This window comes from Durio zibethinus, chromosome 1 (assembly GCF_047325235.1).
Source record: "Durio zibethinus cultivar Kanyao isolate XHJ-2024 chromosome 1, ASM4732523v1, whole genome shotgun sequence".
Classification (NCBI taxonomy): Eukaryota; Viridiplantae; Streptophyta; class Magnoliopsida; order Malvales; family Malvaceae; genus Durio; species Durio zibethinus.
In genome coordinates, this window is record NC_143162.1 from 7,048,897 (window position 1) to 7,193,075 (window position 144,179).

General features: G+C 32.0%; 7 protein-coding genes and 3 pseudogenes across 15 annotated transcripts; 2 read left to right on the plus strand and 8 right to left on the minus strand.

Moving 5' to 3' along the window:
- The first annotated feature begins 7,917 nt into the window (after positions 1–7,917).
- On the plus strand, positions 7,918–11,672 carry LOC111311953 (GRAS family transcription factor). The gene is made up of 2 exons (XM_022911824.2): positions 7,918–11,112; positions 11,230–11,672. The coding sequence occupies exon 1, from the start codon at positions 8,799–8,801 to the stop codon at positions 11,049–11,051; it is 2,253 nt and encodes a 750-aa protein (XP_022767559.2). The 5' UTR covers positions 7,918–8,798; the 3' UTR covers positions 11,052–11,112; positions 11,230–11,672.
- A 1,354-nt stretch (positions 11,673–13,026) lies between these two features.
- Positions 13,027–15,075, minus strand: LOC111311080 (membrane protein insertion efficiency factor). 2 transcript variants are annotated; one of them, XM_089761616.1, is made up of 5 exons: positions 14,754–15,075; positions 14,598–14,657; positions 14,338–14,478; positions 14,161–14,243; positions 13,027–13,541 (listed from the first exon to the last, which is right to left on the minus strand). In XM_089761616.1, exons 1-4 carry the CDS (start codon positions 14,944–14,946, stop codon positions 14,185–14,187), a joined length of 453 nt encoding a protein of 150 aa, XP_089617742.1. In that variant the 5' UTR covers positions 14,947–15,075; the 3' UTR covers positions 13,027–13,541; positions 14,161–14,184. The 2 variants fall into 2 exon arrangements, with proteins under 2 accessions (XP_089617742.1, XP_022766192.2); XM_022910457.2 differs by having other exon boundaries at positions 13,027–13,256; positions 14,754–15,074.
- Positions 15,076–15,319: 244 nt separating this feature from the next.
- On the minus strand, positions 15,320–18,087 carry LOC111311956 (NAD(P)-binding Rossmann-fold superfamily protein). Of its 3 annotated transcripts, XM_022911828.2 has the most exons (8): positions 18,041–18,087; positions 17,841–17,932; positions 16,734–17,005; positions 16,597–16,633; positions 16,396–16,493; positions 16,193–16,254; positions 15,878–16,001; positions 15,320–15,778 (listed from the first exon to the last, which is right to left on the minus strand). In XM_022911828.2, exons 2-8 carry the CDS (start codon positions 17,887–17,889, stop codon positions 15,659–15,661), a joined length of 762 nt encoding a protein of 253 aa, XP_022767563.1. In that variant the 5' UTR covers positions 17,890–17,932; positions 18,041–18,087; the 3' UTR covers positions 15,320–15,658. The 3 variants fall into 3 exon arrangements, with proteins under 3 accessions (XP_022767563.1, XP_022767562.1, XP_089617757.1); XM_022911827.2 differs by lacking the exon at positions 18,041–18,087 and having other exon boundaries at positions 17,841–18,025; XM_089761631.1 differs by lacking the exon at positions 18,041–18,087 and having other exon boundaries at positions 15,595–15,778; positions 16,400–16,493; positions 17,841–18,025.
- A 2,461-nt stretch (positions 18,088–20,548) lies between these two features.
- On the minus strand, positions 20,549–23,352 carry LOC111311955 (Haloacid dehalogenase-like hydrolase (HAD) superfamily protein). Its single transcript, XM_022911826.2, has 9 exons — positions 23,216–23,352; positions 22,281–22,388; positions 22,130–22,195; positions 21,937–22,034; positions 21,776–21,813; positions 21,599–21,686; positions 21,180–21,506; positions 21,020–21,085; positions 20,549–20,918 (listed from the first exon to the last, which is right to left on the minus strand). Exons 2-9 carry the CDS (start codon positions 22,339–22,341, stop codon positions 20,766–20,768), a joined length of 897 nt encoding a protein of 298 aa, XP_022767561.1. The 5' UTR covers positions 22,342–22,388; positions 23,216–23,352; the 3' UTR covers positions 20,549–20,765.
- Positions 23,353–40,086: 16,734 nt separating this feature from the next.
- LOC111311954 (ATP-dependent zinc metalloprotease FTSH 8, mitochondrial-like) lies at positions 40,087–46,387 on the minus strand. Its single transcript, XM_022911825.2, has 8 exons — positions 46,144–46,387; positions 45,823–46,051; positions 45,663–45,734; positions 45,231–45,358; positions 44,032–44,517; positions 43,142–43,909; positions 42,534–42,761; positions 40,087–40,737 (listed from the first exon to the last, which is right to left on the minus strand). The coding sequence occupies exons 1-8, from the start codon at positions 46,201–46,203 to the stop codon at positions 40,237–40,239; spliced, it is 2,472 nt and encodes an 823-aa protein (XP_022767560.2). The 5' UTR covers positions 46,204–46,387; the 3' UTR covers positions 40,087–40,236.
- A 34,098-nt stretch (positions 46,388–80,485) lies between these two features.
- On the plus strand, positions 80,486–83,296 carry LOC111311081 (laccase-2-like; annotated as a pseudogene).
- Positions 83,297–84,099: 803 nt separating this feature from the next.
- Positions 84,100–87,917, minus strand: LOC111311959 (protein FAR-RED-ELONGATED HYPOCOTYL 1-LIKE-like; annotated as a pseudogene). Its single transcript, XR_016342048.1, has 3 exons — positions 87,461–87,917; positions 84,659–85,297; positions 84,100–84,403 (listed from the first exon to the last, which is right to left on the minus strand). The product of XR_016342048.1 is annotated as a protein FAR-RED-ELONGATED HYPOCOTYL 1-LIKE-like (transcript).
- A 3,604-nt stretch (positions 87,918–91,521) lies between these two features.
- Positions 91,522–95,171, minus strand: LOC111311958 (putative protein S-acyltransferase 16). 5 transcript variants are annotated; one of them, XM_089761652.1, is made up of 8 exons: positions 94,700–95,171; positions 93,371–93,463; positions 93,236–93,286; positions 92,866–92,943; positions 92,699–92,797; positions 92,517–92,612; positions 92,091–92,142; positions 91,522–91,965 (listed from the first exon to the last, which is right to left on the minus strand). In XM_089761652.1, the coding sequence occupies exons 1-8, from the start codon at positions 94,970–94,972 to the stop codon at positions 91,907–91,909; spliced, it is 801 nt and encodes a 266-aa protein (XP_089617778.1). In that variant the 5' UTR covers positions 94,973–95,171; the 3' UTR covers positions 91,522–91,906. The 5 variants fall into 5 exon arrangements, with proteins under 5 accessions (XP_089617778.1, XP_089617775.1, XP_089617770.1 ...); XM_089761649.1 differs by having other exon boundaries at positions 91,522–91,915; positions 93,185–93,286; XM_089761644.1 differs by having other exon boundaries at positions 91,522–91,920; positions 93,185–93,286.
- A 22,651-nt stretch (positions 95,172–117,822) lies between these two features.
- On the minus strand, positions 117,823–119,939 carry LOC111311082 (laccase-17-like; annotated as a pseudogene).
- A 15,719-nt stretch (positions 119,940–135,658) lies between these two features.
- Positions 135,659–138,431, minus strand: LOC111311960 (laccase-17-like). Its single transcript, XM_022911835.2, has 6 exons — positions 138,211–138,431; positions 137,953–138,104; positions 137,612–137,856; positions 137,396–137,524; positions 136,318–137,283; positions 135,659–136,072 (listed from the first exon to the last, which is right to left on the minus strand). The coding sequence occupies exons 1-6, from the start codon at positions 138,337–138,339 to the stop codon at positions 135,942–135,944; spliced, it is 1,752 nt and encodes a 583-aa protein (XP_022767570.2). The 5' UTR covers positions 138,340–138,431; the 3' UTR covers positions 135,659–135,941.
- Between the last annotated feature and the right edge of the window lie 5,748 nt (positions 138,432–144,179).

Sequence of the window (144,179 nt, forward strand, 5' to 3'; positions counted from 1 at the left end):
AATCTGGCGGACAAAGGCGAACCCGCTCCTCTTGATTAACCCTCATTTCATCTTCAACAGCATTAATGGCTAACTGGGCAAAATCATCTTCCACACTTTTTCTTGCATCTGGGTTCATGAATCCTCCAGGTCTGAAGGTTTTATACAAGTGTGGGATAAACATCAGTCTTGCTGTCTTTCTTGATGGCCTTCTTTTGATTTCCCACTTTGCCATCTCATAGCCTAGGCCTGCCCTGTCGCTATTGTCCACTATTGTTGGAGGTTCTTTAATTCCCTGTAAATTTTTGCCTAGCCCAAGTCCTGGACACCAGCTTTTGTTGATGACTTGGCTCACCACTATCTTTGAAAAAGGCTGACTTTGAGATCCTTTTCCTATAGAATTGACCAACTCAAAAGATCGATAGGAGCATTCCAATGCTTCTTCGACAGCCTCTACATATGGAGTGTTCAATGGTTGGGTCACCAGCATGTCTTCTTTCCCAACTACCACTACTAATTGACCTTCTACATTGAACTTGATCTTCTGGTGCAAAGTAGAGGGCACAGCTCTTGCCATGTGAATCCATGGTCTTTCTAACAGACAACTGTAGGATGGAGAGATATCCATCACTTGAAATTTTATATTAAAGGTGCATGGCCCAATTTGTAAGGGCATCTCAATATCCCCCAGAACTTCTTTTTTGGTTCCATCAAAGGCTCTTACAATCATCTGACTGTCCTTCATATGAGAGTAATCAATGGGTAACCTTGCCAAAGTTGACATAGGCATGACATTGATGGCAGAACCATTATCGATAAAGACTTTGGCTATGATATGACTCTTACACTTGACTGTGATATGCAGAGCCTTGGCATTTCTTTTTCCCTCCAAAAGAATCTCATCATCACTGAATGAAATGTGATTTGGCATAACTAGATTCCCAGCCAAGTGGTTCACATATTCAACAGACACGTTATGTGCCACGTATGCCTGATTCAACATTTTTAGCAAGGCATTTCGATGTGGTTCTGAGTTCAGCAACAGTGATAATAATGAGATTCGAGCTGGCATTTTGTTCAACTGTTCCATAACTGAATACTCACTATGTTTTACCAGCTTCAAGAATTTACAAACCTCTCTTTCTGATACTGGCTTTGGCTGATCTTCTTCAGGCTTTATCTCCGGATTATTTCATCTTTCTCTTTTTTTAGCCTTCTCTCTTTTAGCCTTATCTAGCATTTCTGGGGTGTAACATCTCCCACTTCGAGTAATACCTCCTACACTAGTAATATTAGAAGCATCGACTTTGGAGACCTCTTTTTTCTATCCCTGAACTACAGTGTCACAGCCATATCTCTAGGGTACAGCTTTATCATCTTTATATGGGAAAAGAGTTAGAACTTTAAAAGTTACTGGCCTGGGGAGGAGTTTGTCTATGACTGACTTTGGTTTGTTCCCACACTGAATTGACACTGGTTTAGGAAACAACTTTTCAGGCCTATCAGTCATGCACACCTCAGCATTTTTCAAGCCTTCTTTTTCTTCATAGACTTCCATCTGATATGAATCCAAGAGTTTTTGTACCTCTTGGTGAAATCGCTCACAGGTCTTAATGGAATGGCCCATTGCCCCACTATGATACTTACAACTAGTACCAACTATATATGTTCCATGATAGCTGTGTGGACTTACCAGTTATATCATGTCTGCTTTTCGTAAAATATCGAATAGCTGACTAAGAGGTGTCTTAATATCTGTCACTTTCTTCTTCATATGGCACTCCTGTTCTTCACCTATAGCATTCACATTATGATTCGATAAAGGATTGCCACTAATATTTGGTGCAGCTATCCCTCCAGTATCAAAGAAGATCATCCCATCCTTGATCAACAGTTGCACTTTGTATTTCAGGGTAGTGCAATTTTCGGTAGAGTGACTAGCAATCCCATAATGGTAGTCACAGTGGGCAGTGGGATCATACCACTTGGGGTAAGGTGGCTTGAGGGGTTCCAATTTACTTGGAGCAATCAGGTGATTGTTGTAGAGCTCCTTATATAATTTCATATAAGTCATGAGAATAGGATTAAAAACATGCTTCTCACGAGTGGTTCGTTGCTCCCGCGAGCCACCAGTAGGGTTAGTTGGGCGATTTTGTGATCTTGGGGTAGGTTGAATGTTAGAACTGTACATGGTATTTTGGGGTCTATTAGAGGTTTGATATGTTTGGGGGTATGGTGGTTGTGTAAATGGTTGGTATGGGTGAAAGGAAGTATTATTCACAGCAGGGTGATATGACAGATATTTTGGTGGGGGGTAGGGTGAATAACCTCTAAGTTGCTGTCTATCAAAGCTTACAGCCTGAGCTTCAGTTTCTTTTTTCTTCAAGATTTTTTTGCTAGATGCTTCATTTCCTTCTAGCTTACCATTCTTGATGGCACTCTCAATGATCTCTTTCGAGATTACCATATCAGTAAAATTTTTATTGCATTTCCTATCATCTTTTCATAATAAGGAGGTTTTAAAGTGCTAACAAATAGCACTGTAATTTCTTTCTCGATCAGAGGAGGCTATACCTGAGAAGCAATATCTTTCCGCCTCTGGACATACTCTTTAAAAGACTCATTTGCCTTTTTTTCCAGATTCTGTAAAGACAAACGATCTGGGGCCAAATCGATGATATGTCGATATTAATCGATAAAATCATGTGCCATATCGCTCCAAGAGTGAATGCGAGTCCTGTCTAGCTGAACATACCATCTGGTCGCAGAGCCAGTAAGACTGTCCTGAAAAACATGCATCAAGAGTTTTTCATCATGTGCATGAGCTGCCATCTTCCTGCAATACATGGTGATGTGGGTTTTGGGGCACTTTGTACTGTCATATTTTTTAAATTTTGGTACTTTGAACTTATGGGGGATAACCACATCGAGAACTAGGCAAAGCCCAGCAGCATCAACTGACCCATAAAAGCTAAATCCTTCCACAGCCCTTAGCCTTTGCTCTAGCATGCTAATCTTGGAACTTTCTTCAGCTTCCACTCTCATCTTTTTCTTTTCCTTCTCTTTTAAATTATCTAGATCGAGAATTGGTTCTGCTGCCTTTTCAGTGAAGATAGGATTTATATAGTTGTTATACTGCCTTGGGTTGAAAGTTGATGGCATTCCAGGATATGTTGGATATGCGAAGTGTTGTGGCGGGACCTCTTGGGCAGACTGAGCTTGAGGTGGGCCAAAACTTGGAGGGTACAAAGGGTCAGCCACTTCTTGTTGGCTTGTATTTCCTTCAACTCCTTTTCTTTTATTCATGTTATTAAGAGCCTCCAGAATCTTGCTTAGTTCGCTTTCAATCTTCTCCTGTGCTTTTTCTATCTTTTCAAATCTAAGGGAATTTTCTTGCTCCATTTGCCTTGCTCTGGATCTTGTGTTAAATCGATGGGCAGGGTTTTCACTAGATGGAGCTATCCTGAGACCTTGAGTACCATATTAGAAATGTTATGCTATGCTTCATGTATGATGCTTTGATGCACGAATGAAATGCACATTTTCCTGAATGAAATCTAGTATGAAATGGATGCAAATGATTGTGTTAAAATATGATTATGAAAACAATGCAAATGTATACAATCAAACAAACAACATAATTAGTTCCATGGATGAAATGAAAGTGATGTTAATGCATAATGTTACATATGATAATGAAAATGATACACAAAGTTAAACAGTCAAAATGATTAGATAACCACCATTTTTGTGTCTTAATTTCAGGGTATATCTATCATTGGGTAGAAAGAGCTCTATCCTAGGTTTAGGCACTCTTAAGGTTCACTATATGCGGTTTTAAGGTCAGAGTCTAAAGGTCCTCAAATTGCTCCTTACATCCCTGTCCATCACAGACTAGTAAGGCACCCTAATCCTCACCCATTACAGGCTACAAGCGAAAAAGGTTCAATTTGAGTGGGAGTATTTCGCTAGCCACTGCGGAGGCATTAGACCTCACGAAAGCAATAGGTAATTTACTCCTTTCTAGAGGGACGGAGCTCGGGTGTAGAGCTCATGTTATACACATGCACATGAATGACATAATTAACAAAGTAAATAAAACATGAATGAATAACAACACATATATACAGCAAGGTTTAATTTCATTTGGCTTTTGGATAACACAAATTATTTGCTGGCCTGACTCTCAAGGTCCCCAGTGGAGTCGCCAAGCTGTCATAACGTCTAGATCCGCGGATCTATCGCTAGACATTGACTTTTAGGGAGTCGTCACCAATCTTTTTTTATCTAGGTGCGATTGGTCACCTAAAGAATTTGTCCTTTCAGGGAACACCTAAGTTTAAGGGTCCCTAAAAGAATAGGTTTAGGTCTACTAACCAGAACAGGGTTCGGGAGTTCGATTACGTGTGAGGAAGGTTATAGCACCCTCACAACGCTCATCAAAAGATGGTACCAGTTTAAATTTGTGTTATCCAAAAGCCTTAAAATTTTACCAAGTAATTAATTGTTGAAAATTATTCTCAATTGACTCTAATACTTTTAGCAAAAAATTGAGAAAATTCCCTTACCTCAAGAGTATGCAAGAAAAACTACTGTTTCACTTACAGAGGCTCCGTTATCGGATTAGTTAAAAAAATAGAAAGGAAGGAAAGAATGATTGTTCTTGTGTAGGGAAAATTGATACTTTCAACTTTTCCCCAAAAATATTTTTTGAAAATTTATTTTTAAGGAAAATTGATACTTTCAACTTTTTTTCAAAAACCCTTTTTTTAAAATTTATTTTTTAAGGAAAATTAATACTTTCAACTTTTTCCCAAAAATATTTTTTGAAAATTTATTTTTAAGAAAAATTGATACTTTCAACTTTTCCCTAAAAATATTTTTTGAAAATTTTGATTTTCAAGAAAAATTGATACTTTCAACTTTTCCCTAAAAATATATTTTTTGGAAATTTTGATTTTTATTTAAAGAAAATCGAATAAAAAAAATAAATAAATAAAAAAATAAAGAAAAGTAAAACAAAAATAAAAATAAAATAAAGATAAAAAGAATATTAAATAAACCTAATCTAAAAAATAAAAAAAAACAAATAAACAAATAAATGAAAAAAAAAACCTGGAGCGGCTCGGATCGCGACTCGGCTCGACTCAAGGAAGAGAAACGGCTCAAGGGGGCGGCTTGGGAAGCTCGGCTCGGCTCGGCTTGGCTCGGAGGGGGGAAGGCATGTGCGGGTCAGGAAGCGGGTCGACGCTCGGGTCGGATCTCGATAAAACGCGTGGATCCTCTGGGTTACTTAAGGCCAAAACGACGTCGTTTTGAGAGGGTATAAAAGGCACTTCCTTCTGTTTTTTGACAGAACGCTCCTCTCTTCTCTCTCTCTTCTTTTTTTTTTCCTCTCCCTTCTCTCTAAAAGGCCGAAGAACTCCGATTGAAGATTCACCGGATTTTGGATTTTGTCACCGGAATCTGGGTTTTTTCGTCGGAAGTTCACCGGAAGTTCATCGGAAGATCATCGGTTTCTGGGATTCTTTGTCAGAAACTGGACAGGTCACCGAAAACTTCAAGGTTGGTCGGAATTTATGCCGGAAAATTTAAACTTCGTCGGAAAATTCACCGGAATCTGGAATTTTTCCAGAAATTCCCAGAAAAAAAATCGCCAAAAATTCTCAAAAAATTTCTTCTCACTCCCAAAAAACTCCTAAACCTTTTTTTAGCTCTCTATACGTCCCTATTCTCTCAATCAGTAGCTTTTGCTTACTGTTTTCTGTGTCCTTGCATCTATTCCAAGGGTCCTTTATATAGGGATTGATCATGAGTTTCTGATCAATCCCAATTCTTCTTTGGACGGGAATTCAATTTTTGAATCCAATCTGGACTCTTCTGATTGAATTCCCATTCACAATGGGATTCTTCAACTTTTAATCACAGCCATCAAAAAAGAAAAGAAAAAAAAATAATGATAATAATCAGATAATCGGTAAAAAAATCAGATAAAATTAATAGATAATTTAAAAAAATAATAAAAAATAAAATAAGATAAACCCAAAAATATATTACAAAAAAATAATAATAAATAAATTATAATAAATAATAAATATATAACTATATAAAAATACATATAAATATTAACAGAAAAAAAAAGTAAAAATATACATATAATAATAAATAATAATAAAATACATAAAATACAAAAAAAAATAATACAAAGTAAAAATTGAATTGGGCTTACCCATTTGGGTCAGGCCCAATTGATCTGAGCCTGGACCCAATTGGGTGTCTACACTCACTTTCCATGTGATCTGCAACCAAACTGCCCTTAGTTCGGCTCCTTGTAGATGATTTGTTGGATATACAACATATGCTTAGATGCTTATGATGTAGTTTTAAGTTATTTTCTGACATTGTTTCATCATTTTTGTTTTAACATGAAATACCAACAAGAAATCTTCATGAAAGATTTCATGAAATTTTCTGTTACTTAATGTAGTGGGAATGAGACTAGAGTTTTGATGCCCTGCAGGATAGATGTTACAGGATGATGTGAATAAAGTGCAATTGGGATGAAAGGGGAGTGAATCTATTTCTGGAGGCTGCCCCTACCCAAATGCTTAAACTTTTAAACTGGTGTTTTGTGATAAAGACAAAGTAGAAATAAAAGCTTTTTCTTTCTTAGAACAAAAGAATCTTGAGAAAAGTAGACTAATGACAATAGATTTAGGGTGTGCTTGGTGTATAAGACTATAATAGGATATGATAAAATGATATTATGATTAGTATTAGATTAAATAATGTCATATTATTTGTTATTTGTATACAAAGATTAAGATCGGATAATTTATTTATTAGTTAAAATTTTTTTTTAAATTTATATAATTTAAATTATTAATATAATTTTTAAAGATATAATAGAACATATAAACTTAATCTTATGGATTAAAAATAATTTTTTTTATTTCGAGAGAATTGAATCATCTTACGTTAATGATTAATTTTTCTTATAATTCTATTTATTTCTTTAGATACAAACCATTAGCATCTTAGATTTATAGCTTGGTTGGGGAAGCTCACATTGGCAATGAAGACAACCCATCCTTGTACATAATGTTAGGATCCATGATTTGTGATCTTCTGTCTCTGCATGATGTTTTTTTTAAACAATTTGTTATGGAGATTTGATTGTTTTTTTTACAATGTCTCTTGCAGTTTGGTTTTAAATAAGCAGTGAACATGGTATAAGTTTTTCAGCTGGTTCCTTTACTTTATCAAATATATTTGATTCTCCATTCTAAAGAATTAAAGTATATCCTCCACAGCCAAAAAAGTTTTTAAAAGTTTAAAAGAAACAAAAGAAAGATGGATCTGCAGCCCACTAACAGAAAAGGAAAAGGTTACGGTACCTCTCTGTTTAAAATGCTGATTCCTGTGCTTGATATATACTTGTCATGCAATCGAAGGTTAACCCATTTGTCCCTACATAATTTAGATTATATTTCTTTTTGGGTAATAATATAAAAACCAAAAAACTGTTGCTTGAAAATTCTGAAGCTTGGGTGGAGGTGGAAGCATGTCATAACTTTTTTTTTTTTTTTGTTGATAAGCGATGAATTTTACACATTTTGAAAATGATTATTCTAATTCAAGGGCATTAAGATTTTCTCAGAAGAAGTCCTCTACCCTAATGAAGGAAACAAGGAATTCTTCAAATGATAGTGAAGCAAAATTCACGACTGGTTCGGTAATTCATGAAGACATGTGGGATCCAAGTAAGCAAAGACAGTAAACCTACGAAGCACGCGCACATTCATGTCCTAACTCCAAATGTGCCACACCCAAGTCACCAACCAAGCATGTCCCTCTCTCTCTTTCTTTGTCCGAACTGAAATTTCGCCTCCACTTTAACGTCACTTTCTGCTTTCTGATATGCCACAGTCGGTCCACGTACACAGTTCTGCCTCTGCCTTAAACAAGGTCGTAAGTTCAACCATCCCAGAAAAGCTGAAGCGAGAGCTTTTCGTTCACTGCAGTGAGATTCAGGCTAAAAGCGGTAATCAGCTCAACAACCAATAAGCCAAAACTTAGTTCTCCCCTTGACACGTGGTATTAACCCATTGGTTTAAGAGCAAGACTACATTCTGTCCTAGTTTAATGTTGGGAGACAAGTTTGCCTGTATCAACGGCTGTTGTTGCTTCACTCTCCTAGGAGAAAAATATATTATAACTACCTACGGAAATGAAATGAAATACTCTCAAACACTACCGTGCCTCCAACTTGTCCTTTTTTCTTTGCTCTCTTTGGTTTTGTCTGCTTTGTGTTTCCCTTCTTCTCTCTCTTTCTGAACTGGGTTTTCTCGGAGGTGCGTTTTTTGCTCTTCTTTTTACAGCAAAAGTTGACTAGTTCTTGGGAAGGGCTTTTCATTTCCTTGCTTTTCCTTGTTGACCCTTTAGTATTGGTTAAGTCTTTGTTACCACTTCACCATTCTTTTCTCATTTTCTTGCTCATTGGATTGTCTCCAGGCTGGGTGGTTAGAACTTAGGCTTATAGGTGAATTTGCTGGATGCCTTTGGTTTTTCTTCTGTGATTACATCTGCAAAATGTGGATTTTGTTGGTGGTTCTTTGAAAGTTCTAAGCTTTGATTTTATTTCGGAGTTACTTTGTGTACTTCAATAGCTTTTGGGATGCGAAGAATTTGTTTCATTGAAAATAAGAAGCTTGATTTATAGAAAAGATAAATTCACTGTTTCTGAAAATAACTTAAGTGAAGTTTGCATTTGTGTTTTCAAGTTGGAAATTTTGTTGGGGTTATTTGCTAGAATTTAGATGGACATGGATCCTCGGTTAAGAGGGTTTTCTGATTTCCAACTGAGGAATCAAACCGTGTCTGCCTTTCAAAATCAACCTGTATCAGTTTTTCCGAATCAGAACTTTGTTGCCAGTTCCAGATTTCAGAAAACCTACATAGATCACAAGTTTAGGGAATTTCATTCTGATCCAGCACCAAGTAATAGAGCACCCATTTCAAGTTTGAGCCATGAGGAAGATACGTCCGAAGACTGTGATTTTTCTGATTCAGTTTTGAGATACATAAACCATATTCTCATGGAAGAAGATATGGAGGACAAGTCATGTATGCTTCAAGAGTCTTTGGATCTTCAAGCTGCTGAGAAATCATTTTATGATGTCCTTGGTAAGAAGTACCCTCCTTCCCCTGAACAGAACTCTACTTTTGTTTATAAAAGTGGGGAGAACCCTGATGATAGTTTCATTGGACATTATAATAGTCGTATCAGTAGTAGCGATAATGGTATCAACTACTTCGTTGACAATGGATGGATGCAAAATCTAGGTGATTTTAGTACCACTCAGACACAAAGTTTTAATGTTTCTAGCACATCTCAATCATCATATAGCTCTTCAATCACTAGCATAGATGGGCTGCTGGAGTCTCCAAATAGTACTCTTCTGGTCCCTGATTTGAGTGGTGAGATCCAATCTATTTGGCAATTCAGAAAAGGCGTTGAGGAGGCCAGTAAATTTATTCCAAGAAGCGAGGACCTTTTTGGTAATTTGGAGGTCTATGGGGTGGAATCGCAGGAGTGTAAAGCATGGACTAGTGGTTTGTTGGTGAAGGAAGAGAAAAATGATGAGGAAGAGTTCTCACCTACTGGTTCAAAGGGAAGGAAGATTTCTCACAGAGACAATGTGGAAACTGAAGAAGAGAGGAGCAGCAAGCAGGCTGCAATTTCTTCAGAATCCACTGTGCGATCAGAGATGTTTGATATGGTGTTGCTCTGTACTTCGGGGAAGCCTCCAACTCATTTTACAGCTCTTCGTGAGTCCTTGCGCAATGGAACTGGTAAAAAGGTGCAGCAGAATGGACCGTCAAAAGGACCTAACGGTGGTAAAGGCCGTGGTAAGAGGCAAAATGGGAAAAAGGAGGTGGTGGATTTGAGAACACTCCTGATTAATTGTGCACAAGCTGTTGCAGCTGATGACAGAAGAACTGCAAATGAATTGCTAAAGCAAATCAGACAACATTCATCTCCATTTGGAGACGGGAATCAAAGATTAGCTCATTGCTTTGCAGATGGTCTTGAGGCACGCTTGGCTGGTACAGGTAGCCAAATCTATAAAGGCCTTGTCAGTAAGAGAACTTCTGCTTCTGATATCTTGAAAGCTTACCTTCTGTATGTTGCTGCATGCCCTTTTAGAAAGATTTCTCATTTCATCTCAAACAAGACAATTAATGTTGCATCTAGAAAGTCAATGAAGCTTCATGTCATAGATTTTGGTATTCTTTATGGTTTTCAATGGCCCACCCTTATTGAGCGGCTTTCTTTGAGACCTGAAGGGCCCCCAAAACTTAGGATTACTGGAATAGATTTTCCACAACCTGGTTTCAGGCCAGCTGAGCGAGTTGAGGAAACAGGGAGGCGTTTAGCAGCTTATGCTGAAGAGTTCAAGGTGCCATTTCAGTACAATGCCATAGCAAAGAAATGGGATAACATTCAAGTTGAGGAACTTGGCATTGATGAGGAAGAGTTTGTTGTTGTTAACTGTCTGTATCGTGCTAAGAACTTGCTCGATGAAACCGTGGCAGTAGATAGTCCTAGAAATATTGTTCTCAATCTGATACGGAAGATTAATCCAAATATTTTTATCCATGGAATTATGAATGGGGCGTACAATGCTCCATTCTTTGTTACACGGTTCCGAGAGGCTTTGTTTCATTTCTCTTCAATGTTTGATATGCTTGAAACTATTGTGCCTCGTGAGGATTGGGAGAGGATGCTGATTGAGAAAGAGATTCTTGGCAGGGAGGCCTTGAATGCTATAGCTTGTGAGAGCTGGGAGAGAGTGGAGCGGCCAGAGACATTCAAGCAGTGGCATGCCCGTAATCTGAGGGCCGGCTTTGTGCAACAGCCATTTGAACGCGTGATAGTCAAGGAGGCAACTGATAGAGTGAGGTCATTCTACCACAAGGATTTTGTAATTGATGAAGATAGCCGGTGGCTGTTGCAAGGATGGAAGGGAAGAATAATTTATGCCCTTTCTGCTTGGAAGCCTGCGTAGGGAGCTTGTATTTTGTTTGCTCTCTCTTAGGTCATCTGACAGGAAAAATTAGGGAACTAAGGTAATGCTGTTTCCATATTTTCTTCATTCTTTCTACGCTGTTACTTTATTGCATTACGAGAAGATGTGCAGATAACAGATACATGTGACAACTGATTGCATATTTAAATGACTACAGGTTATACTAAGAGAAGCCGATTATCTGGTTTACCTCTAGAAGACTGAAAGTAAGTAGAACATCAACAACTTGAAGAATTGGAAAGTGTAAAGTCAACTGTTATGTTTTATCTCAGCTGACCTCTCATGGTCCCGTAGGCACCTTGACAAGTCAAAGAATTGTAAAATACATGTTTATCAAGGGAACCAAGTTATAGTGTCAATTCCATTCTCTCTCCAGCCTTGTCAAGAATTCCAAGCAAATTGTATAAAAAAAATTGTTCTAAAATCTGACAATACAAATTGATTGATGCCAGGCCAAAAACCTCACAAAATAATGTGTTAGGATTCAGAAAATAGAATTTATGAGCATCACTTAACGATAGCTTTCAATCAACATCTGCTGCAAATCTATATGCTTGTAATTCTATTGTTTTGTATCACATAATGTTCTTTTTTCTCAAAGTTATTATCTTTCCAATATCAACATTGTGGGGACCTTCCGTTACCTAAAAGGATTGAAGGAGTAAAGTTTCTGGCACTTTGTAACTTAGTTGGAACATTGCTGCTCAAACATAGAAAAATGGTGGGAATATTCTGGCTCTGCCTTCAGGTTTTTGAAAGCCATCCTTGTTATTACCTTATTATTTATACTTTCACTTGTATTGAAAACTGGCAAGCAGCTAATGAGGGATTCTCTTTTGTAGTGAAAGCAATCCATGTTCCAAAACCATTTCAGAAAAAAATACATATTTTTTTGTTGGTCACTCAGTATCAATTATCAATGCCGTTTCCAAGAAAGTGGAATCTGGGTTCTTCCGCAGAGTTCCAGAGCTGATAGTGGTGGTCCAATCTTAAGTGAAGGACATTGTTTGGATTTGATTTGAGGTAGACTTCCAAATTTGATTCGGCCAATGATGGAAACCTATCATATGGAACCATAGTTGAGGAACATATTCTGTGGGGACCCAATTTATCTGTCCAGATCAGTTAGTCTGATATTTTCATGTGTTGTTATTTTAATCTTTGCTAAATTATTGGTTCAAATTGTGATGACTTTATGTTATAATGGAAGATTCAGTGGCGACAAAAACATTGAGTCCAGCACAACATTGGATTTTAATTTGCATAACTAAATACTATAGTCTTCTTTCTGAAAGAACAGATATGGCTGGTGTAATTTTCTTTCAAGTGAGCTAAAGAAATCAAATAAAGAGTACCCATTTGTAAGCTAAACTAACGTGTCATTTTTCTTTTATACTTCCAAGAATATGTTGGGAAAGGAATAAGAAGCAATTCAAATTTTATGCACCATTTTTAATATTGAGGTTTTAAGAATATAGCTTTATGAAGACCTAGCATCGAAGGCACGATGTGATTAAGTTTATCGTATCTTCAATTGAATTCAAACATCAATTCCAGTGAGATCGTGTCAGTATAAATTTTTTATTAAATTTTTTTTTCAATAACAGCTACAATAAATTTTTTTAATTGCAATTACAGTAAATTTTATTATTGTTTTTAATTTCACCGTCCATCCAAATGAAGCCCTAGTCTATCTACCCTCCTTTTTTTTTCATTGGAATCCAAGTAAAGAGGAAAGATCTTGAGTAATAGATTCAGTAGAAGATTAAAACACATAAAGAAATCTTGAGTAAATATATGCTGCTAGGAGTCAAGATGAACAAGAAAAAAGCAGAGGTCACATTGAAGAGTACCCAAAAATGATCTCCAAGAATGGTAGAACAACTTCCAAATAAAAGACTGTGAACCCTTTTTCAGGCCAAACTCTACCAAGATCCACTCCTATGTGCAGCAATTAAGGTTTGCAAATGCCAAAGCAAGAGTAAATTCATACATATAAATAAAGTCAACTGCCTGAATATTGTTTGAAATATTCTACTCAGCAAGAGGAGGTACAATTGATTTCTACTAACAGACTGAAATCAGAAACTAGATCACCTATTCGCAAAGAATTTATGGTCATGGAGCACAGGATACAACTTCATTTGTTCCACCATTCCAATGAAACACCTTCACTGATATTACCTGTCATGAAAATAAGAAGGAAACCAGATAGGCAAATTTATACATTCCAACCGTGATACAAAAAATAGTTGGAGTAATTGACACCTGATAGCCTCCTTTTACCACGATTTTAAAGTGTTTTGGTTGATGCCTTCAAACCATGATAAGTTCTAACATTCTGGCTCAATGTTCACAGAGATTTGAATACAATGGACAGATCTTAATGTCAATTAATATTTCACCAATTCCAATGGCGAATTGAAAAATCTGTGACTGTTAGGATTCACTACCAGATATCATTCCTTCCTACAATAATATGGGTCAAGTTATCATTGAAGGATGAAAACTGATTATTCATGTCAAGTTATTTTGAAAAGATCACTAAACCAGGCAAGCCAATGGTATAGAAATAAGCAGTGAGAATGCAACCGTACACTAATCCCAGTATTTCAAGTCTGCAGAAATACAGTTATACTAAACTTGAATACCACTTTCATACATTCAATTTGCATATGTTCAACCTTTATTTCAAGCATTACAGCTACATAACTTCTTCTGCAAAATTCAATTATCAGGATTTGCTAAACAGTCAACATATTATCTCACACCCTCCTCTTACCATTTCCTTGCAAAAATCCATACAAACTTTTAAAATTTGATGCTGCTTTTGCGTAACATTAAGGATTTGTGTTCTTTTTGAAACATCATTGTTAAGTTGATGGAATTTTTTAGAACAAAATAAGACCAAATAACAGTGAGCGTGGGAAAAGGGTACAATTTATGAAACCATGTTGAAGGAATATGCATAAAAACCTAAAGTCTAAAGTCGTAAGAGATTCACTGTTTACTATCTTATGGCAAAGAGAAGGACAAAAATCAATTCCATTTGACATTTCAGATAATCTGACAACTATTTCATTAATACCTTAACAAACCAAGAGAGAATCTCTCATTCTTCTGTTGGCTTTTCCTCATCAAACCACCTTGGAGGATCAAATCCAGACCCGCCTAAAATACAAGAAATTTCACAATTTTAACCAAGTATTAGTGCAATAAATCTACTTATTAAAAAGAGAGAGAGAGAGAGAGAGAGTTGAAATACCAAGAGGATTGCAACGGCAAAGACGCCAAGCTGTCAAAACTGTGCCCTTTACAACCCCATATTTCTTATAAGCTTCCATTGAGTACTCACTACACGTGGGAACAAAACGGCAACTTTTTGGTAACAGAGGCGAGATTTCCCCTGTTTTAATTCATTACTTCAACTAAAATCAATAACAACAATTCAATTCTTCTTTTTTTTTTTGTATCTATATTATATATGTAATTTTTTTCATTGTTAATAGAAAGAAAAAGACTTACTTTTGTAGAATTTGAGCATGGATAACGCAGCTTTAACTCCTAAATTCTCAACTTCATCACCTGAATCAAACAAATAAAACCCATTATGTTAACTAAAAATTGAAAATTTCAAGTGGTTAATCAACTTGGTTTTGAGATAGAGAACAAAAGGGGGACCTTGGGGAGTGTTTTGGTCAGAGTTTTGGTGCGAGCCATTAACGGGAACGGTACGGCGGGTTGGAAAACGAAATCTGGAAGCTTCATTTGGGATTTTGGGATCAAATTTGAAGGAATTGAAATTAGGGTTTCTGGGTTGAGTTAATAAAGGAAGGAAAGGTTTATGGTAGTTAAAGGAGTTAATAACCGCCATGGCTGTTTCAGTTGCTGCTTTGAGCGAGCTTAGCTGATATTTTTCTTTTTAGTTTTTCTTTTTCCCGTTAGAACGACACTTGTACTTGCAAATTGCGGTAAAGGAGCTGTACATGTTTCCCGTGTTGAATATCCAAGACAATTATTTCATAAATTATAAATATGTTTTTTTTTTTTTTTAATTTTGAAGATTAAACATAACTGGTGACCAAACAATTTTAAAAACACACGAAAATCATAAAAAAAATCCGAAAGCAACTCTATTTAAAACTGATAAAAATCATGTATAAATTTAATAAAAATAAACAATATGTTTTATATTTAATTGTGATATAATAATTTTTATATTTTATGTGTGTTTGACACAAAACATACACACAAAAAAACACAAATTCTGAGGTCTAATAAATTCTAGTACAAGTTTAGCAATTTAACATGAGGGCAAGATACACCATTCAATTCAAATGTTGAGTTCCATGACAATGTGAGACAAACAGAATGATAGGAAAGCTAAATGATGTCCAAACAATAATATCAATGCAACACCATCTTAATCGTTCAGCTTTGGTTTGCAAGGATTCCTGAGTAGACACAGCTGATAGTTGCTTTTTTGTGTCCATGGGATGGCCTTAGAGTTGAAGACAGAAGAAATCAAATTCAAACATCCTTAGGAGAATAATTATAGTCATAGACAAATTCATGGCCCTCGAGAATTAGAAACGAGTAGTGATCTGGGAAAAGAGAGCCTTGAAATCCTTTGTTGGGGTGCCGACTCCCTCAGGTTTCGAGGCTAGATCAAATGCCTTAAATTTGGCCTCCTCGAACTTCAGAGCCTGTTTGAAAAGAAAAACATAAGATCCATTAAAATGGAAATTCAACTTTGAGAAGGAAAATCATGTAAATTGGGAATACAAATATGTTAAAGTCAATACCTGCATGCAGACTTCTGCTACATCAGGCCTGGCAATTGTTCTTGTTTCAGTCTGTCGAAGCTCATCGTCCTTCCCAACAAGTAGTTCTCTAATGCCACCATCTTTATCTTGCAGCCCTCCAGCCCTAAGTTGGCCAGAAAAGGGTCAATGTCAGTAGTAAAGTTATAAAAGAATTCAACAGACAATAATGTTGCCGTGCTCTTGGGGCCAATGGCATCTCCCTAGAAGAATGGGGATGATAAAAATTTAAGTAGTATGTAGAGAGGGGAAATAACAAGGAAAGCAAAAGCTAAAAAACGACCAGTGTTTGTCTACCTGATAATTGTGTGTGGAATACCAGAGTCAGCCAAATACTGCTCAGCCTTTCTCTTCCAGACCTGTGAAAGAAAGAAGAAACCAAATAATTGAATAGTACTGATAAAAAACTCTTCAGGAAACAAAAATGTCTCTCAAACTGGAGAGCAAAAGGCTACCGCCAAAAGATGGAGAAGTTTATTAGTATTGAAAAGGATGCTAACCAACATGTTGCCATTGCCCAAGCTGTTAATGGAATTATTAAGGTTTGTTCCACCCATGGACCCAACCAACACAATTTGCTTCACACCAGCCTCCTTAGCTGCACATTGCAATTTTGATTCAGTATATGGTTTCCTAAAATGAAAACAAGACATTCAGAATTTTGGACTGAACTTTAGGACCAAATAAGATAAAGAACTTACCAACATCTATTTGATTTTTCTGACCAATCCAGTCAACCTAAAAAACAAGATAGAATGATGGATAGCCCTACATCAGTCCAGTGAAGAATGAAGAAAACAATAGTAACAGTCCAGAGTTAGAAGATGCATATAGTTACTTGCTCAGGGTATGCTCCATCATCAAAATAGAACTCAGGCCTTCCCCCTTTGGTTGGATCAAATCCGGGTTTCATTCTTGGAACAGCACTAGTAAGAATTATCAGAGCATCAATTCCTAGCATAGCAGGAACTAGGCTGCCGGCATCCCTTATATCTCCAACAAAAACATCATCTGCTCCACCAATTTTCTCCTTGCTTTCTGGAGTTCTAACCAATCCTCTAGCAACAAACTGGTTTGACCTCTCTTTCAATTTCTTATAAACTATCTGACCTGCGAAAGTCCTCCAAAAAATTGTTGTCAATAGGTGGACATTAACAGCCCATCTTCAATTAAAGGGCGTAGAAAGTATATACAGAAGGCAAATCACCATGGCGACCACAAGATTGTAAGCATTTGAATTTTGTAGGTGGAAGAAAGTGAGCGGAGCAAGTATATGGAACTCATCTAAGCATCGCATTCAGAACATTTTGTTTCCATTTGAAGCCTATGCAGCATTGCAAGGGTCATCTTATGGTTAATTCCATAAAGCATTACAGCCTATCTAAACCACACTAATAACCCTTTTAAATGCAACCTAAATGAAAAATTTTTCCTTTGCAAAAAATTAAAAAACCAATTATCAAGGGCTACATTTTGTGAAATAACCCTCTTCAGGGGAACCTTCACCATTTCCATTTGCCTCCAATTAAGTTCCTGAGAGTAACCATTTTCTTTGTATTTGCAAGAAGCCACAGGATTCCAATATAAATAGTGATGCTCATAACTTCAAAACCACAAAATGTCATACATCCGTGACAAAACTCCTAAGTTATCACACACACCATAAGCAACCAATTGTCTTGGCGTACTAATAAAAGTAAAACTCCTCTAAATCCCAAAACCCCAGGTAGTCAAAAACCCAATTCACCCAGTAACAAACTCCTCTTAAAATCTCATAAAAGTCCTAAAACAGACAGTCATTACATCATTTTATCTCCAACGAAAAGTCATCTTCTTTAGTAAGATAAAACAAAACTCAATGTCAACCAAAAAAAAAAAAAGAAATCTTTTTAACAAATAAAACAACCAGAGAATGAGAAAGACGGAGAAGAAAACAAAAGAAAACCTGTTCTTCCACTGGCTCCAGTGACAAGCACAGTGCTCAAATCTGCCATGGAAGCTAATACCACTGCTGTTCTGCTATAACCCTTGTTGTTTCTTGACAAAGAAAAAAATGAAGATGAAAAGAGCTAAAACCATGAAAAGAGAGAGCAGAACAACCTGGAAGTTTTCTTGTTAAAGGTAATGATGATGCCACGCAATTACATTTATGACAGTGAGTTAGAGACTTTGATGACGGAGCTGGAACCATGCTGCTAGCGAAGACCAAGGGGACACGTGTAAGCGTAGACACGGATCAAGAAGAGCTGGTTTGACTGAGTTTCATCCTACTGCCGGTCAGGCAAGCAAAATCCAACAACCAGGACGGCGAATAAATTTTGCTTTTTTTTTTTTTTTCAGGGTTTTAATTGGGGTTTTGCCGTTGTTGTCTTAGCCGTTAAAGAGGTTGTTGATTGGTAAGAGTTTTTTTTTTTTATATTATTTTGATTTTCTTGTCCTGTTTCTGTTTCCAGGCTAGCCTTATCGCGGATTAAGCTACGTATCTGAAGCCCACGCTCTTTATGCACTCGCAGCTCTACAGTGGACTGGGTGGATTAGGCCATGATGAGAATTTATTGTGTTCGGTGAAGCAGTTGAGGCCCATAATTGAGGTAAGTTGGGCTGAGATCTGACAAAGTCCTGAGATAAAGATTTCTAGTCCGCCTTGGGTCTACTTACTTTCCGTACAATTGATAAAAAGAATCCGAACTCAAAAAACTTGTGGGAAAAGTTGGAATATGAATACGAACTCAAAAGATTTTTAAAAAATTTTTTTAAAAGTGAAATTATCTAAGAATTTTTATTCATAAATTTTTGGATATTTATATATGATAAATTTTATAATTATCGAAAATAAATTTTTAAAAAATTATATAACTTTTTAGAAATAGATTTTCAAAAGAGAGAATGAAATTTTAAGGAAAATTATGAAAAAAAAGAATTTTATTAAAATTTTTTATTAATTAGTGTAATGAAAAAATTATTATTTAAAAATTATAAATTTTAAAATTAATAAAAAGAAGGTTAATTTTACTATTTTGACTTTAGAGAAAAAATAAACTTTTATAAGATCCTAATTAAATTAAGGATAAAATAGTAAATATAATTTTTATTATAAATTTAAAATTCATCATTTCTATTTTAATAAATATTTTTTTTGGTATTAATTATTAAAATTTTATAATAGCTCTGACTAAACTAAATTTTTTGAAATGATTTTCTCTATCTATTTTTCACAATGAGTTTCTCCATTTAGTACATTAGATTTTGACAAAATTATGGAATCTAATAGTTTCTTTATCATCTCTTGTAATATCAAGAGACAAAATGTTAATTAAAGTTTCATAAAATTTTATTATTTCTTTAAAGTCAAAATTGTAAAATCAATTTTTTTATTAATTTTAAAATTTATAATTTTTTAATAATTTTTAATACATTAATTTATAAAAATTTCTAATATAATTTTTTTTGTAAATTTTTTAAAAATTTCATTATCTCTCTCTAAAATGAATTTTCAAAAAGCTCTATTAATAAATAGGATATGAATATTTTAAAATTTGTGAAAAAAGATAATTAAGGAATTTCACTTAAAAAATTTTAATAAAAAAATGAGATATTAAGAGTAAAACTTAAGGTGTACATAGAATTTTTCAAAAATTAAATTTGAGTCCTACCCAAATTTAAAATGACCTAAACTTCAAAAATTCGAACCCAAAATAATGAAAATCCTAACATTACTTTGAATTTGTAAGGTATTGTTGGCAACTGCTTGTTTGCCACCTCTACCGCCAAGGGAACCATGTTTCTGTAATCTATATACCTTTCTTGCATGCTTCTCAATTTGATTGAATAGATGATTCAGAAATTATTTTCTTTAAGTGTTAATGAGGTTTTTGATTTATTGACTTTATGCTGAATTGGGAAAAAAAAAAAAAAAAACTAATGATAGAACTTGTTTAGTCCGAAGCTTTTATTAATTTAGACTTTCTGTTCCAACTGTGATCTTATGGCTTGTCTCATCCATTACCTACTGTTTTGCTAAAAATGGGGTAGCTCTGATTTAAATCTGTCGATGGATCTAACCCAAGTTCAATGCTAACTTTATCCAATCGGATACTGCCGAATAGTCTCCCACTAATCAAATTCCATAGGGCAATCCAACACACGAAAAAGAAAAGGCAATGTGATGTGAAGGCGTTTTTTCCCAGAGTTGGAGAAACTAAAAACTTGGAATTCCAAAGTCTATTATTCATCCCAACCAAATTAAAAAGCGGCTCCATAATTGATGCAAACCTAATTCTTTTTGTTTGCAACTCTTCACGCAATCGATGGACCAGCCTGATATGTATGGTAGGGACTTCCAAGGCTTAAGCCAGCTTCCTCAATCACTCGCTACCGTAAAACTTAACAAATCTTTGTGCTTATCCCTCTTGATAAGCTTAAACTACATTCTGCTACACCTGTTGTCTGAAATAATATACATTAATCATAACAAAGTTCTGTTCCTTGTATTTTTCATGCATCAAATCTGCCCCTCTTGATCTAAAATATATTATATACAATATCTCCACTATATGAGAGAAATGATTTAATTAAATCTAGTGTCATATATTATATGCATACCGCAATTAGTATGGTCATTGGATCGATTAAGGCAACACTAATTAAGCAATCTGAAACTCAAGGATGATTAACATAATTCCATTCTTTTAAACCGAAAAAAAAGTAGAATTTTTGCTTTGTTTTTATAAATTTATATTTTATATAATGAAGATCAGAATAAGACATCTACATCATCAGAACAATAGCGAGGAATGGGGACAATATGATCCCACTAGACATGATGGCTTTTCTTACTACTCATAATAGTAAGAAAGAAATAACTTAGGATCTAAGCTGTCACAGATGTCTCAACCGCAACCTGGCCAGGGTAACGGACTTGAGATTTCATGTCGGTTTCCCACAGCTCTGGTAATGCCTGCTTGATATTGTGAATACTTTCTAATGCATAATCTGCACCTTTTGGTCTCTGGGAAGTGCCAACCTGCATAAAATTTTAATGGCAGAAGGACAACAAATTAGCTATTCATCTTCATTTTAAACAAATATTTATGTTAATTAAGGCACCAGATTTCAAGGACTTACCAGCACAGTGTGCAGACCAACACGTTTTCCAGCCTCGATGTTGCGGACACTATCATCAAAGAACAACTGAAACAGCAAAATTCAATGATGAAAAACATTAGTAGACTGTAACAGCATTAAAGTGTAAAATACATGGCAGATAATTTATGAAGCATCTTACTGTTCTCTGAGGATTGATTTTGGCAATCTTGAGAGCACGCTCTATGGCAGATTCTTGTGGCTTGCAGACAATGGGTGTCTTGGGCAATGTTGCAACTGGATTGGTCTGAGCAAAATGCCCAATTATGTCAAAAATTTTAGGGCTGCTAGGAGCATCAGTTGTAGCAGCAGCTGATCCCAAAAACTCAATGTCATCTTCATCATCAGAAACCGTATTCTTATGGGTAGGATTGAGAGTCTCAAAACAGATAATCCCTTCAAAACAGTCTTCTAATCCAAGTTTACTAAGAGCTTTGGCTGCATGGACTTTGTCTGCATTTGTGAAGATCTAATTCAACAAGAGACATCAAGTTTTGTTAGTTGACAATTCTATAGAAGTATGGTCAATACTTGTCTATGCATTGGGTAGTAACTACTTACAATTTTTCGAAGAGGCAAGGTCTGCAACAGACTCCTCAATTGAGGATCCGGTTTCAAGTTCTCGTAAGGGAGTCTTCCATGGACATAACTATTACATAGGAAAATTAAGTGGTCAATCAAAAAAGGGAGACAGAAAAGGCAAAAAAAAGAAGAAAAAGAAAAGAAGGATTCCCACACCTATGGTATTCATCATAGTCAAAGTCATAACCAACTGCCTGCAAAAAAGAAAGAGAAAAAGAAACCACATTAAATATATATTATTTACCAGCATGATTCTTGTTTTACTTATATCTAATGAAAAGGATGTTGGAAAAAAAAAGAGTAAATGAAAGTAATACCCTAAGGCCAGCCATTGTTGTCCCATAATTCCTATACAACAGGTTGGACAATTCAACAATTTTGTCCTTTGCTATTCCCAGCTTTTCAACCATGTACTCTGAAAAGAAAAATGGCATTCATTTAAAAATTAGATCACCCGGAATCTTGACAGCAAAAATCGGAGCATCCGAGTATCACAATACTAATCCTCACCCTTAATATTCTTTCCACATTCTCCGGCGAGACCAGAACTAAGGGGATAAAGGGTATCATCAAGATCTGCAAATTCAAGCAAACGGTTGTTAGATCCTTCTCAGCCATTAGTTCGTATATTAACCTTTTATTTTCAAGTAAATTAGCTCACCAAACAGAAGGCAATCATATTTAGGCCTCTGAGCTAGTCTATATAGGTCCTCGTATTCCATTTCTCTCTTGATGGTAAGATAACCAGCAAGGAACTTGAGCAGAGGTCCTAAAACAACCAATGAAAATAAGTTAACATCAAAGTCCAAGATGGCTTAAAGCCACCCAAACTAACATTAATATAGATTTTTAAATCTCCAACTACAAATTTCCATTGCTTGTATCAAACTAATGACACACAATTGACTCAGATTACCAACATCAAATAAGAAGAAATCCCGATAAGTAGACAACATTAAGCCAATCCCAAGTAATTGCATAAGCTTTAGTTAATGAGTTCATGAGTGGATAAACCACAACCACAACTACAAATTGAAATCAAGTGTCCGCAAGTATTCTTTTAGACTTTATATTAAATTTCATGAAGCTTGAAAGTTCCTTGTAATGATAAGAAAGGGCATAAAATTATGATTAAAGACTAAAAGTGATTAAACCAAAGCTAATGTGATTTATTAACAACACTTTCAAGTATTAAAAACAACTCAATGATACACTTTAAAGCGTTGGAATTGAAAAGTGATGATAATTTAATAAAAAAAAAAGACACTATTTTGATGTATGGCACTAAAAGGTGGTGATAACTACAAATTTTCTGATGGCAACCAAAAAACCTAACTTCCCATCAAAGAAAATTAGCTTTTTTTAGGTTAAACAAACATGCATTATATCATGGTGCCCTTTTCATTTCCTCATGGTAGGAAAGCATCAAAGCAATGACAGAAAAAAGTGACATTTTTACATGTTTCTTTAGAGAACCCCAAAAAGAAAAGCCTTTCATGAACAAAACCCAGAAAGCAGAAAGCTTTGCAAAAGCACGACAAAGATTTGAAAATGAGAGACAATTTAAGTATGGCTGCAATGAAAAAAATACCATACCGGCTTCAAAAACTAGGTAAGCAGTAAGCTAATAAAAGGAAGAGCCTTTAAAGAACAAGAAACAGAGGGTAAGAGATTGTAATAATGTTTTCTAATCTATAACAGAGAGCGAAGGGGCAACATGAAGAGAGGCAGAGTTGGGTTTTTATAGGCAAAAATGGTTGGCCCCTTTTTCATTTTAAAAACCATTTTTTTCCTTTTTTTTTTTTTTTTATTCAAAAGTGTGGGAGAAAGTAGGGGTGTAAATGATACATTAGTACTCGCAAGCTACTCGGGTTCGATTCGAAAAAAACTCGAATTCGGTTCGATTATTGTCGAGTCGAGCTCGAGCTCGAGTAGCTCGATTTATCGATCGAGCCGAATTCGAGTATTATTATATCTGACTCGAGTAGCTCGCGAGCCTAATCGAGCTTTTATATTTAAATATATTTTTATTATTTTAATTAATAAAATATTTCGAGTCCGAGTTCGAGTTCGAATTCGAGCATGAATAATCGAATTTTTGTCGAGTATACGAATCGAGCTTATTTTTACATATTAATCGAGCTTAATCGAGCGAGCTCGAGTAGCTCGAATTCGATCACGAATCGAGCTCGAGCTTGAAAAATAAAACTCGATCGAGCTCGAGCCGAGTATCGAGCCCCGAGTTGTGAGTCGAGCTCGAACTCGAGCCTCTCACTACTCGGCTCGGCTCGGCTCGTTTACAGCCCTAGGAGAAAGTAACAAGAAGTAACCCAGAGCAAAAAAGCAATATTTTTAAGAAAACAAGAAGTAAAAACCGAGTTAGCTGTCCGAATAGGAGTTTCCTTAATCTTTTAAATTTCTTGTTTTGTCGCTGTTTTCCGCGGTCCAAATTCATCCATTCGTTTATTATTACAACAAAATCCAGAATTGCACAGAATTTTCAGCAAAAATTTTACGTAATGGGGTAACTTTTTTCAGTCCTAAAAAAATAATAAAATTTGTTACTATTACAATGTTTTACTTTCTTTGCTGAGTTGTGAACTGTTCTTTGGATTTTTATAATCAGTTTGGCACAAATGATTGGATATGAACAAATGCTTTGCCTAAAAAACAGGTGAATTTTCTCAATTTTTTTTATATAGTCTATGAAGATGCCAGTTTTTGGTTCCACCCGGATTCAATCCAGAGAGTTCTGATCCGAGCATTTCATCAATTATAAGAGATTCCATCATTCATTCATATACTGAAAACTTTGATTCAATGATACCCAAATCTTATAAAAATTTTTTTCTTGCAAGTGGTTTATTATTTTTATTAGGGTTGAAAGCCTCCATAGCCAAAAATATCTGTCCTTTCTTGCATAATCATAAGACGTACATGGTGTACTATCTTTTTTGTTTTTATCTTTATCTTTATTGAACAAGTAGTGCATGCTTTTGATAAATCATGACAAAGAAAATTAAATCATGCGTTACTTTTGGGTATAAAAACTTATACTTGGTGTGAACCAGGTTGGGATTTTTATGTCAGTTGGTTTAATGTACTCTTTTTTTTACTCTTTTAGAATTTTATTAATTATTTTTTAAATTTAAAATTTCACCAAATCTATTATATTATTGAGAAAAAGATCTTCATGTTATTTTTATTACGTAGGAGTTAGATAGGAACATCCAGACATGTGATGCAGGTGAATTTTACCTTACTCCACCATGCATCAATCATTGGAGATTGGTGTGTTTGCATCTGTAATTATAATTGTCGGATCATTTTCTATGGTGCCAAGAGGACCTCTATAATTGAAGAGAAAGACAGCAAATCCATGTCTGCTAGCCTTCTAATTATTACAAAAAAAAAAAAAAAAACAATAAACCGCGATTGATATCATACTTATTGAGATCAATATCTGATAAAATTCTTAAATAATACGTAATAGCCATTACTGTTGAAAAGGTGATGAGCAGATTTTGATGGCTTGATCAGGCTATGCCTGGAGTCCGCTACCAAAGGCTAAAGAATTGTTATAATTTTGGTTTTTGGAAAAGCTTCCATCAGCCGGAATATAAATGATGCATGACAACACTAAAAATGTTTCCTAGTTGGGTTTATTGCAAAAACCATAAAAAAATTAGAAAAAATTAAAATAAAAAATTTTCACGAAGATGTTTTTGGAGGTAATACCGCCAGTGATATAAGTGAAAAGGACTAACCCTAAAGTCGGCAAGACAGAAACGTTAGCCATATTTAATTAATATATAGAGAATTGGAGAGGAGAATAATTGGAGGTCTAAGACTTTTTTTTTTAAAAGTTTAGGTGAGAAATGATTATTAATTTTAAAATTAAGTGTTCAAAGAATACTATAGATTTCAATACAGATTGTTTTTATTAAAATAATTGTTGACAGCAAAGTTAAATATCTAAAATTTTTAAAAGGGATCAAGATATATCCTAAATTTTAGCGACGATTTATCTATTAAAAGACCTGTTGACAACGAAAATCGAAAGCTTAAAATTCAAAGAATAGGAAAAGTACACGCTCAAAAGGGGAAATGGGAGACTATAGTTTAGTCCTTCTTTCTCGTTAATAGATCCATAAATTGTAAGGAAAATGGTTACGTATTTGAAAAAAACACTGCTCCTGTGTCGGAGGACTGGGTCTTTTGCCAGGACCATTTCTAACTCTTTCCTCCTCAATTATTTCAACTAAACTTAAGGGGTGGCCATGACTATGACTTGATGAAAGTTTTAGAATTAGTATTAAATAGATGATCGATGATGGGCATTATTGAGGTTTCTTAGCTTCCAGTAGATGAGGTTTGGTTGACTGAGAAAGGTACAGCAAAGGAGAGATGATCATATAAAATCTGATTTAATCATTAATCAACCAAACCACAAGAACCTGAGATGATGCCATTTTGCACAATATTTTACTTTCACCTATGCTTAAATTAGTCAAGAAGTTTATAAATTTTATTTTTATTTATTTATTTTTATATTTGAGGTAACAAAATTCGAATCTAATTATTAGATTGAAAGATTTAAATTTTTTTAGCGACATAATAAAAAGAATTTTTATCATATTATTTTAAAACTGAATCCTAAATGACAAGACAAAAATGAAAATCTTTCACAATTCACTGTCAAAACGCCCTTTAGATCTTCAGGCCACCATGCCTTTTGTTATCATTCAAAAAGTTTGAAAAGATTTTGTTGATTGATTGATTTGCTATATCACATATATATTTATATATATGGTCGTAATAAAATAGAAAGCATTTTATTTTAAATATTTTTATTATAATACTATAACGATTCAATTGTAATAATAAATTATGTAAAAATTATTACTTACAAATGGGAATTTATTATACCAAGTTGTTTTGGAAAAGTAAAATCCTAAAAATATAAGAGTGAGATAGTGAGCAATTAACAACAAAGGCTTAAAGTAATCCCGGTATTTATGTTTTGATGTTCAAATTAAAAATCGACTTTAAAAGAAAAAAAAAAAGAGACAGTATGAAAGTGTATGAAAATAAGATCAATAAAAGGTACTTGAATTGCGCTATTTATACTTGTGAAATGAAAAATCTTGCGTTGCCTAACATTAGCCTTAAGAGACTAGAGTTGACCTAGTAGGTCTGAGCTGAGTTAGCTTTTGATTGTTCACTCAAGGCGTGATAAGTCAACATTTTAGGGGTCTAGTGTAAAAATTGCTAGAGGTGATTAAGCTTACATAGACCCACGGATTCATATCGATTTGATACGTCAGCTCGGTTAAAATGATCAAAGTATCTCTGATTGTCGCTAACTTATAATAAGAAGGGAAAAGTCTATTTTACCTTTTGGACTTAAAAATACCTATAATATTCTGTTCCCCTATTGAGCAGTTTGAGGTGTCAGACTGATGACCATGAGATAGGTCAATATGTCTTTAGAAGGATTGAGCTTTTAATTGAGCATGGGTTTTGAAAATTTTATTCGATAATTGTCTTGACCTCGTTTTGTCGAGTTAATGAGTGATGAGTACTGATGTACACAAGGTAGTAGTACTATTAAGGTCTGCAGTGATATTGTTGACATGCGTTGATATGATTGACATCACGCTTGTAATATTTGCAATTGTTCATTATCTCATGACCTTAAAGGTTGACATGACATTCGCAAATTATTCTTTATGGTAGGTTAGAGAGGTTCGATGTGTTATAAGTGTACGGCTAATGTAGTATAGTAGATTTTGCATAGTGAGTTTTGCAGTGAAATGACTAATATGCCTCTTGTGCAAATTCATCTTAATTTATATTTATTAAAGAAAGAAATTTTTGCAATTAAATAAATTAAGGCAAAAAATGCAAAAGGTCATTATCAGTAACCGTTATGGTGACATGGTTCAATCTAGGATGTTTCTCTGATTTAGGACTTTGGCCATATAAAAGGCCTTCTAAGGGCCCAGATCTTTACTACCTAGTTTTTCAACTCTCAAGTTTACCGGATTTAACTGACCTCTAAAACTTATAACCTTATTTCATTTGACCTTTTCTTTTCAAACTCTTTGGTATATATTTTTTTTCATTATGTTTTCTGATTCTAGCATGTCTGATAACTTTAGGGTAGAAGTAATAGGAGGTCAACTCAGCCACAAGGCTTTCTGTTAAGATAATCAGGTCCCCTCTATCATTGTAGGAAGGGACTACCATTGAGCTACCTACTGGTTAAATCTAATGTTTGTTGAAGGCCAAAAATAGATAAAGGACAATGCTTGAGTAAAAGAGAAAATATTTGTCATGGGATGGACGAGTTTTAGGCTATAATTGATTTGGACCTTCATAGCCTTCTAGTATCATTAACCATGGTTAGTTTTGCTTTTTTATTTGACCTTTCTTCCTTTTCTTTTGTTCCCCTCCTATACTATCCTTACCTTTATTATCTTTCTCACTTTTCTTTTTTTTCCTAACAATTCGAGCTTAAAGTCTAGCTCTAACTCATCTTTAGAGTTTGATGAGTCTTTTGGCTCTTATTCATTATCCTTTTCTTTTAATGTTGTGGAAGTCCCAACTCAAGGGCTTGTTCCCTCCTTATAAGCCAAGCAATTAGGTAATGAAGCTTTTAATGCCAAGCAGGTTTAGAGTTTTGAATACGTAAAGGGGTTCGACTAGGCAGAAGAAGAGAAAAAAGGTGAAAAGGAGGCAGAGGTCACTAACAATGATCGTGATGAAAATCTCACCCATTTTTACACCCCTTGCTCCTTAGGCGTAACCCCAAAAGAAGTGATGAGGAGCTTAAAAAGCAAAGCCAATCTTGAAGACTATCTTAATTTATACTTGGTCCATCACGTTTTTGCTATGAAAGTCAAATTCAACTTTCTCTTTAAATAGTACAGTATAATAATATCGACCTTCAATGACTAGATTGCCACGCCTTTAGACTTTGACAAAATTTGGGTGTATTGGGAGTCCATAATGGCCGGTCTTAGGTTTTCTTTACATTTTGTTTATAATAGAACATTTTTTGTCTTATAATTTAACTATCACTTAGTTTACTCCAAATTTTTTTGGTACATAATAGGATTTATTATTCATTGTAGAAAGTTAGGTTTAATTTCTTCTATCCCTTTATTTAGGGAACTTTTTATGATGAATAAGCACTCTCATGATAAAAGCAAGTTCTATGTGATTATTTGTCTCTCCAAAAAAATTTTTGTCAACTACTTAAGCTCAATAAAAACTTGAAAGGTTTTTTTTTTTTTTTGTATAGAAAAAGGTGAAGGGGCTTTGGAAAATAAATAATAAAAATGGCAATTTAAAACACAAAAAAGTGACATGACAAGAATACAATATGAAAATAAGACGAACACGAAAGTGAAATGGCTCAAAATTTTAGTAATAAATATATATGGGCTTAACAAAACCAAAAAAATATATTTCATGTTTTTGTATTAACACAAATTGTGACAAGTACTTTTCATATGAAATATGGTATGAATACATGAATTTTAATATTTTACATGATACAAATATACGAATCACCAAGTCTAATAAATGGGCTTGACATTTTTTAATAAACCAAGGTCAACCCTTTAACCAAGGATAAGTTAGGTGTTCCAGATACAATAATTGCTTCCTTAAAAATGGAAAGTTAATAATCGATGCCTATAAGCTAACCCCCCTAGTGTCATTAGGGAGATTAAGTACTGGCGTACATGTTAGTTTATTTTTCATACTAGGCTTATCTTTGTCAATTTTGTTCTAACTTTTAGTTTGATTTTATTTTACAGATATGGCAGGCCGAGGTGAGGCTTTTACCATGTCTTGTTTTGTTCAGCCTTTCAAAAGAAAAGTGAAAGGCAAGGTCCTTCCTCAGCTTAGTGCCCCATTTTAGAGGATAAAAATAATTGATCCACCACATTTTTAGGGTCAGGTTAGTGTTACAGGCCTCGTTGAGTTCTAGACGTTTAAGCAAAAAAGTATGGCTTAGAGGCCTTAGAAGAGGTTGAGGATTGAAACCTCTTTTTTAGAGGCTGTGGTCAAGCTCTAGCCTATCTCAGAGAAGGTTGCTATCAATGTGGAGTTCGACTCCACAGAAAATGCCTTTGAAGACCCTGAGATGGTGAGGAAGATCATATGGATCACTCTTTCTAAAATAGTTTTGTGTATCTTTGAGCCCGATTTACTTTATAATATGTTATTTATATTATTTTGTTTGACACTTAGCTTAAATTTTATCTTTGTAGTTTTTAATTGGTTCCTTACTTTCATCTTAAAAAATATAAGGAAGAACCTGATGTATTGCTATTGAGCTTTGGCTAATTATTACAAGACCAAGCAGGACATCAAGGTTTATGATCGTGATCTCAATGCTCTTCCAAAAATAGTAAAAAAGCTCAAGGTCACTAACACCCAGTTCAAAAGACCAACAATGAGCTTGGCAAGGTTGAAGACTTAAGCTAAAAGGTAAATGACATGTTAGTTCAAAAAGCCATGACTAAGTCCTTACAGCAACAATTCAACCTTAAGTTGAGCAAGATGTTGGCTGACGTGAAGAGGTTGAAGAGTAAGCTTGTAGGTTTGTAGTAGGTCGAGTAACGGGTTATGGAGAACTTTCTTAAGTCTAATAAGTTCTACAACATGCAAATCAACTTTTTTTGAAATTATGTATTTGGCTCTTTCGAGTTGGCTTTGAAGGAAGATAAGTTCTTTCATGCTAATCTTGACTTATATTCGATCAATATTAATAATCTGAAGTCCTAGCAAGTCATGGCACCAACTGAAAAAGTTTAAGATGAAAAGGACTTAAAAATTGAAATCGCTGTAAATGCTATTTTGGAGGTAGAAGTTGAGGACTCATAAGGAGAAAGCCTGAGGTGAAAACTTAAGATGGTGAGCCATAAACGCTAGCGCTTGACTAGCAGCCCGATGAGGGAGCTTAAAGTAGTTTTTTCTTTTTTTTGTTAATTTATTATTTTTTGTAAATTTTTTGTTTAGACCTTGTATATAATACAATTTTTAATGAAAAATTTTTTTTTGCACATTTTCTTAGTTCAATTTTTTTTCTCTTTATTTCATAGCTCCTCTTATCGACATATATGTCATGGTAATTTTCCAAAGTCTTAGCTTGATACTCATAAATGAAAAAGAATAAATAAACAAATAAAGGATTGGAATGCCTTTAGACTTCAAACTGGTAGATTTATTAAAATACTAGCTTGGTAGCAAATCTTGACTTAAATTTTTAATTTTTGAATATTGATCAACTTTCAAATAATTTACCTGATTTTAATGAAAGGACTTCGATCTTTAACTTTCAAAAATTTTGTAAAGCATAAACTAAGACATTATGTGGTAGCTCAGATGCTTTGAGATTAGTCATTTTAAACGTCTATATAATATCTAAATGACTGTCACTTCAGGTTTAGTATACATAGTAAATATGCAACATGTTTAAATTTTAAGCTTTTATTCAGCTCGATACTTTTATGGTACAAATAAACTTTTAATTTAGAATGTATGAGCTTCACTTTAAAGCTTTAATGGTAATAAATTTTTAGATTATCCATATTTCATGTCCTCAGAATGGGATTTCCATTAAGATCTTACAGCCTATAGGTCCCATCTTGGACAACCTCTTTAACTATATAAAGGCCCTCGTAGTTTAGGGTTAACTTTTCACCTCAGTCATTAACTCCAAAGGCTTCTATCGTTTTAAGCATCAGGTCACCCTTTTTGTTATTTTTTGTCAAACCTTTCTATTATAGAAGATGAAAACCTTTTATTGATAAGCTATTATCTTTGTTAAAGAATGTCCTTTTATTCCTCAGTTAAAACAAATTGGCCCTAAGGGCTTTCTTATTCCTTTTTTCAGATTCGAGCTCAACTTAAAGACTTGGGAAGTTGATCTCCACAAGTGCTAAGACTTTTGTTTTAAAAGCTAGGTTGAAGAAAGTTTATTCATTGAAAACTTTTGTGGTCGTTCTAAAGGCCCAAATATTCTAAGAAGCTTATTGGCCCATTTACTTTTAGCTTCATTTAACCTTTTCTTGAGGGCCTCAAGTATAGTTTTATTTACTATCTCAGTTGGATTGAGGGTGTGCCATCGAGGTGAACTTTAAATCAATACTAAGGTTGGAACACTAGTCTTTAAACTTTGGGTTCTAAAATTATCTCCCATTGTCTCTTATTATAGCCTGAAGTAAGCCAAACTAGCAAATGATGTTCTTTCAGATAAACTTCTCGACTAGAAACTTAGTCATGGTAGCTAGTGCCTTGGCTTTAAGCCATCTAATAAAGTAGTCAATAGCTATTAACTTAAACTTCCTTTATTCTATAATTAGGGTAAAAAGATCGAGGACATCTATTCTCCATTCATGAATGGCTAAAAATTATTATGTTAGTAAACTTGGTTGATGGAAGATTCTGTATATAAGCAAACCTTTAACATTTGTCACATCTTTTCAATAATTTGGTTGTATCTTTTAGGATGGTTGGTTAATAGTATCTTTGTCTGAGCATCTTATAGGTCAATGGTTGAGGTTTGAGATAATTTTCACATATCTCTTTATGGATTTTCTTGAGCACATATTTTACCTCTTTTTTGTCTATACATCTCAAGTAAGGTAAGCTGAATAATCTCTTATACAATTTTTTATTGATGAAATGTACCGATAAGTCTTTTTTCTCAGAGCTTTAGCTTAAATTTTATCTTTGGGTAGTTCATTAGTTGTCAGATAAATTCTAATTGGGTTATTCATGACTCTTTTTCCTCGATCTGATCGATCTGTCTCTTATTAATGCTCTTATCTATCAGCTTTCCTACTAAGGCATAGGCTAAGTTGTCTATTCTGATTCTAGATGCTAGTTTAGATAACAAGACAACGAGAGTATTTTTTAACCTTTGTATCTTTCTCACTTCAACCTTTAGGAACATAGCTAGATATGCTAGTACCTTGTTTAGGTTTTTTTTTTATTATTTTTTTACCCTAAATTCTTCATTTACTTAATCGATGACTAGTTGTGACTTATTGTAAACAAGAAGATTTTTACATTTAGGTAGGTAGCTAGCCTTAAGCCTACGATTAATGCTTTATATTTGAATTAATTATTTGAGGCTTTAAATCTAAACTTCAGAGCATACAAGAATTGTATGTTTTTTGAGCTGATTAGGATTAAACTGGCCCTATTTCTTTAGGTTGTAGTTGACCCATTAGTAAAAAGCTTCCAAATCTATTCTTTTTTTGCTCATCGACCATATTAGGCTATTTATTGGTTTCAATCGAGGTGCATTTAGTGATAAAATTAACTAAAACCTATGATTTTAGTATTGATCTAGGTAAAAAGTGCAAGTAGTATTCACTAAATTTGACGGCCCATTTGATCAGTCTTTCTAATAGCTCAAGTTTTTGTAAAATTTATCTGAGTGGTTGGTCAATCAAAATGTTTACCATGTGAGATCAGAAGTATGACCTGAGTTTTCTGATTGATGTGACAACAATGTAGGCCAACTTTTTTATTTTGGAGTAGTTCACTTAAAACCCTATTAATTTTTTGCTCACAAAATTCATTGACCTTTTTTTCTTTTTTTTTCTCAGATCAGGACCTAGTTGATAGCCTAGTTTATAGTTGCAATATAGAGGTATAATACTTCATCAAGCCTTACTTTGATAATATTAGAGAAAAAAAGAGTACTACTTAAGTTCTTTAAGGTTTTTTGACACTAAGGTGTTTGTCTAAAATTTGAGATGATTTTAAAAATTTTAAAGAATGGCAGGTATTGATCTATCGACCTGGACATGAATTTGCTTAGGTAGTAACTTTTTTAGTCGACCTTTACATTTTTTTTATTGAAATTGGTGCATTCATGTCTAAGATAGCTTGAACTTTTTTAGAGTTTGCCTCTATCCCCATTTGGTTAATCATGTAACCGATTAACTTACTCGATGTGATGTCAAAGACACATTTGCTCCAAGTTTTTTGAAATTGAGCCTCATGTTATACTTTTTGAGTGTGTTGAAAGTTTTCTCCAAGTTTTTTAGGTGCTTAGTTGAGCTTTTATTCTTAACAATTATGTCGTCAACATATACTTCGACATTGTAGTCGATCTGATCCTTAAAGACTTTATTGATTAGCCTTTAATAGGTTACCTTTATGTTTTTTAGGTAAAAGGGCATTATCACCTTGTAATAATACACATTTTTCGAATACAAATGTTGTTTTCTCCTTATCCTCTTTCAATATTTTAATTTGATTATAGCCTGAATATACATTCATAAAACTGAATAGGTCGTGCTAGGCATTATCATCTACTAGTCGATTTATACTAGGTAGAGAAAAGTTGTCTTTTGGGCAAGTTTTATTGAGATAAAAGAAATCAATACACATTCTTCATTTTTCATTATACTTTTTCACCATGACAACATTGGTAATCCATTCAAGGTAGTATACTTCCCTGATGAAACTAGTTTTTAGCAATTTGCCAACATTTTCTTTTAGTACTTTTGATCTTTTTAGGGTAAACATTCTCTTTTTTTGTCAAACTAGTTTCATGTTTAGATCAGTGTGTAATCTATGGATTATTATCATAAGATCTATCCCAGGCATTTTAGATGACACCCATGCAATTAGGTCAACACTATTTCTTAAGAGTTAGATTTTTTTATTCTTTATAGTTGAGCTTAGCCCCAATTTACATATATTTATTAGTAGTGCTTTCATAAAATGACACAAGAATGAGGTTTTTTATTGGTTCTGGTTAGCTTAAATTGATCTTAGGCTTTTGATCGATGAATTTTTTTATTTGGATTGGTCAAGACTATTTCTTGTAAGAAGGATGAATCTTGATGTGAATGTTAGTTGACTTATTAGAAAATAATGTATTGTAAAAAAATAAGCTATCAAAATATAATTTTTGTATTTTTATGACTGGCTTTGGAGCTTAGTTCAATCAACATGTATGTGTATGCCGGCTAGAACGTGACTTAAAAAATCTTTAAAAAATTTTTTTAGAGCATATACAAGTATCGATCCTAAAAGATTGGGATGGCCCTTAAGAATGTGTTTCTTTTATTTCTTTTATTTTTTTGTGTTTCTTACCCTAGCTTTTTTCTTTGTTTCTTTTATTTTCTTGACATTGATCTTGACCTTTTCACTGTTCTAAGACTTATTTACCTTGGTTGAACTATTAATCTATTTTTCTGTCCTATCTTTCATAGTTGTAACATAACACTATCACACTGTAAACTAGTCTTCTCTAATTTCTTAAACCTCGTTAAGTGTCAAAAACTTGATCTTTAAATGAGGAGTGAAGCTGATGATTCTTATAACAGACTAGCTAAGTCAGCTTAATATCACATTATAATTGGAAAAGACATTTACCACCATAATTTAATGATCGAGAAAAACATTTCTTAGCTCAATGCCTAATGAGATTGGCAATCTGATAGTTTTTTTAACTAACACCTATTCATTTTTAAAGTCGATCAAAATGGTGGTAAATGACTTTAATATCTCCTCAGTTATGCCCATTGTCAACATTATGGATTAGTACATGATGTTGGTCGAACTACAATCATCAAACAGGATCCTCTTTACCATATGGCTATAGTACATGGCCTGAATGACAATGGCATCATCATATGGGAACTGTATTCTTTCTACATCTTTCATTGTGAAAGAGATTGGCTCATTTTTATAGCTTTTCTATTTTTTTTTGTTGAGGATTTAATGGCCATTATTTTCCTTTAATCAAAAATTTTTTTGAACAACTGTGTAGTCCATGCAATGGTCACATTTATTATGTCTAAATTAGTCTGTTATTCATATTGTTCCTGTCGTTTTCTTCCTGCTTGATCCTCTGATTACCACTAATTCAATTTTCTTTTCTTCTTTTCTTTTCTTGATTCATTTTTATCTTTTCTTTTTAGTTTTTTCTCTTAAAATCTTTTCTTCCTTATCTCTATCTTCTTTGATCCATAAACCTACCTAACTGATCTCTTCTAATCATATTCTCAATCTCATTCTTTAAGTTGATGCAGTTTTCAATATTGTGATTGTAATTTTTGTGAAAAACACATCTTTTGTTCGGATCTATTTTAGTGTTTTACTTTAGTGACTTTGGCCATTTAAGCTCGGTGTCCCTTTCAGTATGCATCAGAATCTTCTTTTGAGAGGTATTCATTGTAGTGTAGTTACTATATCATTGGCTCAAGCTTCTATCCTTAGAGTACCCCTTTATTCATTTCCCTTTCAGAAAATTATAAATTTTCTTTCTTTTTCAAAAGCTGAAAAGGCGAATGAGTCTTTGTCACCTTGGCTGCTTTTTATTATATCTTAATTCACTTGTTAAAACGGTGACTACAACAGCCTACTATAAGTTTTTAACTTGAAAAGCCTCAGTGTTAAAATGCATGACATACTTTTTTTAGGAATTAATTTAAGCCTTGGTAGATCAACAAAGCTTAGTGTAGTTTTCTTTGTTTATCGATTGTTGACGAACCTGGATAAGAAATAATGGTTAAATTGTTTGAAGGTTGTGATTGATCTTAGTTTCAAGCTACTATACCATAATTGAGTTACTTTTTTTAGTGTAGTGGGTAGTTCTTTACACATTAAAGCATGATCGGCTTCCTGCATCATCAACTTCATTTATCATTATATTAGTTTAAAAAAACTCCAAATGATAAAAAAGGTTAGATGTATCATTTTAAGTCTCAAAGGTCAGCATCTTAAACCCTTTTGGTGGTACTATTCGATCAATCTCCTAGGTAAAGAGAAAGGTTTCTAATAACTTTAGGTCATCATCAAAAGTGAAGGCTTCATTCTTCAACTCATTTTCCATTGCCTCCATTCAAGTTTTCAGATCTTTTTTTAGTTGGGGTTCTGAAATGGCTTGTTTGATTTTTGGGTGGTAGTTTGTATTGCTATGTGTGTGGGGTAGTAGGTTATGAATGTTGCTTCTTCCTCATCATCTGATGCCATCGAGGCTATGGGGTTATCATAGCTTGGTAGTTTTTGGACATAGGGTTTTTTTTTAGTGGTCAAGTCAGATACTTTTAAGGTTTGAGGTGGGGTAAAGTTTTGGATCATTTTTTTTTAGGGATTGAAGTTGTTAGGTGAGTGCTTGGCATTGCTCCATGGTGGGACCTATTGTGGCAGGTTGGTTTGGAATGGGTTGGCTGAGTTGGATGTCTGTTCTAATGGCATTTGTTTCTCTTTTTTCGATGACTCCATTTTTATGTGGCATTGTTAGCTCGGTTATATAACATGCCCTTATCTGGCATGCCAAATGTTTGTGTTGAGTTGTCTTGGAAGGTAAAACTCTAAAAACATAGGAAAAAAAAAGAGAGCGATTAACAACAAAAGCTAGGAGTAGTCCTAGTGTTTGTGTTCCAACACTCAAATTAGAAATCAACTTTAAAAGAGAAAAAAAAAAAGATAGTATGAAAATGTATCAAAACAAGATCAATGAAATGTGTTCGGATGGTGCTATTTATACTTGTGAAATGGGTGGTCTTGGGTAGCCTAGGTTAGCCTTAAAAGATTAAAGCTGACTTGTAGGTTTGAGTTGAACTGATAGTTAACTATTCACTTAAGGTGTGATAAGTTAGCATCTTGAATGATCTAGTATGTAGATTATGCAGGTAGTTGAACTTATATTAGTTTGTAAATTCAAATCGATTTGATATGTCAATTCGACCAAAATAACCATCGTACGTATTATTGATTGTAAGTTAACTTATACTAAAAGAGAAAAAGTTTATTTTGTTCTTTAAATCTAAAAAAACCATAAAAGAATTTTATACAAAATTTTGATAAATTTTACATAATTTTAAATTATAATTAATTAATTATGTTACAATGATAATAGATTCTATGATGATAATTAAAAAATAAACGATGACAAAATTCCGATGGATAAAAAAATAATTTCAGAATTATTCAAAGTGTTGGATATATGTTGACAACAAATCAGGTATTGGTGAGAATGATATGATTTAATATTCAGATTTTTCATCCTTGTTTCGCTGGAGAACCAATCATGAATTTCTTGACATGACATGACAAGAATTTCTTGACATGACATGACAAGACAAGCATTTCTTTAACACCAAATTCTCAAGCATTTTCATTAGAAAGTTTATACTTGGGAAAGGTGGCATTTTAGACCCCAAATTTTTTTTTGTAAGGATTTCAAATTTTTTCAACATCATTCCTATATATATATATATATATATATACAGTATATATACGCTTATTTATTTAGTAAATGAAGCTGATTTTGATACTCAAGACATTAATTTTTTTTTATCAATAAAATCAAAATAATGCATTTGAAATTAGCGTAAACGAAGAGCTATCAGCTAAATTCGAATCAAAAACCATTTAAGCAACAAGATGCCAATTCTAGGATACTAGTTCCCATGGGGTGTTTGATGTCAATATGCTCTTTGGGGTATATAATTACTAGCAATTTTTGCAGGACAGCAAATGAGTGAGTCGTGCATGATTTGGCTGCTTCTGACTTCTGACTTCTGACTTTCTGTCTTTACGATGCCAGAGAATCTTTAAGACAAAATATCTTGCAAAAATGCTAGCAACAAACTTTGATGTATTATCTGTGTGATTGCTATTTTCATGAGAGAAAGCAAAAAAAAAAAAAAAATCTAAATTGTGGGCAGTGTTGACACGTGAACTCTTTCACCTACCATGATTTCGAAGGTTTCCTCACCCCAAATCCAGGAAAAAGAAAAAGAAAGAGAAAGAAAACGAATCTTTCTCACCCCTTTTGGGTTGATATGAGCTGTAAAACAAATTGTATTATGTTGTACTGTCATCCGCTTATGCACATACATTGCACAAATCTGTGAGCATATTTGGCTCTGGGGGGAATTTTGTTTTTTAGTATTCAACTCTGTCTTGTTTATAAAATAAATGTTACTGCTTGATTAAACAAAACTATTAAAACGTAACATAGTTCCAAAACAGACAACCTCAAAAATTTTGATCCACCAGTAGTAATTAAGAGTACTTTATTTTAAAGGTTAGGTTTCTGAAGCAATTAAACAAATCAACAAACTTACAAATTGCATAGTTTGGGGTATTGGCAACAAGACTTTGTACTGCCTGAAAACAGTATTATAGAATTTCTATTGTATCTCCTTACTCCGAAATCCCTCTGGCATCTACATTATTGGAAGCTAAAACCTGAAAGATATTTTGAAATTTCTAGCTAAGAAGCCACCCCACAAATGATTGGTGATGAATTATTAGTCCTGCTGGAGAGCATGGCTATCTGAGTTTTGCTTTCCAATAAGGAGGTCATTAATTGGCCTTTTGGATTTGTGGGTGAGCTTTTAATAGCAGTCTTTTATGGTCTAAAGCAACATTAAAATATTGTCCACTTCCGAAATGCCAGGTAGCCACTAGGCCACGACCCTCCCATTATTATACCCTAATGAAATGTATGTATCCCATCTTTTGTGGAGTTCCATCAAAAGCATCAATGAGCCTACAACGCTTTCCATGCCATTGGTTATAAACTGATTCAGCTCACGCGGCACAGCTTTAAAGCAAAAGTCTCGGCAACCACCCTGGCCCTGGGCCCTGGCGCCCCTTGGCAATAATATAACCACACTCAAACCGCCTCCCTATCTAAAACTGAGATGAAAATGATCCAACGTGCAACTTGGTTTTCAAATCAAATAATATAGCTAAAATGATTCTGTCACTCATTTTAACTCGTCACCTTCTTTTCCAACCAGGAAGTAATTCGCTTTCAGCTGGCAACAGCAATTTTTGGGACCAGAACTAGGATTGGGACAAAACACTGTTGACATTTTAGAGCACTCAACACCATGAAATGACATTTGAGGTTTAGAGTTCTTTGCAGTTTGTATTTTTTTTTTTTGAAACGCAAATACTAACAGCAATTAAGGCTTTCCTTATCATACAAAACTCTGTATCTAAACATGTCCATGTGTCAACGTCCACCACAAATTACATTCCAACTCTCACTTCAAAGGCCCAATATGTCTTTTATTTGCTGCAATGGCCACGAGTTCTTAGTTTTTTTTTTTAGATAAATTAAATATCAAAGCCCAAAGGCTTCTAAAAGTGAATCCAGCTAATTGCAAAAAAGTCCCTGAAGGCAGCTAATATGGGAATGAGAATGTGGGCATGCAAAACTCGGAATCTTCGATATACTTCTTTCGTTAATGTTTAAAGGGAAGATGCTTGGAAAATGGAAAGCTATTCCTTTTCTGCATTTGGAAGTTTATTTACGACCGTGCAATCATCAATTTCCATCAGTTGCTTATTCGGAGTTTTTCGATCATTTTCTTTCCCTGATTGAATCAGGTACGACCAGGCATATTTCGTAGGACGAGAGGGGAAATAAAAGTTAAATCGAGAGAAAATCATCACTATTTTTGAAAAGAATATCTAATTTTCAGATTAGACATTTTTTTTGCCTTTTTACAGCTTAGCTTCGAGTTCGATTTGGATAAGGGGAGGGAAAATGAACAAATTAACCTCAATAAAATTCCATTTTAGACAACCATAAATATGTTCAAGAACTACGCAGGTACAACCTCAGGTTCCATGGGTGTTGAACCATCATGCTCTACAGTTTTGCCCTCTTTTGTGTCAGTTTTGCGCTCTTTTGTGTCCTTGGATTCCTTGTCTTCTTCTTGGAACCCTTGCATAAACCTATCATAATTAGTGGGCTCACTTGACTTAAATGGGCGTTCCCCCAGTATCCGAACCAAGTCCTCTTGGTGAAGGACCTCCTTCTCTAGAAGCAATTCTGCAATCTGAGCCACATGCTCCTTGTGCTCCTCTATCAGGTGCACCGTTCGTTCATATGCCTTACCCACCCACTCTCTCACTTCACTGTCAATAATTGCACCAGTCTTGCTGCTATAAGGCTTGGTCATCTCAAATGCATCGTCCCTTTGAGGGAAAGAAAGAAGACCAACCTTGTCACTGAAACCATACACTGCCACCTGGGCATAGGTCATCTTGGTTACTTTCTCCAAGTCATTCTGAGCTCCAGTTGATATCTTCCCCAACAAAACCTAGTCCCCACAAAAGCCGCATGACATGGTTAGAAATCTATCAAGCAAAATAGAAATATAAAATTTTATGCACAAGCAAAATTTTTATACATAAAATATCAAATGGCACTGAAATGTTCAAAATGTTACGGGCAAAACATGTTCGCTTCCTCACCTAAACAAGAGCAATTGTCAAGGATTACCATCTAGGATTCATTTCAACTAGAGATACAGGCATATCAGACACATGCATAAAATAGTTGATCCATAAACTTGGCATCAATGTGATAAAACACATGCATATGGAAGAAAATGTAAAGCTACAACTACCAAGTCCCTTTCTAGATGAACACCTGAAGACCTAATACTAAAGGCTTCACTTTCAACCTTGGAACTAAATGTTTGAGCACACAGCATATATGATTCAAGTTAGAGACAACAAGCATATGTTATTGCTAAATTTAGACTTCTAAGGGGGCATTGCAAAATCTTAGATTCAAGGGAAAAGTGTGATACAAGGAAAGTTTGATATTTGGGTTTTGTTTGATTTTTAAGGCATCTCATAATTAGATTCACTTGTTTGGTTGGACGAATGTTGGTTTATTAATTCATGTATAATTACCATAATCTCCTTGACAACTTGTAGGCAACCTTTTATTTTGTTTTAATAAAGAATACCCAAACGACAAATGATACCTTTAGCAACAAAAGAAAAGAAAGATTTTAATTTTTTTAATTAAATATACCCAATTATGGCATTTAATTAGACATCAAGCTATAATTGTTGCATTAAAATATAAAAAAAAAATCAATTGTGGCATTTGGAAGAGTGGATCATCTTATTTGCTTTTGTAAATATGCTAGAAAAAATATCAAATAAGGTGTTTGTTCAAAAGAAACGCCTAATTTGAATTTGTCAACATTTTGGAAGATTGTCTATCAAATAAGGTGTTTGTAAAAAGGAAACGCCTTATATGAATGGGCTTTGTAAATATGTTGAAAAAAACATCAAACAAGGTGTTTGTTAAAAAAAACGTCTTATTTGCTTTTGTAAAATTTCTGGAAGATCATCTATCAAATAAGTTGTTTGTAAAAAGGAAATGCCTTATTTGAATGGGTCAGATAAGGCGTTTGATCAAAGAAACCCCTTATTTGCTTTTGTAAAGATTCTAGAAGATCATCTATCAACTAAGGCGTTTGTAAAAAGGAAATGCCTTATTTGAATGGGTCAAACAAGAAGTTTATTCAAAGAAACGCCTTATTTGATGCTTTTTTAAAGATTCTAGAAAAAGCGTCAAATGAGACTTTTTTCAAAGGAAATGCCTTAATTGATTATTTAATATGTGGCAATTAAGGCGTTTCAAAGAAGAAACGCCTTATTGATTGAAACACTTTAATTGCCACATATTAAAATTGAATTAGAAATAAGGCAAATTAAAAAAAAAAAAAAAAAAAACTAAAACTGAGTTCCAAACTTACTTTTCAAAAAGGAAACGAATATGTGACAAATTTTTTATTCAAGTAAAATTGGCAATAAGATAACTTTACCCTCTGGAATCCTAAAATACCACAAGAAGAGGTGGGTTTCTAATTTCGGGACTTTAGGTACTGTTGGGAATTTGACATTTTCCTCCATAATCAGATTATCTTGAACCAAACGTAAGAAACAAATACCTACCACCAAGATTCTGGGGGAAAATTCGTGGATTCCCCCAAACCAAACACACTTTTAAGTTGTAAAAAAGTCTTTGTTTACTAGTTCAGGAAGATATTGAGATAGACAAAGAAAAGTATGAGAAGGTACTCAGAAATTTCACCTGCTCAGCAGCTCGGCCACCTAGTGTCATGCAAGTCACATCAAACAGCTGCTCTTTGGTCATCAGAAGGTTTTCATTGGGAACATACTGAGCAAAACCCAGTGCTGCAGTACCACGAGGAACAATTGTTACTTTAAGCAATGGTTCTGCATGTTCCAAGAACCAACCAGCAACAGCATGGCCTGATTCATGGTATGCAACAGTTCGCCTTTCCAACTTGCTTATAACCTGCATACCAGAACAAAAATTTAAATAAGACAAAGTTTCATTGCATACTTGAAGTTGGGACTAGTCAGAACTGAAAAACAACTTAATCATAGATCTATGAAACACCACTTAAGCTGAAGAACGGAGATCAAACAGAAAACAAGTAATAAAAAGATATTCTATACTCTTTACAAACTTTACATCTACATCCTGAAATGCATTATACCACTATAGTGGAAAACAGAAAACCAGATTTTGACAATTAGAAATTCAAATCATTCTTCTACACACTTAATTACATCTCCGGAAACATAACCAACCACATAGATTGAAAAGAGATTTCAATATAATAATGCAGTGCATAAGTAAACAAAAGAGACAAATGATGAGGAGCAACAAACCTTGTTCTTCTTTTCTAAACCACCTATCACTCTGTCTATAGCTGCCTCAAAATGTTCCATGGTTATCACTGCACTTTCATTCCTTGCAGCAATCAATGCTGCTTCATTGCAAACATTTGCAATGTCAGCTCCAGCAAAACCCGGGGTTAGAGCAGCAAGTCGCTGAGAGTAATAGGATGGCTCATTATCAAGTTTTAGTTTCTTCAAGTATATTTGAAAGATTTGGTCACGACCCTTAATGTCAGGTTTGTCAATTGTAATTTGACGATCGAACCGACCAGGTCTCAACAGGGCTCTGTCTAAAATATCAGGCCTATTTGTGCCAGCAAGCACAACAACTCCAGAAGTTGTTCCAAATCCATCCATTTCTACAAGCAATTGATTTAGAGTACTTTCACGCTCATCATTGCCACCAGAAAAGCCTCCACGGCCCCTTGCTCTACCAATTGCATCAATCTCATCAATAAATACAATACTAGGGGCACATTGCCTAGCCTCTTGAAATAAGCTTCTCACTCTTGATGGCCCAACTCCAACAAACATTTCCATAAAATCTGATCCAGACATAGAGAGGAAAGGCACACCAGATTCACCAGCAGTTGCCTTTGCAAGAAGTGTCTTCCCTGTCCCAGGAGGACCAACAAGAAGTGCACCTTTGGGAATTTTAGCTCCTAATTCCTCGTATTTCTTTGGGTTCTTTAAGAAGTGCACAAACTCCATAATTTCTTGCTTTGCCTCGTCACAACCAGCAACATCTTTAAAAAAGACCTGAGACAGTAAGTAAACCATTGCAAGTAATTATCATGATGATGACCATCAAATCTTACTTTGTATATATTTAAGATAACAGCACTATAAGGTTTCAAAGAAAACTTAGAATGATAGCTTACCTTGTCCTTTGCATTTTTATCCATTTTTGTAATCTGCGCCTTTCCCATATTGAATATCCCACGACCACCTCGCCCTCCAGGACCACCAACTCCAAATCCACTTTGCATTTTTCTCCCCATAAACCATAAGGACCCTAAGAGCAAGGCTGTGGGCCCAAAGCGCATCAACTCTTGGTACCAGTTCACTTCACTTACATAAGTTACAGGAACATGATTATGAGGATCTATCCCCAATGCTTCTTGGGCTTCCTCTAGCTTCTCCTCAAAAGATTCAACATTCCCTATGTTAAAGTAATACTTATATTGGCTTATCTTTGATTTGGGAAGGGCTCCTGTTGTTGGTGTTTCTACAGTATCATCAGTGGTTTGATTTGCATTGCGTGGTGAGCTCCTCACATACACTTTTGCAACTGATTTATTTGAAACAATAATTTTTTCCACCAAGCTAGGTTCCAGGAGTTTGTTTTTGAACTCTTGGAAACTAATCTGAACAACAAAACAAACAGCTTAAGACATATAATTTCTTTTTAGTATAATAGTGAAGAAAACTAATCTGAGGAAAAAACTAATAGTGAACAAACTAATTACCAACAGCCTAAGAACAAACAAAAAACTAATCTGAAGGAAAAACTGAAAAGAGAGAGAGAGGAACGGTAAATTAAAACAGTTGCAAGGAAAAAAAAGTCAGAAATAAACTAAAAACTAGCCTAAGATATATAATTTCTTTTTAACCTAATAGTGGTTCCATGTTTTTCTGAATAAATCCCATGAAACATACAATAGGCATTTACTTCAACATACTGTTTCTAATTCTGGTCTCATCCACAGTTTGTTTACTTGAACTTTGGTTTTCTCATGGGTATCAGAATCACATTCTTGAAAAAGATATTCATAAAGTGATCAGACTAAGTCCAAAAAGTTGAACTAAGACTAACTGCAACAAGAACCATGAAGATTATCAGTTTCATTAGAGGGAGAAGGACAAATGCAGAAAGACAATAAACTAGATTTCTAAATATACTAAGTCATCTAAATTCATGTTTAGCAACTTCACAGCAAGACCAATAAAAGGATAATTCATGTCTTAGCAGTAGCACACCATAAAAAAGTCATCATCAAGATGGTGTCTCATAACAACCAATATATTGTTAAGAACCAGTCTAACCAAGTTTCCATAATAAGGGGTAAAAGCTGCCAACCTCCTTCTGATCATGACGACCTGATAACGATGAGTTCAAAATCGCAACCAATAATAAAGTGGTGACTACACTCTGCACCAACTTTTGAATGATCTGGGGATCCCCAGGATCGCCACCACTTGAATCCTCTGGATAATCACACAAATATAAATATCACAAGAGCTCAAATTAGTTAACTACATTCACCATGAAACCTTCAATTTGTTCAACACCTTCTAAATGTCACAGGTCATGAACATATGAAAAAATAATACTGATTTATATACATTTTCAACAAAAACTAACTTTTGTTGTCAACTTTCACTAATCTCAGCATTGTAACTAAATCAGACAAAAGCAGTTTCCCTACTTCCAAAGTTCTAAATAATCGCAGGAAAAATAGTATTATCTATCCCAAAGCAAAATTTAAAAGATTTCCAATTAAAGACGTACCTTTGGGTCCAGATTTCTGTTCATTAGCCTTCGGAATACCCTTCTTGTTCTTTGGAAAGTAATTTTCATAATCTAAAATGATTCAATTCAAAAAATCAATAAAAGGTGTAAAATTTAAATAATAAGTATAAGAATAGTGACGATTATTAATTTAACTCACTTCTTTTCTTAGTTCCTTCACTGGAGAAAAACCGATTAATTCTAGGGTTTGCGAGAATCGACTTCAAATTCGACAATCGTGTATTGGAAACGAGCTGCTTCCCAGTTCCAGCTGGTGCTAAAAAACCCCTTAGAAGCCCTAACCCATGATTGACACGAGAAATCAACGCATTTGTTACAGGCCCTGGGACATGCGATTCATTCGATAACTGATTCCTCGATATTACATTCTACAAAAACGAACACTAAAATCATTATAAAAAAATGGAGAGCATTAAAATTAAAAAGAGAGAGATAGAGAGAAGGAAATAAATACTATTACCGTTTGGAAAGTGAAGCGAGAAGAGCGGGAGAGAGAGCGACCAATTCTGGAGAAAATCATTCTGATAGTATGAACGATGATAACATGAATCGATTCAGAATAGTTAGTTAACTCTAAAAGGATGAGATTTTGCCTTTCTGGGTTCTGTTTGGTTGATGAGAAAAAATTTGAAAAAAGATGAATTTTTCCTAATTTGATTTGATTTTCGTAGAGGTTGTTGTAGCTCCAAGATGGTGATAACGATACCGAAGCACGTCAAGCAAAGGTCGTATATGTAAAGCGGAGTCGGGGACTGCCTACTTTGGTGACTAAATTCACCATTTTGGCCTTACTGAGTGAAGGGTTACTGCGATATTTGTCAAGGTTGTTTTTGTCATTTTAAGTGTAGTTTCGGCTTTTGCTTGTGGTAAGAGTCCAATCCACAACTCCTTCGTGGGATCCACAAAAATTCTATACAAACCAAATGGGCCATCAATTCGGTTTTTTGGTCAAATTTTTGGGTTTTCTAAACACTTTTTCCCATTTTCCTTTGTAAAACCATTTTTTGGGGCCATTTTCATGTGACGATCCGATCCCATTTATTGGGTTGTTATTAGGCTGTCGAGGCCTGTTGGATCGCGATTTTACTTACATTAGACTGAAAAAAGTCGACGAAGACTTATCTTGACGATGAGAAAGAAGTTCCGAAACTTTTAAACCTCAAATTTAATCTCACGATATATGGGTTTCGTCTGATTATCAGTATTTGATTATGATTATAATTTTTAATAATTCATGTAATTTCATCAAATATTAGCTTAAAAATGATTTTGCTATACAAAGGATCTTAATTAGGAATTTATGAGCACGAGATTGAGAAAAAAATTATCAATTAGATTATAAGAAAGTTATTTTGACATCATAAAAGTACATTAATTAAAAAATTTAAGGAGGCTTACTATAGTTTAATTAATTGGGTTTCAACCCACTAAGAACAATATTTACCTAATGCTAGAGTTTATGCTTATATTAAAACATTAATTGTAACTAGAAGACAAGAAAGAGAAGAAGGTGAAACAAGAAGAAAACGTGATTGTGAAGATGAACAAGATGACGTATCGGAGGAAATCTTGTTTTGTGATGGGTTCATTTTCATCCAAGGTATTGCATCTTCAAGCAATCATTGTTGTTTAAAACCTTCCAAAACTATTTTTAGAGGGTAGACCTCATATGAGCTTGGCAGTGGCTCATATTTGATATAATTTGCTTTGGTTTCTTGGGCTTCTATTGTTTGTGATGAAACTCCAAAACCTTGTGATTTAGCTTCTAAAATGGCTTTTTTAAGTGTCTTGGTTGGTGATGAATCATCTTGAAAAAGGTGGTTATTAAGTGGGTAGGCAAAATGTAGGTGAAGCCTTTTATAAGTGATGATGAGTGTATCAAGGTCATTTCTGCACCTTTCTAATTATTTCTTTGCACTACATCTTAGGTTTGTGCACTTGTCATAGCTCTTGTTTCATGCAAATACAAAGAAAAATTATTTTCACAGAAGTTGAGTACTTCAATTCATGATTTATGGGGGATAGTAATGATAAAAAAAACTAGGACATAGGCTTTAAATGCGAAGTTAATTAAGCATAGGTCCTAAAGAAAACTGATGATATTGGCAAATCGAAGTCAAAGACTTGCCAATAGTCATATAACATTTTTCGGGTGATGTTGTTATAGCCTAAGTGTGACTGAAAGGAGAAATATAATAGAAAAAAGGAAGAGAGTAGAGAATTGAGAGAAAAGATCGAGAATAAAGGAAAATGTAACGTTTTTTTTCATAGAAAATGGGAATCTATTACATGTATCAACTATATAGCTTAGCACATAGCTACAATACTCGCATAATTGCCTATCAAATTTTGATAAAATGCCTATATTGATGCTAACAATGAGCTGACAGCCACTATTAAATTGCATGACAGCTTTGACACGTGATCTAATGGAAATAAACAAATGATGAGCTGCCAAATCAACTATAAACCATTAAGTCACTTTCACACTTGTATCGTCTATATCATCTTCTACATCAGCTGTTGACATCATTTTTTGCTCTACATGTTCTTTTTCACTTGAATCCCTTATTTCTCCAACTCAGCTTTCATCTTCCCTATACCATTGCTCTTTTTCATTGTCTCATTATCCAAGCTCTTTTCATCATCACTTACCAATTTCATCACAATTTCTTCTTCTTTAGTAGATCCTTATCCCCAAGGATTAAATGATGAAATTATGACTTAAGTATTGTATAGTCTTCTTAGGTAGAATTTTTTGGTTTTAAATCCAATCATACAACTAATAGCTGAGTTATTGCTTGGTTATTGCACTTTATCATCTGCTTAACCAAGACAACAGTAAGGTATACAAGTGGTTGACCTTTTTTATTAACTTATGGTGGTTCAATGCTTAGTACCACCTTAACTCATATTTTTTTTTCAATAAACTCATATGAAATACAAGATAGATTTTTGAAATAAGAGGTAATTGGAGTCTGTAAGCAATGGAACCAACCTTAATTATAATATGATAAGGATTAAAATTCCTCAAAGACTGCTTTAAATTCTTTTAAGAGTCAATGATGTTTGTTTGTAGGGTTGGATCCTTAGATGCACCTCATCGCCAATTTGTAACTTTTTTTCACTTTTCTTTTTATTTGTATAGTACTTTATTCTGTGCTGAGCCTTTTTCAATTAACCAACTAGTAACTTGCTCAAGTGTTCCCTTTCTTTTAATACTTCATCAACTGTTAATACCCTGGCCTAAACACTAGCATTCCAAACTATACCAAGGGGTTTATAACCATAAAGTGCCTAAAATGAAAACATTTTAATGGTGGTATGGTGGTTGGTATTATACCACCACTTAGCTAGTGATACCCACTGAGCCCAACTTTTAGGTTTCAAAAAACACACGCACCGTAAATACTATTTAAGACACTAGTTAACCTTTTTAATTTAGCCATCTATTTTTTAGTGGTATATTGTACTAAGATGAATACTTATCCCTAGCAGCTTTATTAACTCTTACCAAAATAAAGTAGTAAATGTTTTATCTTTCTCTAAAATAATTGTTTGAGGAGTTCCATATAGTTTGTGAACTTGATTTAGTAAAAGTCTGGCTACCTCAAAAATTGCGTAAGGGTGAGATAATGGTAAAAAATTAGCATATTTGGTAAATTTATCAACAATAACCAATATGTAATTGAATTTCTAAGATACTAGCAATCCTTGTACAAAATCCATTGTAATTACTTATAAAGTTTGAATAGGTATAGGAAGAGGTTGCAATAACTTAAGATGTGCTACAAGTTCATCTTTATTTCTATAGCAAATATCACATTGTTGGACATAGTCTTGAACCTGTTTCTTTATAAGTAGCTAGAAAAAATGCAACTTAACTTAATAGTAAGTAGCTTGGATACCAGAGTGCCCTTTAGGGTGAATCATGTAATGTTTGTATAATCTTATCTTTTAATTGGCCATAAGCTCCCACATACACCTTGCCTTTGAACCTTAGCACCTTATTGTTAAAAGAGTAAAAAAAATTGGCAATTGGTTGAACAATCAATGCCTTAATATGCTTTTGCATCACTTTATCTCCTAGATAGTTGTCTTTAATATTTTGCACCCATCCAGGTATGATAATAGTAGAAGTGTAAGTTATATAATTAGGCCTCTCCTTCATGTTGTCTTAAGAATACATAAACTATTTTGTTCATCCTTCCATTTCTGTATTAGATAGTGTAAACTAACTTTAGCAACTTAGTGAGTCTTTTCTTCTAAATAGTAGTGGTCAACTTTTGCTTTAACAAGTTCTTCAATGCTTTGTGGTTCGTTTTGATAACAAAGGGTCCTCTTTCAAGATAATGCCTCATTTTAGCCATTGTTATAAGAATGGCTAAGTATTCTTTCTCATATATAAATAGGTTTACATGTTTTGGACCCAATCATTTGCTTAGATAAGCAATGGGTCTTCTTTTTAGAGAGAGAATGGCCTTAATTTTTATGTTACATGCATTAGTTTCTAAACAAAATGGCTTATTGAAATCTAGTAAGGTAAAGACTAGAGTATAACACATAGTTTCCTTACGTTGCAAATAAATTCATGTTGCTTATGAACTCCATTAAAAGTTGTTCATCTTCAACATGTTAGTCTAACGTTTGTTGATGATTCCATACCCTTTTATGAATTTCTTATAATATCTTATAAAACTTAAAAATCTTCTCTAAAACTTAAAATTCTTTGGTTATTGCCACATTTACTTAGTTTCCACTTTATAAAGGTCCATGGCTATCTTATTGGTAGAGATAATATGTCCTAAATATTCAACTTGCTTTGTCAAAAAAGCATTTGCTCTTTTTAACATATAGTTGATTCATTTTTAAGATTTTAAGGATTACATGTAAAATGATCTACATGCTATTGCAAGTTGGACTATATATAAAAATATTATAAAAAAACCATTATAAATTTCTTTAGATATGAGGCAAAAATCTCATTATTTAGGGAATGAAAAATGGTATGTGCATTTGTAAGTCCAAAAAGTGTTACCTTAAACTCATATTGACTATGATAAGTTTTAAAGGTTGTATTTGGAATGTCTTGTTCCCTCACTTTGATTTTTCATTAGCCTGATCTTAAATCAATCTTGAAGAAATAATGAGATCCATTAAACTCATCCAAAAGGTCTTTAATTATGGGAATTTAAAACTTGTTTTAATTATTATGCCATTTAGTTACCTTTAGTCTACACACAATCTTTAAATTTTATCATTTTTCTAAACTAAAAGGCATGGTGAAGTAAAAGGGCTTTTACTGATTTGAATTGCAGAAAAAGATAACATCTCCTTAATTTGCTTCTCAACTTCATTTTTTTAGTAATGAGAGAACCTATGTGGTCTCAGGTTAATCGACTAAGAGTTAGGTTTAAGGGTGCTAGTATGGTTATGGTTTAAGGGTACAAGTGATAATCTTGTTGGCTAATCAACATGTCACTATAAATAGTAAGAAATGGTTCCAATATTGAAATAATGGACGCTTGTTCATAATCCACACTAAACATGTACAACTCTCCCTATATGGCATTGTCTTTACCAACTAGTTTTTGCAATCTGTGCTTAAAGATAAGCTTAAGCCTGGTGTTATTATGGCCTTTCTTTAGTGTTACTTGTTGGCTTTCCTTTTGAAATGTGACAAACATCTTATTAAATTCCTTCTGAAAGGTGATAGACATCTCATTAAAATAAAAACCCTTGGGGCTAAATTTTTTATTCACTTTACTCTAAGTACCATATCACTCCCACATATAAGAAGAGCTCTAAGGTCATAGGTGAATTGTTGGCCAAGCATCAACCACTTTAATTGTTGGCACTTAGCAAAATTGTATAATTTTTTCCTATTAGCTATGGTAATAGCCAAAGAATAAGTTTATAGCAATTCAACTTCATCTTTAGCCCATTTGGGAACCACAAAATTGTATGCTTCCATTATCAATCTTTATATTCAGAGGCTTGCCTTTAATATTTCCTTGAATCCTAGAAAGTGTTGTTTCCAGCGTTATCAGTTAGAGCATTTATAGAAATTTTCAACTTATCTCTATTAGGTTCTTTTTTTTTTGTTATATCATGCCACCTTCATGTGCATCATCTACCCCTTCATGTTTTTCATCCAGAGTCTCACATACTTTAATTGAATCCATCTATTTATTTTTACAAACATGTATCACTCAACATATCTAAAGCAAACATTTTGAATTCTTTTTTGTTCAATGGCAAATGGTATGTGGTTATAAGGTACGATAGTTGACTAGTTTTTTTATGTGGTGTTTTAAGGACTAGATATTTTTGGAATGGTAGTTGGTGTTTGGAAATTGGGTTGTCTTGATATGTGGTTTTATCTTTTTGTGCTAAATTTCTAAAGATAGCTTATAAAGCTTAGCTTGTCTTAATATTGCAACCAAAGTTAGAGGGTCACAAGCTTTCATTCTAGGTCTAATATCATCTTTTAATCCACTCACAAAGCTAAAAATAAAATAAGCTTAATCTAAACAAGGAGTTAGAAGGTTACAAGCTTTCATTCTAGGTTTATTATCATCTTTTAATTTACTTACAAAGCTGGCAATAAAATAAGCTTTATCTAAATAAAGATTATTTTGTAACATAAACAACTTGAGTTTTTTAAATTTCTCTTGATTGTCTTATACAATGAATTTTTGTAAGAGTTTATTGAATTCTTTTAAAACATCAGAATAGTTTTTTTATCACAAAACTTTAAACACAAATCATGAGTAAATTCTAGCTAGGTCACTCTTGGTTTTTGCATCAAATATCCATCAAACCAATTTTTTACCTTACTAGACAAATACATAGTTGCTACTTCTAACTTTAGGTGATCAACTATGGCAAATATAAAAAAGTATTTCTTGCATTTCCTTATCCACCCTTTAGGATTTTCACTATAAAACATAGGCAACTCGATTTTGGGTTTAAGTGTGAAAAGGTTGCTCATATTGGTTGTTGAACTAAATCTTTCATTAAACTCATGGTTTTTAATAAGAGACATTTAATTTGGAAGGCCATATAAGTTTGGCCAAGAATATGAGCGGTCATCTTCAGTTAGATCTGAGACATGTGGCATGATTTAAAGCATTCATTTGATCTTTGTGTTGGTTATACAAATGGCCCTTTAAGGCCTTCATTTTTTACTTTGTAACTTTTTTGCTCTTAAACTGGCTTGATTTAATCGACCTAAAATTTTTTAGCTTCTTTCAATCGATCTTTTTTTTTTAGTATATTTTTTTCTTTATCTTTTATCATGTCTTCTTCTAATTCTGGGGATAATGGTGCTGAGAGTTATAGGATGGAACTAATAAGAGGTCAACTTTCAAGTTGGGCAGCAGATGATTTAATCTTTTTTTTATTGCAAGAAGAGATTACTCTAAATTTACTTTTTGGTAGAACACAATGACGAAAAAAGATCAGAAAAGAGTTAAAAAGAGTGCTCATATTAAGGGAAAGTGAGTCTATGATGGGATAGATGAGTTTGTGACTGTAATTGATTTTGAACTTGAAAACCTTCTAGCTTTTATGTTTAAGATCAATTTCGCTCTTTGGCTGACCTTCTTTCTTTCTCTTTTGTTATTCTTTCTCTTTCTAAGCCATTTTATGTTCTTTCTACCTCTTCCTACCAACATTTTAAATTAATTTTGAATTTTATCCCTAATCCTTCCTCTTTGCTTGTGGATTTTCCTTGTTTTTCTTCTTTCTTCAAAATTGTAGTGGTTTTTGTTAATAATTGGATGAGAAATCCTGCTCCTCTAGATTTTGAATATTCTAAAAATAAAGATTTTAAGGACAAGAAGGATTACAACGACGAGTGAAAAAAGAGGTTCAACCAAGCTAAGAAATGAGATAAAAGAGAGGAAGATGTCTTATTATATTTAGAAAACTTAGCCCAGATTTCTTTTTACACTTATTGTAGTTTAGGTTCAATCACTAAGGACGTTATAAAGAGCTTGTAAAGTAAGGTCAATCCCGAGAACTGTCTTAACATATGCTCTGTTCATTATACATAATCTTTGAGGATTAACTTCAACTTTCCAAAGAAAGGATACAATATATTGGCACCGACCACTGAGTGTCAAGTCACGTTTCTCTTACAAGATCACCAGATCTAGGTGTATTAAGACTCCGTAATGGCTAGTTTAAGGTTTCCTTTACATTTTTTTTTTTGCTGAATTTTTTAATTCCTACAATTTGACTATCTAAATTTTTTTTGAATATATAATAGCTTTCTTTATTCATTGTATAAACTTAGATATCCTTCCAACTATCCTTTTATTTAGGGAATTCTTTATAGTTAAGAAGCACTTCCATATAAGAGCTAGCTTTACGTTATAGCTTAGCTAGTTAAGAACATCTTTTTAGATTGTCCTAGTTTAATAAAAAGCTAAAAATTACTCTTTCTCTACATCAAAAAGACAGATGATCAAGGGAAGCCCAGGGTGTGAAAGATAATAAATGAGCTTGATGTTTTTTAAAAATGATCTTGTTACTTTGACAATAATCGACCTGAATGTTTGGGATAAGATTTTGGAGTTCATTCGTAAGGGAAAATTGGTAATTGACGCTTATAAGCTGACTTTCTCTGCTGTAGTCAAGGGGACCAAGTATTGGGGTAAGTTTTAGGTAACCTCACAAAGTAATTATTTTTGTAAATTTTTTCTTACATTTAGCTCTTTTTGTGGATAAGCCTTAAAAAAAGATTGATTTTACTTGATTCGCACAAGTGTTGAGGCCAAAAAAGGGTAAAAAGTAACCAACTCAGCTTAGTGCTCCTTTAAAAGGGCACTAAAAAAATAAATCTTTATGTTCTTTAACCATTGAGCTTTTTAGCTTAGGCTTTTGCTATTGTGAAAGGCAAATAGAAGTAAGGTAACAATAGGTCAAGAAGCCTTTCCTTTTTAAAAATGAAAGATCGAAGCTTTCTCTTCCACGATAAAATCTACACTTCAATCCATTCTACCCACCTCAGAGCGTTTCTCTGTTAGCTTAGAGTATGACTCTAACGAGAACCCCTTTGAAGACTATAAGATGGTAAAAAAATTCATGAAGGTTGAAATCCCCAAAAAAAGTATGTCTTTTAGCTTAATTTTTGCCTTATGCATTTCATTATTTACCTAAGTCTGAACTTAGTTTTTCTTTTTTGTAATGTCTAAAAATTTCATGGCCTATCTTTCTCAGTCAACCAATCAAGTTTTGCTCAGCACATACAAAGCTCTAGTTTACTATCACAAAACTGAGCAAGACCTAAAGAGGTATGCTCAAGACCTCTACAATAGTAATTATACCATTACTAAGCTCTCAAAAGTCTAAGCTTAAAAAGAAATGCAACAATTTTATTGCTTAGTTGGAAAAAGGCATAAGTTCAAAAGGCCTAAGCTGAGTATTTTCAATAGCAATCTAAGCAGAAGCTCAATGGGCCCAAGCTTAGATTGTAAGGTAAAGGTTGGAGCTCAAAGCTGAGAAGAAGGCCAAGGAAGAGGTCAATGAGTAAGCGGTGAAAGACTTTAAGACTTATTACAACATATAGACTAATTTTGCCATAAAGAATGTCTTCGAGGTAGTTGATTTGGTACTGAATGAGGTGAAGTTCCTCAATCCTGATATTGATGTCTCTAACATAGACATGAACAACATTAGGTCTAGATCACCACCAAGGCCAAGTGATAAAGATGATGAATAGGGTGGCGATGATGAGGATCAAGATGCCATATTGGACGTCGGTCTCAATGCTGCTCTTGGGCCTGTGGCTGAATAGTAAAGAGGAAAGGTTGCTACTGCTGAGAAAAAAAAATGAAGAGTTTTTTGCTTTTATATATTTTTATTAATTTTTTGTTCAAGTGAGAGGTTGGATTTCTTTTAGGGACCTTTGATCAAATCACTCTACTAACTTCTATCATATCATACCATGTAAAGAGTCACTCAACAAAATTTTTGTCAATTGGTTTTTTGTAATCATTCAACTACAATGTTTTCATAAATACAAGCATTTTTTGCTTGAAGTTTAACTCTGTCTTTACTTTTTTTACCTTATACTTTACTTTAAAGATATGATCAAAGTAATTATTTAAATCTCAACAAAGATAAAAATAATGAGATCAGCTAACTAAATTTAACAAATTAGCTTTTGGCTAAATTAAATTAACTTAAGAATCTAATTTAATAAAATAAATTTAATTTTTTAGGTATCAGTTCGGTGTAAGAATGTATTCTTTAAGATTCAATTTAGATAGCTCATTAGCTTGGCCTTTGGTTGTGGCATATTCTCCAAACTCCGTACTTTCATAATATACTAAATATAGTTAATAGTTGAAACTTTTATTCAATAAGTATCCTTTAAAATTACAGTTGTAATATTAATTTTACATCTTTTACTGGTAATAAATTTTAAGATTGTATGCATTTCATCTCTTCATAATAGGATTGTTATTCATGTCCTACAATTTGTAGGTCGTGTTTTTGATGACCTTTTTAACAATGTAGTAACTCTCTTAGTTCGAGGCCAATTTTTTACCTCAGTCATCGATTCTTGAGGTTTCTACCTTTTTGAGTACCAGGTTGCCTTTCTTATAATTTTACGTTAGACCCTCTTATTTAAAAGTTAGCTACTTTTTGTTGATATGCTACTATTTTAGTTAGAGCTATATCTCTTTATTTTTCAATCAAATCCAAATTAGCCCTAAGAGCCTCTCTGGTTCTTTTTTCAAATCCAAACTCAACCCATAAGTTCGAAAAGCCAATCTCTACAAGCACTATAGCATCTAGCCCAAATGCAAGATGAAATGGCATCTCTCATATAGAGACTTTGGTGGTAATTTTGAAAACCTATAATACATTGGATAGCTCATTGGCCTATTTTCCTTTGGCTTCATCTGGCCTCTTCTTGAAAGCTTCTAATATAGTTTTTTTAGTGGCCTTAGCCTACCCATTACATTGAATGTGGGCAATTAAGGTAAACCATAGATCAATGTAAGGATTGGCACACCATTCCTTGAACTTTGGGTTGTCAAATTATTTCTCATTATCTGTTATTATGGATCGAGGTAAACCAAATTAGCATACTATGTTCTTTCAGACAAATTTTTTAACCTGAGCTTTTGTAGTGGTGGTTAGGGTCTCAACTTCAAGCCATTTTATAAACTAATCAACTGTTATTATAACAAACCCTCTCTGCCTTTTGTTCGGGGTGAATGGGCTGAGAACATCCATTATTCACTACATGAAAAACTAAAGGCTGATGATTATGACTAGTTTAGTGGATGAGATGTGTTGTATATGTGCAAATCTCTAGCATTTATCACACTTTTTCACCAAGTCGATCATACATTTTTTTATAGTTAGCCAGTAGTAGCCCTATCTTAGTATCTTATAAGTAAGTGATCAAGGTTCAAGGTGATTTTCATATATTTCTTCATGTCTTTCCCTTAGTTCATAGTTTACCTCTTCCTCATCTACATATCTCAAGCAAGGTAAACTAAAATATCTCTTATACAATTTCTCATTGATCATGGTGTACCAAAAAGCTTTTCTTATTAGAGTTTTAGCTCAGACTTTGTCATTGGATAGTTCTTCCATTGTTAGGTATGCTTTGATTATAGTCATGCATGATTGTTTCTCTTTAATTTGGCCAACCAATTTTTCTTTCATGTTTTTCTCTACTAGCTCTTCCACCAAAACCTAAGCTGAGTTTTATCATCTCTGAAGCTAGTTTAGATAATGAGTCAATCAGTATATTTTTTAACCTCGATATTTTTTTACCTCCACCTTGAAGAATGCAATCAAGTGAGTTAGCATTTTTTTTATGTGCTTCTTTATTCCTTTTTCTCTAGCTTTGAACTCTTCGTTTACTTGGCACCACTAATTATGAGTTACTATATACAAAAGTATTTTCACATTCAGCTCAGTCACCAATTTCAGGCTTACTATTAGGGCCTCATATTCGACCTTATTATTCAAAGTTTTGAATCTGAACTTTAGGACATATTAAAACTATAGGTTTTCTAAAATAGTCAGAATTAGGTTAGCTCCACTTTTTTCGTTAGTAGTTGACTTGTCAATAAAAAGTTTTTACATTTTTTCATATTTGATTTCATCAACCTCTTTGGGTCATTCATTAGTTTGGGTCGAGGTGCATTTGGTGACAAAATCTACTAACATTTATGATTTTAGGATCGATCTAAGAAGTATGTACATGTCATATTTATTGAATTCAATCGTCCACTTAATTAGTCCATCTTTCTAGTTTTTACAAAATTTGCCTAAGTGGTTGGTTAGTCAAGACTTTAATTGTATGTGTTTAAAAATATGACCTGAGTTTTTTGATTTATATGACAATTGTATAGGCTAATTTTTTTTATTTTGGCATAGTTTATTTCAGATCCTATCAATACTTTATTTATAAAATACACCAATCTTTGTTTTTTTTTTCCTTTTATAACTAGATTCGAGCTAATGGTCTAATTGGTTTAATGAGGTATAGGTAAAGCATTTCATCGAGTTTCAGCTTTGATAAAATAGGTAGGGAGGAAAGAAATTGTTTAAGCTCCTAAAAGCTTTTTGACACTATGGCATCCATCTAAAGTCTGAGATATTCTTGAAGATTTTAAAGAATGATAGGCATTATACTACCAATCTAGACATAAATCTGCTCAAAGTAACGATTCTTCCTGTTAGCCTTTACACCTCTTTAACTGAAGCTGGTGCTTTTATATCTAAAATAGCTTCAATTTTTTTAGGGTTTGCCTTTATCCCTTTTCTTGTTGATCATGTAATCAAGAAACTTTTCTAACGTGATGCCAAAGGTACATTTATTCGAATTAGTCTTATATTGTATTTTTTTCAAGATATTGAAGGTCTCTTTTAGATCTTTCAAGTATTCAGCTAAGCTCTTACTTTTCACTATCATGTCAGCCATGTATACTTTCATATTTTTGTCAATCTAGTCTTTGAAGATCTTATTAACCAACCTTTAGTAGGTTACTCTTGCATTATTTAAGCCAAAAGGCATGACATTGTAATAATACATATATTTTTCTATTATAAAGTTATTTTTTCCTCATTTTCTTTGAACATTTTTATTTGATCATAATTTGAGTAAGCGTCCATAAAATTGAGCAAGTCATGTTCGGTGTTGTCATCAATTAGCTGATCTATATTGAAAAAAATGGAAGTTGTCTTTTGGATAGGCTCTATTGAAGTAGGTAATCCAATCAGGATAATATGCCTCCCTAATGAAGCTTACTTTTAATAATTTTCTAATCTCTTTTTCGATTGCCTTCTATCTCTTTGAGTAAAGGTTTTTTTTTTTTGTTGACCTAGTTTCTTATTAAGATCAGTGTGTAGTTGATGGACCATCACCTTATACTCTATACCTAACATATCGAATAGAGTCCATGCAAAAGGTAAGCGTAGTTTCTTAATAGTTAAATTAATTGTTTTTTATGGTAAAGTTTTACCCTAATTTGTATATTTCTTTTAGAATTATCTTCCCAAAATGGTATAAAGACAAGGTCTTCTACCGATCTAGGTTAGTTGTCATCAATTCTTTATCTTTGATCAATGAGGTTTTTTGGTCAATTAGGTTGAGATTATTTCTTGAAAGAAAGATAAATCTCGACGTAACAATTAGTTGATTATTAGTGAAATAATTTAGCAGAAAAATAAAACTCGAACAAAATATAAATTTTCATTTTAATTTTTTTTAATTTACTTAAGAGCTCAGTCTTGTTTCACAAGTATGCATGTTTGTCAGCATGAAAGCTCGATTTTATTTGTCATGTATGTGTATATGCTAACTTAGAAGCTCGATTTTTATAGGTTTGCTCAAAATTACAAAACTCTATAGTATATATAACTATGGAGTTTAAGAGCTCAAAATAGCTTAAGAGCATATTTCTCTTCTTTTTCTTATTTTATGTTGCTCTTTACTAAAGTTATCCTACTTTGCTTCTTTCACTTCCTTGATTTTTACCTCGATTATATTTGCTTTCTCTGGTTCTTCGATTTGGGTCAAGCTATCAACTTGCTTTCCATTCTTACTCTTCATCATCGTCACATAACATTATCGTGTCATAGATTGATCTCCTCTAACCTCTCTAATCTCATTAGGCATCAAAAACTTGATCTTTAGATGAAGAGCTGAGCCAATTAGCCACATAACTAAATAGTTAGGTTGGCTTCGTATCATATTAAAAGCTAAGGGTATATCTATCATCATAAATTCAATAACTAAGGTGATGCTCCCTGACTCGGTGTCCAATATGATCGACAGCCTAATAGTTTCTTTATTGGCACTTATTCATTCTTAAAATCGATCAAAGTGACAGTGAATGGCTTTAACATTTCTTTCTTTATATCCATTCTTAATATGGTGGCATAGTATAGTATATTGGTCAAACCTTCACTATCAAACAGAATTTTTCTCACCACTTAGTTGTACACTACAATAGTGACCACTATCGTATCATCGTAAAGGAACTAAATCTCTTTCAAATCTTCTAAGTTGAAGGAGATCGGTTCATCTTTCTAGTTTTTTCTTTCTTAACCAAGGATCCAATGGCCATAATCATCCTATTATAAAACTTTCTTTTAGCTGAGATGGAACTTTTGCCAATTTTCACATTAATAATGCATGCAATGGGTCAATTATTTATAGCTAAACCTTTTTACTCATTTTCATTCCTTTATTTTTTGCTACCTTAATTTCCCTTTGGTTTTCCCCCTGATTCTTCTTCAGTTCTTCTCTTAGATTCTCTCTTATGGAGTCTAGTCTATCTTATCCTATCTTGGCTGGTCTACAAATCTACCTAACTAACTTTTTCTAATCAAACTTTCTATCTTATTTTTTAGGTTAACACAATCTTTAGTGTTGTGGCTGAAGTCTTTGTGAAATACACATATTCTTTTAGGGTCTCGTCAAGTGTTCTATCTCAGTGGCTTTGGTCATCTGAGCTTAAGGTCCTTTTTTATTTGTATTAAAATCTTCTCTTTAAAGGTATATAGTTTTATGTAATTTCATTGTCTGCTCGGGTTTTTAACCCTAGGATATCATGTTGTCTCTTTTTTTTAGAGAAGATCGTATTTTTTTCTTTCAACCGAAGAAAGGGAATGAGCCTTTTTTACTTCAATTTTTTATTATAGCTTCAACATTGATATATTTTTTTGTGACAAGTAGCATGTCGCTAATTTTTTGGTAATTCAAAGAAGAATGTAAACTTCAAGCAATACTCTCTGTCATTAAATCCACTAGTGATGACGGTCATTGTAACTGTTTGCTCTAGATCTTTCACTTGTAGAGCTTCTACGTTAAAATGTGTAACATAATCTTTTAAAGACTCATTTTTTATTTTGATGGATAAAGATCAGGCTTAGAATAGTTTTCTTAATTCTTCTGTTGCTTATAAATCGAAACAGAAAAGAGTGGCTAAGCTCTGTGAAAGTAGTAATGGACTTTAGTGTCAAACTACAATATCAAGATCGAGCTGTCTCTTTGAGCGTGGCTGCCAGTACTTTACACATAAAAGTCTTATCTACTTTTTATGTCATCATGTTAGTTCTATAAAGTTTTAAATGATCAAAATGATCAATTGTACCATCATAAGTTTTCAATGTTAGCATCTTGAATCTCTTTGAGGGCATGTTCTTGTCAATCTTCTCGATAAAAGGTAAGGTCTTCAAGAATTTCAGTTCATCACCGAAAGCCACAATTTTCCCTTTCAACTTTTTTTTCGTAACCTGTATCTAAGTTTCAAAATCTTTGTTCTGTTAGGGTTCAAGAATGGATTGTTTTATTTTTTAGGTGAAGGTCAGTATAGAGGTGTGAGTGCTAGAGGTTAGCCAATGTTGTAGGCTCGAAGAGGCTAAGAAAGCCTTAATGTCTTCATAGATCAGTTGTCTTTCTGTTGGTTATCTTTTAGGGTGACTAGGTGAAGTACTTTGAAGGGTTATGGTAGGGTTATGGTTTGAAATATTTATTTGATGGTTTGTATCTGTTTACTTAAGGCTAGAAATTGTTTCATTATTGGGCCTATTAGAGATACAGGTCGATCTATAGGTTGAGACAGCTGGGATAGCTGGCTCTCTTTATTTAGGAACTCTCTTTCTGGGTGACATATTATTTAGCTTGGTTAGAGAATGTATATCCCGTACTTGGTGTCCCAAATATTGGTGCCAAGCTCTAAGTTGAGGGATGAAACCCTAAAATCATAAGAGAGAAAGATAGTGGTTAAAAGCAAAGACAACAAGCATTTCTTACATTTGCACTCTGATGCTTAAGTTAGATGTCAACTACAGAAAGTTAAAAAAATAGTAAAAAGTAAAAAAAGTAAAAAAAAATCAGGATCTTGATAAATAATACTTGAATGGCCCTATTTATAAATGGAAAGTAAATGATCTATAGGATAAATTGGTGACGTGACCAAGTTGATGTGGTACTGTATATGTCAAGTTAACCTAAAAGTAAAAAAAGCCCTTGGTTGTCAACTAACAATTTCTAATGAGGGAAAGGACCAATTTATCGTTTAGATCTAAAACTACCCCTAATAGGTTATATTTTAAGATGCACTTCAATGCTCAAGTCAGGTGTACGAGGAAAGGAGAAGAAGTGAAGAAGAAGAGAAGGTAATGAGAGAATAAACAAAGGAAACATAGAATAGAGAGAATGTTGAATGCTTAGTTTGATTTTCTTTTTTATACATCTGGCATAGGTGGCTGGACCCATGATTGTTTTTCTTAAAATCATGTGAGAACACTGACGATATAATAACCAAAATGTTGTTGATGTGCCTTTACTTTAAATTGAATAAGAAGATTCTAACCAAATTGATAGGTACCATTTTGGTTAAATTTGCTTTTCACTATTAGTTATATAAATTTAGTTTCGAATCACTCATTAGCATGTAAAGGAAGTAATTACAAGATGGGCATATTCAATCATTTTTCATGCTTAGCTGCCATTGATGGACCTGTCAATATTTTGAGTTGATTGACTTTAAACTTGCCAAATTCTTTATGTTTATTATTAAGGATATGCTTGGCACAGTTGAAAAATAGAAAGATAGAAAGGAAAAGATGAAAAAGTGAAAGGAAAATGGATTTTATGTGTGTTTGGTAAGAAAGAAAATTGAAAGGAAAGAAAATAGAAATGATTATCATTTTTCACAATCATTAATAAAAATAAATTACTCCAAATTGAAAAAAAAAAAAGAAGAGAAATGGAAGAGGTGCGAGCATATATTACATATTTAAAAAATTATCCATATTTAAAATTTTCTTTTTCATTTTAATTTACAAAAAATTATAACGATAAAATCATGTAATTTATACGTCATTTCCTTTCATTTTTCAACTTTACTACGTAATAGATAAAAAGAAAGTTACATTTTCTTTTAACTTTTTTTATCTTTCCAAACAAACACAATAATTAATATATATATATATATTTCCATCTTTCCATTTTTTTATTTTTTTACCTTTTTATTTTGCTTTTCATTTTACCAACCAAAGCCTAAGTGCAAATTTTGTTGTTTTGATGGGATAAAGGCTTCTAAGGTGGACCAAAGCTAGCAAAAGCTTGACCTACTTAAGTCAACCACTCAAGAATGTATAAATATATGTCAGAAATTGTGGGGTCCAGTCTCATGTAATTAGTTGACCGATTAAAGGCTCAAAGCCTTTTGTTTTAGCCATGAAACAAAGCCTTACTTAATAATAAAAAAAAAGGGGTAGTTTTGGCGTGAAGTGTGTGGCGCCAAAAAAAGAAAAAGAAAAATCGAAAAAGATAAAGAGAAAAGAAAGAAAGAAGAGTTGGTTAAATGAAAATTAATTCTAGGTCCGATCGAGTTGAAATTTTATCTGCAGATTTATAACTCAAGATTTTACATTCTGAATTATGAAGATTGGGTTTGAAACTTTCTAGGAACAAATCTAGAGTATATTTTTTGAGTCACCTATTTAGTGAAATTTCTCCAATTGTCTCTTTAGTTGTTGAATAGTTCTAATTTTAGCTAAAAGAGAATTTTGTATGTCTATTAGTTAATAGTGAAGATTTTTTCAGTTGTCCGTGATTTTTTCCCTCTACACTTGAAGATTTTTCATATAAATCTTGATGTATTCTATTTTTCCTACATTTTGGATTGTTAATTGTTATCTATTGTTATGAGTTTATTATAATATATCACTTCTGCGTTGTTGTGTTTATTGCTTTAAACCCAGCAATATATACCCTTACAATTAACTAAGCAAAAGTTCATGTCCCTTCCATATATCAATGAAGCCTATGAGTACCATATATTAGTTGACTCAATAATAAATCATTATGATTGATTTGATCTCCACATGATTTGCTTGTTCTTTTCTAGTGCAACGAGAAAGGGGCTAAACATTGGATTTAAGACCTTCAAAACAAACTTAAAAACTATACCAAAACCATCAATAGAATTGATCATCCAACATGCTAAAAACCTAGACCAATAATACAATCGGCAGATCTCTGATTTTCATTTAGTAGATGCAGACAATCAAAATGTAATCCTTGTAATAAGGGGCAATATCTCAAGTGTTCCATTTTCCATATGAAAAACTGAAATAGAACCAACAAAGGGTAATAATATACATGTATCTTCAATACGAGACGATTTCCGAGCAATTGCTCCAGAGTGAGGGACGTTTTGTAGGTATTCGGCTTTGACTTTGTGAATCCTAGAAAACAAAAGGTGACCCTTTGGAACGTGAAGATAGATTGGTTTTGACTGTCAAAGTGGGCTCAGGTTTAGCAGCTTCCTTTGTTGCTGCCTGCTGCAGCAAAGGGGTGGTGTGCTTCGGTTAGCAGGCAGCCAAAGTTGGGCGCAGGCTGTCTTGTAACTTTGTAAGAGACCAAATCTATGTGGGCGTTTTCTCAAAAGTCAACCCTTTATGATATGGAACCATTTGGCTAATGATTTAGCGACACGTGTGATAGGAATGAGTAGTCTTGAAGGCCTCAATCGTGGTCAAAGTTCACGTGGAGAAAATGGAGCAGTTTGAGTTATTTCCGTCGTGTCGAACCATGTAGAATCAATCCCCGGAAGGTGACAGTGCAAGCAACCAACAAACCCATGTTAGCTCAAGACAAAAGAGGGACTCCCTTATTGTTTTGGGTGCACAGGGGGGATAGAGTCCCTTTTAACTGTTAGGGGACTGGAAATGTTGGCTCAAATTCATATGGTTCTAACAAAGAGCTGCAAATGTTGGCTTGAGTTATGATCATTATGAACACATTCAATGGTTAGAATTTAAATGGTTGGCTAGAAATGATTGATATGCTATTTGGCCGATTTTCAATTGGTATCACATTTTTTTTAACCTTCAAAACTCACTTCTGATTTCTTCAAAAGGAAGAATTTTTATAAAATGATTACTTTCACTTTACATTATCATGTTCTTGAAAAATGAATTATTAGCCTCGTTAATTGGGAATTCGAAGTAATTTTTTATTAAATTTTTTTTCTTCTTTTTTTAAAGTGATTTTTCCTAATCCTCATATGGGCTGAACTGTATCTTGGTGTTCTAGACAGTTAGACCCAAGTAATGGTGAAGCCCGAGTGGCCAGAGGCCTATCTGGGTCAAAGCAGATGCTAGACCCAAGATTCAACAAATTGAGGCCCACTCCCTTCTTTCTACTTTGCGGTCTCTTTATTCCAAAGCCCATTTCAAATCCACCAATTTATGGCCACCGACTTAAATCCTGATTGTATACCCAATCTTATATATAAATGCTACAGTTTCTGAAATATAGGTGTCGATTTTTTTGCTTTTTCCAAATTTTTAAAATTTTTTAAAATTTTTATTATAAAAGCTTTTTATAAATCGATGGGGCCCATAGCTTTTTCTTACGAGCCCATTCTTTTTTTTTTAATTTTTAATTATAAAAGCTTTTTAATTTTTATATTTTAAAATTTTAAATTTAATTATTAAATACTTTTAATGTGGGTCCCACTTTTTTTTTGGTTGGACTTTTTATAAGAGTCTGTCTTTGAAAATTTTCTTTTTATTTTTAATGTATTTTTCAATAGGGCTCACTATTTCGCAAGGCCTACCATTTGGTTTTTATAATTTTAATATATTTTTTATATTTTTTCTTTTTGTTTCATATTTAGTTTTTTAAAAATTAAAATGGGATCCACAATTTTTTGTAGGGTCTTTTTTGTGTTTTTCTGTTAAGTTTTTTTTTTTTTATGTATTTTATTTTTTTATTTCAATGAAAGCAACTATGGTTTGATAGATTCACTATTCTATTATTCTTTTAGATTTCTTTTGCTAATTTTTTTCGGTGGCGCATTTGTTTCTTATTTATTTTTTAAATGTTTGATTTATATTTTTTAATTTTTTGTTTGAACCTATTTGATGCTAATTTTTCTCTTTGTTATCTTAAAAAAAAAAAACTTAATTACTCTTTTTTACATATTTTTTAAACCCACGTGATGTTAATGGTTTGTCATGTTCTAATTTTTTAATTTTAAACTCTCTCTTTTTTTATTGTTTTATTTTTTTATATATTTAATAAAGTTTTCAAATTTCATTTTTTGCTAACTCACTAGATATCAAAGATATCTCATTTGTCAAGTAATTTAATTATTTTTGTTGCTTTTGCTTTTTAATTTTTCTCGTTTACAATTTTTTCCTTTTTTATTTAATAAATATTTTTAAATTTTCAAAAATATTGGATCCATTTTATATTATTATTAAAAAAATATATTTTTAAGTTACTTTTGCTTTGTTACTAGAGAAATTTTTTAGAAATACGATATTAACAAAAGTATCAATTTTACATCTTAATTTTATTTTTTTGTCCTTACTTTTTTTTTAATTCATGATATAAAGTTTTAAAAAATAAAATAATTATTACTTATGTTATGTGACAACACAACTTTTTTTGCTTTTCATCATTTTTTTTTCATTTTCTTAAGTTTTTCTCTTCCTTTTTTTATATCTAATAAACATTTTTTATATTTATAACTATATTTTTTGTTATGTGTAGGGGCAATTTTATATTAATAATTAAAATATCCTTTTATATTTGTTTTAATTAAATAATTTTGTAAAAAAAAAAAGTTAATGGAGGTGTAAATGTGGCATTTAAGATTTGACAATTTTTACAAGCCTTTTTTAAATTTGTTTTAATAAAAAAGATGTTTTTAATTGATAATATTAAAATAGCTCTACGAAAAAAATCATAATATAAAGTAAAAGAGATATTAAATAGAAAAAAGAAAAAAAGTAAATTAAAATAAAAAATGAAGTTTATAGTACAAATTTTGTAAAGAAAACTCATAATGGCTAATGTGGCATGGCAACTCAACTTGCTTTTTTTCTTTTTTTTTTTTTTTTGCTTTTTTATCTTTTTAAAAATTTTTCTTCCTTAATTTTTTAATCTTTTTTAATTAGATAATTTTTTTTAAAAAATCAATTTATGTGTACAATGTCACCCTATTTCGTTTTTTTTTTTGTTTTTACGTTTTTTTTTTATTTTTTAATCATTCAATTAACAATAAAAACAATTGATAAATTATTATTTTAAAAAATTTTAATAGGGATATGAATAATAAAATAATCCATATCCTATAAGTTTTGATTCATTCATATATGATAAGTGTGTTTTTTTATTTGGAATCAAATTGAGTTTATTTCATGAAAAATTAATATTGAATCAAAATTAGATTTATAGTATTCTATCTTACATTCATTATATATGTTAAAGTATATTTTAAATTATTTATTTAATTTATATTTATATATACGTATTATATTAATTAAGTTATTGTTTAATATTTTAATTTAATAAAAAAATACATTTATGCATAATTAAAATATAATCCATTAATCCATTCATCTATGATATAAATTTTATTCATTTTTAATTTTTGTTTGACACTCATTAGAAATCTCAAGATGTCATCTTTTTTTTTTTTTTTTCCTTTTTTCTCTTTTTATTTTAACTTTTTGTATTTTTTTTAATCATTTGTTTGCATAAGTTTTGAGAAAAAAAAAAAACAATATAGATGCCTATGTGACACTCTAATTTGCTTCTTTTTTTTTTTTTTTCTTTTCAAAATTTTTATTTGATAAATTTTGCAACAAATGAGCTAGTTCATAGTAATGGCAAAACAATTTGCATTTGATAAATCTTATTCAGTTGGGATATCTATGTAATACTCTGATGAGTTTTTTCTCCTTTTTTAATTTTTTTACTTTCACTTTTTTAATTTTTTTTCTTTTCCATTTTTTCTCTTTTTAATAAAATTAATTTTGTAAAAAAAAAAAAAACTACGATATATCTAGGATTGTAGCAAATTTGAACTTTTTTTATCTTTTTTATTTTTTTTATAAATAAATTCTGCAACAAGAGATGTTAACTAACAAGATGTCAAAATATTTTGTATCTCATGGGATTCATCTTAAATAAATGAGTGATTTTTAAAAGTCAAAATTTAATTAGATGGGTTGAGTTTTTTTTTTTCAAATAAGATCAAATTAGAAACATATTTATAATACTTCGTTTCAACTTAATTCAAGGTGTATATAAAATATTATTTTATTATTTATTTAGTTTTATACATATATATTATATTAATAATGTAATTCTTTTTACTATAATTTAATTTTTTTATTTTAAATTCAATACTCGATACCAATGTAGCACCTTTTATTTTCTCTTTTTTAGTTTCTTTTCAACTTTTTCATTTTTTACGTTTCTTTGTTTTTAGTAGTTTTTAGATTAATTTTATTAGAAAAGGTAGCCAATTAACATATATATGTTTTATCTCCGTTTAATTTTTTTAATTTCCTTTTGATTTTTTAATTTGATCAATTTTGCAAAAAATTTGATAAAAAATATGGTAAAATAAAAATTTTTTATCCGTAATTAAATAAATAGTTCAAAACATTATAAGATGATATGATATAAAAATAATAAAAAAAATACAAATAATACAAATTAAAATTTTAATAAAAATATATGAGTTTTATATAAATAAAAAAATATATTATATATTTTTATATTAATATGAATTATGATAGATAATTTTTATATAAAACAAAAAATGATTATATGAATTTTCACAGTTTACCTGTGACACTACGTAGGTTCCTTTCTAGTTAAAAAAAATCAAGCAAACAATTTTCCCGCGTAAACGCCGACCCAAGTTGGGTGCTGCCGTATTTGAAAAATCCCCACAACTAGGGGTGTAGAGTTAAGTCGAACTGATACAGTGAGAAGCTCGAGAAGGTGGAGCTTGACTCATAATTCGGGACTCGATACTCGGCTCGAACTCGATCGAGTTTTATTTTTCAACTTCGAACTCGATTCATGATCGAATTCGAGCTACTCGAGCTCACTCGATTAAACTCGATTAATATGTAAAAATAAGCTCGATTTCTATACTTGACAAGAGTTCGATTATTTATGCTCGAATTTGAAATATTTTATTAATTAAAATAATAAAAATATATTTAAATATAAAAGCTCGATTGGGTTCGCGAGTTACTCGAATCGGATATAAGACTACTCAAATTCAGCTCGATCGAGCAGTCGAGCTACTCGAGCTCGAGTTCAACTCGATAATAATCGAACCGAATTCGAGTTTTTTTTGAATCGAATCCGAATAACTTATGAGTACTAATGTATCATTTACACCCCTACCTATAATCAAATAAACGTGGCTCGTAGTAGGCCACCTGTACCACACGTAGATTAACTAACCCACTCATTATCCGTCACGTCGACCTAAACGACTCTACTTATCTGTCATGCGTCCCCACTGTATGTATAAAATTCACCGGTCTTACATTTCAATAGCAACTCACGATCCCACAAACATGTCCTTATTTTTTTTCCTCTCCCACCAATTTTTCAAATTTTCAAAAATTTCAACAAAATTCAACTCTTTTTTATTTTTATATACATCGTTGCAAGTCTCCAGATTTTAGCTATTCTTGAATCTTGAAATTCTTGCTTTTTTAGAAATGAAGAAATTCGATTTTACAGAAAAAGGTTATACAACAGCAAAGCATCCGCTTCCATAGGCGTTTCAATGTCCACGCTGCCGAGGAAGAAATTTTAAGGCGAAGCAAAGAGGAAGCCACTGAAGAACGGCTATTTCCAACCACCTGATCTTGATGCTCTTTTCACTATGCAGCATATGCATGATGCTTGTGCTTATTGGTTCAAACACTATGCATTATTTAATTTAATATAAATTTCAATTAGTAAATATATGATTTAGGATTAGGAATAAATTTTATCTATGGTCATTGAACTATATTCTCATTCTCATTTAAATCACTCAATTTTAATTTGTGTCAACAAAGACATTAAAGTTTGTTAAATGTACCAAATATAATCACTTAACATATTTCATTCAAATTATTTGACAGAAAAATGATGTGGCTATCATATTGGGATTCCATGTGGCTTATCTAAGGTTTCCTATACATTTTTTTATTGTTAAATTTTTCTTTCTTATAATTTAACTATCATTCAGTTTACTCTAAATTCTTTATAGTATATAATAGCCTTAATCATTCTTTGCAGAAACTTAGGTATTCTTCCTTCTCCCTTTTATTCAAGGAGTTTTTTTAGTTAAGAAACATCCACACGATAAGAAGTGGTTCTACATAACAGCTCGTCCAGCTAAAAAGATATTTGCAAACTACCTGAGTTTAATAAAAATTTAAAACTACTTTTCTTTTATGTTGAGAAAGAAAATAAAAATAAAAATGAAAATAAAGAGCCCAACATGTAAGAGGTTTTAAATAAGTCCAAGATTTTTTAAGATGAACCTGTTCCTCTCACCATGAACTGCCTTAATGCTCGAGACCAGAGTTTGGAGTTCATCAAGAGGGGAGAGCTAGTCATAGATGCATACAAGTTGACCTTCCCTGAAGTAGTGAATAAGACCAGATACTGGGATAGGTTTAAGGTAACCTCATAGGATATTTTGTTTTGTAAATTTTTTCTAACATGTAGTTCATCTTACAGATATATTTAACAACATCAACCATCTAAAGCCTTTAACTTTCGTAAATTTCTTCACCAATCGTGGCTGAAAAAGGGTAAAAAATAGCCCATCCAACTCAGGGCTTTATCTATAGAGATTAAAATAATTGATCCTCCTATTTCTTAGAAGTCGAACTCTGTAGCTTGGGTTTTTGTTAGCGTCAAAGATAAGCAAAAGTTAAAAAGTGGGTCTGATGGCCTCTCTTTCCAAAAAGCAGAAGATTGAGGCTTTCTTTCCCTAGTGAATCTCGAGGTCCAAATTTTAAGGTTCACCTTGAAGCACTTCTTTACTAGCCTGAAGTTTGATGTCAATGAGAATTCGCTTAAAAATGTTGACATAGTTAGGAACTTTACGAAGGTCACAGTCTCTCAAAGGACACTACAAGAAAATAGGAAAACAATGGTAGTTTTTTAGTAGCATTTTACTAATAAATGTCACTAGGTTCTGTGTTTTTAGGATGTTAACGACATTTTTATCATAAATACTACTAAATATTCATATAGCAATGTTTGCAACATAAAAAGTCGCTAAATAGTAAAAATTAGCAACGTTTGAAACTAAAAATGCCACTAATCAATAAAAATTAATGGCGTTTATTGACATAAATGCTACAAATAAATTAAATTAATTTTTTTAAAAAAATGGGCACACTATTTTTACTAGGATTTCATGGCATTTATTAATGAAAACATCGTTATTTAGAATAATTTAGTGGCATTTATTTTTGCAAGCCCTGCTAAATTTCATTTTCTTTCTTTTATTTTAGAGCCACTTTTGTCCAAATTCTTTTATTTCATTTTCCTTTTTTCCTTATTCATCGAGCACTTTCTTCATATAATCTTTTTTTTTAATCTTTTTCTCTTCAGGTTATTCTCTTCTTTATGCGTCCATCTACCTCTTATTTTAAAGCTTTAGGTCTAGCCTTCTACTTTTGCCTTTCAATGATCTAATTAATGCATTTGGATTAGGGTTTATTTAAGCACTTGAAAAGAAATTTATTTTTTTGAATCATTTAGAGTTTGGGGTTTGCTTTTATCTACTAAAAGTTTATTTGTATTTTTAGGTAAAATTCATTTTTTCCCTTTCCTTTTATGGCTCTGCCATTAAAACCTATGTTTTATTTTATTTTTTTTAGATTCTCATACCATTTTTATGTATGATCAAATTTTATTGAAGGGATTTTTATTGTTGTTTTCTTAGGTGATTTGGGTTCTAGCTTTATTTTCGTAACTTGGTTTGTTTTTTATTAATAAAAATTAAATAAAACATTCTATTTTTACTTGGATTAATATTTATTTACTATTTTAGTGTTTACACAAGCATGCTCGGACAAAGAATTGTAAATAAGTTTTTTATATTTTAGCTCAGTTTTTATATTGTTTGGTATATCCCACTACTTTTCAAATATAAGCTCTATTTTTCTTTTTGTAGTTTCAGATGAACTTTTAGTCATTCCTTCCAATGTAGCTTCCAATGTAGCCAGTGAAGGCATGCACCACGCCTACCTAGCTTTAGCTTACTTTTTAAAGATTGAGCAAGACCTTAAAAAATTTGCTCATGAGAATTATAAGAATAACGTCATCATTACCAAACTCAAGTCCAACATCTTTGCCTTGCATAAAAAGAAAGAGGACCAAAGGAAAAAGGGTTGATGACTTGATAGCTAAGTTAAAGGAGATACAAGTGCAGAAGGTTTTGGCTGAGTCCATAAAAGAACAAATCGAGCTCAAACACAATGGGGCTTAGGTTGAGATCACAAAGTTGAGGTTTAAGCTTGAGACTGAGGGAAAGGTCAATGAGGAAGTAAATAGGGAAATCAATAAGGTCGTCATTAAAAAGTTCATGGCTTCTCAAAGATACTTTGATCTTTAGGTTGAGTTTTCTCATAAGAATGTCCTCAACACCTTCAAGCTATGCAAGGATGAGTTGTTGTTCAAGTATACAAGTCTAAACCTCAACTAGGGTTGGCAATCCAACTCGTATTCATCAGGTTTTGACTTAACCCAACCCTATAAGGTTGGTTTTTTTTTTAAAATTGGGTTTTAAGTCAGATTATATCGGGTATTATTGAAAAACAAGTCAAGGTTGGGTTTTATGCAAACTCGTCTCGACCTTATATATATTATTTTTTATTATTTATTTAATTTTATATTTATATGTATTTATAATATATATTTCTTTAATTTTATATTTATATTTAAAAAATAATATTTTATATTAAAAAATTAATATTTTATTAATTTCAAATCGAATCACAGTTTAAACATATGCGAATTAGGTTCAAGTATAAAAATAATATTTTAATATCAGGTCAGGTCGATTAAGGTATTAAGCTTATAAAGTTGAATCGAGTTCGGGATGAGCAAAACTTGCCTCAACTTGACCTATTACCATCTCTAACCATGACCTCTCCGATATTAGGCTAGATAACCTTAAGACCAGTCTCTAGAATAATTTGAAAGATAAAAGGAAGAGGATGATGAAGATAAGGATGTAACCATAGACATTGAACTTAATGCCGCATTTGGTATAAAGCTAATGAGGGGTTTATTGTTGTTGCTGCTATTGCTGCTGAGAAGTTGAGAGATTGAAAAGAATGAAAGATTTTTTTTTGTTTTTTTGTTAAAAAATTTTTTCATACATATTTGAGATTGAGATTTTTTGTTAGATCTCAATTTGGATTTAATGCACTCTACAAACATTTATCAATTGTGAATCACTCTACCAAACTTCTATCATGAAAAGAAATATACTTTTATTAAAGTCTTAGCCTTTCATTTTCTTTTTGTCTTCATTTTATGCTTTGACTTCATCTAACATTTGGATCAAATAATCAACAAGTCTTAGTTCAAATAAATGATGAGTTCAAACAGACTAAATTAATTTGATAAATCAATCTCAAAGAATTAACAAGTAGTAGCTCGAATAAGGTGAGCTTGATCATATTTAAATAATCAATTTAGGAATTCATTAAATTAACTTTAGGATCGAATTAACACAAGTCCCAACTTGATTTACTTTGACTGTTAACCTACTTCTCAAAATTAGTTATAAAGACTTCATAGGTCTTTAAGATTAGATCGAATAATTCATTACCTTGGCCAATGGTGTGGCCTGTTGCCTTAGGTTTTACCTTTTATTTTTCAAGTATGAGCTCGAATATTTCTTGAGTTCTGGACTTTCATGGTAAAGTAGTCAAAATACAAATTTTATTTAATCAATGTCTTTTGAAACTACAAAGTGTGAGCTTGACTTTATGTCTTTTTATTGATAGTTGACTTTAATATTGTCTATATTCCATGTCTTCAAAATGGGATTACCATTCATATCTTGCAACTTATAGGTCATGTCATAATGATCTCTTTAACAATGTAAAGGCCATCCTAATTTGGGGTCAATTTTTCACTTTAGTCATTAACTTTTTAAGCTTTCACCTTTTTAAGTATCAGGTAATCCTTCTTTATATTCTTACATTAGTCTTTTTTATTGTAGAGGTTGGCTACCTTCTATTGGTAGGCTACTATTCTAGTTAGAGCTACATCTTTTTACTTTTTTGTCAAATTAAGATTGACTCTAAGGGCCTCTTTGTTCCCTTCTTCATATCTAAACTTAACTCAAATACTTAGGAAGCCAATCTTTGTAGGCATCGTAGCATTTGTTCTGAATGCCAGATTAAAAAAAATCTCTCTTATGGAGACCTTTGTGGTCATTCTCAAAATCCATGAGACTTTAAGGAACTTGTTGGCCCATTTGCTCTTAGTTTCATCTAGTCTCTTTTTGAAAGCTTCAAGTATTATCTTGTTGGTCGCCTTGGCCTGACCATTAGATTAGGGGTGAATGACTAACATGAACCTTGGATTGATGTGAAGAATAAAACATCATTCCTTGAACCTTTAGTTTTCAAACTGTTTACCATTATCTGTTATTATGAATCGAAGTAGATTGAATATATATATATTATATTATTCCAAACAAACTTTTCAACTTGAGCTTCTGTTGTTGTAGCCAAGGCCTCGACTTCGAGCATTTTGTGAAATAGTTTATTACAACTATTACAAATCTTTTTTGCCCTGTGACCGGGGTGAAAGGTCTGAGGACATCCATTCTTTATTGTATGAAAAGCTGAAGGCTAACAATAAAGGTCAGTTTAGTTGATGAAAGATGTTATGTATAGGTAAATCTTTGGCATTTATCACATTTCTTCATTAGGTAAATTATGTTCTTTCTGATGGTTGGCAAGTAGTAACCTTGTCTGAATACCTTGTAGGTGAGTGATCGAAGTCTAAGGTGACTACCATAAATTCCTTTACGTATTTTTTCGAATACATAGTTTGCTTCTTCATCACCTACACATCTTAGGTAAGGTAAACTAAAAGATCTCTTGTATAATTTTTTTTTATCATGGTGTATCAATGAACTTTCCTCATTAGAGCTTTAGCTCATACCTTATCTTCGAGTAATTTTTCCATTGTCAGGTATGTTTTAATCGGGATCATCCATGACTCTTTTTTTCAATCTGTCATACCAATTTCTTCTTTATACTTTTTTGTGTTAGCCCTTCTACTAAAACATAAGTTGAGTTCTCCATCGTCATTTTTGAGACTAACTTAGACAATGAACCAGCTAACGTGTTTTTTAACTTCGGTATTTTTCTAACCTTAGCCTTAGAAAATGTGGCCAAAAAAGTTAATGTTTTTATCTAAGTACTTTTTTAGTTCTTTTTTTTTAACTCTAAATTCTCCATTTATTTAGTCAACCACCAGCTGAGGGTCACTGTATATAATGATATTTTTTTACTTTCAACTTAGTCACAAGTCTTAGGTCGGTAATTAGGGCTCTATACTCATCCTCGTTGTTGGAAGTTTGAACCCGAATTGAAGGTATACTGAAATTGTAAGTCTTTTACACTGATCAAATTTATGCTAACTCCACTATCATGGCTAGTGGTTGACCTATCGACGAAGAGTTTCCATATCTCTTTTTACCTAATCTTTTTAACCTCTTTGAGCTATTCGTCAATCCTAATTAAAGTGTCTTTGACAACAAAATCTACTAGCACATAAGATTTTAGAGCTGACCTTGGAAGCATGTACAGGTCATATTCATTGAGTTCTATTGTCCATTTGATTAGTCTTTTTAACTATTTTAGTTTTTGTAAAATTTGCCTAAGTGGTTGATCGGTAAGAACGTGGATTGTGTGAGTTTAAAAGTATAGTTTAAGTTTTCTAATTGACATGACTACTGTATAGACCAACCTTTCTATCTTGGCATAATTTATCTTTGACCCTATCAACCCTTTACTTATAAAGTATATCAGCTTCTTTCTTTCTTCTTCTTCCTTAACCAATATTGAACTAATAGCCTCGTCAATTGTAGCCAAGTATAAATATAGTATTTTGTCAAGTCTTGGCTTAAAGAGAATAAGATGGGAAGGAAAAAACTCTTTGAGCTTTTCAAATGTTTTTTGACACTAGGGTTTCTATCTAGAGTCTAAGATGTTTATAAAGATTTTAAAAAATGATAGCAATATTATGTCGACTTAGATATAAATTTGCTCAAGACAACTATTCTCCTAATTAGTCTTTGCACCTTTTTCATTGAAGTCGGTGCTTTCATGTAAATGATGGCGTTAACCTTTTTTGAGTTTGCCTCTATACCTCTTTTATTGATCATATAATTGAAAAACTTACTTGACATGACTTTCAAAAGTGTATTTACTGGGGTTAAGTGTCATGTTGTATTTCTTTGAAAGTCTCATCTAGGTCTTTTAGGTGTTTGGTTGGGCTCTTATTATTTACTATCATGTCGTCTATATAAACCTTCATATTTTTGCCAATCTAATTTTTGAAAATCTTATTAACCAATCTTTAGCAGGTCACTCTTGTATTTTTTAAGCCAAAAGGCATGACTTGTAACGATAAAAACTTTTTCTGTTGTAAAACCTAATTTTTCTTATCTTTTTTTAGCATTTTGATTTGATTATAGCCTAAGTAGGTGTAAATGAAACTGAGTAAGCCACGTTAAGTGTTGTCATCAATCGGCTGATCTATGTTAGAAAGAGAAAAATTATTTTTTGGACAAGTTCTGTTGAGGTCGGTAAAGTTGACACACATTTTCATTTTTTATTATGTTTTTTTACCATGACTATGTTGGATATCCAATCGGGGTAATATACTTTCCTAATAAAGCCTACTTGTAGTTTACTGACCTTTTACTCTATCATTTTTTATCTTTCAAGAGCAAATGTCTTTTTTTTTTTTATTGAACTGGCTTTATATTTAGGTCAGTATATAACCTGTAGATCATTACCTTGGGATCTATCCCTGACATATATGATAAAACCCATGCAAACAAGTTGGCATTGGTTTTTAGTAGCTGAATTAGTTGTTTCTTGTTGTTTAGCTTGGCCCCAATTTGCTTATATTTTTTAGGATTATTATCTCAGAACAACATAGAAATAAGTTCCTTTATCGGTTCTGGTCTGTTGTCATCAACCTAGGATCTTTGATCTATTATTTTTTTCTGTTCAATTAGGTCGAGATTGTTTCCTGCAAGAAAGATAGATCTCAATATGGTAGTTGGTTTTAGTTGTTAGTAGAATAGTATGTAGTAGAAAGTAAATTGAATAAAAATGTAGATTTATATTTCAGATTTTCTTTTGGCTAGCTGAATCACTCAATCTTGTTGACAAATGTGCATGTTGGCTTAAGAACTTGACTTTGTAAGTCTGTTTAAAAATTGTAAAAATAGCTTACACAAATAGAGAGCTTAAGAAATGGCTTAAAAATGTATTTTTTTTTCATCGATTTCTTACTACTCTTTACCGAGGTCACTTTGCTTTGCTTTTTTCACTTTTTTGATCTTTATGTCAATCTTTTCTATCTTTTCTAACTCTTTTTCCCTAGCTGAATTGTCAATCTACCCAGTCCTACCTCTCATTATTGTGAAATAGCATTATCGCATCGTGGATTGATCTTCTCTGACCTCTTCAACCCTGTTTGGTGTTAAAAACTTGATTTTTAAATGAGGAACTAAGCCGATTAGTCACATAATAAATTGGCTAGGTTGGCCTAATATCATGTTGAAGATTGAAGGCATATTTATCATCATAAACTCGAAAATCGAGATAATGTTTCTCGACTCATTTCGTAATATGATCAACAACTTAATTGTTCAGTCAATTAGTATGGTTATAAATGGCTTCAACATCTCTTCTTTGATTCCCATTTTCAATATTCTGGCATAATATAAAAAGCCAGTCAAGCTCCCACTATTGAATAAAATCTTCTTACCACATAATTATATATAACAACAATAACTATTATGGTGTCATGACATAAGAATTGGATTCCCTCCATGTCTTTCTATGTGAAGGAGATTAGTTCATCTTTCTAGCTCTTTTTTTTCTTAATTGAAGACCCTATAGACATGATCATTCTTTGGTCAAACTTTTTCTTGGCCAATGTGGAACTTTCGTCAGTAATCACATTGATTATGCCTACAATGGGCCTATTATCTATTGGTCGACCTTTCTCTTCTTGCTCATTTATCTGGTTTTCATCACCTCGATTTTCATTTAGTCTGTCCCTCTCATTTTTCACTAGCTCTTCTCTGTGATCCTCTTTTCTGTTGTCAGACCTATCTTGACCCTGTCTCTATCAGTCTACAAACTTTTTCAGTTGACCTTTCATCATTAAACTTTTTATCTTATTCTTTAGGTCAATACAGTTCTTTCTATTATTGCCGATGCATCGATTAAAGGTGTATCTTTTGGTTGGGTCCCTCTTTATGTTCTATCTTAGTAGTTTCGATCATTTAAGCTCTAGGTCTTTTTCTATTTGCATTAAAATTCTCTCGAAAGAGATGTTCAGTGCAGTGTAGTTCATTTCTCTACTCGGGTTCTTGGCTCTGTTTTGTCTCCCTCTTGGGGGAGGATCATAAAATTCTTGACCTTTTTTTCAACAGAGGAAGAGAGGTAAGCCTCTCTCACCTCGACGGTTTTTCATAGTAGCTTTAGTGTTTATGTATTTTTTTTTGCCACAAGTAAGATGTCAACTAGCATCTTTGGTGGCTCTAAAGATAAGGTAAGCTTCAAGTGGTACTTTCTGTCACTAAGTCCACTGGTCAATGTGGCTACAGTGACCGTTTGCTCGAGATCTTTCACTTGTAGAGCTTTCGCATTAAAACCCATAATGTAATCTTTCAAAGACTTATTTTTACCTTGATGGATTAACATCTAGCTTAAAGTAGTTTTCTTAGTCATTTTACTGCTGATGAAACAAGAAAGTAAAAAGTGGTTGCTCTTTGAATGTGATGATCGACCTCGATTTGAAGCTACAATACTAGGATCAAGTTGCCCCTTTAAGGGTTATAACCAATCTTTTACACATCAAGGTTAGGCCTTATCTACTCTCTATAACATTATGTTAGTACTATAAAGCTCCAAATAATGAAAAGGATTAAAGGTACCATCGAAGGTTTCTAAGATCAACATTTTGAATCTCTTTGGGGGTGTAGTTCGATCAACCTCCTCATTGAAATGTGAGGTTTTAAGGAACTTCAGCTCATCCTCAAAAGCAATAGTTTTTCCTTTTAGTTCCTTTTTTATAACCTGCATTCTAACCTTGAGATCTTTGTTCGGCTAGGGCTTCAGGCCAATTTGTTTGAATTTTTAGGTAGTGGCTTAGCTAGAGTTATGCTAGGGTAGTGATGTGTGGTTGGAATGGCATGTTCCTACTCCCCAAAGATTAAAGAGCCCTCAACTTCTTCATAGCTCGACTGTATTTCCATTGTTTGTTTGCTAGAGGTGACCAGGTCGATTACTTTGAGGCTTGGGGTGTTGTTATGCTTTGGACCATTTGTTTTATGGCTTAAATCTGTTCAATCAAGACTTGGAATTGCTACAAGTTGGTCTTACTTGTATCAACACAGGTTGGTCCATAGGTTTGCTATTGTAAGTTTCGATCTCAGCTAGGACGGTTGGTTATCCTTCCTCGTTAGCTCTCTTTCTGGATGTCATGGTGTTTAGCTCGGCTAAAGAATGAATCCTCTACCTAGCACACCAAATATTGATGTTGAGCTCTGAGTTAAAGGTAAAAACCCTGAAATCATAAGAGATAAATAAAGCTGTTAAGAAAAAATGCAAGAGGTGTTTCTTGCCTTTGCGCTTAAACACTCAAGTTAGAGGTCGGGTTATGGGAGGTTGGAAGGAGAGGAAACTAAGAAAGCAGAGGAAAAATCAGATTATATTTATAGTACCTAATTGGCTCTATTTATAGGCAGAAGGTGAGGGGTCTATAGGGTAAAATAGTGATGTAGCTGGGTTGATGTGGGCATTATATATGTCAGGTCAGCTTGACATGTCAGGTAGATTGAAAAATAAAAAAATGCTCTTGATTGTTTGTGGATAGTCTCGAATAAGAAAATGACCAATTACACTCTAGACTCAAAAATACCCTTAACAGTAATCTACCTGTTCATGTTCATGTCTTTGTAAAGGATCAATATGGAAAGGCCATTCTGCTAATCAAAATTTACTTAGATGGTTAGAGAAAAATCTTACTTTATCAACACTCCAAAGTTCAGCTCGACCAACAGCCAAGCGGAGCAAACAAGGTGACCATCTTGACCGGTGGACGCGTAACTCATCAATGAATGAAAATCTTAGTACCTAATCAACAATAAATCAGTAATCATATCCCTATAAATTAAACCCTTCTTATTTGTAGCCTTGCATTCTGCAGCTATTTGCTTATTTGCTCTTCTTCAAACTTAGCAAACAAAAGTTGCTCATTTTTTCTTCACCAAATCGCCAGCAGAGAGAAAGAAATGGCAACCTTACATCTTCCTTCAATGGCAATGCTCTTTTCTTTCTTTGTTCTGTTTCTATATCTGGAGAACGGAGAAGGCGAGACGAGGCACTATTCTTTCAATGTACATTATTGGAACAGTTCTTAACTTTTCTTTTTGAACTTCTTTTGAATTTGATGATAATTATTTTTTTCTTGTTCAATGATTAAGATTCACTACCACAATGTTACAAGACTACGCCACACAAGGACCATTCTGAGTGTGAACCGACGGTTCCCAGGGCCTCGATTAGTGGCAAGGGAAGGTGACAGAGTCATTGTTAAAGTGGTTAACCATATTGCAAATAATGTTAGCATTCACTGGTATGAATCTTTAATTCAAATGTTAATGCATATTATATTTATATTATATTATATAGTATTGTTAAACTTTTAGTAATTTGTGGGTTTTAAAAATCTTTTGTTTTTATATGGGAAACAGGCATGGGATTAAACAGCTTACGACTGGATGGTCGGATGGACCTTCTTACATAACACAGTGTCCGATACAAACAAACCAGTCATACATTTACAACTTCACAATCACAGGACAAAGAGGAACTCTCTTATGGCATGCTCACATCTCCTGGTTGAGAGCAACAATCTATGGACCGATAATCATCCTCCCAAAGCGCAATGAATCCATTTGAGAAACCACACAAGGAAGTAACCATCATGTTTGGTAGGAAATTGGCATAATATAGCCTTAAGTATTAACTTCATCTCATCAGGTTTTCTAAAACTAATATCTGCATGGATTTGGGATTTCAGGAGAGTGGTTCAACGTAGACCCAGAAGCTATAATCAACCAAGCACTCCAGAGAGGAGGTGGACCCAATGCTTCTGATGCATATACTATCAATGGGCTACCAGGACTACTCTACAACTGTTCTTCTAAAGGTATCAGTTAATGCTTTAAACAATTTTTTTTATGAAATGGACAGGTTGGCTTTGACTTTAATGTAATGTTCACAGATTTTGTTAAAACATGGTTAACATCCTGAAACAGGCAGAGCTGAATGGGTGTCTTGACTATTTTCCAATCCAAGTTGAGCCATTCATGCAAGTTTGAGTTTAACGTGCTTGTTTCTGTATGATTGTTGCAGACACATATAAGCTGGAAGTGAAGCCAGGAAAGACATATCTTCTCCGATTAATCAATGCTGCACTCAATGATGAGCTTTTCTTCAGCATCGCCAGCCACACCTTAACGGTGGTCGAGAGCGATGCCATATATGCCAAACCCTTCGAAACCGACAAGCTCCTCATCACCCCAGGCCAAACCATAAACGTTCTCCTGAAAACCAAGCCTGAATTCCCCAATGCCTCCTTTCTCATGGCTGCTAGACCTTACTTCACTGGTCAAGGCACTTTTGATAACTCCACTATTGAAATTCTTGAATATGAACATCCATCCCACAACAAATCCTCTAAAAACCTTACCTTACTTCAACCTACTCTTCCTCCAATTAATGCTACAGCATTTGTTGCAAACTTTACAGGGAAATTCCGTAGCTTAGCCAATGCTAGATTCCCCGCTAACGTACCAAAAATTGTGGACAAGAAATTTTTCTTCACTGTAGGACTTGGGACGAGCCCTTGTCCTAAAAACACAACCTGCCAAGGACCTAATAATTCAAGCAAATTTGCTACTTCGGTTAACAATGTCTCATTTGCACTCCCATCTGTGGCTATTCTCCAAGCTTACTACTTTGGACAATCTGATGGAGTTTACACTACAGATTTTCCTACACAACCATTAATTCCATTTAATTATACTGGCACAGCACCAAATAACGCAAATGTGATCAATGGTACACGAGCGGTAGTGCTACCTTTTAACACGAGTGTAGAGCTGGTGTTGCAGGCCACTAGCATTCTTGGTGCTGAGAGTCACCCACTTCATCTTCATGGATACAATTTATTCGTTGTTGGACAAGTTTTTGGTAACTTTGATCCAAATAAGGACCCTGCCAACTTCAATCTTGTCGACCCCATGGAGAGGAATACAGCTAGTGTTCCTTCTGGTGGTTGGCTAGCCATTCGTTTCTTTGCAGACAATCCAGATAAATAATCTGTTTTCTCTTTGTAATTTACTTTCATAAACGGATAAAATCTGTGGCTTCTTTTATGCTGACTTGGGAAATTATGTTTGAGTTGTGAACAGGGGTGTGGTGCATGCATTGTCACCTGGATGTTCATATAAGCTGGGGACTGAAAATGGCATGGATAGTCTTGGATGGTCCGCAACCAAATCAGAAGTTGCAGCCACCACCACCTGATCTTCCACAGTGTTGATTTTAAGTTATCATTATTGTTTCTGAATGCTCAAGAGCTGTACAAAATTTACTTTTTTTCTTCTTTTTGAGTGTTTCTAAACCGTCTGCACTTTGTAATTGTAACTTAATTTCATGACTAATCTTTTGTTGCGTGTCTTAATAAGAGAAAGGGAGAAAACTTTTTTGTTTCCTTTAGTATGGTACCTATGTCATTGACAGTTTGCTGCAAACAAAAGTTGATCCAATTAATTCCACCTAAACTAGATGTCCTTGGTTAAAAGAATATTGCAGATTATCACTATTGCATCATTTTATGCTGGTTTTACAATGCTAATGCTGTCCTGTTTGACCGCGTGGGATATTCTTAAGGAAGATCCATCAGCTAGGACAATGTGCAATTTGAGAAATGAAACTCTTTTAACTGGTTTTGTTAGTAGCTATCAAAAGGTAAAATCCACAACAGTAAGTAACAGAACCAAGTTTTGTAGCATAAAAGAGGTACCAAAAGACCTTGTCCTTCAACTACACAATTCGAAGGCATAATTCATACTTCTTGATTTGATTTTGATTATTATTAACTCATTGCTCGACAGAATTTCAGCCGATAGAATAAGCTTTGTATCTGTGATGGTTGCGGAACAAATTTTGCTTTGTCAGTTATGCCCCTACGCTTTGATCTAAATCAGATTAAAGATAAAAAAGCAAGGAAATCAACAGTTGATGACAATCTGAAAAGGGCTTGTTAACCAAGCATATACAACAAGAAAAAACGAATGAAAGCATCTGCAAGTAAACCAAAATCTGCATGATAGAACAAAACGTACAAATGAACGATCAAATGCGACTATTAGTGACATAATTTATCCATTTTCAAAGGCAAATCCAGTGCATGAAAGTTGCTTGCAGTGAGGCATAAAAATATACGTCCCTGAACATGGTAGTGAACATATTCATGAAACAAAATAATGAAGCAAATACAAGCTGCCAAAACAAAGAATAATTGTGTAAAGGACCTGAAATTTTATCTGTCACACGAAATGAAGCATATATACACCTTCCAACATATTTAGAAGAGAGCATCCCTTATGTTTGAATCAGTGGGAATTGTTCCAGATCGAGGCAAGAGCATTCCATGAGTAAAAACAACAGAAAGATGAACATGAAAAAGGCAAAGCTTACATGGAAAATAATGAAAAAAAAAAGAGTATTCATAAAAGCTGCATAAAACCAACATTTTATTACTATCAAATAATATATACAACCAAACTTAAGTTGGCTTGAAGATTGAAATTTGAAAGGTAAAAGATAAAGCTAAAGTTACCTCAAATCTCTTACAAATGGTTACTTAGACAACCACAAAAAAGGCCAATTTTTACATTTTGACTTTAATGTCAAGCCAATATTTACACAGCTTAGACATTCAGATTGAAGTACTTTCCTCTACAGCATAAGCGTGGAAAAATACTGCTTAACTTCTTGATCAACGGTTGGTTTCCTTGTGGTTTGTGGAGCCTCTACATTTAAGTAAAAGTACACTTCTCCATTCAGTATATGATGGAAAGCCAAATTTAATAGTGTTCACATAGTGACATTGTATATGCAGTGTAGATTAACTACAACAAAGGATAGGGATATGGATAGGGACAGACTAGGATTCTTTGTCCCCCCCACCTCCACTGCGGTCCCCCCAATGCCTCTAATCATATGTATGATCATAATTCATAAGCCTCCCATTAATGCTTATATTTTCAAAGACATAACGGAATTACCTTGGTTGACACTTCATCGTCCAGATGAAGGAACATAAACATTTGGATTTTCCCCACTAGAGTTGAGAATTTCTTCAATTTCCTTATCTTGGTATTGCTTTATGGTGTAGTTTCCGTGTCTTGAGTAGATGTAATCTATATGACTTTCATACTCTACAAGGGATTCAAGATTCCCAGCTAATTCAAAATCAGCAGGCTCAGGCTCCCCACCAGGTGAAGCTGGTACCTTTTTTTCGACACCCCTTGATGCCACTGTTATACCATCCGAAGAATAACGGGAACCTTGAGAACTGGATTCCCAATCAGAAGCTGAGAAGGAACCCGTCATATTGTATATACTTTGCGTCCCCTGTTCCAAATTTAACTTCACCATGCACAGACATCGCAGAGTCAGAATCTTCGGCAAAGCTGTTGCTATCTTTTGCCGATTAAGTTTCAGATACATCATAAATAGCGCCTCCTCCTTTGAAAGTACATGGATTAAACCCCTCTACTTCCGGGATACTGCCAAATGTAGGAGGCTTTGATGATAAGCCTCCTTTCCAACATTGATGCTTCTATACAGGCAAGCCCAACTGCTCAGCCTCTAATTTCCTTTTGTTGTTTAAGTCAACAATGTCGAGCGACCTGTTGAGCAAGCTAAAATGATAATAGAAATGGGAATAAGAAAAAGAGGGAGAGGTGTCTGCAAGTAAGAGGCCAAATGCTGCAATGATATATCCAAAAAGAAAAAAGGGAAGGCAATCTATTTAGTCGATCAACTTTTTTTTTTTCATTTGCTGACCTGAAGTCATGAAATAGAAAAATATTCAAGACGCCTTGGCCATTGATTCTCTTTGGCCCCATTAAGGTACCTAAAAGCCAGTATAACTGTATAATAAACCTCTAAATGATTCGAAATGGTACCATAAAAAAAGTCAATAGTATTTTTCTTTCCTACAAAAATTGATACTTTGTCCCAAGGGGTCAACCAAATGGTTAGATCTTGAGACTTCCAACTTGGAGGCTTCAAGTTCAAGCATCGGGAATTAGAGTGGATTTAAGTTATAGAGGATCAGGTCATTTACGTTTGAGTAGCACAATGCTTGGTGGACCTCCTTATGTACTAAAAAGAAATGAACGAGGAGGAATCATAGACATCATCCTTGATCTTCAATAAGTATTATGTCGATTAAAATGTCTTCCTTCAGTTTAAAAAGGTTGTTTTGAGTGGTTCTGAAGATGACAAGCAAACAAAGGTTATTTCTTAAACCTAACATCCGAGGACTTTTGGCAAAAAAGGCAACGACTTGATCCAAATGATGAACAGAACAAAATGTCTTTATCGTGATCAAACACAAGTAATAACTGGTTGTAAAACTTTCTCTCGGAACTTAGGCTAATAAGGTAAAACGGTAAAACTTGATCAAACAAAGAGAATAGATAGCTGGTAATAGCAGTTACTGAACTAATGACCAGGATCAAACTATTAACATACACCCATAATCAAGACTTCCACACACAAAATACTCCATCAAAATTCTAAATGATTCTTAGAGTTTTTTCTTTGACTAAGATAGTTTTAAATTCTTAATTCACAAAATATGGTACATTTAAGCTTTATTCTTAAGCAAATGTATTTTAATTTAATTGGATTCCACATCAGCATTATACTTCAAATCAGTGTCTCCTACCTTAAATTACAATTCCAATCCAACTTCAGTTGTTTCTGTTGGTTAACACTTGACAGGAAGTTCTTATTCTCATTTACATCTGTTTTTCATGAACTAAATTTTTTTACTCTTTTTCAAATCTCCATTCGTTCTTAAGTATTGCTTTTGCGATTTAATCTAAGCCAAAAACTACAAATGAGATTGCACGAATAAAAGAAACGGATAAATCTGGAAACAAAAGATTTAGGTTGCATTTTCTCTACCCACTACAAACTGAAATCAAAATGCCAAACGTACAGATTTCTTATCTCCTCTTGATTCAGAGTTTACCCTCACTCCTTCATAAACCAGTTTTGAAATTGAAGGTTACTGTGGCTTTCGCTTTCAAGTTCAGGCCACGAATTCTGCTTCAATTTGTTCAAAGAGCCATGCTAAAGATCTATAGGTGTTGAACAGTCTGAGTAGAGATCCCAACTTCAAATTCCTTTGGCGTTGGATTAACCCTTGTTTTGATTTTTAAAAAGTACCACGATCACATATGTTACTACTGAAAGATAGGGATTGAGAGCTTGATTTGTAGTACATTTGAAGATTTTTCTGAAGCAAATACGAAAGCCAAAGCCAACAGAAACAGAAGAAAAGATGCTTGAAAAAAGTTATTAACAGTGTCAAATTTTCTATTATTTTATGTCTGATGATTAGCATGTTTGGAGCTATAAATCTTAATTTTGATGATGTTGCATCGCATCAGTCCATAAATTGGACTCTGCAATTGAAAAGCATACTGGAGAAGAGTCAAATCCGAGAAAAAAGAAAAGCAGGAAGTCAAAGCTTACGTGGTAATTAAATAGTTACATGGCAAATAGTACCCTATTTTAAAAAATAAGAATAAAAATACTACATTTTGTGAATAAAATTTTTTAAGTACCTTTATATCAGAAAAACTCAAGATTCTTAATCTAGTGAAGGTGTTAGCTGATTCACAAACAAAAAAAAAAAAAAGAGAAGTTCAAAAGCATGCTTACATTAAGACAAAGATTCCATTATGTGAAGCAAATTAACAAAGAACAACATGCAATTAATGAGCAGCAAATCATTAAAACAAAACATGATCAAAGAAGGTAAGAAATTAAAGACCCAGAAACCGAACCTCTTAATCTGAGATGGGTTGGTTTCGTTATCTACTTCCATTTCGAACAAACACCGGCTGCAAGTTTGAGATTCTCAGCTGGGGAGGAGACCAGACAACGGACTACCCTTTTCCATCTTCGTGGATATCCGAGAATAAATCCGCCTTTTTTTTTCACTTAACACATAGTTGAAAAATTCTTAGGTCTCAGTCGGTGAGCGTGGGAAACACGAGCCAATAACATATCGAAGCTTTGTTATATTCTCGTAAAGGGTCGAAGACGTTCGTTTTGTATTTTCGCAGAGCCGTGACGTGAGCTGACTCAGGTAAGGACCATCCTGAGGCCACCTGAGTTTATCGGAGGTGGCGCCATGTTCAGTGGATGAGGAGGGCCCCACTATCCCAATTATTACTCATAATTGCTGTACCAGTGTTTTTTACGTAAATAACTATTGTTAATCAGTAAATTTGAAAATCTACCTTGTTCGTAAATTTACACTCACGTCCCTCCACATTGCTAAAAATTTATATTCAACTCCTCTTTCTATTAATGAGCATTTTAGTTGGTACTACTACATTATTTAAGAGAGATGAGATTATGGATGAGTTGAAATTCCTATCTAAAGCTGTTTTTGACCTTTTCAATTTACTTTAAATTCGAATTAAAAATTACATTTGACTCTTTAATTTTGTTAAAAATCTTTCTATTTAAATAAATGGATTTTTGATATGGTCAACTTTAAAAGAATTGCTCACATTTGACCAACTTTTACAGCAATTTGCATAAAAAAATTTGTGTGTTTATTATCAGTCGAACTTTATTGTAGGTGTACACATGAAATTTAACTTGATATCAATTTAAATTTTTTGATTTTATCGAATTCGTGAATCGAAATCCAAATTTTTTGACTTGAGTCTATTGTTTAATTTTTAATTTTAATTTTAGTTTTAATTCTATTACTTATATCAAAATACAAAAAATATACTAAATGATAATTAATTAAACATTAATAAAAAATATATATAATACAAAAAAAAGACTAAAAATCAAAAATGAAAAAAAAAAAAAGGGTCAGTGGCAATGAGTGCCATGCATGGCACCATTGCCACCCCCGCACCTAAAGCCCTATACACTTTACTACCTCCTATGCCCAAACCCTTTAAGATTCGTACACATGCGCTTAACAATCACCTACCCATCTTCGCACCACCCTAGAGCTCATGAACCTCTACTATAGTGCCACCAACCTACCTAGAGCCTTGTAGCACTTACCCCTTGCACTCTGATCCAAATTCATGAACTTTCCTGTTTAATAGTTAAACTCATGCCCTGAAGACCACTTACCTAAGCATAGGGCCCTAATCGGAGCTTTATCGTAGCGACAAACTAGAAAAATGGAGACTTGAGAGTTGGCCTAGATCCTTACCAAAAAATAAATGTAAAAAGAGAAGAGAGAAGAAATCTTATAAAAAAAAGGAGAGCTTTTGTAAAAAAAAAAAAAAAAACCATTGAAAAAAAAGCAAGAAATAAACATGAAAACAAAAAAATATATATAGTCCCTCTGGTGAGGGAACCCAGCATTGAATTCAACAAAAAGCAATCAAGATCCACGAAAAAACAAAAAAAAATTTGGCCAAAAGTTGAAGAGCAGATCTAGGCCGTTTATGACTTTTTTTAGTGAAAAAGTGATTGGATCTGTAAAGAAAGAGGTAAGAGGTATGTTTTATTTTTTTTTGTGTTTTTTTATCATTGACAGAAACCAACAATAGTGACTTGTGCGATGAACGGTGATCGATTTCTTGCACCCGATCGACATCTGATTTTTTTAGGTTCAGAGTGTTTTTGGCTTTTTTTTTTTTAAAATGGAGAAAAATTGAACAATTTTTTTTTTTGAGTTTTTATATAGGCAGCTAGAAGTCAAAATGATGTTGTTTTGAACCCCTAAGATCCGCATGCCAACCTGCGACCTGACCCGAGGTCCACATGCTAAACTCGATCACCTATCTCAACACCTAAGCTTAGGACGGTCTAGACGAACCACTAGTGAGTCAGTTTCAAATCAGTCTAAACCGAACCCTGTGAACCGCCTTAAACGGTCATAAAACTAGCTTGAACTGAGTGAATCAACCAGAACTATCGATTGGACTATTGATTGGTCTAGTTTAAGTAAAAAAAAAATTTTTTATATAGATATTATTTTTATTATTTTGAGTTTTATTATTAATATTTATGTATATTACGATTTTTAAATTTGTTGCGATAAGTATTTTTTGTTTTTAATAATAATAATTAATAAAAATGAAAACAAAAAGATAAATAAAGATAAATAATGAAAATATATAGTTTAAATTGTTGATAAAATTATAAAATAGTAATATAACAATAATAAATATAATAATACTAACAATAATAAAAATGAAAATGATTTCTAAATTTGATATTTTTTTAAATTGAAAAAAAATAAGAAAATTAATAAAAATAATAAAAAATGTAAGAAAAGAAAATTTTTATTTAACGATAAGATTCAAAGATACTTCAAGTAGTGATATCTACGAAATCTCTAGGTAAAAATTTTTTTTTAAAATACTACTAGTGTATTTGAATATTTATAAAAAAAGTTTTCAATACAATAAAAAATTTCTTTTTTTTGCTAAAAATAGTAAATAAAAATAAACTAATTTGTTAAAAATAAAATGATAAAAAATGAGCAAAAAAAATTTTATCTGATGACGAAATTCTAAAAGTTTTTCGAATAGTGATATTTTATAAAATCCTTAAGTGAAAAGATTTTTAAAAAAATATTACTAGTGTATTGAAATATTTATAAAAAATCTTTAATATAATAAAAATTTCTTTTTTTTTTCAAAATTTTAATAAAATAAATAAAAAAACCAATAAGATTTCTAAAAACAAAATAAGATATGTGCATTAACATATTATCATTTGTATTGTATGTACGACACAGTTTTTATGAAAAGTAAATTTGAACATTTGAGGATGAATTTTTAATGTATTTCGAGAAGTAATACCTAACAAAATCTTTAAGTGAGAAAAAATTCTCTTCATGTTGACAACGTACTAAAATATTTTAAAAATTATTTCAATAAAAATGTTTTAATTTATTTTCTCGAATAAAACATAATAACAAAAGAAAATAAATAATAAAAAATAAAATTTTGATAAATAAAGAAAATTAAAGAAATTATTTTTAAACACCGAATTAAAATTATTTTTGTCAAAATCAAAAGATAACATGTTTTTAATTAGTATTGTTTTAAACGGATGTTATGAAAATACTAATCTTTCTTCATACGTAACTGATTTTTATATTCAAATTATTTTACAAACCTTAAAATTATTTTTTTAATAAATTCTAATTAATTTTAAATTTTATTAAAAATATATTTTTTAATAGGTGATTAATTGTATTTAATAAAACAAATTGACGATGACTCTATTTTTTTTTTTCTAAATTTATGAGGGATTCCAAAATTATTACAATAGTAGGCATGTAAATCTAGTTATTTTGTAAGAATTTGGAAGACAAAAAAGGAGGATAAAAGTTGGCATTGTACTTTATGAGATTAGCAAAGATATTTTTTTAATAGGGTTAGAATATCTATGTACTAAATTCACATAGATCTAATTTGCTTTCATAATAGTTTTTAAAATAAATTCTTTCTCATGTCATTCGAATAGAGATATTCTTTCGTATCAATTTAATGAAATTTAATGCATATAAAATTTTACTTTCATAATGCTTCCCACACTAAACTATTTTAATGATTTTTTCCACATCAGCATAACACATTTAAAATTTTACTTTTCAAATTTCTTCCAGAATTTTACCTTCTGAATGCTTTTCACAATTATCTAACGTACTAACAAAAATAGTTTCACAAAGAAAAGACACTCTTTTAAACTGAGTTAACCTTTTGTGGGTACTAATTAGTAAAGATATGGGATAATGACATTAAACAAACAAACCCATTTTTCCCTGCTTAGAATTATGGTTGTTGAGCTTGAGCTGGGAATGAAACAAAGAGATAGAAGCAGAACAGTGATACTAATAAGAAAAACATACTCGGTAAGAAACAGAAATGTATTCAAAAACTTTTGTTTGTGTTTGAGTTAAAAGGATTTTACAGTTCTTTTACATGATCGATATACTTTGTTTTCTGTTGATTTGCATGATCACTTCTACATCGATTCCCTCTTCAAGGACAAGGTGTCTAAGTACGAAACCCATCAGTAAACCAACTCTAATCAGAAGCTCAAAAAAGGGTAAGAGAAGGGAAAAAAAGAATAAAAACCCCACCAATCCTATTTCTAATTGCTTTAAGGACTCCTTTGCCTGGTTATTGACAAGCTACCTTTCACATCCTCATCCATTATCACTTGCAGCAACAGCTTCAAAAGCTCTCCAACTTACTGTTGCCAGTGTTGAATGGTCGGTCTTTCCTAATTCATTTTTCCTGGACTATTATTGCAAGGGGACTATCAGATGTGATCACGACGTAGGCATTTATCAAACCCTCAAGCATCAAAAACTTTGTTATTGCCAAAGCAATGTAAAAATAATTGAAACTTCATTTTACGTTGATGAAGCATATATGCCATCATAGGCTGTTCGAAAGCGGAGACCATTACCTATGTGTCTCCATGTGGGGCATATCCAGCAGAAGATATTTGGACCCAATATCTAAAACAATCAGATGGCAACAGATGAAATAAGAGTTATATATGAAATATATTCTAGCTTTCTATAAAAATAAATGAGAAGGAAACAAGGCAAAAAAATGCACCAGGTTAATGATGTTCAATATAGTGTTGGTCAGCATCAGCTGGCCTACTAGATGATCAGATCACCATAGTTGGCAGGTTAATTCTTGGCATATGGAGACTGCTTATAATATATAAGATTTGAGGGTATTTGAACACACAGAAGATAGAACCTAAATCTAACAGTAAAGAAGTGAGGTCTTCTCAGTTAAGTCTTGTAATAGTCATCAATGCAACATCTCACATCCCTCAGCATAGAAAAAGGAGACGAGCAGTTTCATTACTAGTTATTACCGTTGTTATATTTTCATAGGCACCAAGATCATATGGATGCTTATAGACATTCCCTCCTTTCTCTGCAAGCCACATAGCTCTCACTCCTTCATGATACTGCCAATTTAAAAAAAAAAAAAAATAAAGGAAATAAGTAAAACAATCATTCTAAATGTGAAAGCAGACTAAATAATCCTAATTACCTCAATTGTGGTCTTATTTTGCAAAATGAGATAGACATGCCAACCCAGGAGAACACTTAAAGCCACACTTAAGGGGACTAGCAACAGTCCAGAAATAACCTGAAAATGCTCAGTGATAAGCATAGCACAGATATGGTAAGTTCTAGCTCTAGAAGGTAGGACATTACATATGCGATTCTGTAAGAGTCTGCACTTTGCTGCTCATCATTTTGGGAATCATTAGTTAGGCTACCCACCAGTAAAACCTGACATTTAAGAGAATAGAAAATATAAATGAGAAAAGGACCAAAAGGCCTCATCAGAAGCCAGCTGGTGTTCACCAGTAAAACTAAACCACCATGGCAAAGGTCAATCCAAAGGAAGAAGGGGTACTTAGCGCAAGGCAATCAAGTACATAATTAAAGAATAAGAAAGAGCTTTCATAAACCAGAAAAGACAATTTCAATATCAAAGGGGAAATAAATATGTTACTATGATATGACATACCAGAGAATAGATGCAAGCAATTACGGCATATAAAACAAAGATGAAGAAGACCTTGTAGTTGGTATGGCCGACACAATTATTTATCCAAATGCAATGGTGATCCTTATAATCAAGAAGAGCAATTTTAGCACATTATTATTGAGGAAATTTGAGACATTTATGAATGATAACATAGATTGCACATACCATTCTCAGAATGCATCTTTTGCAAACACGACAGTGATGTGCACGAGGAGGCTTAAAATGAGAACACTTTTGGCAATATCTCAAGTCCCCTCCCTACAAAACATTCCGAGCACAGTTCACAATATGGAAATAGATGACTGAAATAAAAGATATGCAACAAAAACATGTCTATTAACCTCCCAAATGCGATAAAATTTCATTGACTACATATATTCCTGTTATTACCCTGGTTGAAGCATACTTTCTAGAGAAGCCCACCTAAATTACAAAGATTTTAATTCCACTTACATGTAGATTTTTTGTCCCATTGACATTATTTTGACTTAAAAATTCGGCACAAATCAATCAAAACCAGTCTTTGAATAGAAGAGAGGATTCAAGCAAACAGGAAAAAACAACTTTTTTCAATTGTTCTGGTTCCAAGTAAAGTCAATGTTAATATCTAAGATCAAATGTGACACAATTACGTCAACTTATGCTTTTAAGTTATCCGTTTGACAAACAAGGAAATTATTACGTGATGCAAGATGACAAATAGTTCTCCTGATGACGACAATAAAAGTTTTGGTAGTTAAGAAAGACCTCAATGACAGAAAGAGCGTCATCCTAACACAAATGATGCAGTGCCAAAATAACAGTTTCTGTTATAATTAACAATGAAATAACATGTAACAGAATACTTTATGACTAATATCAAATGTATAAACAAAACATGGCAACATACTCTAACCTTCCTGCGAGCTTAAGGTCATTCTGCAATGCAGAATATATCAATCAAACCCCTGATTACAAGGACCGCTTAGGGACATTAATTTTATTCTGCTTTCTTTCCCACATTAATTAACCAATTATTTTAACTCGATTTTCCGAATAGGCCATTTACTCAAAATTTTAATGCATTTTGCTCATCTCCTTTTTGGCATCTTTGACACATTATGAAGAATAACAAAATCAATCAAACCTGCCATTCAGGTAATTAAACATATCTCATTCCTCCTAAATTCCAAAACTTTCACCAAATCTAGACATAATTAAAACCCTCCAAGGATCATTTTTTTTTTCATGCAAAATTTGCTAATCTGATCCAATTCCAAAATCAGCTCATTTGCATGCAATAATCACGAAAAATGCAATAACCACAACATTATTCTCTTCATTTCTAACAAATTAAAATTGGAAAAATTAATAATTTTTATTAAAAACATAAAACTTTATCCAAATTATTACCAAACAAAATCAAGCATTCTCGTACTTCAGACAGGAAATATAAACAACCTTAGCAGACAAAGCATAACATGAATTGATCAATGTTTTTCTTTTGGAGCGTACCTTGCGTTTGATCTCATGGATAGGAACTTTGGAATCTTCGATGTCGGGCATGAAAGAAGACGGGACCCGACCCGGATCAGCGAAGATGGCAAAGCCGTAATTAGACACACACATGAAGGCAACACCGGTAAAAGCGACGGCGTTCATGATACCAGCAGAGGTAATTAGACCAAACCAACGGTCAATGAAAATAAAGACCGTACAAAAGTAAATAAAAGCGATGGCCGAAACGACAACGGTTACAGGCAATGAAAAGCTGAAGCCTCGCTTCATGGTTTAGGTGTTTTGATTAGAATGTTCGGACCGAGTGGTGGAAACGCCGGCGTTAAAAACGACGGCGTCTCCGGCGGTGATGAATTTCGGATAGAATTTTTTTCAAAAAAAAAAAAGATGGTTTTTGTTTGCGGGGAAAGGTTGGAGCTTTAATTTGGCAGTTGGTGACGGTTGGGAAACAACTGCCATACATCCAGATGGTGCGGTGTCGTTGAGTTTTTTTTTTCTCATTTTACTCGAATGCCCTTTGTTTTTTTCTGTTTTTTCTTTTTTAAGATTGGCCCTTGTTAGAATTTTATTTTACGTTTCTGGCACGTTTGAATTTGGTAATTTAGGAAAGTGAGATGTTGTTGGCTTATCTAGTTGAATTTGGTAACTTTAAATTTAAAAATTCATTTGAGATTTCGAACGCAGAACTTTCATTGCAATGAAAAATCGATTTTATGATTGGACCTAATGGACGTTAACTATGTAAGAATTTTTCGCAAGTGGTTATTATTAATTGATGATTTTAATAATTTAATAAAATTAACTGATAAATTTAATTTTAATAAGAGATAATTATAAAAGTTTAAATAATTTAATATGATCATCTAAATATGAGTTTTACATATCTTATTAAGTTAGTATAGTTTGATAGTTATGTAAACTTTTGATCCAGTTAACTTTTGATGAGAAAGTTTCTAAGGTTATTTAATTAATTAGGTTAAGGTCTCTTTTTACTTTTACAAGTTATGATAACTATTCATTGAGTGCCACCAGTAAGAGAAGAATGAAGAGAAAGACCTAATCACTCCAAGGATCATTTTGTTTCCACGAATTCATAATGACCATTCAAACAGGTATGTCGAATCTTTTCATTTATATTATGGTTTTCTAATTTTTATACAATGATATTGGGTTAGTGATTACATGTGATATCAGAGCTTCATTGTGTGATATTAAAACCTTAAAATCATGTTAGTTAATTGATTTTTGAATGGATTACTTATTTTGGACGATATAAGTTGTTGTCGGAATATTAAATTTTGAGTTTTTTTTTTTAAATTAATTGAGGGTTTTTGTTCCTAAAGAAGATTAAAACCATATAAAGATCGTTTTCTAATTCCTTATACGAAGAAAGAAATTGATGTTGAAAGTTTTTAGTTTAATTTTAATCTAAATTATTGTTTTGATCAATACATCAAAATTTTATGTATTTAATTCCCAAAATTGATACTTGAATCATATTTCTTATATGTTACAAAGCTAAATCAAAATGTTTGGTTACATAAAATCTTTTTGTAGATGATCAAATATAAAGAAAACAAAAATGGGTTGAATATAGGTTTATTTAATCCAAAAATTTTGGTTAATTAATCTTGTTTTTGTTGGTTTTTTATGTGCTTTTTTTTTTTTTTTGCATAGGTTTGATAGAAAAACTCTTTAATTGAATTTTGGACACTTAAATTTGATGAAAAGATGAAGAAAAATGGAGAAAACAACCAACAGACCCGAACGGGTCAAAAAATCGCTTTAATCGGATTAGGTCAACTCAATTGGAGGTTGAAGATGATCCCTGACGTAAGACAAAGCCCATGTGCAGCGAGTGGCATGTATAACGCATGTGGGCTCGTCTGGTGTATGTTTTTGCTCCAGTTTCTTTTGGCATACTTGAAATTTTATTTTTGATTTTTTTAATTTTTTTTTGGAATTTTTAAATTGCATGAAATAGTTGTTTGACATTCATGCATTATTTAGTCATTACTATATGTTAAGCACATGATTTTAGTTATTTTATTTTATGATAAAATATTTTGGATTCTTGGGAGTTTAATAGCAATAGGTACTTTCCCTAAATAGACCTTGATATTTATGTACTCTCAAATTGAACTTTATATGCATAATTGATTTAGTAATTAAAAATAGATTTTAATTAAGTTCAAGACCCAAATTTAAATGCAATATACACTATTTATAAGATCAAATGAGATACATCTAGGTTTAGATCTCAGCTGGAGTGGTCCATTTCATACATTATGGCTAAGTATGCAAACTGAGAATTTTATTCAATTAATGAAAATTTTCAAGTTTGAATAGTTTTTTTATTAATTGATATGTGTTTGGCTATCAAAGAAACTTATTAAAATTAATGAAATATTTTATCATTTTAAAGTTACGGGATAATTATTAAATTATCTTATGCAATGGCCTGCCTAATGAAGGTTAATATGTAAGGTAATTTGTTTTGGAACATAAAGCATTATGATTACGAATGCACCGGTCTAGAAAGTTTATGTACCCAAAGGGGACAGGTTTTTCAAAAATTATGACATTCCCATATTAGCTTTATGTGAAAAGTTCCTATTCACATGTTGCATTCTCTACCCAAAGTGGAGTTTTTGATGATGTAGTAAGACTTTTTGGTAATTGTTAACACATCATGAACTGTTGATATACATTTTATGATATTATCCATTGACTAATATTGCATTTTCGTCTTGAACAGTGACCTTTACTGTCAATAATAATCAAGCTACTATTAAAGTTCTTCATATGTCTAATTATAAGAGATAGAATGAAGATTGTAACTTTGCTTTGGTTATGAGTGAGATAAACATAGCCTTGTATTTTCTAAAGCCTACTGATCTTATTGATGAAAGTATTGTTGAATAAAAAAAACTTTTTGTCAAATGGGAAAGGGTAAGTTGTATGTGTCTATATGCTATTAAAAGGCCAGTTTCTGAACATCTTTTGAGTAGGTTGGATAGCATCAAAATTGATAGAGATCTCTACAATATTGTAGGTAATAAATACTAAAAATGTAGTAAGCTTGAGGTTGGACATTTTATGAGTGAGCTTACAAGTATGAGGTATGACAGGGTAGGTGTTAAAGATTTCATCATGAGAATGGTCCACATTCAAAGTAAATTGGACAAAACTGTCCTCTTTGACAAATTCATTATTCGTCATGCCTTTAATTTTTTACCCATTGAGTTCACTCAGATCAAAACTACCTATAATGTTATGAATAAGGTTTGGAATATTAATGATCTTATCTCAAAATAAGTCTTTGAGGGAAAAAAAACTCAATAAAAAAAAGAATGAAAGTGCTCATCTCACTACCTACTCCAAACCCAATTACGAATGGGAAACTTGGGAGATTTGTTCTTTATGCTCGTAAAAAGTTTAAAACAACAAGGACAGGGTAGTGGTCAAACTAAAAGGATAAAAGGTCTTAAAACTATCATTAAAAAAGACATCAAGTGTTTTCCTTTAAGAAGAAAGGTCACAAGAATATGAGTGCCCTAAATATAAAGCTTGGTTAAAGAAAAAGAATAAATAAAAAGGTAACTCATTAGTTCTCGTTTGTTTTGAATCCTATTTTGTTAATGCCCAATTGAATTTATGGTGGTTTAATAATGGTGCAACTATTCACGTTACTATTACCTTGCAGGGGTTCAAAAGTAAAAGGAATTCAAATGTTATTGGTGAATTTAAACTAGTTGACAATTTATATAAACTGTGTTTAGCCTACAATAATGAATATAGTTACAATAATGTTGAAAAGATAGTGTCTAAAAGATCTTTGATTAAAAAAAACTCTTTTTTATTATGGCATAAAAGGTTAGGTCACATTTCTAGTTGTATACACCCTATTTAGTCTGGAACTCAAACCAATTGGGCCCAAATTCGATCCAAGCCCAATTGTCCAATTTTTTACATTTCTTTTTTATATCTTGTTCGTCTTATTTATTTATCTTTTAGTCTTTTATTTATTTGATTTTAAATTTTTATCATAAATCATGTTAATAAAATTTGTGGAGTAATTTAAGCATTAATCAACTATGATATCGACAATTAAGACTAAAATATGATCTCTTCAAATATTAAAGGAAGGTTGAAAAGAAATTAAATTAGGGAATCAAAGTCATATTTAATTTGAGAAATTTTGAAGGATTCTGAAAATTAAAAAAAATCGAGACAATTTTAGAAATTAATTAAACTGGTTTTAAAGAGAATCAAGAAAAAATCAATTCAAAGTATAATCAAATTTGCAATTTTTCATTCAATGCAAATCCCTAAAAATCCTAGCAGAATGCCCTATATAAACACCAATCAATCACACACAAAGGAAAAAAAAAATAGGGGAGGAGAAAAAGATTATACAAAAACTTTTGAGAGAAAATAAATGAATTTATTTAGCAACCAAGAGGTTTGAAGGTTTAGGTTTGATTTGTTTAGATTTTCTAGAATTAGGATTTGGTGTTTTGGGGTTTGAATTTTTGAAGAGTTTTGTATTTTAGGGATTTCTAGATTTAGTTTTATGGATAATTTGTTGGGTTTCTAGAAAATTTTTTGAAATTTTCAGTGAGGAGTTTAAGCTTCTAACATTGTGTCAAAGAATCTCATTTGTTTTTAAAAATTCTTTGCCAGCTTCTGGGATTTGTTCATTGGTTTTTGGTTACTTATGAATCAGTTAAAGAGAAGACAGAAGAATAACCATTTTAGAAAAAGAGGCATACTCAAGCACTTTTAAAGAAAAGCATGAAATTTGAGTTTTTATAATAACCTAATATGATGCCATTTTAAAACTCTTTAAGGCACCCAACTGCACCTAACCCTCAGCACAACCCGATTTTGACCCATTCCTTGTCTGCTGCATTGAGTTGAGTTGTGTCGGAAGTCGAGTTTCGAGTTGCTCAAGTTGATTTGTGCTTGTAGTTGCCCTTTTTAACTGCCAAGCTAAGCAAACTACAGGTAATTTTGCTTTTCTTTATATGCCATTTTATTTATTTATTTGTCTATTATTTTTAGTATTCTTATAAAAAATTTTTTTTTTATATAACAAAATAAAAATTTAAATAAAAGCCTTACTAGCATATTGAAAGGCAATTATTTTTTTTAAAAAATAGGGTTTTACCAACATATTGAAAAACTTTATAATTTTTTTTTAATTTCAAAAAAACTAAAAATAAAAATTCTTACCAACATATTGAAGGGCCAATATTTTATTTTCAAAATAAAGTTTTATTAACATATTGGAAAGTCTTATAATTTCTTTAAAAAATCAAGTTTTTAAAAAATAAAATAATAAAATAATAATTTTTATTTTTTTGCATAAAATTCTACCAATAGATTGGATGATAAATTTCAACAAAAAGTCTTACCAATAGATTAAAGGACATTTTTTTACTATAAACTATGTTTATAGATATATATATATATATATATATATTTAGAAGCAAAATTAAGTGAATCTGATGAATGAGCCTTTTTAAAGCGTGACAAATAGTCTCTTTGAATACTCTTGAGATAAGAAAATATTCTTAAATTATTACCAACATATTAGAGTAATTTAAGGAAAATTTTTAATATTAAATTATTTGGTAAATTTTAAATATGTTTTAAAGCTTTGATAACTTAAAATTAGACTAGTACCATCTTTCGGATGGATGCTGTGAGGGTGTCATAACTTTTCTTACGTATAACCGTATTTTTGGACTTAAATTTTAGTTTTATGAACTAAAATCTACTATTTAAAGATACCTAAATTAATCTTGAAACTCATCTTTAAATGAAATAGATTTTGTTAGGTGACTAATCACACCTTAACAAAAAAGATTGGTGGTGACTCCTTTAGTTCATGTTTAGCAATAGGTTCACAGATCTATACATTATAACAATTTGGTAACTCTATTAGAAAGATTGAGAGTCAGGTTAGTAAATGATTTCTTGTTATCCAAGCCTAACCTAATAAATTTAAGATTTTTTTTCTCTTGCTTGTATTTTATTTATTTGTTCATTTATTCATTTTATATACCTGTTATTTATTTGCATATGCATAACATACACCTGAGTTCTGTCCTTTAGAAGGGAGTAAAGTACTTATGCCTTTGTGAGATTTCATGTCTCCGCATGGGCTAATGAAAAACTCTCATTCAAATTGAATCTTTTTTGCTTGTAGCCTATAATAGGTGAAGATTGGGGTGCCTCACTAGTCTGTGATGGACAATAATGTGAAGAACAATTTGGAAACTTGTAGAGTCAACCCCAAACCACATATAGTGAGCCGTAATAAATTTAACCCATAGGTAGAGTCATGTCTTTCTTTTTTATAAAAATAATCCAAATTAGGTCACATACATTTTGAGTTATACACTAACTTTTTTTGTTTTTTGTTTTCTTTTTCTTTATATTGGATGCTAACTTTGTTCTTATTTGTTATTTCTTAAGGTTTACAATTATTTATTTATTATTTGTTTGTTTATTTGTTTTCATTCATTTCATGCATGTTGCTTATTCATATATCATTATCATTCATTCATCATGTCATTGCAAAATAGAAATCTTTTGCTTACATAGGGTCGCAATTCAAAATATATATGGGTGATCAATTAGAAGTATAGATCCAGGCCTTAGAACTTAACCAAAAGAAATTTGGGCATAACTTGCTTGAAATAAAAATACAATTTACTAAACTGGTAGAAAGGGTTAAAAATCTTGATGTTGTCCATTCTAAAAAATCCTCATCACCTCTAATTCGTATGTGCATTAAACAGCCATTTTATTAGGATAAAAAAGCTACTCACAATACAAATGTTGGTCTAAATCATGCCAATACATCTGATAGCCTAAAAAAAAAAATCAAGTCAGAGAAAAAGTAAAAGAGATAAGGCCTTCTAACCTTACGTTGATTTTGCATATAGCTCATACCTAAATCCTTAATCAGTTATTCCTAAAAAACCTCTTTTGGTATCCCAAACAAGACTTATTCCTATTTAACCTCCATAGATTGGCCCATACCTATATACTTTCCCGATTATGAATTATGCTTTTTAACACCCTAGTACTTATCAATCCATCCAATAGCCAAGTTTCCTAATGAATCATTTGGCATATACACCTAGTTCTACTCTAAGATCTACACCTTTAAATTAAATAGCTATTTAATCTAAAAAATTATTGAGTAAAAAGAAGGAGAGAGCCCTCATTGATCCAAACCTTGTGAGTTACACTGAATTATTTTTACTACTCTTTGAAAGTTATCTAATCGTACCAATTTCTCTAGAGCCATTAAAACCTCCTTATCCTAAATGATTTGATGTTGAGACTCAGTGTGATTATCATTTTGGGAATATAAGCCATTCGACAGAAAATTTTTTACTTTCAAACATAAGGTATATGGTTTAATTAGAATTGGTGCATTTAGTTTTGTGGATAAAAGAAAGCCCAAAATTATTAAAAGGTCATTGCCTAATCATAGCAGTTGAAAAACTTATCCATAATAGTACCAAGATTTTGAAGCTGAAAGATAAAACCATGAAATAGATTTTAAGATTTTTTTAAGAATGTTTTTAGGTGTTCTTGTTAGAACAATTTTTAATTAAAGATTTTTTTCTTTCTTATTATGTGATGACACTTAATGCATGCATGCATACATCAATTTATTCATATATAATTTTTTTTTGCATAAATTTACAATAAATATTATCCTAATTCTTAATTATGGTAGTAAAGATTCAAAAGCCTGATCATTAAGGTAATTTACTTATTACTCATAGAGCTAGAACAATATAGTTGAATTGAGAAATTTGAGAAAGCTCAAGATAAAATGAGAGGAGATCTAGCCCAAATAATGAAAATGTTGAATAAAGAGAAAAAAAGTGGAGAAAGCCCATGTACAAGCATATTAAAGGGCATAATCATAATAAGTACCTTTTTTTTTGGGCATACTCTCATCTTGGAATACCTTCAGTAGCCATACAAAGATAGCCTCAAGGATATACTATTTTTGGTGGAGATAAATCTAATCCAACCTAAGTTTTTGGTGATTTTGAAGAGTTAAAAAGATTGAAAGGAAGTTCATTTAAAACAATAGAAGGCTCAAAAGAAGATAGATCTCATAAAGGAGAAGTTTTGAGCTATTAAAGGAATAGATTTTTATAGATCTATGGATGTATCAGAGCTTTGCTTGGTGCCAAATGTAATTGTCTTATTTAAGTTCAAGGTCTTAGAATTTAAAAAATATGATGAAACTAAATGCCCAATGATCTATGTTACTATGTACTATAAAAAGATGGCTATTCATGTCTATGATGACAAACTCTTGATTCATGTATTTCAAGATAGTCTTACGGGATCTGTTACTGAATGATATGCTCAGTTGGACAGAACTCGAATCACTTTGCAGAAAAAAATTAGCGAGAGCATTCATAACTCAATGAAAGTACATTGTAAAGTTAGCTCCAGATTGATTGTCTTTGTAAAGCATAGAGAAAAAAGATGTTGAAAGCTTCAAAGAATATGCTTAAAGGTGGAAGAATGTTGTTGCCCATGTTTAACTTTCTTTAATAGAAAAGAAACTATAGTCTTATTTATAAATACTTTTAAAGTTTTATACTATGAAAGAATGATTGAAAATGTGACAAAAAATCTTACTGATATTGTCATATCAGGAGAGATAATAGAGAATGTTGTAAAAAGTGAAAAACTAATTGAGGATAATACATATGGCATGAACGATGTAGGTTTATCAAGAATGGAAAAAGAAAATGTTCAAGTTGAAATGTATGAAAAGAAACGGGTTGGAGATTTTACCCCACACTATCTTTATTCGATGTATCAACCCTATTACCCTACTATAAATAACTTTTCTCAATATCTTTATTTTTACTAGCCATCTCAATAATTAGTTCCTCATCCAAGTCCCTATCCACAATCTGCTACTTGACCTTTGAATGGTCAAAGAAGATCATGAAACATTCTATAAAAATCTCAATTTCAAATTTTGATATTTTACCTTTATTAGAAAAGTACTAGTGCCTTACCCTAATACCTTTGAAAGCAATTCTGAATCTATTATCCTAGAGTTACGATTCAAATGGTAAATATAATTATCACTTGGATGCAATTAGGCACTTGATTGAAAAATACAGGCAGTTAAAAGAAAAGATTGAAAGTCTTATCTATAGTGACACTTTGACCCAAGAGCTTTTTGAGTAATAAAAAGTTGCTTTATCATAGGTTGATTGTTCTTTATGTATTGATTTCTTGAACATGAAGTCATTGGTTTCCGATGAGTTTTGATTGTTTGAGTTATGATAAATGCATGTGAAAAAATCTACAAAATTTGGTTATTATTATTAAGAATGAGCATTTTAAGCCATTTTCCTAAATATTTTATTCTTTTCAATTAAAAGATTAAAAACCTTGAGAATTTCTAAGGATGAAAGTTTTAGAACCTTATCCCATTTTACCATGATGAACCTTAAAAATTATTGATCTTCATTTGGGCTATGGTAATATGATGGTCGATTAATTTGTAAAATCTTTTAAGGCATTCTCTTAAGGTTTTTAGATTTTGGTGATTTAATAAATGTTAAGGTTATTTTAAACACGTCACCATCTAAATTCTTTGAGCCATATTTTGTCAATTTGTTTAGTATTCTAACTTGTTCTACATTTATTTTCTTTTTGAATCAGTTGCCAAGTGATCCTCTGTACTCATTTTAAGGTAAATTTATTAAAAAAGTCAAATTTGCTTGATGTCCCAAATAACCTTTTTGATCATTCTGATTGATGAATATTTAGATGGCTTGTTATCAAAATGCATGTGTTAAAAAAAGCAAAAAAAAAAAAAAGTTGATTGTGAAATCATGCATATGAGGCATTTAAATAAATCTAAAGTCAATCAAAAAGCAAGTTGTCTCCTGAAAACTGCTTTTCAATAAGTATTCATACTTGAAATGAAAAAGATCAACTTTTAAATTTCCTTCACAAAAGAAAAAAAATCCATTTGTCACCTTTTTAAGCCTATTGATTATTTTTTCTAAATGAACCTTAACCAAAGATCACACTCCAAATTTAGGGGTAAGTTCAAGAATAAAAGGGATGTCACTAAGATGTCAAGTGATCTTATGCTGAAGGTTAGAAAATAATGTTTTATGTTAAGGAGCAAGCTTGAAAAAAGATAAGTTTAAAAAATTTTGAACTCATGCAAGATAAAAAAAGAATGGAAGAAAAAAAGTGAAAAATGAAAAGGCATGTTTTAAGAAAAGGAAAGATATCTTTGGAAAAAAAATGATCCTTGGTTTGATCACCTGTAAATATATTTTTGAGCCTATTTACCTTTCTTTCAAAACCCAAAACTGCCAGCCTATGTTATGTCATTTAAAAAGTCTATTTTGATCAATTGTGGATATCTAAATTGAAGAGCTTTTTCTTAGGAAATCACCATCACTTTTTGATTTTTAATGAATTTTGAATGCTCAAATGCATAATAGAATATTTAAAAAAAGAAAAAAAATAAAAAATGAAACTCAAGGGTGAAAGCTCAAAAGGATAGTCTAAAATAAGATTGAAACTTTAAAAGCAACTTATGACTTTTCATATAGCACCAATGAGATTTTTTTTTTAAAAGCCCAAAGAGATTGATCTCACTATGAAGATTCCTTTTAAAATTTAGGTCTTGTTCCTTTTTTAAACCTAAAATTTTGAGCCTGACATAGTTGGTTTTGATGTTTATTAAAATACCACATATCAAGAATTGAAAAGAATATCAAAAGAGATTGCACTTTAAAAGACTATTTTCAATTGTGAGCTCAGATGAAAGGATGAAGTTCCTATTCTCATTTAGTGGCCAAATTTTGTTGGTAATTAAGATCTTTTTTGATGTGCCAAACCATTGCTTCTTTTTGGAAAGTCCTAAGTTATGATTCATCATCCTCATTCTTGGTAGTAATCACTAATTTTTAAGAGATTTGATCATATATGAAAGAGAGTTGTGTGGGGTGATTTCCATTGCTATTCTTGGAAAGTTTCGAGAAATGTTCAAAATGTATTGAATCTTAATATTCGTGGTGGGAGATAGGTGAATGCTATAAGAAACCTTTCTGGGCCAAGAAAATGCCAAATGCAAATGATGATATTGAAACAACTCACTAGACAAGAAGAATGGTTTTCAAGAATGAGAATGTTGAGAATGTTTACTTTGGTGCGTGAAAGAACTTGTTAACTAATTCAGAGGCTATGTCATGGAAAGACAAAAAGAAAAAAAGTTTCGAGAATCCTACTACCACAATTAAGGACATTTGGTATAAAATTAATGCATTGCATTCATTGCATTTCATACATTATATGTATCATATCCATTTTATATGTTGCATTCATATTTTTCAAAAGAAAAAGACAACTTAAATTTTTGATAAAAAAACTTTGATCAAATAAAATTTTACCTCACGGTATATTTGTTAAAACTTTTGAGTATCAATCTTAAAAACCTTTGAGTAATTTTTTTTAAAACCTTTAGGTACATCTTCAAAATTGTTAAACATTTTTAAAGTCCTCTAAGCTAGATCTATAAGACCTTCGGGCATGATCCTAAAAACCTCTAAATATGCCTTTTTTGTAAAAGTGGTTGAATATTTGTTTTAAAATAGCTTTTTTGAAGTTTGATTTGTAAGACCTCTGAGCGTAATCTCTAAGTCTTCTAGGCAATATTTGTATGTTTTTCAAGTTGAATCTATTTTAGAGTCAAGATATGTAAGTTCTCTCGGTGTAATCTTTAAGTCTTTCGAGTAAGATTTGTAAGTCTTACGAGTTGAATCTATTTTAGAGTTAAGATTTATAAGACCTCAAAGTGTAATATTTAAGTCCTTTGGGTAAGATTTGTAAGTCTTTCGAGCTGAATCTATTTTAAAGTAGAGATTTATAAGATATCCAAGCATAATTTTTAAGTCCTCTGGGTAAGATTCGTAAGTTTTTTGAGTTGAATCTATTTTAAAGTTGAGATTTGTAAGACCTAGCAAGATTTATAAGTCTTCTGACCTGAATCTATTTTAAAGTCAAGATTTATGAAACTTCTGAGCATAATCTCTAAGTTTTTCGAGCAATATTCGTAAATCTTACGAGCTGAATCTAATTTAGAGTTAAAATTTGTAAGACTTCCAAGCATAATCTCTAAGTCCTCTAAGTAAGATTCATAAGTTTTCTGAGTTGAATCTATTTTAGAGTCGAAAATTGTAAGACCTTTGAATGTAATCTCTAATACCTCCTGATGTAGTCTCCAAGTCCTCTAGGCATAATCTATAACACCTCTGGGCATGATATTTTAAAATTTTTAGGTACCTTTTTTTTAAAAGTTGTGTAACTTTTGTTTAAAGGAGCATATTTTAATGAATGATTTGTAAGACCTTTAAACTTAATCTTCAAGTTCTTTCGACACAATCTATAAGACTCATGGGCATGATTGTCAAAACCTTTGTATGTTATCCTTAATTTTTTAAAAAATCGTGTGCCTTTATTTTCGAAAGAGCCTTTTAAAAAAAAAGTTGAATAATTGGGTTTAGATGTAATGGTTATATCTTTGCACAATTCCTATTTCACAAAAACTATACAAAGAGGGGTAGTTAAAGACACCATCTTTAGTCTAGGGTTCAAACCAATTCGTCTAGATCCAATCTAAGCTCAATTGTCTAATTTTTTACATTTCTTTTTTTATATCTTGTTTATTTTGTTTATTTATCTTTTAGTCTTTTATTTATCTAGTTTTAGATTTTTATCATAAATTATATCAATAAAATTTGTGGAGTAATTTAAGTATTAATCAATGATGATATTAGCAATTAAGACTAAAACATGATCTTTTCTAATATTAAAGAAAGATTAAAAAGAAATCAAATCAGGAAATCAAAGTCAGATTTAATTTGAAAAATTTTGAGAGATTCTTAAAATCAAGAAAAATTGAGATAATTTCAAAAATTAATTAAATTGGTTTTAAAAAGAATAAAAAAAATCAAGTCAGAGCATAATTAGATTTGCAATCTTTTTCTTTCAATACAAATCCCTAAAATTCCTAGTAGAAAGCTTTATATAAACACCAATTAATTGCACACAAAGAGAAACAAAAAAAAAAGAGAGGAAGAAAATGATTATACAGAAAATCTTGAGAGAAAATAGATAAATTTGTTTAGCAACTAAGAGGTTTAGGTTTTGGATTTGATTTGTTTAGATTTTTTGAAATTGGGATTTGGTGTTTTTGGGTTTGAATTTCTGTAAGGATTAGCATTATAGGGATTTCTTGGTTTAGTTTTATGGACAATTTGTTGGGTTTCTAGAAAATTTTTTAAATTTTTTGATGAAGAGTTGAAGCTTCTGGCGTTGATGTCAAAGAATCTCGTCGATTTCTGAAAATTCTTTGTTGGCTTCTGGGATTTATTCACCGATTTTTTGGCACCTATGAATTAGTTAGAAAAAAGCCAAAAGAATAAACATTTTAAAAAGAAAGGCATACTCAAGCATTTTTAAAGAAAAAGCTTGAAATTTGAGTTTTTATAATAACCCAATATGACGCCATTTTAAAACTCTTAAAGGCACCCAAGTCCACGTGTTTTACCATACCTGCACCCTACCCTTAGCGCAACCCAGTTTTGACCCACTCTCTATCTGCTGTACTGAGTCGAGCCACATTGGAAGCCAAGTTTTGAGTCGCTCGAGTTGATTTCTGCTTGTAGGCGCCCTCTTCAGCCGGTAAGGCAAGCCATTTGCAAGTAATTTTGTTTTTCTTTATGTGTTATTTCATTTACTTATTCATTTATTTAGTTGTCTATTATTTTTAGTATCCTTTTAAAAAGCATTTTTTATATAACAAAATAAAAATTTAAATAAAAGCCTTACTAACAGATTGAAAAGCAATAATTTTTTTAAAAATAGGGTTTTACTAATATATTGAAAAAACTTATAACTTTTTTTTATTTCAAAAAAACTAAAAATAAAAAGTCTTACCAATAGATTGGAGAGCTAATATTTTATTTTCAAAATAAGGTTTTACCAACATATCGAAAAGCCTTATAATTTTTTAAAAAAATCAAGTTTTAAAAAATATAAAATAATAAATAATATCTCCTATCTTTTGCATAAAATCCTACTAACAGATTGAAGGATAATTTTCAACAAAAAATCTTACCAACAGAGTGGATGATTTTTTTTATTATAAACTATATTTATATATATTTATTTCTAGAAGCAAAATTAAGTGAATTCGATAACGAAGCCTCTTCGAAGTGTGATAAATAGTCTCCTTGAATATTCATAGGGTGAGAAAATATTCTTATATTATTTCCAATATATTAGAGTAATTTAAGAAAAATTTTTAATATTAAATTATTTGATAAATTTTAAATATGTTTTAAGGCTTAGATAACTTGAAATCAGATTAATACTATATTTTGGGTGGGTGTTGTGAGGGTGCTATAATCTTTCTTATACACAACTGTAATCTCGAACCTAAATTTTGGTTTCATGACTTAGAATCTACTATTTAAAGATATCTAAGTTAATCTTGAGACTTTTTTTTAAATGAGACAAATTTTATTAGGTAATCAATCACACCTTAACAAAAAAGATTGATGACGACTCATTTAGTCCATGTCTAGCGATAGGTCTATAGATCTATACGTTATGACACTAGTGAAAGATTACAAAGATTGATAAAATATGTATTTTACCTTATTTGATTTTGAAAAGTTTGACACTTATGTTCATTGCATAAGATGTAAGACTAAGAAAAAATAGGCAACTTTTAATTCTAACATTTTGAAAATTGTACACACTGATATTAGTGGACTTCTTACATCTACTTTATGTGGTCACAAGTATTTTGATACTTTTATTGATGACTTTTCTCATTATGGATATCTTTACCTAATTGATGAAGAATCCAATGCTTTTGAAAAGTTTAAAAATTTCAAAACTGAGGTAGAGAAATAATTAGAGAAAGTCATCAAAGTCATTAGGTCTGACCAATGTGGTGAATATTATGGTAGATATAGAGAAACTAGACATCACATGAGACAATTTGCCAAATACTTACAAGAGTATGGGATTGTTGCCCAATATACTATACTTGGTAGTCTTGAAGAAAATGGTGTGGCCAAAAGGTGGAATCACACCCTTAGGGATATAATGAGGAGAATGATAAGTGGAACCAATCTTTCTGAATCAGTGTTATCTCTTCATTTGATTTTGTTGAGAACATCATGGATCAATGTATATACCAGAAGGTTAGTGGGAGTAAGATCATCTTTATGATTTTGTATGTTGATGATATTCTGCTTGCAACCAATCATATGGGCTTGTTATATAAGATAAAACAATTTATCTTTTAATATTTTGATATGAAGGATATGGGTGAGGCATCATATGTCATTAGCATTAAGATACATAAAGATAGATCTCAATACATATTAGGTTTGTCCTAGGAAGCCTATATCAATAAAATTTTTAGAGATTTCGAATGAAAGATTGTTCACCGTTTATAGCACCTATCATAAAAGGCGACAAGTTTAGCTTAAACCAATATCCAAAGAACAATCTTGAAAGGGAAAAAATGAAAAACATTTCTTATACTTCAGCTATTGGAAGCCTTATGCATACTCAAGTCTAACATTGCTTTTGCTATTGGAAAGTTGGGAAAATATGAGAGTAATCCTGGTTTAGACCATTAACGAGTTGTATAGAAAGTTATAAGGTACCTTCAAGGAACCAACGATCGCATACTTACATATAAATGTTCAAATGATTTGAAAGTCATTAGATAGTCAAATTTTGAATTTTGTTGGTTGTGTTGATTACCGTAAATCAATATCTGGACATATCTTTATGCTTGCTAGAGGAGCTATATCTTAGAAAAGTATAAAGAATTTTTAGTTGCTACTTCTACCATGGGGGTAGAGTTCATTTCTTGTTTTAAGGTGACATTACAGGGTATTTGGATTAAGAGTTTATCTTTGGACTTTAAATTGTAGATTCAATCTCTAAGCCATTAAAGATTTATTGTGACAATTCAACTGCTAAATTCTTTGCTATGAATAATAAGAGTGGAAGTTGAAGTAAACACATCGATATAAAATACTTAGCCTCGAAAGAGAGTGTTGAAGCAAATGAGGTGCTTGTTGAACACATTAGTACTAAATTGATAACTGTAGATCTTTTGATGAAATGCATGCCACCAAAGTTGTTCAAGGATCATGTAATGCAAATGGGACTTATTTAAGTTCAGTTTGTTCCTATTTGACTTGATGTATTTTGAAACTCTAAATGATTAATTTATATTCTCCTTTAAGTTTTTTGTATACATATCTGTTTAAGAATGACAAACATCTTGTAAGCACCTAGAATAAACATTTTAGGCTTATTCATAAAGTATAAAGTACCACATATATGGTTTATTTGGAAAGGGAGATTATTTATAATACAAGGAAGATAATACTCGTTTGAAGAAGATCTACCTTCAAGTTTCATGTAATTTATCTTTTCATTTAAGTATGAAAATTTTAGAATACCACGTTATAAGTATTAAGATGAAAATGTTCGAACCAAGTGAAAGAATATTAGATATTTATCTTTTAAATTTATTGAATTTAAAAAATACCTAATATCTATGTGAAAAGATTATTTTTATCCTTTAATATCTTATATGATTCATCATTATTTGTGGTGTAAGTGGTAACTGTCTCTTAAATAGGAAGAGTTTATAAATAATTACCCATCACACCCCTAATCTATATAATTAAAAATATGTTTAGTACCATCTAGCGTGGTTATTGTAGATTAGAAGACTTAAGGGTTTTGACTTCGTAAGGCTATAACTAGAGGTACACTTTCTATTTCTTCTGTTTACTTTGTACACATTTTAATTAATAGGTTTACAATGATCACAAACAATAACAAATAAGATCATATATTGATCTTTTCGGCCCTTCTATAATTGGCTTAGCTAACTACCAAATACCTTGTTTAATTTATTGAATATCTAACCAATCTCTCTTTTTTATGTCAACATTCAAGAGAAAGTAAAACATACAATATTCAAAAGCTAGTAAATCTCCTAATATATATATATATGATTACAACTTTGCATCTAACCTAGTTCAGCATTCCTTTCTATGGCGGTTTTCTCTAACTAACCTGTAAGAAAATCATTCTACTATTTAGGGATTCAAATAACAGTTTAATAGCGGAATAGTGACCGTAAAATTATGGTAACGCCACCTTCCGCCACCGTAATTAGATAAAAATGGTTGAAAAATTCATTTACAGCAAAACGATAGTAACGGCTATAAAATAACAGCATAACGGGCAATAGCAGCAATAATGGACTGTTATTGTCGTTATTCCATTTTTTTACTCACGGATCTAATAGTTCAAAAAAAAAATAAAATTTTAAGTTTGCAGAATAAAACAATAAACCTACAAAAGTAAAAGTAAAAGCCAAAGCAAAAAGAAAAAAGCTCATAATCTCAGATCTTTATCATCAAAATAAATTTAAAAACGAGCTAGAAAACAGATCAATTATTTCAAGTTTCAACCATTCAATCGGTATTTTCGGCATTCAAATTCAAATCAACCTCAAGTTTTCAATCAACATTCAAGATCAAATAAGGTAAGACAAGAAAGTTAAATTACCTTTTTTTTTGTAAAATTTTTGTAAAATGATCTGTTGTGAGAGTTTGAAAGACCAACGAGGTATCCGTAAATACTAGGTAAGTCAGTAAGTGATAATGATAAAGGGATGCGAGAGAAAATGAGAGATGAAAAAAAAAAGAGATAAGAAGAAAAATTCTGGAAAGCCAAAGAAGGTAGCACGAAGAAGAAGATGAACAGAAGAGAGTATTAGAGTTTTTAGAAGGGTCTGCCGTTTGCTAGAAAAAATTAAACAAATTTGGGATATTAGGCACGTGGGGAGAGATTGGATGGGGTAGGGAGGGATTGGGTGTGGTGGGACGTTGGGGGGAAGGTGTGGTGGGATGTTGGGGGAAAGGTGGAGATGGATTGGATGGGGGTGGGGAAAGATTAGGTGTGGTGGGGTGTTTGGAGGGTGGGATTGAGTTTTTTTATTTAATTTTGTAATTAATTTTTGAAAATTTTTTAGATAAAATTTAATTAGTGTTTTTAAAAATTTATAATTAAAAAAAAGAGATTAATAATTTAATATAATATATAGAGATTTTAAATGAAAAATTTTGATAAGTTTTTTTTTGTATAAGTTAGATGAAAAATAATTAAAATTAAATATTATATTTTGATTGTGTTATATATTAATTTATAATTTTTTATCTGAATTTTAATATTTTTTTGTTGTTTTGATATTTATATTATTGTCAATTCTTTTGATATTAGATTAATTCCTGTTATTTTTGTGTAATTATTGAAGATTGTGTTTATTATATAATTATTAAAAGTTGTTTGTGATAAAAATTTTTTTATATAAATTAGTGTATCAAAAAAATTAAGTTACTTAATAAATTTAGCATTTTATTATCTATTACTCTTATTAAGATTAAAAACTAAAAAAATAAAAAAAATATAGGTTTGAAAATTTTATTAAAATATAAGTTTGAAAACTTTTAATTTTTGAAATTTTTTTAGATAAAATCTAATTAGAGGGATTGAAGATTTATAATTAAAAAAAATTAAGAGATTAATAATTTAATATGATATACATAGAGATTATAGATGAAAATTATTGATAAATTTTTTTATATAAGTTAGACGAAAATTAATTAAAATTAAATATTATATTTTGATTGTGTTAGATATTAATTTATAATTTTGTATATGAAATTTAATAATCTTTTTTGTTGTTTTGATATTTATATTGTTGTCAATTCTTTTGATATTAGATTAATTCTTATTATTTTTGTGTAATTATTGAAATTGTATTTATTATATAATTATTTGAAGTTATTTGTGATAAAAAAATTAATATCAATTAGTATATCAAAAAGATTAAGTTATTTAATAATATTCTTAAGATTAAAAACTAAAAATTAAAAAATTTAGCGTAAAATCAATTTTTAATGATGTAATAAGTAATATTAATATTTCTAAATATAAATTTATTTTATTTTTATACAAAATAGTAAGTATGTCACCACGTGAAGAGATCCCGAGTAAAGGAGTAGAGGGCACCAAATGATGATATAGGTTGGCATTTTGAAACACTTGTGCCAAATACAAGACGAAATGTTTCATGTAAACTTTGTGGTAAAGTTGTAAAATGAGGAATAACACGTTTCAAAGAACACATTGCTCATAAAATTGGCAATGTTGCACCATGCCCTAACGTTACTGGTATGTTATGTTTTTTTAATTCCTTTGAAAATATTATTGTTAATTTCTTAATAAAAATTATAAAATTACATAAGCATGTGCAACTAATTTTCTCTTTTTTTTTTTTAACTATATCATTAATAGGTATAGTAAGAGAAAGTATGATGAAACTCCTTTAAGAAAGCAAATAAAAAAAAGCTAACAACAAAAGGAGAAAAAATGAATTTTTATCACAGTTAAGAAGGGAAGATGATTATGAAAGATTTATTGATGAAGACATCGCTACTAGACAAGCCGTACAAGATAGTATCCAATCACAACATGAGTGGCACAGAAGATAAGAATTCAGACAAAGAACTAGTGGTTAGAGTAACATATATGAAGAAGGACGAAGCTCTCATGGTTCAGTTGCTGCATATTTTGAAGAAAGAATAAGGAAATCAACTCCAAATGAGCCTGAATTTTCATTAAAGGGAGCTATTCCTGAATTGGTTAGAAGTAAAAGTTCAAGACAACCAAAAGTAAATGATTCATTTCTAAAGATATTAAGAAGAAAAATGGGTGAATCAGTATCAAAATTTTTGATATATGATCGATTTCCTTTTCAATTAGCAAATTCTCCCTGGTTGCATAATTTGATTTCTATGGCAACAAAAGTTGGCCAACATGTAAGACGTCCAACACGTTATGAGGTCTTAGATGTGTATTTAAAGTTTGAGTATCAACAAGTTCATGAATGGGTTAATAGATTAAAAGCTTATTAGAATGAATTGGGTGTCACTTTGATGTGTGATGGTTGGACCAATAGTTTGAATCAAATGCATATAATTAATTTCCTTGTTTACTGTAGTAAAGGGACCATTTTTTGAAAATCTGTAGATGTCTCAAGTGTTCGTAGTAGAGATACAAACTTTTACTACAAATTATTAGATGAAGTTGTGGACGAAATTGGAGAAAAATATATTGTTCAAATAGTCACTGATAACGAGGCAGCACTTAAGGCCGTAGGAAAAAGACTAATGAAGAAGAGAAAACATTTGTATTGGACAGCATGTTTAGCTAATTGTTTGGACTTGTGCCTTAAAGATATTGGGAAGAAAAAAATGTGGCAAAGGTTTTGGATGATGCAAAGAAAATGACTTGTTTTATATACAATCACATTTGGACTGTTAATTTGATGAAGAAATATACACAAGGGAAGCAAATACTTCGTCCTGCTCTTACCCGATTTGCCATTCATTTCATACAATTAGAAGAAATAATGAGGCAAAAGCAAAGTTTGAGAGAGATGTTCAATTCAAAGGTTAGTACTTAGTAATTAGTACAACTATTTAAATCTAGCATCTTTTTATTATATCATTGTTTTAAAGTATTAATTTAAAATATATTACTCTAAAAATTTATTGATGAATTTATAAGAATTTAAAGATTCAAAATAGGGACAACAAAAATCAGGACCTGTTTATGAAGCCAAAAAAATAATTTTAGGAAAAGAATTTTGAAAAAAAGCAGGCGATATAATAAAAGTTTATGAGCATTTTGTAAAAGTGTTGCGCCTTGTGGATGGTGATGAAAAACCAACAATAGGCTTTATTTACGCGGCTGTGGATAGAGCTAAACAAGTAATTCAGCAAACTTGTCGTTATTTTGCTGAATATGAAAAGATTATTGATAATAGTAGAGTTTCATGCACTCTGACTTGCATTTAGCTGGTAAGTAAACCAAGAATATAGATGGTATTTAAAAAATATGTTTATTTTTTATACTTAAATTGCTTATATATTTATTTTTTATTATTTTAATATAATATTGTTATAAATTATGTTTAGGTTACTATCTAAATCCACAATTTCAATTTGGAGTGGAACATTCTGCAAATGTATTTAAAGAAATATTATAAGGTATAAAAGCAGTTATTGAAAGATTAGAACTTTCGATAGATACTCAAATTAGAATGATTAATCAGGTTAGTATTTAATACTATTTTATAACTTTAACATTTATTTTATGTATTAAAAATTAAATTATTTTTTATTTATTCATTTATTATTGTATTTTCAATTGATGTAGTTGTTATTATTTCGAGACAAGCATGAAACATTTGGTAATCCATAAGCACAAAGAGCTTGGAAGCAAATGAATCTAGGTAAAATTAAGTTAAATAATTATAATTTATTTATATTATTTAATTATATAGCCCATTGAAATTTAATTTAAATAATTTTATACAGCTGAGTGGTGGATGATATATGGCACTTGTGTTCCTGAATTACAAAAACTAGCAATCAAAGTGCTTAGTCAAACAACATCTGCATCAACTTGTGAACGTAATTGGAGCACATTTAGCTATATTCACACCAAAGCAAGAAACAGATTAAAGTTTGAAAGACTCCAGAAACTTGTATATACCTATTATAACATGAGGTTGAAGATGAGACATCAAAAAAGAATGAGCATTGATGAAATAAATAATAGTTTTAATCCTATTAGCCTTGACCATATTTTTGAAGATGATGATCCACTAATAGAATGGCTGCAAGTGAAAAAAAATCCTTTATTAGATGGTCAAAACTCTGATTGATTGCCTGCAGATAATTCTGATAATGAAATGAATGTTGAACGATCATGTCAATCTCAAGAAAGGAATGTGTCTCATTTAAGTTCAAGTCCAACACCAAGTCAGAGTGATGATGGTGGTGGTTTAAGTCTAGATGATGATGGTGATAGAGATGGTGATGGTGATGGTGCGAATTTTGGTGATAATATGGATGCAAATCGACCTTACAGCCCACTTGGAGGAGAATTTGGGCTTGCAGCTACTGGTGGACTTTTCATTAATATGGCAGAATACGGAGGAAATTCATTTGCTGAATCTAGTGAGGGTCAAAGTGCACGTACAGCTCGATCAAAAGGAAAAGCGAAAAAGCACCACTATGATATTTCTAGAGGTTCTTCATCTTCAGGTGAAAGACCAAATTCTAGTAACTTTGAGTATAGTGAATCTTCTGCTAGTACTCAAAGACATTACTATCCATCAGAACAACTTAATTTTCGACCTCCTCATAGTTATCCACCTCCATATGGTTATTATCCACCTCAAATGTATCCGCCACCTCCTTAAATATATCTTCCACCTCAAATGTATCAGTTACCACAAATGTACCCTCCACCACAAATGGATCATCCTCAAATACATCCTCCATCTCAAAAGTATCAAGAACAAAGGCCTCAAGGATGGAGATGGAGTCAACTTAGCTCTCAAAGTGAAGATAGAGAATCTGATCCTCCTTGTCATTCTACCATGTGGTAAAATTGAAATATATATCAATAATTGTAGTTGATGGAATTTGAAATTATTATATTTTTAAGTTTGTAATTTTATTAAATTAAATGCTTGGTATTTAACATATTATGTTTTGTTAATATTTGATTTGTCTAGAATTATTATTGAATATGAACTTGGCCAAGAAAAATTTTATGGATAAACCAAATATGAATGCTTTTTATAATCTAAATAAAATTGTGAATAATTTTTTTAGAAAATAAAAACATAGAGTGTCATAAACTATTTTTAAAATCACTGAATAAGAGTTTTTATAATTATAATTATAATTATTACATTTTATAATAAATTGTGCAAAAAAAAAAAATTACGACCGTGATGACCTCAGTGACCGCAATTATCTCCATTATATCCGAAAAAGCGACAAATGCTACACGATCGAAAACGTGACCGCGACCGCTATTTAAATCCCTGCTACTGTTATCATCATTAGCTATTTAGCTATAGACATATTATTCATTTTTCCAATTAATTAGCTGCTGATTATCAAGTTTCGTATTCATACATTCGAATTGTTATTGTAAAATACCTGGGTTATCTGCACGGAATCGAGTGGCAAGCCATCCACTGGAGGGCAAGCCATCCACTGGAGGGCAACCCCACAGCGTTTCTCTCTGCATGGTCAACAAGGTTAAACTTGGCAGGGTCCTTGTTATGGTTAAAGTTGCCAATGCCCCGACCTACCACAAAGAAATTAAACCCATGAAGGTGCAGAGGTGGCTGTCTGCTCCTATTGTGCTAGTTTCCTGCATCTCCAACTCTGCGCTAGTGTTAAAAGGTAGAACCACAACTTTGGTGCCATTGTTCACCATAATGTTGCTTGGTGATTTACCTGTGTAGTTAAACTTGATTAGCGGGTTGGCAGGGAAATTAGTGGTGAACGCTTCCTTTAATTTGTTAAAGAAGTGAGCTTGAAGGAGTGCAATGTTTGGTTGAACAAATAACACATTGTTAAGTGAAGCTGCTAGTTTCGTATTGCTAGGACCTTGGCATTTTTGGTTTTGTGGGCATGGAAGTGTCCCGAGCCCAAATGTGAAAAAGAAGCGTTTATCAAATTTTTTAGGGACATTTGCAGGAAATTTGGCATTGGCCAAGCTATGGATTTTCTGGTTGAATTTCATGGCAATAGTTGAGTCATTAAACTTTGGGAGTGCTGTTTTTATAAGAGGGAGTTTCTTATTTTTGTTCGTGAAGTTTGAGGCAGAAGCAGATAATTTATCTTACTCTAGAATTCCGGTTGTTGTGGTGTTCTCAAAAGGGCAGGGCCAGTGGCATAAGGCCTAGTGGACATAGCAAAGGTGGTGCTGGGAACCTTAGATTTGGCCCTGAGAAGAACATTAGTGGTTTGTCCTGGGGTGATGAGTACACAATTTTTGTTTTGAAGGGTTTAACATAGACTGCTCGGCTTCTAGCGCGGTCAGGGAGTGGTTTGCAATACTGAAAAAGAGCTCATCGTTGAGTGCAGCATTTAGAGGGAAAGGATATGTTTTACAGGGCTTCAGCTTAAGATTGAATGTATCTGCTTTAAAAAATGTTGTTTAATTTGATTCAGAGTTCCATAACACATGTCCGACGCTAAAGATATAAGAAATGGACAACTGAGGATAGTTGATATGTGGTATAATTAGTATATTTTTACCTTTTGTTGAGCAGTTGCAAGAGGGACCTGGGAGGCCGTTAATGGTATAGGCATCAGAGATATTTGGTGCACCTCCAGTTTGCAGGGCCTGGCTAATAATTGTCTCAGTGTATGCTTTCCACCATTCTCCTGCAATTTGACCCAAATTAAGCTTCATTAATGTAAATGCCATGTCAATTTCTGTTAGTATATTTTACTTAATTCCAGATATGAGAAGTTAAACGTTTTACCAAAAATGATAGGAACTTCTTTGAAGGGCTGGGAAATGGGAAAGACGCATGTCGCTTTGGAGGGATGACGATGGGGCCATAAATATGTAGTTACTCTGAGCCAAGAAATGTGAGGATGCCAAAACAAGGTTCCTCTTGGCCTGTGACAGTGAAGTTGTATACATAGGATTGTTCTGTTTGAATGGGGCACTGTGTGATGTAGGTCCATCCGCCCTACCGCTCCTTAGTTGCCTTACTCCATGCCTGTTTCACCAGTTTAAAAGCAACATCAATGAAGCTTTGGAAAAAAAGGAACAAGCTGAGTAATGTCGGAACAAAAATAATGATTGGTTTCGTACCAGTGAAGAGTGACATTGTATTGAACATGGTTAACCAACCTTGGTAAAAAGACGATCACCTTCCCTTGCTATGATCCGAGGCCCTGGAAACTTGCCATTGACTGTAACAATGCTCTTTGTTTGGCATAATCTCGTCATGTTTTGCATCTTGATCTATACAAAATTTATAAGGAAAACAGCTGACCATACGTACCTCAAATTTATAGTGCCTGATAATGGCTGCATGCTTTGCAAGTGCCATCTCTGGCAATAAACACAGTGCAGACAATGCAAGCAAAACAGCTATGAAAAAGGCTGATGAAGAAGGTGGAAGGCTGGAACCCATCGTCCCTTTGAGCTTTCCCTTGAAACTGTTGTGAAATGCCAAAAAAGGACAGTCAAGTCAGTTAACAATGTTTTGATTGGATGCAAGAGAGAACAAAGAGAAGTTCATTTTATAGTGGGGGACAAATAGTTAGGTTTGTTAATTGGGTGACTTTCAGCAACAAATTGCATTAATTCAACTAGCTGCTGGTCAAGTAATTAAATTTGGTGGTGATGTTCAAGTTTATACCATCCTAATCCATTCTTAGAAACTGCTATAAACTATTCGTGAATTTTTGTAATTTATTAATAAAAATAATTGCTAGATGTAATTAATTAATGAAAACTTGATGTGTTCTTATGTATTGGTATTGTGTGGGTTGGATTTGCTTTCTTTCAGACCTTTTGTTTTCGATACTTGCTAATCAAGAGAAAAAGGAGGTGTTGGACAATATGGTTAGTGATTGGTTGTTTCTCTCCGTTTAAATCTAACAGCTTTTGATGTTATCCTGGTGCTTTCAACTCCTTTTTCACAGGAAAACCCTTTGATTTTAGCTCTTCATTATTATACCTAATCTTAACTACCATATTTTAAACGATTGGAAGAGAATAAAGTTGGATTTGGGAAATGGAAGGAATGGTTGAATGAAAAAGGATTGGAAAAGAATATGTTACACTGATCGAGTCCAATGACTCCAAGGTAAGCTGACGATAAACCCAAGATCTGCCCCAACTTAAAATCTTATAACTTACTCATTTAGGCTGGGTTAGTCAGAGACGACAATAATTAAAGTGCAAACTCTAGCAGCCCGAGAAATCGAAGAGCGAAAGAGGGCGTCAAAATGGAGGCGGAGAGTTCTATCTCGGGGTGAATTTTCAAAAGCCCCCTGATAATATATTGAAAGGCCAATAACCCTCTGTTGCTTCAAAATCCGTTCACTTCAAAGTTTGTTATTAGTCAACTGTTACATGAGAACTCATAGTCACATCATCCAAAAAATCAATGGTACAATTTTTAGATAAAGATGTATTGTTTCATTTTCATTTCATTTCCTTTCAGGCTCTTACTCTTTCTTGCTCCACAGTCTTCAGCTTTGTACGCCGATCACCCTCTTTTCTCTCCTCTTATCATTTTTTTTTTTTTTTGGGTTTCAGTAGTCGGTTACCATTCTCTCTTTTTATCCTTCAAAATGTGTATCACATGTCGTTGTTTTAAATTAGCAGATTGCGTTATTATTGATCTTCCACTTGTACTCTGTCAATGACCTTTTCTCCTCTCTTTCCTTTCTTATCCTTTTCAAATTACTTATAAGCAAAATGCACTTAAAATGTTTATTATTACCTTTTTTAATTTATCAATTATAAATTTAATTCCTCACGAACTGTTAATGAAGATGATGATTGAGTCACCTTTTAATTGGGGGTTTGATTTGGTAGGTTGATTTCATTGTATGATCGTTGAGTGATTGACATGGACTTCACATCACTCAGATAAATTCTAGTATGCTTGGAATTGATTTTTGTAGCCAGACTTTTGAATTTGAAAGTCAAATTTGGTTGAAGCTGCAAATGCTTTTGGTATCTTGAAACTGAATATACTGCTTTTGCTTTGTTGATTGTTTAACGGCTAAACAGTCAAAAATATTTTTGAAATATAATTAAAAAATCATTTAATTTCTTAACATTTTATTATAATCAATCAAATTTTTAATCTTTTATTTTGATTAATTAAATTCTTAATTGAACAAAATTTAATTTTATGATAAAACTGAATCAATCAATGTTTAAATTATAGTTAATTAAATCTTTAGAGAGATCTTAGAGAGAGGAAAAAAATAGAAAAGAAAAAATTTTATTTTATTTTATTTATATATATATATATATTAATTGCATCACATAATAAATTTTTATTTATTTTAAAAAATTAAATATGTTAATTTTTTTATTCAAATAAGAACTTAATTGAATGTAAATAAATATTGAAAGGATTGAATGATTGCAATAAAAAATAAAAATTTAGATAATCTTTTAATTTTAATTTAAAAAATTTTTATATCCTTTAATCTTGTTTAATTAAATAAAATTCTTCTTTCAATCATGATTTTATCTGTATTTAATTCTAGTTGGACGGCATAATTAAGAGTGAAAGCAATTGGGAAAAAAAAAACCAGGAAAGAAGGCAAAAATAAATGGAAAAAAAAATCGTAAATATGCCTTAGAGAAGAAATCAATTTTGATAAAATAACTATTCCACATGACATTTAAGATGACGTGCCTGTACGGTTTTAAAAAAAATTAATTTATTATTTGCGCGATGCATAATTATTTTTATATTTTCTAAGCATATAAATATTAATAAATTATTATTATATAATAATATATAATATTTTATATAGGAATAAAATTAATGAGTTTGATGTATTTTATAGTTTTAAGTATGATTAATTTTGAAAAGTTTCAAATCAATGTACTTGTACTTATTCTTCAAATAAAATTTTAAATAAATAAGATATCTCTATCATACAAATCAAGATATATATTTAATATTTGAAAGTTTTTATTACAAAACAAATAGCTAAACACCTTTAATTAATAAAGCATGACATCCAACAATTTGATTAATCATATATAAATGGAATAAAAAGTATGCAAAAGTGCAAAACTAAACTAATTTTGTGGATCTCTCCCTCATATATATATATATATATATATACACAAATAAAATAAATTTTTTAACAAAAAAACTTTAAATATTTAATTAAAAATGTTGTTAAATTAAAATAAATAAATATGTTTAGATAAAATTTTGCATAGACTCAAATTTGTTTCATTTTTAATATGTCTTTACGTTTTGTAAAAATATCAGTATGACTTTTTATGTTTATTTTGATCAATTAAAGATAAGTTAATTTTATTTAAAATATCTATAATTTTATATTTTAGAATAATAAAAATAACTCCATCCTCATGTATATACTTTTTGGCGAAATTTCAAAAATATCTTATTACATATGATTGTTAAAGTTTTATATATGAAAATCTAATCTTATTTTTTGACTTTTTTTTTATAAGAAAGAATTTAACGAATAAAATTTATATTTATTATTTTATATATATAATTTATAACTCATAATTATATATTAATATGCAAATATATATTTATATTGAAGTAAAAGAATAATAAAACCCTATATTATGTGGGAGTTATGCCATTCCCTTATTTCCCCATGTTTATTGCATCACTAAATACCAAAAAATTAAAAGACAAATCAAGCATATCCAATATATATGTGCTTCTTATTAGACATAAGTTCATGATCAAATTTTAACGCGATAACAATAATTAATAATTTAAGTCTTTTTTCTTGTTACGATTAATAAATGTATAGTAATATATGTATAACCTGCTTTGACAATTTAATTACATTTAAAAAATAATACTTAATATTTCACTTCACCATTCTTCGACATTTCATGCCAATGTTTATTATTTTTCTTTAGTTTCATGTTTTAGCATGAAATTAAGATGTTAATATCTATATTCCATTTTCTTACCAAAATTTCAAGTTTGATTTTCCTTAATAATGATGGTTTAAAAGAAAAGTAAATTGTTATATTTGAATTAATTAATGCTAGATGTTTTCAAGACAAAGATCTATTCTTTTTATAGTCATTTATGCATAATTGTTATTCGATTTTTAACTGATTTATTTGTCCAATAATTTCCTATATATACATAGTTTTCTCCATCAATCAAGTTGGCTCATCAAATTTTTTAAATGTTATACCATTCAAAGTAGATTAAATGAATTTTTTCTAACAAAGAAAGTTTAGGTGATATCCTTGAAATTTTGAGCAATTTTCCTTCCTACGTTTAGGAAAAAAGTAGATATGTAAAGTTATTAGAAACCAAAATCATGAATTTTTAAAAATAATATAAAATATAAGTGATTATCCAAAAATTTTGTTGGTATAACATTTAAGTTGAAAACCTTCAAGGGAACATATAAGTTAAATATATAAGAATAAAATAGTATTTTAATTAAATAAAACAATATTGGTATGTGATTTAGCAAATAACTAAATGCACAAAAATATAGTTGTAAAATGAAAGAAAGGAGAGAAATCATGCAAACAAAAATGAAAAAAAAAATTATGGTCACACATATTTCTTTATCTTTTTTTGTAATACATATTTCTTAGGTCTTTATAGACTTCTAATACTCCAATCTTTTTTTTTTTTTAAATTATGGTCACATGTATTTCTTTATCTTTTTTTTTTTAAATACATATTTCTTAAGTTTCTATAGACTTCGAATACTCCAATCTTTTTTTCAATTGCCATTTGCAAACCCATGATGCATGCTTTATATTCTATCACTTTTATGGTATAGTTAAAATCTAGCCTTGCTATATTTGGATAGTAGTTTCCCTCCAGAGAAATTAAAACTGCTTCAATTCCATACCTTAAGGCATTCGAAGCTCTATAAAAAAATATTCTCCATGGTTTTTCCATAGGTTTCTCCTCTTCTACTTGAAAGATAATCATCAAGAAAGTCAAACTTCATTTGTTCATAGTCATTAGTAGCACAATTTGCGATAAATTTTGTAATTGCACTCCTTTTTATTGACTTTTATGCTACGTACACAATGTCATATTCGGAGAACATGATTTGCCATTTTGTTATTCTTCTTGACAAAGATGGTTTCTCAAAGATGTATTTGAGAGGATCCAATTTTTTTATCAACCAAGTTGTGTGATACAACATATATTGCCTAAGTCTATGGACTGCCCAAGCTAATGCATAATACATTTTTCTAACTAATAATACTTAGATTCGTAATCAGTGAACTTCTTACTTCGGTAGTAAATGGCTTGCTCTTTTTTGCCTATTTCATCCTGTTGCCACAACACACATCTTATAAAGTTATCATGCACCGTCAGATACAGAATCAAAGGTTTTTCAGTGATAGGTAGCACCACAACTGATGGGTTTAATAAACATTCCTTGATTTTTTTCAAAGGTGCACTAATCACACTTGGAAATGAGTTACATAAAGTGAGAAATGTAGTTTAGTCTTCCAAAAAAATCTCTTACTTCTTTTTATGTCTATAGAGGAAACAAGTTCTGGATGGCACGTATTTTGTTAGAATCCACATCGATTCCTCTTTTACCACCATAAGCCCTAGCATCTTTTTTGCTTTGGCCCCAAACATGCATTTAGTCGGGTCTAATTTAAGCTAAAACTTTCACAACCTTTTAAATAACTTTTTAAGATTGACTATATGGTCTTTACTTTCACAAGACTTTACAATCATATCATTTACATACATTTTTATCTCTTTATGCATCATATTGTAAAAAAAATGTTCCTACTGCCCCTTTGGTAAGTGGCTCCCGTATTTTTTAATCTAAAAAGTATGACTTTGTAGCAAAATATGCCTTATATTGTCATAAATGTAGTTTTCTCCATATCAGTGGCGGTCATTTTAATTTGATTGTATCCTAAAAAACTATCAATGAATGAGAATGTGGAATGCTTCGTCGTATTATCCACCAGAGAGTCAATGTGAGGTAATAAGAAGTTATCTTTCAGGCTTGCCTTGTTCAAGTCCCGATAATCCACGAATATTCAAAACTTTTCCATCTTTTTTAAGGACTGGGACTATATTAGCCACCCATTTCGAGTATTTAGCTATTTTTAGAAAACCTGTATTAAATTGCTTTCTCATTTTCTCTTTGATTTTCAATAATATTTTCGATTTCATGTGTCTTAATTTTTGCTACATTGGTTTGTATTATGGTTTCAAAGGCAATTGATGTTCTACAATATCCATGTTAAGCCCTGACATACCTTGATATGACCAAGTGAACACGTCAACATACTCATGGAATAGTTCTTCCAACCTTTGCCTTTTAATACACAAGAGTGCTATACCTACTTTGACTTTTTTTTCGTTCTTCTTACTCCCTAAATTTACTATATCTAGAGCTTCTTCATATGGTTCAATTGGTTTTCTTTCTTACTCTACTAGTTTTAACAAGTTAGGGGGTAAAGTGTAATCATTTGAATTTTTTTTTTATTATCAAGCTTATCTATATGAATAAGATTTTCAAAGTCAAATTTTGGATTATTATCGTGGTTATCTTTATGTCCATTATTTGGATACCTGAAAAATATATATTAAAGAAATATAAGTGGGTATAAAAGTGTGGAAATTTTAAATGAAAAAAAAAATAAAAATGCACTAATTTTATTAAAATAGAAAGATAAGCCTATACATAAAAATCTCAAAATGCTCTTGGGCAGAATCATTGGAGAATTAAACTCATTACATTACTTTGAAAAAGACTCAAAGACAATTGGCAACTTCATCATTTTTCAATTGTTTAACTCAGTTCCAAGTGGGTATTGATACATAAACACCTTATTTTCCTTAGTTTTCATCTTTTCTTTCTTCACCATGTTGATCTTTAGCTAAAAAAAAAAACCTCTGTTATGTCTAATGTGGGTTTTCCCTTCACAATCTTAACGACTTAGAATAGATACATCCACTTAAGCAAAATGTATCATCAAGGTGATGGAAAACCATATTCTCACTTTTTGGTTCACATCCATTGAGGTTAGCCATTCTTTTCTTGCTCTTCTCAGCCATAAGTCTCATTTTTTTTTACTGCATTAGCTTTGTATCCTAGCTTAAATCTTTCTTGGTTCTCTACTATTCTCGTTGGCTTTTTGATTCCTTGTAAGTTCACCCCTAACTTTTTTCCAAAATGCCACTATTTCCCAACTGTTTGCTTGACCACTATTTCTATAACCTTCGATAGGCGTGGAGTTGGTACCTTGATCATTCTCTCACGTAAGCTATATTAGAAAATTAAAAAGACCTGAAAGAGCATTCTAATGCCTTATCACAGCTTTCATGTATGAAGTACTTAAGGGCTTACTTACCAGTAAATTTTCTTCTCTAAAGATATAAACATGTTTATTTCCAATAATAAACTTGATCTTCTGATGCAAAGAAGATAGGATAGCATCAGCCATGTAAATCCATGACCTTCTAAATAAATAGCTATATTATAGTGAAATATTCATGACTTGAAATTCTACAGTAAATGTACATGACCCAATTTTCAAGGCTATCTCAATGTCTTAAAGTACTTCACTTTGAGACCCATCAAATGCCCTCGCGATCATATGACTAGGCTTTATATATGACATGTCAATGGGTAATTTTTTAAAATAGTGATGGGTGTGATGTTGATCGATGAGTCATTATCAATGAGAACCTTGCTTATGATGTGATTTTTATATCGAATAGAAATGTGGAGGGCTTTAGTACTTTTTCAACCTTTTAAAGAGCTCTCATCATCATTGAAAGTAATGTAATTCAATACAGTGATGTCTCCCATAATGTGGCCTATGCTTTCAACTAATATATTATGCTTTACATATGATTCATTCAATATTTTCAATAAGGCTTTTTAGTGCAGTTCAAAATTTAACAATAAAGATAACAGCGAGATACGGGCAAGTGTTTGGTTTAACTACTTAACATTGTACTCACTATGCTTGATCAATTGCAAGAACTCGTAGACTTTTTTCTCAGAGATTGGCTTTTTATACTATACTTCTTAGGTTGTTATCGTATGAGTCTTTTTTCTTTCTTTTGACACTTTTTCTTCTTTCTTTACTTTTTTTTTTTAAATCTTCTCTAAGGTTTTCAATGTATAACACTGTGCACTACTGGTTATATTGCCTACTTTAGCAATATTAGTAGTATTTGGATTGCTTGAACTTGAACCACCATTATATCCTTAGACTACAACGTCACAATCATATTTTCATGATACTACTTTATTGTTTTGGTATGGTAAAAGACTGGGACATTGATAGTCACAACTAGCTTAGGAATAAAGGGATGTTTTTCTTTTGCCTGAGTTGGTTTTTCATCATAAAATATAGTCATTAGCTTGAACATGACATTTAAAGGTGCATTCCTTAAAAGTTCTTCTTCTGTGGCATTTATCGAATATTCATCACGCTTGTCAAAAAACTCAATCAAGGATGAATCCATCATTGTTTGCAACACCTAATAGAATACATTATAGTTCTAGATGGAATGCCTTGTTATCCCCTTATGATATTTACAAGTTTGATATGGATCATGTTCTATATGGCCATTATTTTGTTTTGAGGTCGAAGGGTAAATGACACTAGTTTTTATCAATACATCAAACATTTTTTCAAGATGAGTTTTGATTTCATTCACAAATCTCTTGATGCATCACACCTCACCATTATTTACGGCATTACTTGTTAGGTCAACATGATTTGATAAAAAATTACCATTATCATTTGGTTTTCTTCTTTTTTCAAATTTAAAATAATCATTTTTACCCAAACCTTATACCTTGTATTTGAATGCTGTGTAGCTCTTTAGAGAATGGCTTGTAATCTTGAAATGGTATTCATACCTAGCATTGGTGTTATACCATTTCAAGTAGGAAGGTTTTAATAGTTCTTGATGGGTGGGTGCAACAAGCTATTTTTTGAGAAATAGGGGCTACAGGTCAATATACAACATAAGAATTGGATCAATGGGGTTTTTTTTTTTTTAATTTTTTTTTGCTATTTCAAGAAACTGATTGGATTATTCGACTAAATAGAGGGTTAGTTTATGGATAGAGGAGCATTTGAGGTTGAAAACTTGGTCGAAACCCTTGTTGTGGCATTGGTTGATAAGTGTAGGGGTTTGGCAAAACATGGTTTATGATTGGATAGTAAGGGTGGTAAGCTAGTTAGGGATAGTACAAGATAAAATTATTATTTTAGTGCCCCCTATAAGTTATAGCTTGGACATCTTTTTTTGAAAAAATGCATTGCTCTTCTTTGCATTTTTTTCTTCAAGTTTTCTACTTTTATTTGTATTTTCTATGATCTTTCCTGATATCACCATGTCTGTAAAGTTCTTTGTAGTATTTTTTATCATATTTTCATAATATGGCACTTAGAAAGTATTAATAAACAAAATGGTTATTTTTTTTTGGTAAGGGGTGGTTAAACCTGGGCAGCAGCATCTCTTCATCTTTACACATACTCTTTGAAGTTTTCAATAGCTTTTTTCTCTATTCTTTGTATAGATAACTGATCTGAAGCCAGATTTATAATATGCCTATAATGGGTGAGGAAAGCCCTAGCCAACTCTTTTCATGAATAGATGGGACTTCTGTCTAGTTAAAAATATCTTTTGACAGCTGATCCTGTGAGGCTATCTTGAAATATATGTACCAGTAATTTCTCATTATGAATGTGAGCAGTCGTCTTTCTATAGTACATAGTAATATATGAGTCACTTGACACTTAGTCCTATCATATTTTTTAAATTTTGAGACTTTAAATCTAGATGGGCTGACTACATCTGGCACCAAGCACAATTCAGTCACATCTATTAACTTGTAAATATTCATTCCTTCAATAGCTCATAGCCATTCTTCTATGAGGCTCATCTTATGTAAAGACTTTAGGTCTTCTTTTATTTTTGAAGTTCTTATTTTGAGCTTTTTTTATTCTTTTAGGTCATCTAAATTAAGAATATGGATTGGATCTGTTGATCTTATTTCTATCGCTAAAGTGATGTGTTTTTGAAATTGGGTAGATCCTTGTGTTGCTGGTATAATAGTGTAGGCAAATGGATATCTTTATATAAAAGATGTAGGTTGTGGTTACACTCTTTGTGAAGTTTGGGCTTGATATGAGGTAAAACCTGAAGGATATGTGGGATCATTATCTTTTTGTTACGAGTGCCTTTCTTAGAAACTATCTTCCCTTGTCATTTCGTTCCCTTTGTCCATCTTGGCTATCATGGCCATCATTGTGGCCAATTATTCTTTTATCTCCTCTTGTGCTTTATCAATCTTATCCATTCGGCTAATTTGGTCTTCTTCCATGGCTTTTGCTGACAATCGAGTATTATATGAATGATGGACAAGTTGATTCGAAAACTTACTGGTTAATCTATATTTGAATCTTTATTACCACCATTTAAAAAAAATCAGAATGTTATATATTAAAAATTTTGAGTTAACTTATTTTTTTATTTTTATTTTTTAATGATTATTAAAACAAACACGGTGCACATGACAAAAATATGCACGTGAGAGATATTTGCTTTTTGATAAATTTCAACAATAGAATTTTTTATTAATTTTTAAACAACTTTGATTACATGAAGCTTATCATTCTATAATTGTATCCATAAAAATATTTAACTTGCTCATAATGATCCTTAGTTTCATCTGAAAAGTTCACTAGGTGTTGTCTATATTATCTAGTGGGATTGACTTTTCACTTCAATGCCTCCACCTTTTTGACCATTTATCTTACCTTCTTTACTACCTTACAAACTTGACTAGTCAAATGCTCGATGTATTGTTGCCTACCTAAGCTTTTCATTTTCCACTTCATGTAGGCATCTATTTTTAAGTCATATGTGAAGCTCTAGTCCTTTTTTCTTTTCTACCATTCATCCATAATTGTTGAAATATGATTCTTGTGATCTTACAACTAATGCTCTAACCTTTGGATCACTTGGCAAAACGATTCTTTTTTGGTCAGCATTTCAAAATGCTTTCTTTTCTCTTTTTCGAGCTTGACTTATAACCTTTCTTTTTCCTTTTGACATTCTACCAATCTTGCTGAAGCAGTTGAGTACAATTCTTCCCAATTCTGGTGTTCTTAAGAAATTTTGATATTCTCTTCTTTTTTTTTTTTTTATGTCTTGCCTTTCCAATGATTCACTTTCTCTCGAAGTTCATCCATTTCACATTGCCAATTGATGTAAGATTTGGTGATATTTTTGGTCTTGAGTTGCACTCATAATTTCTTGTTTTCGTAGTGCAATTCCTTCAAATCATTATTAGCCACGTCCCTTTCTTTTGTGACCTTTTCTAATCTATTTTCTCACATTTCTGCTTCGTATCTCAATTATCCCATTTTCTCATGAAACTTTAAATTTTCACTTCAAATCAATAGGGCATAACTCACCACGCCTTATAATCCTAATAGTGATATCCACAGCTTATTTCTTATTCGATATTGTATAAACATGTGAAACATTTAAGACACCATCCATTATATTTCATCATGGGTAAGCTTTTGTAAAAATATGATCTATTCTTCCTTGGTCTTTAATGTTAGCTATTGGTTTTTACAAAATTCTTCAACTGATGCTTCATTTCAAAGGAACGACTTTGAGAATGCACTATTTTCACACTTAAAAGTGACTTATTTCTCACATATACAACAATGGTGCACATCCTATAAAGCCACCTTTTTTTCATCGACAGGAATTCAATGACTTTATGGTTTCAACTAAGATTGCTAGTGAAAGATTGATTGCTTGAATTTCAACTTGCTCGAAAAAGTTCACCATAATTATCTTGATATAGCCTAAAGTCTTTGGGAAGATCACCATACCATATACTGTCAAAGCAAAAATGGCCATCCGATGATCATCATCTAAATGTCCTTGAACAAAATTACAGAGAAAATCCTAATGGATGTCGAGATTTTCACCTTTGGGTTTTACAAAAGAATATATAGTTTTAACTTTAACCCCCATCAGTTTTGCCAACTTTTTACGGTAACCTAATTTTGGCTTCAGATTGAACACCTTATCCAGATATTGTGTTCTATCTCAAGCAAAATCGAGTATTTCTTGATGGTTGACATCAAATTCTCTTGGTTAAAAGTAAAGCATCTGTAAGATAGATATTAAAATTGTATAGCTGCTCGGATCAACTATTCCTTAATCACCACCAAAATTAGGGATGTGATTTGCCCATACTTTTCACCAAAATTTTTTTTTCTCTCTTCACTTAGTTGACCCCAAGTGACAGAAAAATCTTTTAAATTATTTTGTGTGAGATCCAAATGCATTTTTTTGGGCAACCTTGAAAAATAACTAGTAGACAAACAATCTCCATTCTTTTTCTGAGCTATTTTTGACCAAATATGCACCTCATTATATGGCTCACATGAGATGCTCACGGATGATAAGCAAAATCTGTAGTTCTATGGGATCCATGAAAAGAGATTCTTGGAAGAAAAATGTCTTAGAGTAAATATTTCAATAGGAAAATACATGATGTGGTTTATATAAAAATAAAATAAAATTAAGTTAGTACAAGAATTGATTTGAGATTAGAAAAAAAAAACTAATTTTTCCTTAATCATAAGCATTTAGGGTGCTATATAACCAAATGAAATAATAGCCTTTTTTTATTAATCCCTTGTTATTGTTGTGCTCTAAAAAAAATTCTTTTTGTGTGACTTTTGTTTTGTAACAAAAACCCTTTTTGTTTTTTTTTTTTCATTTCATTTCATTTTTTTGCTTGTTTTAGTTTGTTTGAAACTCACGATTTTTTTTTGCATGTTTTGTAATTGTTATGAAATGTCTCCCATTTGCCCCAAACTTTGGTGTCTTGTACAGTCGGGTTGGCAAAGCTTTACCTAAGGCTGGTTTCTTATGACGTATTATATGCTTGGTTTAGATCGACATCCATCTAAAAGTTCTTAAATCGTTCTTCATTGTCGCCCATGATGCACTAGTAAGACACCCCAATCCTCATTTATTACAAGTTACGAATGAAAATGATTCAATTTGAGTGAAAATATTTTTACTTACCATTATGAAGGCTATTACCTCACGAGAGCATAGGTACTCTACTTGCTCCTATAAGGGATAGAGCTCGAGTATAAAGCTCATGCATAAGATGCAAAGTGTTATTATGTATGCTAAAAAACTTATCACAAATGCCCCATAATTTATTAAGAAATATATTAAAAAAAACAATTAAAAGGAGTTGCAAATGATTTTCTTTTATTCATCATTATTATTATCATTGTTGTCTTTGCTTTCATTTTTTGGTTTTTTTTAGACAAATTCCAAATCTAGAAAGTTAGTGTTACATACCGATTAAGACCATTAAATCATGATTAAGGATAATTTATAATTAATTTTTAGCCTGACTCTCAAAACTTTCCCGACAGAGTCGCCAAGCTATCATAATGGTTTTGAGACCACTAGACAAATTTCAAATAAAATAAAATCACCACCAATCTTTTTTTGATTAGGTGTGATTGGCCACCTATTAAAACTTATCATTTTAATAAAATCTTAAAACTAATTAAAATTTATTAAAAAGATATTTGGGTCTGTAAAAATAATTTAGGTTTGGGAGTCAATTACGCGTGATGAATGATTAGCAGCTTACAGTGCTCATTGAAAACGATACCAATTAATTACATGTTATCTTTTGATTTTAATAAAAAAGTCTTAATTTTGGTATTTAAAAATAATTCCCTTGATTTTCTTTGTTAACTTATTTTCATTTCCACATTTGTTATTTCACCATTTTTTTCTTTTTTTTTTAATTTTCCCTTTTTTATTATTTTTTTAAAGACTAATCCATTTTATTAAAGAAAAATGAATTATAAACTTATTATTGAAAAAACTCTTAAAATGTTCCAGTATGTTGGTGGTAACATTGAAAGAATTTTTCTCAACGAGAAATTTCTTAGGAATCACCATTCTGAATTTTCTTAGAATCTCATCCTTGGAGGCTCGTATTTATTTTTAAAAAATTAAATGATATGCAGGTGATGCGAATGATTAAATATTAGTATGTGTTTCTTATTTATCTTTTTTTCTTTAAATTGTTTATTGATTTTTTATTATATTTCTTATAATTTTTTAGAAGAAAAGAAAATTTTTTATTGTATTAAAAATTTTTTATAAATGCTACAATATGCTAGCAGTATTTAAAAAAATCTTATCACTAAAGATTTCTTAGGTATCACTACTCGGATTACCTTAAAATCTCAATATTTGGTAAAATTTTTCTTTTTTTCTTTCTTTATTACCTAACAATCTTCTTTTAAATAAATATGTTTTTTTAGAAAATTTTATTTATTAATTTTTTGGTATTCTTATTATTTACTAGTTATTATTTATTTATTTTTTCGTATTATTATATTTCTTTAAGTAGAAGAAAAAGAATTTTTATTGTATTAAAAATTTTTATAAATATTCCAATACATTAGTAATATTTAAAAAAAAATTTTCACCTAAAGATTTCATAGGAATCATTACGCGAATTTCCTTAAAATCTCATCATCAAATAAAAATTATGTTTTTCTCATTTTTTATTATTAATTTTAGTTAGATTTTTTATTTTATAGGAAAATAAGGAAAATTTTTATTACTCTTTCATTTTTCATTTTATTTTTAAATAAAATTTTGTATTTTTATTTTTAATGGAACTTAAAATTATCAAAAACTTAAACTCTATTTTTATATATAAAAAAAATTTTTGAACATAAAAATACTGAAAAATAACAAAAAGGTAAATCGCTAAAAATAAATAAATAAATAAAATAAAATAAAATACAAAAAAAAAATTTAAACTGGATCGATCAACGGTTTGGCCAATATCTGAAGCAGTTCAGTGGTCTGGAGTAGTTTCAATAATTCAAGCCAGTTCAAATCCAATTCAATATGGTTCGATCAGACCAATCAAAGCTAGTTAGTTGTAGCATCTATGGATAGAGTTACGCAAGTATCGAGTCGGCTATCAAGTTCATGTGGATCATTTCCTCCCAAAACAGTGTCATTTTGATTTAGGCCCTTTTTTTTAACTATAAAAACCCAACTTTTATTTTCTTAAACCATTTCAGCTTTTTTTTTGAAAAAAAAAATTTAAGCACAGCAAAGACAACTTTAAGTTGCCTCGCCAACTGGCGTGAAAACCCAAAAAAAATCAGTAGTTGCCGTGGTCTACCACTATTGCTAGTCACCAAAAAACTTCCAAAAACCACCCACAAATTCTTTTCAACCTCTCAATTCTTTTTCTAACCTTATTGTTCTTTGAAATTGCCTAGAAATTCCTAAATCAATCTACAAACTTTCAACTAAAACTTTTTTTTTTATTTTTTTTTGCAATAATTCCCCATTCCAGAGATGTGGATTTTTTTTTTAGTTTTTTTTTTTTGACAGGTTAAGAGAAAAGCTTTTTTGTTCTTTTTTATAGAGGTTTTCCTTCTTTTTCTCTTTTTCCTCCTTTTTGGTTCACGTAGCTTAATTTATAGAGCCAAGATGGGAGGCCAGATCCCATTTTTTTGGGATTTTTTTTTGGGTTTTCAAAGGGGTATTGACAGCTTTCACGTTATCAAGGCGGTTACTGTGATTTTTGCATTTTCTATTTTAGCCTAAGCTAAATTTTTTGAAGGCTTGGTCTTACTTTTCATGGTCGAATGGGGAAGGGGAAGCAGCCAGAAGATAGGGTGATTGTCGGGGATAGGGCTCGTGAGTGTCAATGTTGTGCACAGCACCTACAGTGATGGGCTTTTTATTTTTAATTTTAATTTTTGTTATTTTTAATTTATTTACTTTTTACTATTTTTTTTTTACAAAACTTGGGCACTCTTGGATTTTGAATCACAACTTTGGGCCAAAGATAAAATTTAAACTTAAACTTAGCTAACATGGATTTTGGGCCCAATATCTACTCAATTGAAATCAATTGTTCTACATCATGATTTCATCCAAAACAAGCTGATTTAGCTTGATAGGGGATGATTACATGGATATTTATTGTATTTCTTCTCGTTGGGCAACTTGAGCTATGTAGGCACAAAATTTGGGTAAACTTTGAGAGTTGAATCCCGACAAAAGTTAAGAGGAAAGGAAAATTGTATTTATAGAAAATCTATCTAGTAGATTCTGCCACACATCAATAGTTCTTATGGTAGTATATAGCCTGGTAACCTACAAAAAGCCACACCAGTTCTTTTTCTGGTGTTGGATATACTGAAGTAATGGTGGACAAAAAAACAGTCTTAAGCTATAGAGAGCCTAGCAAGTATACTCGTGGAAAATAAGAATAGGAAATAAAAGAATGGAATGGGCCCTGTAAAATTGTAATAGCAGGAAAAGGGAAAGGAGTGAAACGATCGGATTTCAGCATTTAGGAAGATCAGCAGGTGGAGGTGGTAGCTTCTGTTTGCGGCCCTTTCCATCGTTGACTACCCATGCCATCTTCAAGCCCCAGCTAGTGTGTACTTCCAGATGGCAATGCATAAACCAAACGCCTATTCATGCACCAATATCCAAAGTTAATAAAAAAAATAAGAGTTCAGAGAACTACATTTGATTACATTAGTAAAAACATGTCTATCTAAATCGATAACTGTCTTTGATTTGCCAAGTTACCAGCCAAATTAAGTCGATTTTGAAAAATGTCTTTCCCTAAGTTACAAGCGTTTTATTCTCTTCTGTATTCGATATGCTTATCTGATAAGTAAATTATACAGAATTACGTAATTATGTAACTCACCTGGGTTGTCTGCAAGGAACCGAATGGCGACCCATCCACCAGATGGTACTCCCGCAGTGTTCCTCTCCGCAGGGTCGACAAGATTGAACTTGGCGGGATCTTTTTTGGGGTCAAAGTTGCCAACACCTTGACCCAGCACAAAGAAATTGAACCCATGAAGATGTAAAGGGTGGCTTTCTGCACCAAGGATGCCGGTATCCTGCATTACCAACTCCACGCTAGTGTTGAAAGGTAGCACCACCACCTTGGTGCCGCTGTCCAACATGATGTTTTTGGGTGGTGTACCTGTGTAGTTAAACTTGAATGGTGGGTTGGTTGGAAAGTTGGTGGTGTAAACTCCCTTTGATTGGTTAAAGAAGTGAGCCTGGAGAATTGCAATATTTGGTTGCACAAATGAGACATTGTTAACTGCAGCTGCTGGCCTGGTGTTGTTGGGACCTTGACATGTTTGGTTTTGTGAGCACGGGAGTATCCCTAGCCCAACTGTGAAGAAGAAGCGCCAATCAACTTTTTTTGGGACGTTTGCGGGAAATTTAGCTTTGGCGAGGCTACGGATTTTCTGGCTGAATTTCATAGCATAGTTAGAGTCATTAAACTGTGGAAGTTTAGCGTTTAGAAGCGGGAGGCTCTTGTTATTAGAGTTTGAGGCAGAAGCAGATTTCTCGTATTCTAGAATACCGATTGTTGTGGTATTGTCAAAAGTGGCAGGGCCAGTGGCATAAGGCCTGGCTGACATAGCAAAATTGGCGCTTGGGGTCTTAAATTTGGCCTTGAGAAGGACATTAGTGGTCTGCCCTGGAGTGATTAGCACAATATCTGTTTTGAAGGGTTTGACATAAACTGCATCGGCTTCTACAACAGTGAGGGTGTGGTTTGCAATTCTGAAAAAGAGCTCATCGTTGAGTGCAGCATTGATCAGACGGAGAAGATAGGTTTTACCTGGCTTCACCTTAAGCTTGAATGTTTCTGCATAAATTTACTTTACTTGTTTTTAGTATGTCCCTGAATTGGAACCTTTCCGGTGGAAATTGACAATATTGGTTTGTGAAATTGACAGTGAATATATATGATGTAGTACCTTTTGCTGAGCAGTTGTAAGAGGGCCCTGGGAGACCATTAATGGTGAAGGCATCTGAGATATTTGGTGCCCCTCCAGTTGCCATTGCTTGGCTGATAATTGTTTCTGTGTCTGCTTTCCACCACTCTCCTGCAATTTGAGGCAAAACTCAAATTTAGTTTAATTGGATGGAAAATTATTCTAGTTTTAGTGCCAGATATGAGTTGTATCAATTACCAAAAATAATGGGAACTTCTCTGAAGGGCTGGGGAAATGGGTAAGAGGCATGTCGTTTGGGGAGGATGACAATAGGTCCATAAAGTGTAGCTCTTAGCCAAGAGATGTGAGCATGCCAAAATAGGGTCCCTCTTTGGCCAGTAATGGTGAAGTTGTATACATAGGACTGCCCTGTCTGAATTGGGCACTGTGTGATATAGGAAGGTCCATCAGCCCATCCACTCCTTAGCTGCCGGATTCCATGCCTAGTTTCCAAGCGAAAATCCAGCATTGATCAACTTTTAAATAAAATGCTAACCATTAAATGAATTGAGAAAGTAGTAGGAAGTCAAATTTCATACCAGTGAATAGTGACATTGTATCGAACATGGTTAACCACCTTGATCAGAAGGCGATCGCCTTCCCTTGCTATAATCCGAGGCCCTGGGAACTGGCCATTGACTGTCACAATACTTTTTGTTTGGCACAATCTTGTCACATTTTGCATCTTAATCTGTAAAAGAGTAAAAAGAAATAGAAAAAACAAAGGGGTGGAAAATATCAATCTAAGCTATAGGCATACTTAAAAAGAAACCTAAGAAATGGGAACAAAAACTTACGTTAAACTTGTAGTGCCTGGTAATGCCTGCATGCTTTGCAAATGCCAAATCAGGCAGTAACCAGACAGCACAGAACGCCAGGAACAAAGCCCTGAAAGAGGCTGATGATATAAGAGAAACAGAAACCATGTTTCTTTTCCGTTTTCTTTTAGTAATATTTTTGTGATAATCTAGCAAAAATGAAAAGGATAGTCAAAGTGGGATCAAATTTGTTTGGATGCAGAGAAAAGGAACAAGTGAGGTAGTTTATATAGTGGGAGAACAACTAACTAGTTTGTTAATTAGGTAACTAGAATTCGGATAATCTATGTTACCCTTTAGAAATGTTGTGTCTGGAGCAGAAACTTTCAGTTGTGGTCCGACTATCTGCTGGTGAATCCCTTTAGAGTGATGTCCAAGCCAGAGAATAATTTTCCTAATGAAATCTAATTTTAACTGTAGATTCCTCATCTTAAAGTTCCAATAGCATCCAAATTAACAAATTTTAAAGACGTCATGAGCTTGATGAACACATAAAAAATGCTTCATGTTATAGTCGGTCCATTTCGTTCATTAGAAAACTTAAAGCTCTTTTTCTTTGATCAGAAAATCTTTGATAACCCATTCCGTGATTCTGAATTTCTAATTTAGGATTGAAAATGAACCATTTCTTTCTTCTTTTTTTTTCTTTTTTGAAGAATTTCTTTTGTATTTTAAATTCTTTTGTCTTGTACAAGAGGAATTATTTGAGGATATAAAGGTCATTGAAGTGGGGTCAAAACAAAATTTAAATGAAGCAACATTGTATGGTTTGAGTAGGACTAAAAAAAACATTATGTTATAGTTAAAAATAGAAGAAGGAAAAGGATTGATTAATCCAGTTAAAGGGAGGTAATGTGGGCATGGGTGCCGGGTAGCCTTCAACCTCCTACCTTTGATACTTGCTAATCAAGCCAAAAGAGAAAGTGCTTAAACCATCTTGTCAGCTATTGGTTGTTCCTATCTGTTCATCTCCAAGTTCCTTAACAGCTTCTGATGTTACCTTATTCCAAATTCTCTTGCACCATCCTTTTGTCAATAGATCTAAATCTAGCTCTTTTTTTGCTGGTTTTGGCTTCACTAACTGGAACATTTTAGATTTAAACACTTTCAAAACTAAGTAGGAATCAACTAATGATGAGAATGTAGTTAACTGTATATAATGGTTGGTTTAGCAAATAAATTTTGATGTGAAATCTATCTCTAAATAAGTAATTTTAAATATAAATTAACCATTGAATATTATATTTAATAATTTATGTATTTGTCGCGTTTATTTCATATTAAATATATATAAAATACAGCGATTATCATATAATAAATTATGTTAATATGTCAAATGCAAAATATTTTTAATTTTTGCAGGACTTATATATGATTTTTACAAAAATTTTAAATCATATCACTCTTTTATCTTTTTTGTGTTGTTTTCATTTATATTTAAAATTATCAAATGTAATAAGAATAAATACCTGAATGTTGGGCCTTATTTCCCTTAATAGCCCAATTGAAACACTGGGCAAACAAAACTCTGACATATAAACATAGTTAGGCCCCTAAAGCCTGGGCCTTGTTAGCCGAGTGGGTGTAGTAGCTAAATCGTGACTGGCCCAAATGGTATCGAAAAGTTTAAGAAGCCCTTTTATTTCTTGATTAATAAGGAATTAGAATTAGTCCGTAATCTACCTGTAGTTCAGTGTTTGTATGAGACTCAAAATCTTAGCGCTCAAATTCTTCTGTGCAACCCTTGAGAAGTTGCGGCGCCACTGAATACGGCCGCTCTTCCCCGGTATTTCTTCTCTTAACTCTTTGTGGCTGGTAAATCTTTTTATCTTGGTCTAAAGTTTACGTACCAAGAGTTAGAATGGTTTTGAGCAGCTGCCAAAACATTGAAACTTTATCGAAGTTATGTCAATGCTTAATTCTCTTGTGAAAAAGATGATGTAACTTTGATTTAGTTTTGGAAAGGGAAAAAAAAAAGAATTTTTTGAGTTTACATCCATGCTTGAAAAAGAAAATTCATCTGCTATTGAGATCGAGACATAGAACTTGTCTATGTTGATACCTAATTCTAAGTCTCTCTTCTTTCTTCTTTTTTTTTTTGGGACCCAAATCTAAGTTTCTGTTTTTGTCTGCCTGTTTTGCTAGTGCAATGGTTAAACGGCTCCTTCCCTGCCTTTTGAGGTTTTCTCGGCGACCTCTTTATAGGTTCTCTCTTCATCAGAGGGTCTCTGGAAGGTGCGGCTCTTTTGCTCTTTGTAATGTGATTCCAAACAAAATTTATAGTTCATTGGGTATTTGGTGCCCTGCTTCCTTAAGTCTGAAAGCTAGAAGCCTGGAAACAAGGAACACCCATATGCATCTCTTGATGCTATATTAGACTGCTGCCATGGTATTGATATACCAGTTGCTAGTGTCTACTGTACCCTATGGTAGCCATTAGTTAACCTACTATGTTTGGTATATATCAGGGTTGAAAAGAAAAGGCGAAAGAGAGAGATCTTACAGCCCTATTCAAGAAGCAAGTCTGGACTAGAGATAAGTGATAAAAGCATAAGCAAAGGTGAAAATAGGGACAAGACATTGGACCTGATGGTTCCGGAAGGGACTCAATTGACAAGGAATAAAATTATATCTGAAGCTGCTGCATTTGAGCTTCCTGGTATTCCCTTGGCGCCTTCGTTCCAAGACAAAACCTGGTGTAACTTTTATTCTTGAGAAAGCGTCATTGGTTTGTGCTAATGTTGGAAGGGTAAGCATTTGTATCAAATGATCAGGATTTATGATTCAATTACTTTATTGATTATTTGGGATTACTTGAGTAATTTTTTTCTTTGGGTTTTGTTTTGAGCACTGTAACACTTCTTTCAGAGATTCGAGATTTTAAGGTCGAATAAACATGCTGCTTTCCTGCGGAAGAAGAATAGGAATCCTTATAACTACAGACCTGATATTGTTTATGAGGTCAGTAATCATACTTTGTCCATATTCTTTTAGTATTATGGGAGGTGCCTTTAGTATAAATTGTAAGAAGTTGAGTTTCAAATTTGATTTGAGACAAAGCACGCTTTCCAATTAATTTATGGTTTGGCTGTACATGTTGTCAACTGTCCTTGTTCTGATTGTTTGATTTGTTCAGGCACCGGGTGAAATTATGGATAGCCGACTTTGCAAAGCAGGTAGGCTAGAAGCTATATATGTGAAAAACGATGAAGGTGTTTTGATTAAGATTGAACCAAATACTCGCATGCCAAGGGGATTGGGAGGTTTCTGTAGCATGATGGGTCAGTCTCACTTTTTTGCTAACCCTGATATTGAAGTTCTTAATTATAATGTGTTCCATTGTTTATCATGATTATTATCAAATGTTTTTATTGCTAAAGCTCAGTTACTGCAAAAGTTCAGTATCAAAGCTGCGGGTGGAAAAAGGAAGCTTTTGCGCTTGGTTGAGAATCCTGTAACTCAATATCTACCAGTCAACTCCCGTAACCCGATGTATAAATGCTGTAACTCAAGCCTGTAACCCGATGTATAAATGCTACATATACTCTGTATTCTAATAATATTATTCCTTTGAAGCTTTTTTCGTTTTTTGATACGTTTCCTTCTCAGAATATTGATAGCTCATGCTTGGTTATAACACTACTCTCTTTTTTTTTTATTCTCATTTTGGGCCAATGCATGGCTATAACAATACGATTAACAATGTTCAGTATATATTCACCATATAAATCTATATATTGTTATATAAAGCATAAATTGAAAATATATTCATCATTCCTACATTCTTTGACTTAAGTGGTAAAAAAGTTTGTTTTTCTCTTAATTGTCTTGAGTTCAAACCATTAAAAAACTATGAAAAAATTAATTTTTCGTAAATTCATCTGACATAAATAAATATGTTTGAATCAATCTTAAAAAGGGATGTATCCAACGAAGCCTAAAAACTTTTATTGTTCAACCAATAAATAAATAAATATGTATATATATTTATATATATTTCATAAGCGGTATTAAGAGATTATATATATATATATATATATATCTCATTTTTATTTTTAATTAATTTTTTTTTATTTTTTAAATATATTTTAAGAAATATATGCCATTTTTTTTATCTCTACTTGTGAAATTTAAAAATTTCACTATTAATGTATTTGATATTATATATATATATATATAAACTTAGAAGAAATTTTTTATGTGAAATTTATGAATTTTTTATTAAAAAAAATTCAATAAAAATTAAAATAAAAAATTAAAATTGAAATCAATACGTTAAAAGGTCTTGTTATAGATAAGCATACAAATTTTTTAAAAAAATTTAATAAAATTTGACATATTTTTTAGATTGATATTTTTAGTAAAAATTTTGATAAAATTTTTACTGTTAAATAAGTATTTATTAAATTTAAAATAAAATTTTTAATAATTTTTTATATATTAATAAATTTTTTTATTAAACTCTATCAATATTTTAATTTTGATTTTTAATTTTAATTTTTATTGCATCATTTTTAATAAAAAATTTCAAAAGTTCCACTTAAACAACTTTATGTAAGTTTTTTTTATATATAAATTATTATTTTATCCACTATCAATAAAAACTAAAAACTCCACCAACGAATTTTTTTTTTTTTTTTGCCATGTACCTTTTAAAAAAAGCTTTCTTATCCATCATTTACGTTACCTAATCTCACTAACGTTTAATTCCGAAACTTTTGCTATCACTCTCTCCGCCTCTCTCATCCTCGCTTCTCCCAAACTTAGAACTTCTCTCTTAACCTTCCATCTCGTGCCTTTGTTTCTCACTAATTTTTATTCTCCTTGCAAGGTAACTTTTTTTTTTTTTTGCATTTATTCTAGCAAGTGTTAATTCTTAGTTTTTAGTTTTTAGTTAATAGGGTTGCAATTAATAATCCTTAACAAATTTGTTCAAATAGGATAATAATCCTTATTTATTATTAATTAAGAATATACTAAGCTTCTTACTTGTTCAATGAAATGTTTCAATTAAATTATTCTGGGTTTAACACTTGCATAATGAAAGTTTCAATCATGTATTCTTAGAAAATGGTTTTTGATTTATTAGCTTATTGAAATCATATAAACCCACTTTAGATTCAAGATAATTTTTGAATTGTTTATTGTGCTTTAAACCTGATAGGATTCCATTCTTCCTGTGATGATAATTTCATGAAAGACCACATACTACATGTCTATTATAATACAAATAGTGTCGAACAATAGCTTTACTCAATCCAAGGACCTTATAGCCATAATTGTATATTTTCTTTCACTCCAACCTAGGGTAATTAGATGGGCTTTTGAACTTTTAAAGTTTACATTGTTAAGCTCATCAAGTCCTTGTTAACAAACATCATCTGTTGCAATCTTCTCCCTCTATGTATTAACCTGAAGAGGAAATAAACATTCTTGGCATCCTAAAATCGTTGTTTCTTTTTCATGACATTGAAGAGTAGTTCTTTGATTATTGAAAGTTTCAATCATTTATATGATTTTTTTTTTGTCGAAATTCTTATTAAAGTAGGCTAGTGGCTTTCATCTTAATAGATCAATCAGTGTTTTCTCAATCATAAATTATTTTAAATCATTCAACTATTAATTTTTTGTAAGGATGTGATGTTTATGAATGCTATTATTATTAAATTTTCTTATACAATATAAGTTTATTCTTTTGTCCAAGAATGTATCATTCTCGGTACAAACACTAAAATATAAATTAACTTACATGAGCATTTTTAATTTTCCTTAAGTTTACAATTTATAGAACAATATTACATCCTGTATGTATGACATATAACTTTTTATACTTTTTATATCTTAATTAAATTCAATATTTAGATTGTTTCTTTCTTTTCTTTTTTTTTAGGATGAAAAGGAAAAATACGTCAACACATGAGGTTTATATGATGGAAATGAAAGAAATT

What these genes read in the sequence shown, in the direction of transcription:
- LOC111311953 (XM_022911824.2), top strand. Translation starts at nt 8,799, where the DNA reads ATGGACATGGATCCTCGGTTAAGAGGGTTTTCTGATTTCCAACTGAGG.
- LOC111311080 (XM_089761616.1), bottom strand. Translation starts at nt 14,946, where the DNA reads ATGGCGGTTATTAACTCCTTTAACTACCATAAACCTTTCCTTCCTTTA. An exon ending in CATGCTCAAATTCTACAAAA is followed by an intron (nt 14,479 to 14,597) that starts GTAAGTCTTTTT and finishes GAATTAAAACAG; the next exon opens with GGGAAATCTCGCCTCTGTTA. An exon ending in TTGCCGTTGCAATCCTCTTG is followed by an intron (nt 14,244 to 14,337) that starts GTATTTCAACTC and finishes CTTGTATTTTAG; the next exon opens with GCGGGTCTGGATTTGATCCT.
- LOC111311956 (XM_022911828.2), bottom strand. Translation starts at nt 17,889, where the DNA reads ATGGCAGATTTGAGCACTGTGCTTGTCACTGGAGCCAGTGGAAGAACA. An exon ending in ATGGAGCATACCCTGAGCAA is followed by an intron (nt 16,634 to 16,733) that starts GTAACTATATGC and finishes CTTGTTTTTTAG; the next exon opens with GTTGACTGGATTGGTCAGAA. An exon ending in GAAAAATCAAATAGATGTTG is followed by an intron (nt 16,494 to 16,596) that starts GTAAGTTCTTTA and finishes TGCAATGTGCAG; the next exon opens with CTAAGGAGGCTGGTGTGAAG.
- LOC111311955 (XM_022911826.2), bottom strand. Translation starts at nt 22,341, where the DNA reads ATGGAATACGAGGACCTATATAGACTAGCTCAGAGGCCTAAATATGAT. An exon ending in ATGTGGAAAGAATATTAAGG is followed by an intron (nt 22,035 to 22,129) that starts GTGAGGATTAGT and finishes TTTTCTTTTCAG; the next exon opens with AGTACATGGTTGAAAAGCTG. An exon ending in CAACAATGGCTGGCCTTAGG is followed by an intron (nt 21,814 to 21,936) that starts GTATTACTTTCA and finishes TCTTTTTTGCAG; the next exon opens with GCAGTTGGTTATGACTTTGA.
- LOC111311954 (XM_022911825.2), bottom strand. Translation starts at nt 46,203, where the DNA reads ATGATTTTCTCCAGAATTGGTCGCTCTCTCTCCCGCTCTTCTCGCTTC. An exon ending in GTTTAGAAAAGAAGAACAAG is followed by an intron (nt 42,762 to 43,141) that starts GTTTGTTGCTCC and finishes TCTGGTATGCAG; the next exon opens with GTTATAAGCAAGTTGGAAAG. An exon ending in GTGGCCGAGCTGCTGAGCAG is followed by an intron (nt 40,738 to 42,533) that starts GTGAAATTTCTG and finishes TGTGGGGACTAG; the next exon opens with GTTTTGTTGGGGAAGATATC.
- LOC111311958 (XM_089761638.1), bottom strand. Translation starts at nt 94,972, where the DNA reads ATGAAGCGAGGCTTCAGCTTTTCATTGCCTGTAACCGTTGTCGTTTCG. An exon ending in AAAATAAGACCACAATTGAG is followed by an intron (nt 92,613 to 92,698) that starts GTAATTAGGATT and finishes TTAAATTGGCAG; the next exon opens with TATCATGAAGGAGTGAGAGC. An exon ending in CCTATGAAAATATAACAACG is followed by an intron (nt 92,143 to 92,516) that starts GTAATAACTAGT and finishes TGATTGTTTTAG; the next exon opens with ATATTGGGTCCAAATATCTT.
- LOC111311960 (XM_022911835.2), bottom strand. Translation starts at nt 138,339, where the DNA reads ATGGTTTCTGTTTCTCTTATATCATCAGCCTCTTTCAGGGCTTTGTTC. An exon ending in TACAATGTCACTATTCACTG is followed by an intron (nt 137,857 to 137,952) that starts GTATGAAATTTG and finishes CTTGGAAACTAG; the next exon opens with GCATGGAATCCGGCAGCTAA. An exon ending in AGAAGTTCCCATTATTTTTG is followed by an intron (nt 137,525 to 137,611) that starts GTAATTGATACA and finishes CTCAAATTGCAG; the next exon opens with GAGAGTGGTGGAAAGCAGAC.